Source organism: Sesamum indicum, linkage group LG4, assembly GCF_026168435.1.
Source record: "Sesamum indicum cultivar Baizhima isolate 11 linkage group LG4, ASM2616843v1, whole genome shotgun sequence".
In the NCBI taxonomy this organism is placed as follows: Eukaryota; Viridiplantae; Streptophyta; class Magnoliopsida; order Lamiales; family Pedaliaceae; genus Sesamum; species Sesamum indicum.
Genome location: NC_142660.1, coordinates 394,124 through 529,231, shown reverse-complemented (window position 1 = coordinate 529,231; position 135,108 = coordinate 394,124). Strand labels below are relative to the sequence as shown.

General features: G+C 35.3%; 27 protein-coding genes, 1 non-coding gene and 1 pseudogene across 48 annotated transcripts in view; 16 read left to right on the top strand and 13 right to left on the bottom strand.

Moving 5' to 3' along the window:
• PIE1 (SNF2 domain-containing protein / helicase domain-containing protein) overlaps window positions 1–3,927 on the top strand; it is a 15,806-nt gene extending 11,879 nt beyond the window's left edge. For 2 of the 3 annotated variants that reach the window (XM_088879522.1, XM_088879523.1), the window contains 3 exons: window positions 36–828; window positions 2,090–2,592; window positions 2,977–3,927. In XM_088879522.1, the coding sequence (XP_088735648.1) occupies window positions 36–828; window positions 2,090–2,592; window positions 2,977–3,418 (1,738 nt within the window). In that variant the 3' untranslated portion in view covers window positions 3,419–3,927. The remainder of the gene's footprint in view (window positions 1–35; window positions 829–2,089; window positions 2,593–2,976) is intronic. The other variant, XM_011076855.3, reaches the window with a different exon arrangement.
• An 851-nt stretch (window positions 3,928–4,778) lies between these two features.
• Window positions 4,779–8,782, top strand: LOC105159691 (non-structural maintenance of chromosomes element 4 homolog A). Its single transcript, XM_088879796.1, has 7 exons — window positions 4,779–5,240; window positions 5,982–6,062; window positions 6,424–6,676; window positions 6,776–6,866; window positions 7,278–7,494; window positions 7,602–7,693; window positions 8,103–8,782. Exons 1-7 carry the CDS (start codon window positions 5,066–5,068, stop codon window positions 8,355–8,357), a joined length of 1,164 nt encoding a protein of 387 aa, XP_088735922.1. The 5' UTR covers window positions 4,779–5,065; the 3' UTR covers window positions 8,358–8,782.
• A 218-nt stretch (window positions 8,783–9,000) lies between these two features.
• LOC105159689 (enoyl-[acyl-carrier-protein] reductase [NADH] 1, chloroplastic) lies at window positions 9,001–13,205 on the bottom strand. Of its 3 annotated transcripts, XM_011076848.3 has the most exons (14): window positions 12,977–13,205; window positions 12,672–12,746; window positions 11,777–12,078; window positions 11,369–11,478; window positions 11,222–11,277; window positions 11,048–11,132; window positions 10,928–10,975; window positions 10,631–10,705; window positions 10,428–10,539; window positions 10,267–10,318; window positions 10,141–10,192; window positions 10,002–10,059; window positions 9,647–9,745; window positions 9,001–9,439 (listed from the first exon to the last, which is right to left on the bottom strand). In XM_011076848.3, the coding sequence occupies exons 3-14, from the start codon at window positions 12,051–12,053 to the stop codon at window positions 9,282–9,284; spliced, it is 1,182 nt and encodes a 393-aa protein (XP_011075150.1). In that variant the 5' UTR covers window positions 12,054–12,078; window positions 12,672–12,746; window positions 12,977–13,205; the 3' UTR covers window positions 9,001–9,281. The 3 variants fall into 3 exon arrangements, with proteins under 3 accessions (XP_011075150.1, XP_011075151.1, XP_011075148.1); XM_011076849.3 differs by lacking the exon at window positions 12,672–12,746 and having other exon boundaries at window positions 11,777–12,105; window positions 12,977–13,204; XM_011076846.3 differs by lacking the exon at window positions 12,672–12,746 and having other exon boundaries at window positions 12,977–13,204.
• Window positions 13,206–13,503: 298 nt separating this feature from the next.
• LOC105159688 (zinc finger CCCH domain-containing protein 14) lies at window positions 13,504–16,593 on the top strand. 2 transcript variants are annotated; one of them, XM_088879298.1, is made up of 3 exons: window positions 13,504–13,827; window positions 14,470–14,530; window positions 15,568–16,593. In XM_088879298.1, exons 1-3 carry the CDS (start codon window positions 13,755–13,757, stop codon window positions 16,349–16,351), a joined length of 918 nt encoding a protein of 305 aa, XP_088735424.1. In that variant the 5' UTR covers window positions 13,504–13,754; the 3' UTR covers window positions 16,352–16,593. The 2 variants fall into 2 exon arrangements, with proteins under 2 accessions (XP_088735424.1, XP_088735425.1); XM_088879299.1 differs by lacking the exon at window positions 14,470–14,530 and having other exon boundaries at window positions 13,506–13,827.
• A 565-nt stretch (window positions 16,594–17,158) lies between these two features.
• Window positions 17,159–19,074, bottom strand: LOC105159687 (18 kDa seed maturation protein). Its single transcript, XM_011076844.3, has 3 exons — window positions 18,934–19,074; window positions 17,833–17,976; window positions 17,159–17,726 (listed from the first exon to the last, which is right to left on the bottom strand). Exons 2-3 carry the CDS (start codon window positions 17,917–17,919, stop codon window positions 17,529–17,531), a joined length of 285 nt encoding a protein of 94 aa, XP_011075146.1. The 5' UTR covers window positions 17,920–17,976; window positions 18,934–19,074; the 3' UTR covers window positions 17,159–17,528.
• Window positions 19,075–26,439: 7,365 nt separating this feature from the next.
• Window positions 26,440–31,483, top strand: FAD2 (fatty acid desaturase 2). Its single transcript, XM_011076843.3, has 2 exons — window positions 26,440–26,598; window positions 30,041–31,483. The coding sequence occupies exon 2, from the start codon at window positions 30,052–30,054 to the stop codon at window positions 31,201–31,203; it is 1,152 nt and encodes a 383-aa protein (XP_011075145.1). The 5' UTR covers window positions 26,440–26,598; window positions 30,041–30,051; the 3' UTR covers window positions 31,204–31,483.
• A 4,280-nt stretch (window positions 31,484–35,763) lies between these two features.
• On the top strand, window positions 35,764–36,201 carry LOC105159777 (VQ motif-containing protein 25-like). The gene has a single exon (XM_011076962.1). The coding sequence runs from the start codon at window positions 35,764–35,766 to the stop codon at window positions 36,199–36,201; it is 438 nt and encodes a 145-aa protein (XP_011075264.1).
• A 1,900-nt stretch (window positions 36,202–38,101) lies between these two features.
• Window positions 38,102–41,965, bottom strand: LOC105159685 (putative plastid-lipid-associated protein 13, chloroplastic). Its single transcript, XR_016065173.1, has 6 exons — window positions 40,732–41,965; window positions 40,235–40,345; window positions 40,021–40,154; window positions 39,496–39,548; window positions 38,889–39,006; window positions 38,102–38,465 (listed from the first exon to the last, which is right to left on the bottom strand). It is a non-coding gene; the product is annotated as a putative plastid-lipid-associated protein 13, chloroplastic (transcript).
• A 1,260-nt stretch (window positions 41,966–43,225) lies between these two features.
• Window positions 43,226–46,801, bottom strand: LOC105159683 (Chaperone DnaJ-domain superfamily protein). The gene is made up of 7 exons (XM_011076840.3): window positions 46,543–46,801; window positions 45,869–45,895; window positions 45,190–45,270; window positions 44,398–44,527; window positions 43,845–44,142; window positions 43,664–43,718; window positions 43,226–43,583 (listed from the first exon to the last, which is right to left on the bottom strand). Exons 1-7 carry the CDS (start codon window positions 46,663–46,665, stop codon window positions 43,509–43,511), a joined length of 789 nt encoding a protein of 262 aa, XP_011075142.1. The 5' UTR covers window positions 46,666–46,801; the 3' UTR covers window positions 43,226–43,508.
• A 7,644-nt stretch (window positions 46,802–54,445) lies between these two features.
• On the top strand, window positions 54,446–57,722 carry LOC105159682 (actin-97). Its single transcript, XM_011076839.3, has 5 exons — window positions 54,446–54,598; window positions 55,545–55,617; window positions 55,752–56,145; window positions 56,481–57,094; window positions 57,443–57,722. The coding sequence occupies exons 2-5, from the start codon at window positions 55,558–55,560 to the stop codon at window positions 57,506–57,508; spliced, it is 1,134 nt and encodes a 377-aa protein (XP_011075141.2). The 5' UTR covers window positions 54,446–54,598; window positions 55,545–55,557; the 3' UTR covers window positions 57,509–57,722.
• A 1,579-nt stretch (window positions 57,723–59,301) lies between these two features.
• Window positions 59,302–62,796, top strand: LOC105159681 (actin-97). Its single transcript, XM_011076838.3, has 5 exons — window positions 59,302–59,457; window positions 60,354–60,426; window positions 60,561–60,954; window positions 61,534–62,147; window positions 62,389–62,796. Exons 2-5 carry the CDS (start codon window positions 60,367–60,369, stop codon window positions 62,452–62,454), a joined length of 1,134 nt encoding a protein of 377 aa, XP_011075140.1. The 5' UTR covers window positions 59,302–59,457; window positions 60,354–60,366; the 3' UTR covers window positions 62,455–62,796.
• Window positions 62,797–63,162: 366 nt separating this feature from the next.
• Window positions 63,163–67,724, bottom strand: LOC105159679 (putative protein phosphatase 2C 68). Of its 7 annotated transcripts, none has more exons than XM_020693405.2 (6): window positions 67,519–67,724; window positions 67,328–67,363; window positions 66,104–66,647; window positions 64,988–65,352; window positions 63,675–63,911; window positions 63,163–63,590 (listed from the first exon to the last, which is right to left on the bottom strand). In XM_020693405.2, the coding sequence occupies exons 3-6, from the start codon at window positions 66,405–66,407 to the stop codon at window positions 63,354–63,356; spliced, it is 1,143 nt and encodes a 380-aa protein (XP_020549064.1). In that variant the 5' UTR covers window positions 66,408–66,647; window positions 67,328–67,363; window positions 67,519–67,724; the 3' UTR covers window positions 63,163–63,353. The 7 variants fall into 7 exon arrangements, with proteins under 7 accessions (XP_020549064.1, XP_011075138.1, XP_020549065.1 ...); XM_011076836.3 differs by having other exon boundaries at window positions 66,104–66,459; XM_020693406.2 differs by having other exon boundaries at window positions 66,104–66,443.
• Window positions 67,725–72,315: 4,591 nt separating this feature from the next.
• Window positions 72,316–73,963, bottom strand: LOC105159678 (uncharacterized). 2 transcript variants are annotated; one of them, XM_011076832.3, is made up of 3 exons: window positions 73,198–73,963; window positions 73,008–73,099; window positions 72,316–72,820 (listed from the first exon to the last, which is right to left on the bottom strand). In XM_011076832.3, exons 1-2 carry the CDS (start codon window positions 73,519–73,521, stop codon window positions 73,010–73,012), a joined length of 414 nt encoding a protein of 137 aa, XP_011075134.1. In that variant the 5' UTR covers window positions 73,522–73,963; the 3' UTR covers window positions 72,316–72,820; window positions 73,008–73,009. The 2 variants fall into 2 exon arrangements, with proteins under 2 accessions (XP_011075134.1, XP_011075133.1); XM_011076831.3 differs by having other exon boundaries at window positions 72,316–72,855; window positions 73,198–73,962.
• Window positions 73,964–75,050: 1,087 nt separating this feature from the next.
• On the bottom strand, window positions 75,051–76,035 carry LOC105159677 (putative germin-like protein 2-1). The gene is made up of 2 exons (XM_011076830.3): window positions 75,789–76,035; window positions 75,051–75,695 (listed from the first exon to the last, which is right to left on the bottom strand). The coding sequence occupies exons 1-2, from the start codon at window positions 75,898–75,900 to the stop codon at window positions 75,160–75,162; spliced, it is 648 nt and encodes a 215-aa protein (XP_011075132.1). The 5' UTR covers window positions 75,901–76,035; the 3' UTR covers window positions 75,051–75,159.
• Window positions 76,036–79,098: 3,063 nt separating this feature from the next.
• On the bottom strand, window positions 79,099–80,018 carry LOC105159776 (putative germin-like protein 2-1). Its single transcript, XM_011076961.2, has 2 exons — window positions 79,761–80,018; window positions 79,099–79,671 (listed from the first exon to the last, which is right to left on the bottom strand). The coding sequence occupies exons 1-2, from the start codon at window positions 79,870–79,872 to the stop codon at window positions 79,136–79,138; spliced, it is 648 nt and encodes a 215-aa protein (XP_011075263.1). The 5' UTR covers window positions 79,873–80,018; the 3' UTR covers window positions 79,099–79,135.
• A 127-nt stretch (window positions 80,019–80,145) lies between these two features.
• Window positions 80,146–80,858, bottom strand: LOC105159775 (putative germin-like protein 2-3). Its single transcript, XM_011076960.1, has 2 exons — window positions 80,752–80,858; window positions 80,146–80,590 (listed from the first exon to the last, which is right to left on the bottom strand). Exons 1-2 carry the CDS (start codon window positions 80,856–80,858, stop codon window positions 80,146–80,148), a joined length of 552 nt encoding a protein of 183 aa, XP_011075262.1.
• Window positions 80,859–81,036: 178 nt separating this feature from the next.
• On the top strand, window positions 81,037–82,101 carry LOC105159676 (putative germin-like protein 2-1). The gene is made up of 2 exons (XM_011076827.3): window positions 81,037–81,255; window positions 81,385–82,101. The coding sequence occupies exons 1-2, from the start codon at window positions 81,141–81,143 to the stop codon at window positions 81,918–81,920; spliced, it is 651 nt and encodes a 216-aa protein (XP_011075129.1). The 5' UTR covers window positions 81,037–81,140; the 3' UTR covers window positions 81,921–82,101.
• Window positions 82,102–83,419: 1,318 nt separating this feature from the next.
• Window positions 83,420–84,379, top strand: LOC105159675 (putative germin-like protein 2-1). The gene is made up of 2 exons (XM_011076826.3): window positions 83,420–83,600; window positions 83,717–84,379. Exons 1-2 carry the CDS (start codon window positions 83,483–83,485, stop codon window positions 84,250–84,252), a joined length of 654 nt encoding a protein of 217 aa, XP_011075128.1. The 5' UTR covers window positions 83,420–83,482; the 3' UTR covers window positions 84,253–84,379.
• A 1,403-nt stretch (window positions 84,380–85,782) lies between these two features.
• LOC105159774 (putative germin-like protein 2-1) lies at window positions 85,783–86,617 on the top strand (annotated as a pseudogene).
• A 1,429-nt stretch (window positions 86,618–88,046) lies between these two features.
• On the top strand, window positions 88,047–88,844 carry LOC105159674 (putative germin-like protein 2-1). Its single transcript, XM_011076824.3, has 2 exons — window positions 88,047–88,161; window positions 88,296–88,844. The coding sequence occupies exons 1-2, from the start codon at window positions 88,047–88,049 to the stop codon at window positions 88,829–88,831; spliced, it is 651 nt and encodes a 216-aa protein (XP_011075126.1). The 3' UTR covers window positions 88,832–88,844.
• A 1,150-nt stretch (window positions 88,845–89,994) lies between these two features.
• LOC105159672 (putative germin-like protein 2-1) lies at window positions 89,995–91,981 on the top strand. The gene is made up of 2 exons (XM_011076817.3): window positions 89,995–91,122; window positions 91,259–91,981. The coding sequence occupies exons 1-2, from the start codon at window positions 91,008–91,010 to the stop codon at window positions 91,792–91,794; spliced, it is 651 nt and encodes a 216-aa protein (XP_011075119.1). The 5' UTR covers window positions 89,995–91,007; the 3' UTR covers window positions 91,795–91,981.
• A 58-nt stretch (window positions 91,982–92,039) lies between these two features.
• Window positions 92,040–98,241, bottom strand: POLD2 (DNA polymerase delta small subunit). The gene is made up of 15 exons (XM_011076823.3): window positions 98,084–98,241; window positions 97,820–97,949; window positions 96,769–96,875; window positions 96,535–96,661; window positions 96,092–96,199; window positions 95,174–95,289; window positions 94,989–95,072; window positions 94,299–94,367; window positions 94,153–94,224; window positions 93,963–94,054; window positions 93,766–93,893; window positions 93,361–93,462; window positions 93,205–93,272; window positions 92,666–92,732; window positions 92,040–92,340 (listed from the first exon to the last, which is right to left on the bottom strand). Exons 1-14 carry the CDS (start codon window positions 98,162–98,164, stop codon window positions 92,673–92,675), a joined length of 1,344 nt encoding a protein of 447 aa, XP_011075125.1. The 5' UTR covers window positions 98,165–98,241; the 3' UTR covers window positions 92,040–92,340; window positions 92,666–92,672.
• A 5,269-nt stretch (window positions 98,242–103,510) lies between these two features.
• On the top strand, window positions 103,511–108,335 carry LOC105159773 (Cation efflux family protein). Its single transcript, XM_088879628.1, has 10 exons — window positions 103,511–104,179; window positions 104,836–104,944; window positions 105,187–105,226; window positions 105,476–105,552; window positions 106,223–106,311; window positions 107,156–107,225; window positions 107,329–107,367; window positions 107,470–107,620; window positions 107,761–107,850; window positions 107,954–108,335. The coding sequence occupies exons 1-10, from the start codon at window positions 103,771–103,773 to the stop codon at window positions 108,053–108,055; spliced, it is 1,176 nt and encodes a 391-aa protein (XP_088735754.1). The 5' UTR covers window positions 103,511–103,770; the 3' UTR covers window positions 108,056–108,335.
• Window positions 108,336–108,538: 203 nt separating this feature from the next.
• On the bottom strand, window positions 108,539–112,968 carry LOC105159671 (zinc ion binding protein). 5 transcript variants are annotated; one of them, XM_011076813.3, is made up of 8 exons: window positions 112,767–112,965; window positions 111,476–111,755; window positions 111,101–111,332; window positions 110,779–110,924; window positions 110,566–110,653; window positions 110,333–110,479; window positions 108,969–109,118; window positions 108,539–108,883 (listed from the first exon to the last, which is right to left on the bottom strand). In XM_011076813.3, exons 2-8 carry the CDS (start codon window positions 111,724–111,726, stop codon window positions 108,836–108,838), a joined length of 1,062 nt encoding a protein of 353 aa, XP_011075115.1. In that variant the 5' UTR covers window positions 111,727–111,755; window positions 112,767–112,965; the 3' UTR covers window positions 108,539–108,835. The 5 variants fall into 5 exon arrangements, with proteins under 5 accessions (XP_011075115.1, XP_011075114.1, XP_011075117.1 ...); XM_011076812.3 differs by having other exon boundaries at window positions 111,476–111,739; XM_011076815.3 differs by having other exon boundaries at window positions 112,801–112,965.
• A 672-nt stretch (window positions 112,969–113,640) lies between these two features.
• On the bottom strand, window positions 113,641–117,042 carry BSM (Mitochondrial transcription termination factor family protein). Of its 3 annotated transcripts, none has more exons than XM_011076808.2 (2): window positions 116,839–117,042; window positions 113,641–115,947 (listed from the first exon to the last, which is right to left on the bottom strand). In XM_011076808.2, exon 2 carries the CDS (start codon window positions 115,918–115,920, stop codon window positions 114,346–114,348), a length of 1,575 nt encoding a protein of 524 aa, XP_011075110.1. In that variant the 5' UTR covers window positions 115,921–115,947; window positions 116,839–117,042; the 3' UTR covers window positions 113,641–114,345. The 3 variants fall into 3 exon arrangements, with proteins under 3 accessions (XP_011075110.1, XP_011075111.1, XP_011075113.1); XM_011076809.2 differs by having other exon boundaries at window positions 116,889–117,042; XM_011076811.2 differs by having other exon boundaries at window positions 116,894–117,042.
• Window positions 117,043–118,047: 1,005 nt separating this feature from the next.
• LOC105159772 (Cysteine/Histidine-rich C1 domain family protein) lies at window positions 118,048–118,767 on the bottom strand. The gene has a single exon (XM_011076957.3). It carries the CDS (start codon window positions 118,765–118,767, stop codon window positions 118,048–118,050), a length of 720 nt encoding a protein of 239 aa, XP_011075259.1.
• A 726-nt stretch (window positions 118,768–119,493) lies between these two features.
• LOC110011917 (uncharacterized) lies at window positions 119,494–120,321 on the top strand. The gene is made up of 2 exons (XM_020693564.2): window positions 119,494–119,960; window positions 120,110–120,321. The coding sequence occupies exons 1-2, from the start codon at window positions 119,571–119,573 to the stop codon at window positions 120,155–120,157; spliced, it is 438 nt and encodes a 145-aa protein (XP_020549223.1). The 5' UTR covers window positions 119,494–119,570; the 3' UTR covers window positions 120,158–120,321.
• Window positions 120,322–122,131: 1,810 nt separating this feature from the next.
• Window positions 122,132–124,347, top strand: LOC105159669 (WRC protein). Of its 2 annotated transcripts, none has more exons than XM_020693182.2 (4): window positions 122,132–122,569; window positions 122,793–122,863; window positions 123,389–123,471; window positions 123,585–124,347. In XM_020693182.2, the coding sequence occupies exons 1-4, from the start codon at window positions 122,396–122,398 to the stop codon at window positions 124,109–124,111; spliced, it is 855 nt and encodes a 284-aa protein (XP_020548841.1). In that variant the 5' UTR covers window positions 122,132–122,395; the 3' UTR covers window positions 124,112–124,347. The 2 variants fall into 2 exon arrangements, with proteins under 2 accessions (XP_020548841.1, XP_011075109.1); XM_011076807.3 differs by having other exon boundaries at window positions 122,133–122,569; window positions 122,787–122,863.
• Window positions 124,348–125,536: 1,189 nt separating this feature from the next.
• Window positions 125,537–127,838, top strand: LOC105159667 (uncharacterized). Of its 2 annotated transcripts, none has more exons than XM_011076804.3 (2): window positions 125,537–125,829; window positions 126,070–127,838. In XM_011076804.3, the coding sequence occupies exon 2, from the start codon at window positions 126,424–126,426 to the stop codon at window positions 127,624–127,626; it is 1,203 nt and encodes a 400-aa protein (XP_011075106.1). In that variant the 5' UTR covers window positions 125,537–125,829; window positions 126,070–126,423; the 3' UTR covers window positions 127,627–127,838. The 2 variants fall into 2 exon arrangements, with proteins under 2 accessions (XP_011075106.1, XP_088735554.1); XM_088879428.1 differs by having other exon boundaries at window positions 125,537–126,315; window positions 126,431–127,838.
• Window positions 127,839–135,108: the final 7,270 nt, after the last annotated feature.

Here is a 135,108-nt window from a genome sequence, read left to right as displayed (position 1 = left end):
TAGTCATCTCATGCTGCATTTTCATTTGAGCGCAGTTTGTTTTCTCTAAGCAGGAACAATATTTCTGTGGCTGCCAAACCCAAGTCGAAGAAGAAAACCAAAAAGGCCAAGTTCAAATCTTTGAAGAAAGGAGCTTTGGTTTCTAAATCCATCTCTGTGAAAGAAGAGTCATCAATAGAACCAATGTCCATAGATGATGACTTAATCGATGATGAAATGATCACATCCCCAGAACCTTTATCCCCTTGCTCAACTCAGGAAAAGAAACGTAAACCTGCTTCAGATGATGAAGAGCAGAAGAGCAGAAAGAAGTCCAGGAAGTTGAAGGCTTCTGAACTAGGAGACATGCTTCTGTATCCCAAATATTCCAGCAAGCACCAAAATGAACTTAAGGACTTGAAAATATGTGATAATGGAGTTCTTGATCTTGAATGTAAGCAAACAAACAGGAGCAGGGCACGAGGAAAACTTTCTATTCCCATCATGCCTCTGAAACGAGTTTTCACAATAAAACCAGAAAAGCTAAAAAAGAAAGCAAATGTTTGGTCCAAGGACTTTTTCCCATCTCCTGATCTTTGGTCACCAAAAGAAGATGCAGTATTATGTTCTGTTGTTCATGAGTATGGCCCAAATTGGAACTTGGCAAGTGAAATCTTGTATGGAATGACTGCTGGTGGATCTTACCGGGGCAGATTTCGTCACCCTATTCATTGCTCTGAGAGATTTCGGGAACTCATCCAAAGATATGTTTTCTCTGCCAGTGATGCTACAAATAATGATAAGGCTGTTGGTATTGGTTTTGGGAAGTCTCTGCTTAGAGTAACTGAGGTATTTTTTTGCTTGGAATGATTATTTTTTCTTTGTAGTTGCTGAGTCCAAAAAAAAAAAAAAATAAAAAAAGAAAAGAATTACAGTGTGGTGCCCTTCTGGGTTAGGCTGAACTGATTTGGATTACTGAACCTCTTGAATCAAATCTGATTGAGGCACTTAGCATGGTGGGCTTGTTTCAAGCTTTTGTTTAAGCAAACACTAGTTAACACTCTGGTAGTATTAGATCACAAAGTGGCTGATTCTTTGGAGTTCTTTGTGCCTCATATTTATTTATTTTGCTTTTCCATTAGAAGAACAAACTTCACGAGTTGCTTTTTCTTTCAAGGTACATTCCTTTATTTAAAATTATGCAGCCTGTCCTGTTTCAGAATTTGCCATGTGCTTGCAATTTCCTTTATTCATTTTGCAAAAGAGGATGGAGCTACTTTCCTGCAAGTTACGCAAAGTGTGGTGCTAAATTCACATTACTGGTCCAGGGGACTTTGTTTTTTGACCAAAGAGATTTAGTTTTGCGTTTTAAGCAAAAACAATTACAGCTCTCCAAACATGCAGAATGCCTTTATTTTACAGAGAGAGTATGGTGCTGACTTTTCCCCAAGGGTTTCTCTGTTGATTTTTGATTGCCTTAACTCAACTGCTGATATGTGTCTTTTAGACATAAGAGCTGGAGTTTAAGTGGACTGAGATAAATGTAGGGAAATTGATTAGAAGACGAAATTAAGAGGAAGGGGCGAAGAACTGGAATGCAAAACCTTATTTTTCTCATGGGAAAACGCCAATGAGATTTGGATCTTGTTTATCAGCAAATTGGGATTCCTCTGATCTAATCAATAGAGAAATTTGATATTCTTTGATCTGGTATATTGTCTGAAAATAATTTCCTTCGAGGATGATTTTTGTGTTATATGCACATGGTTTTTATGTCGGTGTTTGTATTTTTGCAAATAATTTCAAAAGACTATTATTTCAGGTGCTCTGTGAAGCGGACTGTGTATAAATTGTTGCATATTTGGATTTCATTCTGTGGGAACATACTCTAGATTACATAGCCTTGTCATACTGATGTGCCATTATAAGTGTCAGACTTAACCTGTCTTGAGCAGTTCTCAGAATCCCCAGACATTATTCTTGATCCTTCTGCTTCGACTTCCCTGTTCCTTAATATTCATCTTGGTTATGTGTGTCATTGTTGTGGATTGATTGATAGGCTCCAATTCTCGCATCTTTCAATTTACTTATTTTGTGTTTCATGGATTAGGATAACATCCGGGTGTTGCTTGGCATTGCTTCTGAACTACCAGATCATGAACTGCTTCTTCAAAAGCATTTCTTTGCGGTGCTTTCTGCGGCCTGGAGGGATCAATCCCGTTCCACCCATAGGAACAAAGCTCTATTTTCTCAAAAAGGATTTTATCCTTCTCAGAAGTTATCTGGCTCTACAATCAACCATCAGACTCCGATGGGGAAATTATCGGGAAAGATGGAATTTACTAATTTGCTTCAGTGTGGGAAGTTAATAGCTGCGGCATTGAGTGGTGACAGCAGTTGTCAAAGTGGTGAGACGTTGCCCGTCTTCAACCAGGACGAACTTTTGGTGGCGAGAGAGCGGTTAGATTTAACACTTGAACTTCAGGAAGAATGCAATGAAGCTTCATCCCTTCCCTCAGTGATCAATGTTTCAATTCTTGGCCCCGACCCTCCATCTTTGAAGATGAATGCGGGAGACGACCGCCATTTCAAATCTGCCCAGAGGCAGTTCAGGTATGATCTCTTATATATCCAGATTTTCAAAATTGTGCAGTCTTCTATGGACGGAGGGCATAGGTGTATTCTATACATCAACCTCTCTCTTTCTCTACCATCAACCTCTCTCTTTCTCTACCCTCCTCTGCACTACAAATCATTGTCTTGCTTACACTTGGTTTGCGTTTTCTTTTGTAAGTCTTGTCATTTGGTTCCTCCCGCTCTCCGTTCCCAGTCTCTAAAACCTTTATACTTGATTAATGGTGCAAAACTTTTTTGAACTCAAAGGAGCAGGGGATCATTATGCTTTAAGAAAAGTGACTGCAGTTAGTGTTATATCAAGTTGGGTGTCACCCTGCTTCCAAGTACCTTTTTAATATTATTTTTTCTTCTCATTTGCAGAACCGCATCAGGGACGCACATCGACAGCTATAATCGTGGGGAATCACAAGGTTTTGCCATGGGAGATTCTAGGTCTTGGACACCACAATTGCCGTATTTGGGGAAACACAAGCTCCCTGTTCCCGACTCGGTAAAGCCTTCAAAGTCGAAATTGAGAAAAACAAGTAAAGATCATACTGATTTGCATTGTCTAACTACTAGTGAAGTCTTCCAACCTATGCCACTTATTCCGGCTGACCCTCCCAGTATGAGGTTTGATGAGTTCTCCGCCTGCTTACCAGAAGCTGGAATTCTTGAATTTGACAGTAATTGCTTCCTTGACATGGGTAGTGAAGTTACTTTCCTGGACACTCCCAGAGTCGTCCCGTTCCATTTCGGACCAGATTTAACGTCTGGACTAGATGATTTTTCAATATTGCCTGAATTTACGGATATTGGGTAAAGCAAGATAATGCAAAACCAAAAGTCACCTCACAGTTTTCGGGTCAGAGAGTGGCCATGTTTTTTGGAATGGCTTAATCTCAGGAAGGAGGTGCTCCCAGTCAATGAAGGTATTCATTACTCAAGGCTGAGGAGTCATTGCTGTACTCTCGGGGAATAATCAAACAGAAAGAATGGCTTCTTTGGATGTGCTTGGTTGAACCGCGATTCAAATTTCCCCGATGGTCTACAAATGCTGAAAGGTGAATGCCGAAATTTGATGCATATAGTGGCAGCAGATATAGGAAGTAGATATCCTAGAGGCGAGATATGTGATGTCAGTAAGTAGGGTGTAGCATAGTATTCTTGCAAGTGGTCTTTGTGCTGCTTAATTTTTGTTGGTGGAAGGAACAATGTGCTTGCAATTTTGGGGGTATATTTCTCAAAGTTTTTATTTATTAATCCATGTGATGCAGGCACATTCCTGAAACAATCAGCACTATTCAACAAAAAGAAAAGTCTATTCACAAAGTCTCTCTCTCTCTCTCTCTCTCTCTCTCTCTCTCTCTCTCTCTCTCTCCCCTCCCTCGCTCCCTCCCTCTCTCTCATTGTTTACTTGACTGCTTCAAGGTTCTTTCCATGCGTTCATGTGCTGTGGTGTTCTGGGGCCTTATCTCCAGTTTATGATTTTTCCACTTTTATTGCATTGGTAAACTTTATGATGATATGCCTGAAAAGGGAGTGTTACTAAACGGTCCAGGACTTGAAAAGAAGAAAAGCCTATTCCAATGTAAAATTACAGGGATAAATACACCGTATTTTTTTTTAGGTTTCATATAATTATACATAAATTATAAATAATTTAGAAATTGTATTGGGTACTTCTAATATTTATTTTTGTGTACAAATTAATTCTTTTGTTAATTAAAATTCACCTCATCTATGATATTAGTAAAAAATTGAATGAAAATTAAATTTATTCTCCATTAATTATTAATGATTTATTGCGAGTTAAATACATTTTTTTTATTGAAATATTTTTATACATCTTTAAATGCTAATCCATGCGATGAAGTATACCTTCGCCCTTATAGTAGTTGTTCGTCAGAAAATTTTGTTTGACCTGCAATAAGTTAATTAAAGTTAATATTAGTTTTTTTCAAATTTTTTAATAATATTAATAAATTTGATGAATTTTAACTAACGGGGAGATCTATTTATTTGAAAGAGAATGTATTGGTCACTTTGGGCCACTAAATTGGACCAGCAGACATAGAGATGTATCTCATGAAAAAGTGGGCTTGGGCCCATTAAATAGTAACAAAACTTCTCACTCCGCCCATTTCTAATTATACAAAGTAGATTTACTTCTCATTGTTTATTATTATTCAAATAAAGGTTCAAAATAGTTTGGGAGAGAGGAAAGTAAGAGCTGAAGAGAGCGCGTTCGAAACTTTCAAACACTGAAGAAAGAAAGAAACCCTCCTCGTTCTAAACTCCCTCCCACACTTCAATTTTCTGTTTTGCACTGTCGCTCTACTCCTGCTTTGTAGAAAAACTTTTAGCATCAACTTAGGGTTTTGATTCTGTTTCTACGATTCCTTTTTACCCATTTCAAAAAATTTCTGAATTTTTAGCCCTAATTGTATGAGTAATTGGAGGATAAGCGATGGTTCGAACGGTAAAAAAGGAGATAATTAACGCTAGCAGTCGGGTTTCTCGAAGCCGTGCGCAGAACATCAATGAAGCTCAAGGTACAACAGATGGCAGCAGAGTTGAGGACAGTGCTGTCGAGCGCAGGGTTCTTCGGTCGAAATACCTCAGATTTAAGAATCGGATTACCGGTAATTGAGTTAGTTTTAGTTCTTAAGTTTTGGTACAGTTCGATTTTCTTGAATTTGTAGTTCTGCGGTTTTTGGTCAAGATAACGATGTCATGGTTGTTCGGATTTTGGTTGTGTAATAGCTGTTACCTTAGCAGTAAATCTTTAGCTTTGAACTTCTCTCTTCTTATTTTGTTTTTCTATTTCGCAGCCCGTGGTGTAGTGTTAGTGAATTGGGTTGTGATGCATTAACGCAATTTTCCACTTCCGTTTGATTCTTATGTTGAGCTTCGTTTTTAATTATTTTAATTTTTTGCATTATTCCCTAATGAATGTAGTTGAGTGAAGCTAGTGTTCATTGGTACTTCTCTATGTGTTTTATTGTTTTCTATTATGTGGAGGTGGGCTTGTGGGAAGTTCCTGAAATCAACAACTGAGAAATTTATTCAAGTTTGTTTGATTAGATAACAAATGAATACTGAACAAGCTTTTAGCAGTATGTCTTGAGTTGCACACTGCTGGTAGGCTGGTTCATAATTCATCCTGCAACTGATTCGATGATGACCTATATTGTTATTTGTAAGCGTGGCATGCTGCTTTTACTGTTTTTAGAATGTATTATGAGATTTTGGAAGGAATTTCTCTTGTGAAGTTTGCATTTTTGCATCAATGAGTAAATGATAAATGGATATGTCATGTCAATAAATTTTGTTTCTAGAGATAAATGATATATTCTTATGATGTATTTATTTCCTTGGTGCAGATGAGAGAGATGATATATCACAGGTTGATTCAGATAAGTTCAAATCAATGATTGAAGAAGTGGATAGCTTGCATCAGCTAGGTAGAGTTGGCAGTTCTCTTTTTTTTTTCAATAATGTGGTCTTATTGTGAAGAATGTGATGTATGTGAAGGTGTTCTGGTGTTCCCACATAGAGATGGTTTGTCATACTTGTGCTATGAATGCCATCAACAACAAAAAAAAATCATGAAACTGGATTTGAATTTGATTGCTCATTAGTTATCTATCCTTATAACATTTATGCAAAGGAAAATATACTTATCTCAGTGTACTGAAATGGTTGGTGGTTGGTTTACTGGACATACATTGTTCTGTCTTCATTCTTCCTATTAAGTGATTGAACAACAATTTTCTCCTCTATTTCCAGTGCATGTCTTGACTTAGATTTTGCTTTATTATTCAGTGCAAAAGCCTCGGGAACAGGTAGCAGATGCTGAAGCCCTGTTTGACATTACAAACACATTGGTGACCTCTGTCAAAGCATATAACAATGAAGGTGTGACCCCATCAGATTTTGTGAGTTGTCTTCTTAGGGATTTTGGGCAACTAGGTGGACCAAGCAGTAGCCAAGATGAGGCTCGGAGTTTGATACGCTGGAAAGACATTGGACAAGTGGTCTCTCATGTTTTCAGGAGTTCTCCTGGTTGTTGTACGATGTAATCATCAATTGTACCCTTCCTCATTTTTCTTCTTCTTCTCTCTCTCTTGAAATTTGACAGGATATCAGACTTATTTATCGTCATTGTGCCCGTCAGGGTTGGGCCTATGAACACTGAACTCAAGCAGCGTAAGAATGTAGTTCATAAAAAGCGTGTGAAGCCAACAGAAAATGCCCGCCCAGAAGAGGTAAAATAATTCTGTCTATGTTTGGAAAATTGGTAGTGATTCATGTTTGATCCTTAGGCGAATGAAAGTGGAGCTAAATTTTGGTTCTTGAGTCATTCAACAGAAATAACTGATGCACTGTCCTTGTAATTCAGACTAGGGCCTTATATTCATAATGACAGCATGTGTTTGAGATAAAGTATGCATACAGTTTTACAATAAAACATGCTTGCCGATAGTTCTCTAATTGCTTACGTACTCTTCATAGGAGGGAAAGTAATAGAAAATGTGATATTGAACCATCGGATCACATGAGAGTTTTTCCGTTCTGCTTCAGAAATCTATGTTGTTGCTATGTGTGGAATTTTTTCCCCAAATGTGATGTGTTGATCTTTGAAACTGACCGTTCTTCCTTTTGTTTTCATGTTGCAGCTTGATGAAACTGCTAATCAGGAAAAGACAGACACTGATAAGAATATGGCCACTATGTTTGATATTCTGAGGAGGAACCGCAAGGTCAAGCTTGAAAATCTAATATTAAATCGGAAATCATTTGCACAGACAGTGGAAAATTTATTTGCTCTATCTTTTCTAATAAAAGATGGTCGTGCTGAGATATCCATAGACGAATCTGGATGTCATTTAGTTTGTAAGTATCTCTTTGCAAGTGAAGTAGTTGATCCATCTTATTTCCTAATCTTTTTCCCTTATCTACGGTCCTTTCAACTTCTAAACTTAAATCACTACCTCTCTCAGCCCCAAGGAATGCTCCTAGTGCCAATGCAATTCTATCTGGGGAGGCCACTTACACCCATTTCATATTCCGATTCGACTTTAGTGACTGGAAGGTACTTGAGTTATACAGAAAGTTTTCCTTTAGCCACTTGAAGTGTCTCTCATTATTATCACTGTTGGAAGTTTTTGGAACGTTACATGTCTCTTGACCTATATATTCAATCTTCTCGAGCCATCAATTATGTTGTTTGTGGTATTTTATTTTAACTTGGAAGTTCTATTTATAGGTCTTCCTTTCACACATTCATGATGGTTAGATGCATCTGTCCTATGTTTATTTCCCTAGATGTGGTCATTCACTGGGCACCAGAGTTACAAATAAAAAGATCTTTCCTTTATTTGGTTGTGGATGATGATATTGTGGGTTTATGCGCATCAAAATTATATACACCTTCATTGAGAAATTTGTACCATTGTAACTGTAATTCATCTTATGAATTCCTGGATAATGTTAACTTGCAGTTAATGTTGACTTCTGTTGTGGTTGGAGAGGAACTAATGCCGCATAGAATTGAGGTGAATGAAGCACATAATGCTCAACCAGATTCAGAGCCCGAAGATCAAGCAGTAGTACCTACAACACCTATAAGGAAATTGTGCAGGAACCGAGGTTTGGTTATGCAGGAACAGGCCGTAGTTGAGGATTCTCCTGAAAGTGGTGATGCAGCTGCCGCTAGGACTGCTGCGATACGGAAGGGGAAAAGAAAACTAAGGTGAAACAGTGATGTGGCTTGGATCCTGATGTAGATGAACTCATTGCTGCCCATTCTGTTGGATGACATGGCTAATGTGGTTCCTACATGGAAATCTAAAATTTCCGCATGACCCGTCAGCTCTCTAACTCTTTCCCTGTCAACTAAAGAGCATGCTATCGACCTTTAGTTTAAAAGGCTTTCTGCTTGTTCAGGCTGTTGCCAGCTTAAGATGAGAGGATAAAACCGCCATTTGTACTTTGTGAAATTCTAGGTTTAGTGTATTTGTAAGCCAATCCTTCCTTTGTTGAAGAATTAACTTGAGAGGTTAACATCACTTAGTCTGATTTATTAGAGCCGATGTATATAATTTGGCATTTATGTTCTGTATCTCCTGAACTTTGTCTGTACTTCAGAATTTTGTGCAGTTGTAGTTAGCTTGTAGCTTAAGTTGGCACTGATCTGGTCAGGACCAAAAGAAAATGCAGTAGCAGTTCCCAATACTTGTCATGCTGCAAAGTAGAGGGAAAATTCATGATAAAACCAAGTAGCTGTTTTTGTGATTCTCAACTTCTGACTTCTCTTTTGCAGTGTGGGTATGTTTGTGCACATAAAATCAAATCCACGTCTTGGGCCTAAAACAAAGAAGCAAGCAAGAAGACTAGAAATCTTCCTTACAGCCTTACAAATGTAAGCCAAGTAGTAAATGCAAACAGCTTACAACAGTCAATTAGGTGGACAGGGTTTATAATAAAGTTGCAGTACAACATTTGCTGCAACCATCGAAATGTTCCTAGAAAAGAAGCAAGTTTTCCGGTCAAAATGACTATTCTTAATTGACCTTTTCTCTAAGAATACTGCAGACCATGAGAAATTACAAGCCCAACCTTATTCCTATACCAAAATTTCCCAATGACTTCAGTGAATGTGAAACTACTGACTAGTAGCACTAGCTTTTGTTGGCTTTTGGAATATCAAGATCCCGGAATACTGGGCTATCAACCCCAACTCCCATTGCATTAAGACCATTGTCCACATAAACGACAGCACCAGTGATGGCTGAAGCCAATGGGGATGCCAGAAAAGCAGCAGCATTGCCAACCTCATCTGTTTCATTTATTTTTCAGGGTTAGTATTAAGACAAATTGTCTGCAAGGATAAACACACTCACAAACCATGCACTGGAAGCCAGGAGTTATTCAAATTATAGCAACTTGTGCAGCCATGTTTACTGGTACCAATGATAAGACCTTGAAGTTTCTAAAAAGTTCAATTATAGAACAAATAAGGGAACAGAGCATCAAGGTGACTCACCAGCTGTTAGTTCCTTCTGCAAGGGTGCATTCTCCAGTGAATAATCGATCATCATATCTATAAAACCAATAGCTTTTGCAGCACGACTCCTCAATGGGCCTGGAGTAAGACAATTCATAATTACAAAAGGAATAGATATTAGCTTCACTAAGGTAAATCATTCGACATTATTTGCAAAAGAGAATTATCCATCCAATCACTAGACATGAAGGCCTTCAGTAGGGTGGACATATGGGATACAGTCTAGTATGTATCATATAGTTTGCATGTGCATTAACTGATAAATATTTTCCACTTTGTTTTTGCAAATCATTTTTACATCTTAAAAGTTAGCAAACAGTATGGTGTGAAGTACCTGCAGATATGGTGTTAACTCTAATGTTGTGTCTTCTTCCAGCTTCAAAAGCTAGCACCTTAAACAAGAGGATATATTACATAAGACATCACAGTAATACAAGAACATGAACATAAGATGCATCGTAAATTCGACTCACCCTTGTATCACTCTCCAGAGCAGACTTTGCGGAACTCATGCCACCACCATATCTGCAACAAAAAGACAAGGTAATTCCAAAAGGGCAGGTGAGATCAGATTTTGTTTGATATTAAAGAGAAAGTACCCTGGTATGATTTTCTCTGATGCAATGTATGTCAGAGAAATTGTAGCACCGCCTGAGTAACAGAGACAAAGAACCAATAAACAAAGCTTTACGGTGGAATATTAAGTCAAGTTTTTTTATCGTGAAAAACTCCAAGCAAGATGGTAAAAGATGCAAGATACCTGGATTCATGATGGGAAGGAAATGCCTGAGAAGAGAAACAAAAGAATAACTTGATGCAGAGACAGCTGCTAGATAACCATTTCTGGATGTCTCCAGAAGAGGCTTACTAACCTACAGATAGTATCAAACAATTAAAGGAAATGGTGATTTCTCAAAAAAAAACCACAATGACAGAAGAAGAGAGAAAAGCCCAAGCAAATACCTCTGGACCATTGGCAAGTGAGTGCACAAGAATATCGATACTGCCAAAATCCTGTTTCACTGATTCAGCAACTTCCTGCAAGAATAAAGCGTCTTTCAGTATCATTAGAATCATTTTATAGAGATTAATTGGATAATAATTGATGTCAGTCAAACTCATTGCCGCTTTCTTTGGCTGTTCAGGCGAAAAATTTACAAGGTAAATGCAATAATAGGCCATACCCTGCTCAAACTCTGATGAAAGAATTATGGAAAATAAGACAAAGAAAGAAAGATGGAGAAGATTAGAACGTAAGACCTTCACAGTCCAATTTGAAGACCCGGAATAACGTTTATTTGTTTTGACCTGCATCATAGAACAAATTAATTATCAGAAAGAAGAAAAGTAGCTTCAGAAGTACCAGTAAAGTTTTCTTACATCTTCAGGAACATCCCCAAGAGAGTCATAGACGGCATCCAATGGGTAGACTCTGGTAATTTCCATCAAAGAACCATCTGGCAACCTACAATTTAAAAGTTCCAAACTAGTGATCCACAGAAAAAGCAAAGTAATAAAACTACAGTTGGCTCATATAAATCACCGACTACTTACACTCGTGATTCATCAAACTTTCCACGACGTAGGCTTGTCTCAAAAATATTTAGTGCCTGGAAGATACCATTGTCATTAGGAAAAGAATATAACTGCCGATGGTTAAATTGATTCTCATACAGAGAGACATAAAGATTGTGTACATACAGGCACCCATGTACCAACGAGAATTTCAGCACCAGCAGCTGCAAGAGACTTTGCTATTGCCCATCCATAACCATTATCATCAGCTATACCAGCAATAAATGCCCTCTTGCCTGTATATAGAAAAACATATATTTGTAAAGTCCATAATCATGATCTGGAAACCTTCCCATTTTTATTTGAATAGGTGCAGAATTGCAATCAGCTGTGAGCAATAAATCCATCTATATGGTTAATGGGTACAAATGAAGACTGGCATGTGACTAATGGGAACAAAACTTTTGAATAATGTTTGTGCATAGATTTAAGAAAAAGAAGATTGCAAGTTACATCGAAGAAGTCCACAATAACTACATCAATGGGCATTAGAAAAAAAGGAGAACAGTGAATGCAGAAAACAGGAGGCTCAACCTCTCAAATCAATGGGTAATCCTGGCAAAGGCTGCTTATCACCTTCTCCTGCCACTGCTTTTATTACATGCCTTTGAGATTTTAACAACTTGGAGCCATAGGTTTTGGAAAATGACTGTGTAGCTGACATGAAAGACAAGCTCCTGAGCTTTGTCCAAGACGAGCCTTTCTTTTTGTTGCCAAAGTATGTGATTCTTGATCTGGAAAATCCATGAGATGCAGGAATACAAGACTTTGGTGCTACAATTTGTGTGCCAGGACTTGTTATTGCAGCCATATCCTATTTGAGTTTGAGGAAGCAGCTGACATTTCAAGAGGCAACACCAGATCTTTGAGCATGACAAGAAAATATCGGATAAGATATCCAAGTATAAGCAAACAACAATTGAAACTGGCAGAAACAATGGTTCACATCCTGCTGATAATTAATGTTTTGATCACTAAGAAACCAAGTGTTAACATTCTACCCAATGATGTTCGAACTAACATTACAAATTCCAACCGAACGTAGGTGTTTTGACAAAAATGTTATGCACACAATTTAACAGCAAGATACCTACAGCTTATTTAAGATAGATACGACATGAAACTTCATGTCAAAAACAAAAGTATAGTTGTAGTTCAGTATTCTTCTCTATATAACAAAACAAGGACAAGCTGTATATAACTGTTTTTACCTGCAACAACTCCAAAAAGTTACAAATAGTTCTCACCAATGCCAAGATGACAATTTTCTCATAAATCATATGGATGAACACTCCAATTTAGTGGACCATAATTAGCATGTTAAGGCATGCAACTACCCGCACAAAGAAAAGACAAATACATTCATGCACTGCAATTGACACAGAGCAAACTCGACTGCCCACAAACACATTCATAAACAAACTATCACCTTTGCTCCAAGAAAAGCCACACAACCTCACACCCACAACAACAAAAATCTTCCCCTCCACATGAACTTGCAAGCCTAAATACAAAAGTTAGCAAAAACCAAAGAATTAAATCATTTCAACCCAAGACACAAAGCAAACTCGACAGCCCACAAAAGATCTTGCTCATAAAACTACTCAAAAGAAAAGATCCAAGAAAGCAGAGGTGCTCCGCCAACAAAGGATCAACCCATTCATCTGAATCGACATTTTACAAGCCCATTAAATGCAAAAACAAGTTCATCTTCAAATGTGATTGAAAACTCACCTTTCTTGAATCGCTTTGTGAGAGAAAGAACAAATTTTTCTATGAACAGTGACACTTTCTTCTCTTTTAGTGGGGTTTAAGTCCGTGTACTATGAATAGGTGTGCAGTAAATGTGTGTGTGAAATGTGGGCTTCGATGAAAACAATGTTGTTCTTTGTTTGTACGCTGGTTTTGCACTGTTGGAAGCTTTGGAAGTACCGTTCAGACTTCAGAGAGTGAAAACTGGGAGTTCAGTTCTGGCAGACGTACACTCGTTAAATGACAGTTTTACCCCTTTCTTGGGTCTTGTAGAGCAGGGCCTTTGAGTTGGGCTAAGTGGGCCTCATTAAATACTCCTTTAGCTGAAAATTTATTTTACCCAAATCAAAGCCAGGGGAGGCCCATTAGAAGCCCATTTACACGTGCACGTGGCGTAGCAGATCTGATCATCAAGAGCACGTGAGATCGCAACCGCTTATTCATCGGAAAAATCGCGCGCGGAATCCAACTCAACTTCTTAACTATATTTAATGCGAAAGAGATATCCAGTAAAAGAAATATCATATTCTCCAAATTGTATGCTAATATTCGCAGTTCCTCTGTCATTTTACTCTCTCTCGCTCCGAGAAAAACCCTAGCTAGATTTTGGAATTTGGGTTTCCCTTTAGATTGTTTGTCGATTTTCCTATTTTTGATAAGACTCTAAGCCTTTACTTCTTTTTTGCCTGTGTTAAATTTGGTTTTTTGGTTGGATTTTGTGTTGTCCGATTTGAAATTTCGATCTGTAAGCTTCAGAGCTATGGACACTCGCAAGAGAGGCAGAGCTGAATTCGGTGTCAATGCTCATGGCGGTTTTAAGAAATCTAAGCCAGGTTCTTTTTCGATTGTTGTATCAGTATTTTTGTATGTGACTTCGTTTCTGTAGTCTATTGTCTGCGGTGAGTGTTGATTTGCTTCCCTGGACTTTACATTTGCGATTGGGTCGGCTATTTTTTGTTTTTATTCTTTTTATTGATTTTTCCAGTTATGCTTATACCAGCTAGAAATGCATTCGAGGTGGATTTAATTTTGTGCTAAGTCGGGATCTTGTATAGATTACAATAGGAAAAAGATTGTACACAAACATTTGTGGATTTTATTGAGCTTTTTCCTCAGTATTTGAAAATGTTAAAGTTTTAGTCGACAAAAAATGAGGATCTTTTTCCTTGGGTTTGCTAACATAGGGTGTTATGTTATATGTTTAGTCCTATGATTACAGTTAAGAGGAAATTGTAATTGTCTGTTATTTTTTAAAGGGACAGTTTTATTGAACAATATAAGAATGGTGGTATGGTTTATATTGTGGACATGTTCTTTCTAGCTTGTAGCTATTAAACTTTTATAATGGCTAATGTTTGATTTACGCTAAAATTTTATGCTGTCCGTATGATATACTTAAGATTCTAAGTATATTAATAATGGTAAGAATCAAAGAAAAGTTTAACTGAAGAAAAGTAATTAATGTTTTGCAACAGAAATCGACTCCTTATCAAGTGGTATAGGCAGCAAATCGAAGCCATGCACGAAGTTTTTCAGGTTCAAGTCTCAACTTACCCAAGTAATAAAATTTGAAATTTAAATATATATCCACATGCACTTCTGCTAGTGGTACTAAGATTTCTAACTATATCATGTCTATAGTGTTTAATAGAGAACATGGGGGTCTCTCACAGATGTGACACCTGCCATCGACACTGGCAGCTCTTTGTTGACAGTTAACAGTAAATTGACATTTTGTGTTCCTGGAGTAGGAACATTAGGTCTCAATAAGCATTGTTCTTTTTACCATTTCAGTGTCAATATTGGCAGGAATCAATCTTTTCCATAGGCCTTCTGGAGTCTGTATTTTTGTGATATCATCTCATCAGTCATCTTAGCTATAAGCCACATGCACATGTAAGTGATTAAGGCATCATTCATTGCCTATAAAGTAAACATATACCTCTTGTAAGCATATGCTATCGGCCTTTCAAGATTTACATTGTATCCTCACAGAAAATCTTTTAGCCAATGTGAGACTGCTCTTACACCAACTACTGGGACTCTGCTCTTGCAACAAGTAGCAAAAGTATCGGCATCTTCTTGTAACACTTTGATAATCCTCCTTGTTATGTTGTATTACCCAAAAAAAAAATTGTTCTAATTTTCTTTTTCATTTTGGGAGGGACGAAGAGTTCTTCTTTGTAGAAATCATTTGCTTATCCAAAATCAATGAAACTTATTCAAATATGACAACCGTGGAGTAGCGATTACAGTATTCCAAAATACGGTATAAAATCTACCAGTTAAATTAGTCTTAAAGAAAACTTGCTGAAGAGCTGGTGGTAGCTTCTGCTTTCACTAGTTTTTATTAAATCTGTATACAGCTCCTCTCTTTTGAATGCTGGGAGGTTTTTCCTTGATATATTGGTAAGAATTACAGTACCGAGCCAATCAAGTCTGATTGCTAGAATTTCCTTATTCTCGATTATATGCACCATGGTTTTCTGCCATATGAAATTTGACTTCTGACCATATGCTGCACTATGGTTTGTCCAGCAGATTTATGATATAATTTTCCCATTTTTCTGCAGCATGGCTGGTTGTCCATTTGGTGAGAATTGCCACTTTCTTCACTATTTTCCTGGTGGCTATAATGCTGTGGCCCAGATGATGAATCTGACACCTGGTCCTGCCACCAGAATGGCAGTAGTGCCGCCGATCCAGAATGGTTCAGCTCCAGCTACTGTTAAAACCAAACTATGCAACAAATACAGCAGCGCAGAAGGTTGCAAATACCATGACAAATGCCACTTTGCTCATGGAGAGTGGGAGCTTGGCAAACCTATCATACAAGCTCAGGAGGATCCTCGTGCCATTGGAGCTATTCCTGGCTGCTTTGCTGCTCGAGCAGAGCCACCTGTACCAGGACCTGCAGGCAGTTTTGGTGCCTCAGCTACTGCCAAGATCAGTGTGGATGCTTCCCTAGCTGGTGCCATCATTGGGAAAGGCGGAGTGAATTCCAAGCAGATAAGCCGGCAAACGGGAGCCAAGCTAGCCATCCGAGAGCACGAGACAGATCCAAACCTTAGAAACATTGAGCTCGAGGGTACATTTGAACAAATTAAGCAAGCAAGTACAATGGTGAGAGAACTGATTGTTAGTATTGGCTCAGTTGGTGGCCCAGGGAAGGCCATTGGACGCCCTGGAGGTCATGCTGCCCCAGGGAAGGCCATTGGAGGCCATGGAGGTCATGCTGCCCCAGGGAGCAACTTCAAGACCAAGCTTTGTGAGAACTTCTCCAAAGGGTCCTGCACATTCGGAGATAGGTGCCATTTTGCCCACGGGGCAGCTGAGCTACGCAAAACAGGGATTTAAGTGTCCACTTCTCGTAACAATGTTGTGCCATTTCATGTGGTTTCTTTCCAGAGTTTTGGCTATGCGATTTATGATGTTTTGACATTAAAACACTGATGTAGCAGATAATGTCCACCTATTGAAGAGCTATTTAGACTAACTAGTTCATTATCGATTGCAATTATGGTCTTTTGTATGCAAGGATGGGATATATGGCTTGTATTTCAATTCAGGGGCCTTGGGTATGTTGATTGTTTTCTTTCCTCTCTTCTCGGTAGGCAATAGGATTGGTGTTGGTTGTGTCTTGTTTATGGCTGGAAAATGTACTTGGGTTTTCTTATAGTTCCATTCCCGCATAATGTTTTGATGGTGTCAGCACCAGAAAGGTGGCTGTCAAAAATGACTGCACCAGCCAAAAGGAAGTGAAATTGTAGTTCTATTCCTTCATCTCTGCGTAGTCTTGTATTCCAGGTGAACTTGTGAAGAAATACCAATCTTTTTCTGCTTTGTTTTTTAAATCTTATCCGTTGGAATCCTTTTATCCCCAAATCTTCAAATAATTTAATAAAAAAAAACCAGATTTTCGAGCCGTTAAAAATATATGTGAAGATCAAAGAGAGAGAGAGAGAACACTTGTGCCTGGTTTTTTATTTGAATACACCAACGAATTTCAAGAATGGATTAATTGATTTTACTCTTTTTAACAATTAAGCACAACGTTTTTAATGGAATCTTATCTTTGCTTTCAAAAAGAATAATTTCAATGAAATCTTACCTTTGTTGCCAAAAAAAAAAAAAAATTAAGCACAACGATTTCCTAAATCAACAAAGGAAAAAAAAGAGCACATCGATTTAAAAGTAGACTCAGAAGGATCAAAATAAAAATTAAAACAGAAGCTATATAGTTGCTGACGTTAATCTTGTTCTTGGCCATAGCCTCACCCTTCCATACAAATTATATTTCCCTAACCACCGTAACCATCACTACTGCATACCCCCATACTATCACCACCAGCCCCCACATGCGTGGCGGGTCGGCCGCCCAGGGGAGGCGGCTGTCCACCGGGTGAGGCATCATCATCCCTACAGCCACTGTACCTGTGGGCTGCCCGGTTCCATATCCTAGCAGCCCAGACATCTAGTGCCGACCGGCAGGATATCCGGTCGCCCCAGTGGGCTGCCCGGGCAGCGTAAACATCTAGCGGGAGGTGGCAGGATGATCGGTCCCGCCAGTGGCAGGGTGAGAGTGGTCGTCGGCCGCGGTGGCGGCATGGGTGGCGGTTGCGTTCTCCTCGACGGCCTCCACCTTGTTGAGGTCTGCTTGGAAAATCCTCTGCTCCTTCCTCTCAGTTGCCATAGCCTTTTCTGTGGGACTGTGTGCACCCATTTTGTCCACCTGCACAGAGAAAAAATAAAACCAGTTGAAGAACATTAAGATGAATGAATGTTTAAATATTATATGAAGAAAGAGAAAGTAAAAAATACAAGAAATTAAAATGCACCTTTTCTTGAATGGTGGCTTTGGTTTTGGCCACGCCTGATTTGGCGGAGGCGGTCACATTTGAGACAGTTTCCTTCATCGACTGCATTTTTCAGGTGGTTGTTACTAATAATGTAGGGTGAGTTTAAATACACTCCTCAAGGGCCTGAAATAATGACACGTGGAACATCAGCTACTCATGTGGGTTGGTGACACGTGGCCAAGTTTGTGTTGGCTTAGGTCTTGAAATCTCAAGATAAAAAACAGGTATGTCCATTACACAAATCAAATACATCTCTAACATTATAAAAGATGCAGGAATGGATCATGCAAAAGCAACAGCCACACCATTACCTTGTGGAATCAAACTCAGCCAATATGAGCAAGAACAACTTGAAAATCCAGAAAAGTACAGAAGATTACTGGGGAGGTTACTATATTTGGGTTTTAGCAGACCTGATATATGTTTTGCTACCCAACAATTAAATCAATTCATGCAACATCCAAGCAAACAACATTGGGAATGTTGCAGTTCATCTTGTCAAATATCTAAAGGGACAATGCACAGAGGATTATATTTCCCAGCAAATGAGAACATTGAGCTAATATCCTATTGTGATGCAGATTGGGTTGGATGTAAAGATACAAGAAGATCATTGACTGGTTTCTATATATATTTGGGAGGATGATTGATTTCTTGAAAAATCAAGAAACAAACAAGAGTGTCGAGATCAACTGCAGAGGTTGAATACAGAAGTATGGCCTCTGCAACTTGTGAATTAATTTGGATACACAACATCCTTAGTGAATTTCAAGTCAAGGTTCCAACCCCCATTCCCTTCCTATGTGACAATCAATCTGCACTACATATTACAGCAAATTCGATTATTCATGAAAGAACAAAACATTTGGAGATAGATTGTCGTATAGTTCGAGACAAATACAAGGAGGGATTTCTAGCACCTACACACATAGCATCAAAGAGTCAAATTGTAAATATCTTCACCAAATCACATCCAAGATCAAGCTTCACTACACTCGTTTCCAAGTTAGGACTTATCAATGTATTGACAAGTCCAACTTGAGGAGGAAATGTAAAATTTAAGGGAAAGCTTGGACTTACCTTACCCAGAAGAACTGCTGCCTCGTACAGAAGATGATGAGAATGGAGTTTCAGTGAAGAAGAAGAAGAAAGCTTGCGACAGAGTTACTATCGGGTTTTGATTTACGTTTTATAAGAATGAATAAATATGCGCTTTATAATAACCGTTAGCCTTTGTATCTTCACTTATAAAAGCGTCTTCACGTTTTTAAGTCAATTAGCACTTTATTAGTTGATTGGTTACATAATTGGTTAGCATTATTAACTGACGTACTCTGCTGTATAAAAGGGAAGACTCTGTCTTCCACTGAGACATCTTCTTCCAAAACTGAATGATAACAATCTGAATTCCTCTTCCTTAAATCCATGGCTTCCGTGCACTTTCATACTCAAACTTTTTTACATAGTTATTGTTTACTTATACATTTCTATCTATTTTGTATTCCAATTTTTTGTTTAATTTATTTTTTTAATTATTATATTTTTCTTTTCGATGCTAATCTTTTTTTTTTTTTTTAATGTATTTAGACTTCTAAAAAATGCATGATAAATATTTGTTATTACAATTGTTGATTTATTTGTTCAATTCATTCTTTTGTTTACATATTAATATTTCATCTTTATTTTAAAATTTATTTGCACAGATGAAAGTGGTCTATTCTTTCATGACCGATGATAATATTATTATATTTTCTATTTAATTGAACTTAATTATTTTGATTTATTTTGTAATTATTTTATTTTATCATTCATGATAATTAATTTACTCTTTATTTTTTTGTTCAAATTGATGAAATAATATTGAGAATTTTAAAACTATTTCAAGTTAATTTTTCTTTTATCATCCTTATTTCATTATTTTTTGTTTTTTACCATTTCAGTTGTCTTTCTTATATCTAATTAAAAATAAGTTTCTATTTTGCTTTATATTTTATTTTTTTAATAATGAAGATCATTTTTATATTTATATATTTTAATACAAACAATACATTTGACTTATTGTTTATTTTTTATATTTATATACAGTATTGAATATATATATAAAAAGTGATTTATATTTAATAAAATGTCATAATTGTGTGAAACTAATCCCCATACAATACAAATTTTGGTAAATCAAGTATGTTGCATATTAGAAAATTTTCTTTGTCAATAATAATTAAATTAAAAATTCAAACTACTATATCTTATCTATTAAAAATAAAAAAAAATAATTTACGTAAAGAGATCCCTTTATAGCACAATGTATTATAAAAAAAAATTATTTAAATTAAAAAATAAAAAATATATAATCGTGCATAGCTCGAGGTAGTATTCATATATATATTTAAATTAAAATGTGATGATTCGTAATAAAAAAGATAAAAAAAAAATAAGACAGGACGTGGAAATGGCAATCAAAGAGGAGTACTTGTTGTGGGCTTTCGACACGTGTCAGGCAAGTGTCATTTCTGTGGTTCATGCAGATAATATGAGTGGATACCCAATGCTTCCGTTTCATTGGACCATTCTAAATCTAAAATTTGGGTCGTCCAATGGTTTCACATTCTAAGATTCACGGGCTTGGATGGATCATGGATGCGAATCCGACGGCCCAAATACAACCACACAACACACAAATATATATCTTGCTTTATACTCTACAGTATATATATATATATACATATACATACATACATATATGGTTGTTGATGATCCTTGGAAAATGTCACCGACTTTGATGTGGTCTTCAGTTGTCCTCACATTTTTTGTTTATTTTTTTAATAGAAAATACGTCAACATTAATTACTCAAATCACTCATATTTATTAAAAAGTTATATATACCAAAATGTTAATTTTACTACACAAATTGCTCTTATTTTATAGTTGTCATAAATGGTTCAGATAATTACACAGAAAATAAAGATTGCTTGATAAATAATCATACAATTAGAAAATCTAAATATAATTATTCCTTTTCATCATTATTATAATATATATATTAAAAATCATGAATCCATATTCATAAATAATATATTACTTACTAGTGGACTTCAATATATATACATAGATAGGGTAATATTGTATTTTGATGATTAAATGATGTTAGGTGCAGCAAATACTATAGTGGGCATTTGTATTTGGTGAGATGATAATCAAGAAACATAGGCATATTTAATATTTCAAACAAGTGGTAATGGGGTGTTTCACCAAAGTCATAACTAGTATTATTAGCTACCATTAATTGGTTTTAATAACTCTACTACACCTTTCTCAAGAGCTAATTCAATTAATTATAATTTTTTATTTTGAATTTAAAAAGGATAGTACCTTCACTACAAAAAAAAAAATTAATATTAGGTGATAATTTTAATATTATCATTAATTATATATATTTAGTGAAAAAAATATTTAATTAATCAAAATAATGAATTTCATGATTTTATAAGTTCAAGCTGGATGTTTTTTTTTTAAAAAGAAAAGAATCAATAATTTTAAAGCAATCAATATATTATTATTACAGCTTTCACTGTCCAATATATATCAGTATTTCTAAATTGATGAATAAATTCAAATTAAATAAAAAATAACATAATACTATTAAAAATAGAATAAATGCGTAAAACTCGAACTCACAGTTTCTGATTAATTGTAGACCAAATTGGACGGCTTAAAAGAGTGTTTGGATGAGTTTGTAATTTCTTATACACCCTTGTAAAATGATTTAAGATTGTTTATGAAATAATTAAAGAATTTCTTCTTAAAAATAAATTGGGAGCTTTCAATATTATGTTTAATTATTATTTTAGCCTCACGAAAAGCATTAAATTTTAGTTGCAAGTAGACATCCATTCACCAATTCAAGAACTTTTATAAAAAACATTACAAAGTTATATTTTATGTTGCCATATATTTTTTTTTTATAAATATATAACTATTTTACAAAATGTATAATATTTTAATTTACATCGGATTTGATTTTAAAAATTAAATTCAAAAATAGTTGTGAAACTCATTTATACTTTTAAAAGACAAATCATATTAACATTTTTTGAGATCATGTCTCATGCATGTCGCAAAATTCGGGTTGGATTGCTAAACTTGGTACCCTGAGATTAGGTCGCTGAATCCCTTTTTGAGCTTCCTAAAAGTGGATTTTGAGAACAGAACACACGTTAGGCTTGTTGGATAGCCCCCAGCTAAGGTCTTTCGATACCTAAGTTAGCAAAGTGGGGTCGAAAGCGATCAATGGAGAGTTAGTGAGATCAGAAAACGTAATAAATGCACTTGTGATTAATGTTCATAAATGCTGGTATTATAGTGTATGATACCGCCTGAGAACTTGCCATGTGGCCTCATCTAGGTGATTGGGTGTCAGATGATCCGACGGCCACAAGAGTGAGCGGGTTGGATGAACCGGGTCAAGCGGGTCAGGCCGGGCGACCCAACCCGTGTCTTTATTCGCGAATCCTGTCCCTTATGGTAGATTTCTTCAAAAAGGAATGACAATTTGATCATTTAGTAATTATCCTCAATGTCTAATTACACAATAATATTTTATTTTTTAAAAATTACAAGTGCAAATGTTGTATTATAATTTAGATGGATACATTCTTAAATAAAAAACTTATACCAACACTCTTGGAAAAGTTTGCATTGGCAGCCAATTAAGAATAATTACAGGATTCGTGTAATTGGATTTGACTTTGATGTGATTTTCTATTAATATAATAAAATTAAGATAAATCAAAATTTAATCTGAATCCAGTATCATTCATACCTACGTTCCATAAGAGTTATGGCGTCAGGCTTCAGAAAAGCAGCAGCCCCAAACAAAGCCTAATTAAAGCGAAAGCCGCCAACTTAGATCGGACGTAATTAGGTTAGGAGTTGGCTCCGCCGTGAATGTTTGATTTTTCTCGAATGCAACTTGATTATCATCATTTTTTATACTGCTTCTGAGTCGCGTTTGGTTGTAAATTTCTCTCACTATTTGACTTCATTTCTGCGATATATTGCTTTTTCTTTTTTCTTTTTTTGGTCGTAGTTAACTTGAGATAATTTAATAGCATATAATTGTATTGTGTATTTTCGATATGTACGTCAAAAAATATATAAATAATTAAATACTCATAAAAAAATTAAAATATAAATTTATAAGTATTTTAGAAATAAAATTTCTTATGTTATGAGATATTGCTTAGGCTTTTTCTTTAATTTTAATTTTTGAGTTTCGTTTTACCAAACAGATCAATGAATAATTAATTTGAAAAAGTCTTTATTCAATTTAATTTTTAAAATTATTTTATTTTTATGATTATTATATTCGCTAAATTCATTTCTGCGTTACAAATAATTTGATTTACGTATACGCTTCTTCCTCTATTTGTAGGGATTGGTTTGAAGAAGTAAAAATCATTGGATTACACCGAAAAGGAAGTCCTCATCATTTTAATGTATTGTATTTTAATTTCAAATGGTGTTAAAAGCATGTTTGAAACCGCAAGAAACATATGTGGTCTCTTACGTCCAATGTAGGAAAAGTGTCAAATCTCGTCAATTGATGAAAAACTTGTCGGATTTGGGCTTTTTTTAATTTGATACAATTTTGATGTCTCATATATTAATTTAGTAGTTAAGGTTAAGTCTCGTGAATTATTCCAATGTTATGGGGTTTGAGTTCCACCAAATATGTGGATATTTATTTCACTTTATGTGGATCTAAAGTAATTTATTATTCTATATATAATTAATCGTAATTATACTAACGTACTAATCGAACAATTGTTTGTCGTTTATTGAAATATTTATATAATCATATAAGTGTCATTTATATCTCCAAAAGTTGGATTGATTTGTACCATGACTAAAATTTATCTATCATAAGTTGTTTAACTGTTAGATTAAAACACTCAAACTTGAGCTTGATCTCGAAAAATTCAATACACATTATATATTTTCTATTTATAAAATCGATAAATTCTCGATTTTTGTATTTCGGCCTTGTTTAAAACAATCATGAGTTTCCTTAATATATATTTTTCTTGAATTTTTTGTATTTAAACATACTGAATAAGTTTTAGGTTTAAATTTCATGAAATTAAAAAATATGATTATCTTTTATTTTTAAAAATCTTGTTTATGAATAAATTTAATAAATATTTTAATTGATAATTAATAATTGTTGGCATTGTGATGAAATGGTTTTAATGTTTCACGTAAGCAGTTAATGCGCATGGAAAATTTGAGGACGGTTGAAAAATTAGGCATGGGTCATAAATGTGCTTCAGGTCCAGCCAATTCATTTGTGCCCAAAATACTATCAATCAATCCCACGTTTGATAAGTCATAGATCAAACGAATAATTACACCGTCCTATCTTGAGATTTTATATAATTATACATTGAATTTATGTAGTTTGAAAAATTACGTTGAAATTTTTTTGGCATTTATTCACATAAATAAAATCTATCGAATTTGACGATATTAATAACAAAATTGAATGAAAATTTATATTTATCCTTGATTAATTTATTACTAACTTATTGTAGGCCAAATAAATTGTTTCTGATTAAATTATTATTATGCATCTTCTTACGCTAATGTATATGATGAGATATATCTTTACTTTTATAATGGTAGTTTTGTTAGAAAAATATTTATTTCGCCGATAGTAAATTTGTAATAAGTTAATTGAGGGTAAGTATGATTTTTCATTAAATATTTGTTGAATATCAGCAAATACGGTGGATTTGAACTGATAAATGGATGTATTTGTTAGACATAAACAAGCATCAATGGTATTGAATGCAATTTTTCAAACACACAAGGGGTTTACGTGCAATTAGATGAAATTCTAGGGAAGGACCGTGTAATTGTCCCTAAATCAAATCCTTCTTTAATTTCATTTTGAATCAATTTTATTTATCATATTAAAAGAATAAAAAGTTCGATTAAATAATTTTATATCACAATATATATCTAAATAATAATATATATAAGACAATTTAAATTATTTATATATCGAAAATGATTTGTATAGGCAAATTCATAGATTAAAAAGTACTGATATCATATTAATTCATTATCAATCATATTGTACAGGAACATTTCCACGTACATTATTGAATTTTTTTGAAAGGTTTAATGCAATTTTTGTGATATTGTAAATGAGTATATTATGTTTGTATATAAAAAAATAAAAAAATATCAATTTAACTCTCTGTATAAGAAAGTAAATTGGTTCATTTACAAAATATAAGAAAATATTATGTTATTTTTTTCTTCTTCCTAAAGTATATTTGCTCATTTACAATATCACAGAGAGTTGTTTGCATTTTTTTCAATTTGGTAGTCACACACTCTAATTGAGTGTATTTACAAATTACAATCAACTACTTATAATAACAATTTGCAATTATTTTTTTTCTTCATAAAATCAAGAGGTTATGAGCTCGAACCTTACGAATATAGATATCTAACTTACCAATGATTCCTTCCTCATGAGGTTGAGGTTCTCACAACTAAGAGGACGTGAGTACCAATCGTACGCATGTAGTTAGTCTACTTTTATAGTAGTATGTGTATGTTGCTTTTTTGTTCCATCTGAAGTCGTTGACTGATTTAAAAATATTGTTGTATTGCATATTGAATATTGTAATAGTTTATTGTTTGCTTAAAAAATATCTCTATATTTGAAAAAAAAAAAAGTGACTGATTTATGAAAAAGAAAAATGAATTATACGTATAATATGATTAAAAATTGAATAATCAAAATGGAAATTTATTTACAAGGAAGATATTTGTTGTGGTGAAGCATCAACAACATACAATCAAATGAAAATGTGGCGTAAAGGAGATACGGACACAACACTCAAATCCAATCGTGTAGCTGTAAAATCTTGAATATCAAATTCAGATTTTAATAATTAATTCCTATCTGACTTGGAAATTATTACAAAATCATGATTAACTTAAATTCAAAAAATACAGATTATAATTATTCAACTAGTCATATTAATTCTTAATATTTCAGAATTAAATAAGAATTATATATTTTTTTCTTGAAGTAAGAACGATGATGAATATTAATATTTATTTAATAATATCAAGTAAACTAAACCCAATCAATATTTATTATTATAATAAACAATACTTACTATGCAATAGAAGCAACATCTCACGTATAAGATTATATTTATGCTAATATAATAAAAATACCTTCTACATTCATAAATAATAATTAGTGACACTGTTAATTTTTAAGTACAACAGTCATATGCTTAATTAGATATTTTTTACATATTTGTATTAACACCACTATATAATTTTTTTTATTGGACTGAAAATACTGTAAATTAGTTTTACTTATATTATATTTTAAAATATACAAAATTATTTATTATATGACGAGTTATTACAACAAGTATATAAAAATAGTAAGTTGGATCCGAAGAAATATCAGGCGCGTGGATCCGAACAAAGGCTGCAAGAATTGCATTGAATGAGGTGGGTCCCGCCCTTGTGGGTGGGAGGGAAGGAGGGAGGGAAAACGAAAAAGCTTAAATAGCTCCCACTGCCCATTGCTTTAGCACCCCGTGAACAGAGGCCGCCTACTGCTCTGCTGCTGCCGGCCGCTCAACTCCTCACCTGGGAAAGGAAAGAAGAAAACCGCAGCCAGATTTCTTCTTCCTTTTTCTTCTCAGGTACTCTTTTTTCAAGTTCCTTTCTCCTTTTGTTCTTGTTTTGTTGGAAATGAGATTGGGAATATGGTTTTCGGTGAAATGCGAGTGGATCTTGTTGTGGGCTGGGTTATTAGTGGCGCAGTTTTCTGAGATTTTTGTTGTTTTTTCAATGAATGTGAGCTGGAATGAGTTCTGGGGATTCGGTTTACGGTTTTCGTTGATCCGCAGAAAAACGTGTGTAGATCTTGATGTGTCTGTTTCTTAATGGGTGAGATTGTTTGAAATTTGTGCATTGAGTTTGTATGATAATGCTTGAGGAAGAGTTGATCTGATGCTCTTACATGCAAAAGCAGAGACGACGAAACTGTACGTTTTTATTTGGTGTTGTCTTTATAAATTTTGGAATTCCGACATTTTAGGGATCTGAACCTTGTGTTTTGGATGAATTAACGCTCATTTCTGTAGTTTCTTTCAAACCGTTCTTTTTCATAGCAATGGAGAAGGGGAGAAAGATGAAGAAGACAGGTCCGGTTGAGGGGGGGTGGGGGTGGTGGTGGGAATAGAAGGAGAGGGGGTTGGTGGGTATATTAGTTTATATTTTTATTTATTAATAGTCTTTTTCTAAAATGTGAAGATTTTAATTTATTCTTTTTTATAAATTATAGAAAATTAATTACGTTTTATATCTTATTATTATAAATTGTATTTATTTTATATATTTTTGAATCTATTTTTGTGTGTTTTTGATTAAATTATCTGTGGAATTATTATTAGTGTTAATTAAAAGGAATTTACTCCACCAATTGGATTAGTGTACCTTAATTTATTTATATACCACATAAATTTTATCTTCTGCTATTCAAAAATTTGAAAAATTCAAGGTTTTAATTATAAATAATTAGTTATTTATGAAATACATTATTAGTTTTTTGAATAAATTATTATTACAAAAATTTAGTAAATTAATGATTTACACACAAATATTATTCTAATGATATATACAATTCAACCCACTTACAAATAAAATTATATACAAATATAAATACATATAAAAAGACATGAACAATAAATTTTGTTTCAAAAAATAAAACCAAACATACAACACCTATTTTACATTATTTTTAATCATCTCTAAAAATAAATCCAAATATATACACTATGTTCAAAACATACTTACTTATCTTTGTTTTTTTTTATCTATCTCTACAAAACACAATAAAACACTTCAAAATTTTATCCAAACATTATGGAGAGTTTTTTTCTCTTTTTCTTCTTCTTCTTTTTTTTTTTTTTATAGAAGTTTCTTTTATTGTTGGAGTAGATTAAACGTCATCTGGGTTCCAGAAATATCTGAGATATTTTCCACTTTCTGTTGCTACTTAACCCAAAAAAAAATGGCATCCCTGTCTGCGGCTGCTCTGACGCCCCATGCAAGAATCTATATTTTATTCTTTTTTGGTCCATTTAAATCATATTTTTTATAAATATATTTCCTCCAGATTCAGATTTTCAGGATTCTCTTCAGGTTTTCATATTTTAATATTAGTTATATATAATTTTAAAATGTGGATAAATGTAAAGGCAGACACAAATAGGTAATGTCCTGAAAAAGATTTTCTTGTATATTTGGTTTTTGTGGATCCATGGTTTCTGGCCTTTGCCAATTTAAGTTACAGGAACATTAATGCTTCTCCGTATCTTTTGGCTCCCATGTGCTTTAGGGTCGGCTTTTGCTAAGCTCCAAAGGTTTTTTTTTTTTTTTTTATAGTAAGTTTGAGATTATCGAAGTAGTTTTTTAAATTTATGAGGCAGTGCAAGGTTCTGCAAATATAGCAAGTGGGCTGATCACTTGAGTTTGAGTATTGTATGATCAATGTCTGGCAACTTGCATTGAAAAGTTTGTCCATATGCTACTGTCTCTATTGATATTCATAAGAGGCCAGCATTGAACACCGCGATGTAAGTTAGATGGAATTTTAGTTTGAGCCTCAAATTGCTCACATGGTTAGCATCAGATCCAACTACTTTTTGTGCCTTTCTTTGTCCTTTTCTGGAGGTTATGGGTCACGCTGCTTGACGGTTAGCCTTTGATGATGTTGATTTGAGGTCATGTGGTCCACTCCAATATAATACTTCTCTTTCTGCATTGAATTATAGTTGCAGTATTGGTTGCCGGTTGGCCGGATCTGTATGTATGAATCCAGTCATATACTCTTTAACAGACTGTAATTTATATATGTATCTAATTATAGTTTTATCTTTAAGATAGGTGGCTGATCAAGGTTCTATGTCTAATTATGGTGAAATCTGAAAGACAGCTGGTTCTGTTAGTAGGTCCATTAATTGACTCCAGAATTCTAAGTATAACAGCTCTGCTTAACTAGCCGGATATTGAGATAACGTCCTTGGATGGCCCATATGTTGGCTTTATTTGTCGACCATAATTTTGTCTAAATTGGGATAGTTACCTTCCTCTGCAGTTTCAAGTGTCACATCCCAAAAACTATTAGTTAAGCATAGTCAAAGAAATCATTTATTTGGACAAAACTCTCTTGCATGAGCAAGAACTTTTAATGTCTGATGTGTCACTTGACTTGGTTCCTATTGTGTCTTTCTTTATTGGGTCTCCTCAAGTGGTTGGGGGCATCTCGTATTAAGAGAATAAAACTGCACTATGGTTGGCCTGTCTGATTCTCATTCTGGGAATCTCCTTTAGTTTATGCTTTATTCTTCTCTGAAGCCCTCTAAGATGCAGGCATGCGTACGTCAGGCATTTTTCTTAAATTGTTTAATATATTTCAATAAGTACTGTACTGTCTATTAGGATATCATCTACATATTGAGCTTTAGTTTTCCTTGCTAGTTATGTGTTGGATAAGGAGACTTTGCTAGCCTTGAAGTCCAGTCAGCAGATAGAATTCCTTGCATTCTGATGTTCAATTTCGATGCTTTATGTCATTAAATTAAAACTCAAGAAAGGAGTAAAATAAATTGTGTTTCTCTGCAGTGTACTATTGTTTCTTCAGTTTGTTGTGTGCGGCACCTGCCATTTTGTCTTGCATTCCTGCTATACATCTCACCAAGACTTTTATATTGATTAAGTTATTTTAATAGTCACATCAAAGGCTTACATGAATGTCTTTCAGTAAAATTTAAAATGTGAGAGTCCGTTTGAAAAGTATGGGCCTTTTTTTCCCCCTCCTGCCCTTAGAACAGTGTATATCCGCATTGGTACACAAGTTGGCCTCTTCCCCCCAAAAAAAAAAAAAATTACTGTTCATGTCAATTTACATGTTAAGGTAGTTACTTGTTTCTTGATTTGGTATTTGTTTGAGTGCTATTTGTTCCTATATAGGATGCTAACTCATTGTTGACCACTTTTTCCTGTATCTTAACAACTTATCCGTTTTTTCTTCTGACAAGCTACAATAGCATTCAGCTCACCTTCATCCACCCTGTGCAGGTTGCTGAACAATGGGTGCTGGAGGCAGAATGTCAGTCCCTCCTGAGGGTAAGAAGTCAAAATCTGATGCCTTCCAACGAGTTCCACACTCAAAGCCTCCATTTACGCTTGGTGAACTAAAGAAAGCCATCCCGCCTCATTGTTTCCAGCGATCAATTCCCCGTTCCTTTTCATATGTGATATATGATCTCGCCATTGCCTCTCTTTTTTACTATGTGGCCACCAATTATTTCCACCTCCTTCCACCCTCACTCTCCTGCCTAGCCTGGCCACTTTACTGGATATGCCAAGGCTGTGTGCTAACTGGTGTTTGGGTTATTGCCCATGAATGTGGCCACCATGCCTTCAGTGACTATCAATGGCTTGATGATACTGTTGGCCTAATCCTCCACTCGGCTCTCCTAGTCCCATACTTCTCCTGGAAGTATAGTCACCGTCGCCACCACTCAAATACTGGTTCACTTGAGCGTGACGAAGTGTTTGTGCCCAAAGTCAAATCTGGAATTCGTTGGTTTGCCAAGTACATGAACAACCCACCTGGCAGAGTCCTCATGCTCATTGTCCAGTTCACTCTTGGCTGGCCTTTGTATCTGCTGTTCAACGTCTCTGGAAGACATTATGACCGGTTTGCATGCCACTATGACCCTAAAAGCCCTATTTATTCTGATCGTGAGCGCCTCCAAATCCTCATCTCTGATGCAGGCGTTCTTGCTGTCACCTATGGGCTTTACCGTCTTGCAATAGCTAAAGGACTTGCTTGGTTAGTCTGTGTATATGGTGGCCCTTTGCTCGTGGTTAACGCATTCCTAGTTTTGATCACATATCTGCAGCACACTCACCCAGCGCTGCCTCACTATGATTCATCTGAGTGGGACTGGCTGCGGGGAGCTTTGGCTACAGTTGACAGAGATTACGGTATTCTGAACACTGTGTTCCATAACATAACTGATACTCATGTAGCACACCACCTGTTCTCGACCATGCCTCATTACCATGCGATGGAGGCAACAAAGGCTATCAAACCAATTCTAGGTAACTACTATCAGTTCGACGGGACGCCAATTTTTAAGGCGGTGTGGAGAGAGGCAAAGGAATGTATATACGTGGAGCCAGACGAAGGTGACAAGAATAAAGGCGTCTTCTGGTACAATAACAAGCTTTAGATTTGGGTGAGGAAGGAATGCCCAGATGCAAGAAGGTGAACATCCGGGGCTGTTGTTGTAGGAGATTCTTGGGTTTCATTTCCAGCTAATTAAGGTTGCTTTTTTTTGTGGAAACTCTCAATTTCGTGTAAGTTGAACAAGAGTCCTTTAGGGGTTGCACTATTAGGGAGTTAAAAGCCCATCTGTATGTGTGGGCTCACGAAATGTTCGGCATTCAACATCTAGAAATAGCATCTTGTTGTACTTGTTCTTGCAAGTTTCATAGCCCATGTCTTTCTTATGTTGTCCTTATTCACATATTGCATCAAATTCCGTTCAAATTCTCCAAATTGAGCAACAATACAGAGTTTTAACAAAGACTGATCAATACAACATTGTGATGAAGATGCTTTCTATATTGGGAGCCTAGTTAAAAATTGATTCTTTACAGCATTAGTGAAAGTGTCCATATTAGTTGCAAATGAGAAGTTGGAGTGGTTTATAAGCTTTAAGTTTTCATTTTTCTAATTAGATGTTTTTTCAGGACAAAAAACTAGAGCGAATAATATTTTTGGTCCCACAAACTATGCCAAATGACATGATTTGCGACTCAATTGGTTTTCTGTTGAGTTTTATGATTTTGTAGTTTGTAATCAATATGGCATGTTTGCTTACATCATTATCGACCGTCACTCCAATATATAGGTAATGTTTTGTTTCATTTTACAGTTACATATTAATATTATGTTGTTTTACAATTATAGTTTCTAATTTTTAAATGGGACGTTGATGTAACAAAAAATATTACCAAAAAATTCCAACCTTTACCGGACTCCATAACCATTTATGTGCTAAATAAGGATTGAGTTGGTACCAAAGTCATTAAATGAGGCCGATGCTCTAATTTGACATGTTTGGGCCCAAACTTGATACGTCCAAACAACAACGTTTTAGTCCTAAGCAAAAGGGAGGAGGAAGTGGCTTGCGACGGGGAGGCGGAAGGGGGAGGCCGCGGTAGCGCCAGGGTAGGGAGATGGTGGCGGCGGCGGTCGACGATTTGAAGCGAAAAAGAAAGAAAATATTTATATATATGTATATAATTATTATATACTAATACATAATATAACTAAATATTATTTATATAAATATATATGTATTAATAAATTAAATTAAATATATATAAATAAAATAATATTTTATTAATAAAAAAATATCTAAATGCACGAGGGACGCGTGTAATACATCATTGGGTTGAGGGATATTTTGCTATAATTTTGTATAACACAAGAAAACAAATTATTATTTTATTTTTCACGTAAAGATAAATTACTTATTTTCAATAAAACAAGGGGTGAATTGCATTTTTTTTCCATATAAGATATGCACTATCAAAAATGTCTTGCCCAAACTGTTCCATAAAAAAAAAAAGATCTTTACTGGGAGTCCTTAAAAAAATTATTAATTTTAAATAAGAAAGGTAAAAAAATTGAGATTGAAATAAATCCAAATAATAATTAAAATAAGGGTAAATTACAACGATCTTTTATGAGGTTTAGCATAATTACAAATATTCTATCGTTGTTTCAAAAATTATCATATTCCCCTGATTTTAACGGTTGTCTAACAATTAGTTTAATCTGTTAGATTTTTATCCATTTTTATAGTGAACTGACCAAAATGTCCTTATGAATAAAAAATTATAATTTTATTTATTTTTTTAAAAAATTATTTTTTATGAACTAATTGGATAAATTTTTTATAATTTTTAAGATTTTTTCATCTATTTTTTTATAAATTTTTAATTTTTAAGAAAAGAAAAAAATACAGTAAAAGTAAAGTTGACAATTTCATACCTCCATCCAAGGATCATATAATTTCATCAAATATCATGAGAATATTTATAATTTTTTAAACAATAAGTAAATATTATTAATTATACTAAATTTTAAGGAAAGTAATTGTAATTTATGGATAAAACAAATATTGGGGAGGGTGTAGGTTGAATGAACTGGACCGCGCACGTTAGCAAAGAGGAGAAGGATCCAGGTAGATTTACACCCGAGATGATAGGTTATGGGAGGCACGTTGAAAGGGTCCATGCGAGACCCCTGCTCCACGTGGCGCCATCACAGCTAGAGGAAGCAGGAAATTTTAGGGGGGAAAAGAAATCGAATAAATGATTCGTGGGGGCCGGGCCGGCACACGAGGCTCGTGTCTGAGCTTACGTCACAGGAGATCCGGTTGATATCCGGCCACTCATCTCCTGACATCCACTCGCACATCCAACGGTTATCACACGGCTATAATGTACGTGCATGTATGATTTGGATCTCAAGTAGCTCAACAAACAAGATTACATGGCCGCCGGCTATCTCATATCATATCATGCTCTCCACCCTTTTTATTCTTAATATTTAATTATTTCAATTTTAATTTTCTGCCTCAATTTTTTCTTTATTTAATTTCCTGTCTACTAATTCTTGTTTACCCACTATCTACGAGAAATATGCTTTTTTTTTTTCTATTAATTACCATAATTAAAAATAAAAAATATAATAAATACTGATTAATTATAATTAGACAACAGTAATTAGTCGTTGTTTTCCGCAAATGAGGCGAAACATTAGCTACAACTGAATAATTACGACGAATATTCTAATTATAGGTAAAATCATGACGAAAGTTGGTTGATTAAAATTTAAATTTCTGTATTGATTTTGAAATTTGGGGTTTATATATGTAAAAAAGAAAAATAAAAAAAATGACAATGTTGATAGTAGTGGAGTAGAATTGATTGTTGGGGGTAGTGATGATAGATTCATGACTATATAATTAATCAGCAAAGCGGCATTAATGGAATTTAATTATTTCACATATGGGATATATTCACATAAATGCAAACACACAAACAACAAACTTGTAATTTTTAATTTTTAATTTCAAGTGAAAGCCATCAGTTATTATTTTTTAAATAAATTAAAATATTTATATTGAACGACTACCCAAAACTATAACAATCATATATTAATTATCAACATCTATTATTAAAATAGAATAACATTTCAGATATTGGTACGTAGGTCCAAATCCATGACCTTAGAGTCATAGGACCTTATCTTTGTCGATTCAGCAAAACCTCATTATCAACAAAAATTCTAATTATTAATTGCATACCTAAATTCAACAACATATAGATGTGCAAAGTTTAATTAATTATTAATATTGGGCATCTGTATATATAACTATGCAATTAATAGAAAATGGTAGGCATGACACATTTGGTTTGTGATTAATCCAACTCCGCAGATTCTCTTCTTATAAGTGATCATGAAATCACGTATACCTATCAAATTATTTTTTATTTATATATATATATAAATAAATAACTTATAAAATATTTGTAATTTTTATTTATATATATATATATATATATAGAGAGAGAGAGAGAGAGAGAGAGAGAGAGAGAGAGAGTGCAGTTGTTTTGTCCTGGAACATGCGGACATATCTAAAACTTGAAAGTAAGGGTCTGTGTGTGTGGGTGGGTAAGAAAATAATAATGTATTTAGGAAATTAAACTGATATTATTGTTTTGCCAAACACACACACACACACACACATATATATATATATATGTATGTATGGAATCCATGCACATTAATTATACTGATATGATTAATTTGTTTAATTTCTCATGATTTGATATTTTCATGTTCAGTAATAATTCAGAATTAAATATATACAGTAACTAAATTTGATTTTTAGTTTAACTAATTAATCAAGAAAAGCAAAATTACTAAAGAAGACAATAATTATTAATGAATGACAGCACATAGAACAATACTAATTAATTAAGATAATAGTATTATCACACCAATAGACAAGTTGGCAAGTATGCTCTACATTAATAAAATGGGTTTAACCAAATTAATAATACTATATAAATTAAAAAAAAATAGCCCTAGCTAGCTACTGTCATTTCAAGTACAAAAATGAAAATTTCTAGCTCAAATTTGAACTAATTATACGATAATTAGTATAATATACTTGTCACAAAATTAATGTATAATTCAAAAATAGTGAACAATCATACTACAAGTATATTATAGTTGATGTGTGATTTATAACTGGGCGGGATCGACCAAACATGATTTTGGTAAGAAGTTTTGGTACAAAAACCCCTTGATATGCATGGTTACATAGAATATATGATTATGATATCAAGAATTGGGGGACCATTCAATTTGTTTCAGTTGTATACTTTATTGACTCTCTCTCCAACCCAATATGTCATACTAGGGTTCATCCAATTCTTGCCTCAACAGACTGACAACTTCATTCTTTTTTCCCTTAATCATTAAAATTATTTCCTATGTTGTCCGATTTCCTTCCCCACCTATATATACAAACACCCCACCTTCTTCTCTTTTTCGGACAATAATAATATTCACACCAACTCCCTCTCAAATTCCCCTCTATCTTCAATCTTTCTGATACCAGTTCTTGATCATGTACATGAAAACGGAACGATTCATGGAAAAACAAAGCTGCACCCCAAACACAACCTTATCACATGCACTACCCATGCACAAGAATTCGCACACTATATCCAAATCGAAGCCCAAGATCCGGATCATCCACATATTTGCACCGGAGATCATCAAAACGGACGCCGCCAACTTTAGGGAGCTGGTGCAAAGGCTCACTGGGAAGCCCACAGCAGACGATCATCATCGGAACATTAACTGCTGCACGAAGACGAGGATTTTAAGGAAGAAAGAGCAGAGGGTTTTGTCGTCATCAAACAAGAAAATGGAGGTGTCTTGGAGGGGTGAGGCAGTGATGGGTGAGAGGATAAAGGGAGAAGAAGAGATTTGGAGGGCTGCAAATTCAGGAGGTGGATTCTTGGCTGGTTTTGCTGAGTTCGATGGATTCCTGCAGGAGCTTAATCAGTTTCCGTTTTTGGAAGGTACAACTCAGATGAATGATGCTTATGGAGGAGACCAGTCACAACTTGCTTGATGTTTGGTTGATCAAGAGCTTATCCACTTTCCGTTTTTGGAAGGTACAACTCGGATATGCTTGTGGAGAGTTACAACTCAGGATGAATTAATGGTGGTTTAGTGTCATGATTGTTTGATTAATTATTCTTTTGGGGTTTAATTAGGGATTGATTGATTAGCTTAATTATATATGATCTTCATCAGCCATCTTCTTGGTGATATTTATTAGTGGTCCGTTTGGCATCAGATATTCTGAGTTTAATTCTAATTTTTGTGATGTAAATAACTACTAATTAATTTCATGGTGTGTATCTCTAATTTTATTGCAACATTTTGATTACTTAGTTAAGTGGTTGCTTACAGAAGACCCGAGTTGAGTTTTGATTGAATTTGAATTAATTATATGGTAACTGTAATGACTTGTCATGTAATTAATATACAATTCAAACAAATATACTTATTCTGCTATTGATATAATTGAAGGGAGCTGATTTTTGAATAAAAATTTGCATACATTGTGCAGGCTCCATTTGGATGTTTTTCAGGCAACTGATTACTTGTGTTGTTTTATCTTAACCGTCTTGTTTGGATTCTTGCACAGACTTCCACTTCCATCTTTTCTTCTTGGATGTCTTTTCCCTTTTCTTTGTCTTTGTTTTCTTGTATATGTGGGCCAAATTCAATACTTGAAATTTCTTTATTCAAATCACATTTTTTTCGTATTAAATACATCATATAAAAAATATAATATTATATAATTGATTAGTTTTAATTAATTGTATATCATACATTACATAACAAATATATTATATTTTTCATATAATTAATTTAAGTCTGACATTTCTTCAATACGAATATCCCACCTTGCTCTAACCAGAGCTCAAAAAAGTGTATTAAAGCTCAACTTCGACTTAAGAGGTGTCTGGGTAAAATTATAAACTTTTTAAAATAAAATTTTAACAATCTCTTTCAAATCGATTACAAATATAAATTTAATAATAATATATTATAAGTTCCATCATTTTATTTTATTTAAACACTTGTTTTTAAAATAAAATCTGACGACTTATAAATTTTTTTAAAAAAAAAAACATTTCATAAAATAAATTTAATCAAATACCTTGAGGGCAAAAAAAAGTAGAAGTTGAAGTTTGCAAACCAAAGAGAGGAATCTGCACATCGTACATGTATAATAAAATTCCTTATTCGAGAATTTAAATGTGTTGATGATCGAAAATGTATATTCATTGGAGCAAGTAGTCCAAACCCCATTTTTTATTTCATGGTCATAGACTCATATGATCCATAATTGCTCACTCTAACACGTTCTGTCCATAATTATCCAACAAAACAGTAACATATAATGTTTGCTTAAAATCTTTGATCATGGGATATATATACTAAATCCAAAAAATTCGAATTCTTTTATTTTCAATATTTTCTGCGTTCTTTTATTCATTTTAATTTATTAAAGTTGATAAATATTGATCGGGGGAATCGCCATCGTATGAAGACTAATATCCCACTAATGCGAATTATTATCAATTTAAATAATAATTTCTTGTATTAGGTATCTTGATATTTAATAATATAATTATTTTTATTTTATAAATTTGAATTATATTTATATAATGATTGATCGGGAAAAAAAAGAAAAAAAAGGGTGGTCGAGCACTGGGATGGATGGAAGATGCATTCACCCACAGAACCAATAACGAAACTCCAAGTCTTAGGATAAAAGTATAATTGCAATTAATATTGACTTAGAACATCAAAGTCTACGCTAATTTTATTCAAAATTTAGCAATTAAAGATTCTTGGCAGCTAATTATTATTCTTAAAGTCCAAATTAATGAAGTAATGATGCCGACGACGACGACTATGACGATGACATTCATAATATCACAAAAACACAGATCTTAATTAAAGATCAAAACTATAATATATACCAACAGCTCTCAAGTCAAAACAAGTAAAGCACGTTTCCTTCAAGTGGCAGATTCATACTTCACATTTTACTACAAGAAAAAGAAATGGCTGCCCGGAAACGATAATGTCTGATTTTTTTTGTACTTAATTGCAAGAAAGAAATGTGAACTAGATGTGAAAAGAGAAGATTTCAATACCAACTCTGATGACAACCCTTACTAGTTGTCATCTGCATCAACAACTTCTCCTTTGCTGCTCTCAACATGTATCCACCAAACAAGAAAGTTATATTTACCCACTCTTTGGATGACCGAACGACCATTGTTTGTCGGTCTATTTGCAATGTTGCGGCAGCTGATCCAATAAAGAAAAATGAATGGTAAGACGAAAATTAAGAGGGTCGTTGGCTAAGTTTATTTAAAACATCTTATAAATTTATACATTTATAAGATATTTTTGGAGCTTACCAAATGGTTGTGTCGCTTATTTTAAAGATAAGCTTTTGAAATGTTTGGATAAAATACGATAATGGAGCTTATAAAAAGATGTTAGTAATGAAAATCTTATAACTAAAATGATAAATATAAAAGAGTTTGTTATAATTTTATAAGTTAACAACTTCGAATATCTTATGATTGGATCTTATAAGCTCTTTAATAAACACTTTTCAACATCTTATAAGTTCTCATGTTATGAAAAAGCTTATAATCTGAACCAAAGACCTCTAAGAGAGAACATGGACGGCTTTTGTTGTGATCTCACTCTAGAAGAGCTTACTTGCATTTCTTCAAAGAGGCCTTCAACTTTCTTACTTGGTTCATGGTTACACCGTCTGCGATGGTCCTGGATCTAGTCTTCTAAGAACTTCAGGTACTCCAGCAGTATCTCTTATTATCTGCATGCAGATCGTCCAATTTATAGTATTGAAAGTAATGGGATTATAAGATGAAATGCATCTGCCATGCTCCGACAAACATGTGAATCTAAATCAAGACTTCAGATATTCAACAATCACGTGTTTTCATATAATGTGCGGAAAAATTGGATGTCAGGCTCCAGGGGCTTCTAGTGAAGTTAAAGTGAATGAATATGTTATTGTTGTGTTCTATGGAAATCAATATCCCAATTCTTTTCCAAAGTTATATTACGGTATCAAAGTTTCATATAAATTTTGCAGTGCTTTTGTTTCTTTTTGGCATATATTGGTAATGTGCCCCATTGTAACAATGTAAGCCATAGCAGCAAAGCCCGATATATAAGTATAAAACTTTGTTCGCACCCCCCTGCCCCCAAACTTCCACTTTTAGATCCTTCCCTAATCAAGTGGCATAAAAGACGAGATTTTAGACTCCTTATATCAGAAAGAGCAACAACAAGAACATACCAGGATCTCTTCATCAAGATAAGAAATCATAAACAGCCTCTCGAATGTTCCACCTGCAGTCATAAAAAATTGATTGAACTAAATATTTTGAAATTCCAAATTGCGCGTGTCATATTCTAAGAATTCATTTGAAAAGAATAGAATGTAGGAAGCATTAAAATAAAAAGATTGGATGGAATTTACTATTTTCTTTGATAACAACTTAGTGCTGGATAAGTTTAAGGAAAGGGAGTGAAATAGTTCGCATGGAGATCTCGAAGAAAATCTCAAACACAAGAGGTAGCAGGTCATTTGAAACTGAAGTGTGTATATGTTACTGTCAACTAAAAGGGCATGATTTGGCTTTACAGGCACAAAGACATTTGCAAAGTGATCTCAGCCTCAGCAGTCAACTTTTGATGGTATATCTGAAGAAGGATGTGTCACCCTTCCCTACCATGCCGCTTTCACTTCTTCTCAAGTAAGGTCATAAAAGGACAGTCGTTTCTTGGATGTATGAGGAGGCGTAGCCAATTAGTCTTTAATAAAAATACTTGTCACAGCAAGCAGACAATAAGCATGCAATAGAATGCAACTTAAACAAAAATTTAGGAGCAAAGAGCCCAGGGCTTCCTAATCCAAACCACTCGAAATTCCATCGACCTTCCAAGTAAGGGGACCTGAATAGCCCAAAACACTAAAGTAAAACCTTAGCGAGAAGCTATTCCACATTAATGCTTTAAGAAAATAAACATCTAACGTTGTTGGTCGTGGAGTCGGATTCAGCCTCTCGAGGCTGACTATTCTCTCATTGACATCAATCCGTTGTTTTTCCTGTGACCAATGCCTCAAAACCCCCAGCATCTTTGAACTGAAAATATACAGCAATCATTGATGTTGCAAGTAACTTGATTCAGTAGTTTGTTCCTATTTCTGACCCCTTCCCTACCACATTAAGACATCCCTTAAATACAGAAACTAGACATTTTTAAGCAGAGAGCAAGTCCCACATTCACATCAAGCAACAATCTTTTAATAAGCCTAAGTTTCAATGGAACATTGGCCAGAAAGTTAGTCCAAACTCAGACCTTTGAAGCAAATTACAAACCAAACCTGTTTCCTTAAACCAAATTACTGCGAAGATTGAGCACCCCAAATCATACCCATTACTCATTTTCCTTCAGAAACAATAGAAATGGGAAAAATGAGAAAGTAGTTTTTTTTTTTAAAAAGTAATAATAACCGAAAGAAACTCGCCGCTAGAAGCAGAGATTCCTTGGCAGAGAGTCTTTCCATTTGTTTGGCATAAGCAGCAGAAGGCCCTTGTACTGTTTGCTGCACCATCGCTGCATTCTCTGCCTATTTTCTTTCCCCCACTTGAAAATTTTCCATAATTACCTCTTCTGTCAGGATTTCCAACAAGTAGAATGCAGGTAGCGAAGGTGGAGACGATGACCTACGAGGTTGGCGCACTGCTAATAGGGGGTCTGAGTTGAGATTGAGCAGGCCATTGAAAATTCTTTCTAAAGCTAGCTACTGAAAATGATCTGATAAAAGAAAAAGACTTTTAAGTTACAGGATCGTTTCCTGTGCACAAGAATGTGTACACTGTGTGTGTTAGTGTGGTGAATGAACAGTGGTTGGTTTGCTGGTCACATGCTGGTTGATTGATGAGTTCTTGGACCTGTTTTTTGATGCAGCTTTTCTAATGGGTCTTCTTGTCTGCTCTTGTCAATTAGTTTCATTCAATCAAGAGTAAAAAGCGACGTGGCAGTTTAGGATTTGTAGTTAGCAACGGTTGTCTTGAAGTTGGCCGGGTTAGGATCATCGACATCATGTACGATGTTTGATTTGAAAAAATCTCATAAAGAAAATTTAGTTCTCAACTGCTATGCTAACCAGCTTTGAGTAAAGGTATCAAAAGACTTTCTTTTTGTTAATAAAATGTACAAGAAAGTTATGATCTTGTTTCCAAGAAGCAACCAGAGACGTACAGAGCACAAACCATTACTATCAAAAGAGTACAGGATTACTGATGCACATTAACAAGAACACCACTTCTCTATTAGCCATTTCCTAGAAGGGTAAAATTCCCATATGTCATTGTAAACAAAGAATCAAATTACAGAACTGTAATGAGAAATGAAAAAGAAGAGAAAAGAAATGCAGACTTTTAACTATCATGTGACAACATCAGGTTCAGCAGACGAACCAGCACAGCACGTATAGGATCAAAGAAGTATTTACGTTGTGGACTTATGGTGATGTAATGACATTAACATCAGGTTAGATCAGACAAGAGGAACCAATATGTGTACAGCTTGAAGAAGTATATTTCAATTTCAGACCTTTGGTTAACTGGCTCTGCAGCCAAATAGTGCTCTTGCCACAAGAGATGGTGGCAGAATCAGTCTCAAGCTTTCTGGGGACAATCGAGAATGTGGACATGGAGATCAGAACCCGACCCAGGCCTGTCAAGTTGTCAACGACCAAGGGGATACAAAGAGGAAAATCTGTTAAGCGAATCCATTTCTTGTAGTAAAGTTGACTGAAATGCAGTGGAGTTGTTGATAAAGAAGAAGAATTTTCTGCTGGGGCTAAAGCAGAATCAGAATGAGCGTTGCGCCATTTGAGAAGCGCAAAAGCCGCAGCAAACTCGAGAAGAAAAACCATGTACTTCTGAAGATTCTGACGGTCCTCTTGAAATTAAAGAAAACTTTGCATGGCGATCATCCACTCTGCGTCTACGGTAAAGGTAAACAGTGCGGAAAGAAGAAGATGAAGCAAGAATCCGTGCAGCTCTCAGCATTGTAGTTAACTAAATGGTTATGGGACCGCCACTCTTCTCAGCTAGTAGTAGATGGAGGGCAACACTTTCACAGGATTTGAATGTAAAAACAATGGGTTTAATGCAATTTACCCTTATAATATTACAAACTAGCAAATTACTCCTTACGGGAACAAGAAAAAAAAACAATAATTTATCCTACTGTATATTTTAAAATAAAGCAATTTACTCCCTGTTTAAGGAGGTAAAATGCTTAATTTAAGAGGATAAATTACTAATTTTTTTTATAAAAAGATAATTTGCACATTTACCACATCACATGAGGCCAAATTGCATTTTTCGAAAAACAATTGTGAGTATTATGTAAAGGCAGTTTCAAATGGTGGTTAGGCACGGTTAGTGGAAGTTTTCAAGGTTTAAAACAAAAGAGTTAAAAAACAAAAAAACGTAATATGACCCCTCAAAGAAAAAGAAAAGATACTTGCAAATTAATATGCACTGTTCATCAGCGAAGGAAGTAAATGCTTTACTTTTCAAAATTTAAAGTGGTAAATTTGCTAATATTCTTTCTGCAAGAGTCTTTTTTGCTATTTCTGGTTTTCAAATGGTGAAGTTGCAATTTGTAACCTTCGAGTTTGAGAAGTAATAAGCACTATCGCTTATCTTCAGAATTTACAGCCAATGGTATAATTAGCTATTGATAATTTCTTTTACTTACATAGGGCGCTGCTGTGCTGATGTTCGACATGCAAACCCGCTGCTGAGTATTAATAATCTAGAAACACGCGTAGTACAAACACAAGACAACAATTTTCATCAGAGATGCAACTGAACAATTTTCATCAAAGATGCAACTGAACAATTTTCATCAAAGATGCAACTGGTCTTTACCATCCTATTCCTAGTACGCACAGACACCAAAAAAGGCCGTTTTGCTATAAATAAACTCATGAAACTTGATACTTACACTACCAAAGGAAAGAGGGCGGAATATTTTATATATATATCTATATATGTGCTACAAGTCTAATTCTTGAACTATTACTGTAAAGACGACAAAAAAAATGCACCGTACGCATGCACTATGATCCTCAGAAACATAATATGTTTCAATAGTCGAAGCCTGCAATACTATAATCCCGACAAAACTTATTTCCAGGAACAAATTCCTGAATTTGTAAGTTAATAAATCTAATCACGTTACCTCCTACTTGACCGTTGAAGGTCAGTATGGTACACTCAATTCTTATTGCAGAGCTAGTTTATTGCATAGAGATTGATATGCTGCACTGCATGCTTTGAACTTCTCTTCCGCAACAACCTGCATGGGTAATCAACCACTTATTCTAATCTTCGGTGCAGCATACAGGGGAGTTTACTCAAACAGAAACAATAGTATACCTTGGAAGAACCCTGGTGACGATCTGGATGCCATTTTAATGCACACGCTCGATACCTGAGAGAGAAATGTCTTTTAGGATCGTAGAATCAGAATAAAACGGCTATTGCTTTTCCGTCCCAGCAATGACTCTTTGGTCAAGGACTGGAAATTTAAGATAAGCAAAGTTTGAGGAGATCTTACGCGTTTTTTACATCTTCTAGGTTTATAGGACCTGATGCACTCAGTCCCAAAGCAAGCCTATCGGAAGTCAGGTCCGCCATTGGTTTCTCGTACTCTGATGATGAATCATATTCATCCTCATAATGATATTTCCAACCAGTAGAAGTCCTATAGTTGCTAGAGTAACTTGATGAGTTCCTATATCGAGGTTCGTCATCTGTTGTGAAGGACCAGTAGAAGTATCGGTTTCCACCAAATGCGGAACGGAAAATGGTCTCAAATTCTACATCATCATCATCATTGCAAAACTCGAAATCTCCTGGAAAAAGTCAATATTACACATATTTCAAATTCAGAAGACAGCTAACAAGGCCTCAAGAGATTGTAAATCAGCTCATCATGTGTTGTAGAAAAAGAATATAAACAATATGAAATTAGCAATTTCGACTAAATGTGCTAGCTTTGCCTGTTTTGATGGGCTCCTCCAGAAACCAGAAGAAGAATGATGGAGCAGAGCTCATTTAGATTATTAAAACTGAACTGGTACTTCATTGGGATAAAGAAATAAACGTACTTCTACTTGCTTGTGATGCCCTATATCTTGACTTCCCTTTTTTATATCCATCGTCCCTGAAACTTGGTCTGAACCACGAACTCCCTCGACCTGAAGGTTGGTCACAGTCATCCCTATCTGACTGCCAGCTCTGCTCACATAAAATGAAGAAAGTGTAGAGAAATAGCAATTATCAGAGGCAGCTCTATGGCAATACCCATGAACAATTAAGAAAGAGCTAAAAGCACAGCCTTGAAATATTTTTCAGGGCACTGTTCTACCATAATTGCAACCAAGTATGGACAACAAAACTCCAAGAAAACAAATTTAATGCTGAATAGGGATGACATACAGAAGTTCATAATAAACCAGTGGGTGATGCATGGACTGACAGAAAGGTTCTAGTTAGCCAAAAAAGTATACCCATTAATTATTCATCTTCCCTTCAATTTATAGATTCTCATGGAGAATATTGCAACAATACTTGAAACCATCTGCTTTTCCTCTAATCAACAGCCATCAGCACTCTAGCACATACATCGTCCAAATGGATGAAAAACTGAAAAACCAATGGATGACAGGTTTTTTTAACAAAGTAAACACTCTACTATCCCAAACGATGTTTCACTTTTCATGACCTTTTCTTCTTGAATCCCAGACAAATGTGTAAAAACATATAGAATTGTGTGAAGACAGAGGAAGCAATGGGAGGGGAGGAAAGGAATTGCTTCAACAAGAAATGGCATCAAGCAACACATGGAGAAAGAATTCCAAATAACAGAAAAATGAGAAAACTCATCTGTTATATACAACCTGAAACAGGTGGTCTGCAAATTCACTGACATTGCGCAACAAATTCTGTTTCCTGAGCCTATTGGTGTACTGGTTAAATTTCTGCATATGAAAGTCAAGGAAACACAATATTTGGGCCATCAAGCATACATGAAATAATTACAACGCAAGAATACTTGATATATACAAATCATCATAATCATTTCAAAGGTAATAGTGTCAGCCTTCTGACAATACATATTGAAACAAGTCACAAAAAAGCAGGTGCAGCATGACATAATTATGCTTCAACTCTAGAAATCTTTTCTTAGAGGCATTCTGGGACAATGGATTACCAATTACCTGGAACATCTGCGAGCAGTTCAGTACCATATCTTGTGACCGGGAAGTTGATTAGCATTCTCTCAGTTACTACACTTATTGATATATCAAAAACACTTTTTAAGTGAAGATAATTTTGAATATAGTAGTTATATCTCAAGATCTAGAGAATTGGTCATTTTTCATCCATGAAGTAATTGTATTTGTCAATCAAGGTCATTCCCTTAGATTCACAAGTTAGCTCAATCATATGAGTCAATTGCCAACAAGGCCAAAAACTTAAAGACTCAAGCACCACGTCAAACTAGTCTATAACATTAAAAAACTAAACTTTCATGGGATAAAGAACAACTGAAAAACAGAAACAGAGACGACTCACCCTTGGGGAACTCCTAAAAGAACTTGCCTGCACAACAAAGACAAATAATGTGAATACAATTATGCAGCAAACACAAGTACAATTCAATCGCATAACTTCAACATTATTTCTGTTTGTTGACCACCCTCCCTTAAAGCTTCATCATCCAAAATATAGACAGTTCCCACTGCTTTCCACAGAGCTCAATCCTCGACATTATTATCTCGACAAACATCTCCAACCATGATACAGTCTCATGTTATATATATATATATATATATATATATATGACTCAAAAAAGATGACAGTAAAACCAATTTGTTTCCCCAAGCAAATCCCACACAAAGAATCAGAGTATAACATCAAATCCTAATATCACTTAATGCATTTCCTTTTCTCGCTCGGACTATCAATAATTCAAAATTAAAATAAGAAAAACATATCAAAATTAGCTGAATTTACGAATAGCAGAAACAGATTTTTTCTCAGTAAGTTTCTTCCTTTAACAAAACGCTCAAATCTTGACTGATTTATTCTACAAAATGAAACATCTGCAGCGCAGTTACATATTCCCAGGGGAAAAAAAAACATTTAATACACACGCGAACACAAACTAACATACATCCATATCATGAACCGAAACTTACAAAAACTAAAAAATATAAATAAAATAAAATAAAACTCAGGAGGCTTACAGAATCCCAATGGGTGCGTCTTCTGCGCTCAAAAACAGGTGTGGAATGAAACAGAGAAGCTCTGAGCGGAAAAGGGTTGGATTGAGAATTGATCGTTGCCGCTATTCTGCTTGTTTTATTCATTCTTGCAAATCATTCTAATCAAACAAATAGATAAAGAGAAAGCAAGTGAATTTCCTTCGCTTTTCTTTTGCTTCCTTTCCTGTTATTGGGGAGCCTGAAGAGAAGCGACGGTTGATTGGGAACTGAATGTCTCAACTCGGACGACTCCATCAATGAGACAATTGGACCTTTAAATCTTGTGTAGGCCGAAGCCCATTTACATATATGGGCTTCCTTGTTGGTGGTTCCCTGCCAACATCCTAATGGGCCTTTTCTTCTTGAAATTTTAGGCCCAATATATTTTTTCATTTCTTTATTTTGAAGGATTAATTGCACTTAGACCCCCCTTTAAAAATACAAATTTATACTTTCACCAAAAAAGATTTTAAATTATATTTATACCCTCTTTAAAAGTTCACCATTTACATTTAACCCCCTTTCGTTATAATTTGGATGAAAAATATTGATGTTTATAAAAATTTATATAAAATTTTAATTTTATCCCTAATTTAACATTCCCATAAAATAATTTTGAACTCATAAAAAAATATATAATAATATTAATCTCACTCCATATATATATGGAGTAAATTACAACAACTTCCTCTGAAATTTGATATAATACGAATACCTCCTTGTTATTTGAAAAATTATATCCCCTAATGTTTGATGAAATTATGTATCTTTGGATGGAGATTTGAAATTATCAACTTTATCTTACTATATATATATTTTTTAGAAAAATTAAAAATTTGGATGAGGTGGATAGAAAATTTTAAAAATTATAAAAAAAAATATCCACTTAGTCCATAAAAAATCATAAAATTTTTAATTTAACGAATTGGGCTAATTGTTAGGCGGCTGTTAAAATCAGGGGGATATAGGTATTTTTTCAAACAACACGGGGTATTTGTAATTATGTCAAACCTCGTGGGAAGTTGTTGTAATTTACCCTATATATATTTTGTATATTTTTTTCCTTAAATATGTGCAAAAATATACATAAAAATATTAAACGAGTGGTAAAATTTATGTATTCTTTTCTTGTTGACATCAATATTTTGTGATCAAATCATAAGAAAATAAGATCAGGTTTAAATGAAGATTTTAATTATAAAGGAGGTATAAATATATATATTAATTTTATATTTTTAGAACAACCTGATTATGATTAAAATAGAATTTTCAAAAACAAGTTAGAAAGGTGTGTGATATTCTTGTTCGACTCTTCCATAGGTAATATTTTAGTGGTGCCAATTTTTCAAAGATAATTTATCTTTACATGAATTTGATTTATTATTCGTTTTTTTCCCTTTTTCATTGTTGAGGGCCACATAAATGTGATAAGGGGGTTGGCTTTATGCATAAAAACATCACCAACCTATTAATTGCGACAACATTTTTAGCCACATAAATAATTACAACATTGTTGTAATTATTACCAACCTTAAAAATAAAATCCATTCATCTGTGATTCTTATGACTTGTTCTGCAATACCCAATACCCAATATTTAAACTATTCCTATCTTTTATAATACTATATATATATTCATAAAGATTGACAATGTTTTTGTACAAACTGTTCCGTTTATATGATTGAAAATTATGCTGTACATATTCTTTTCTTACGTAAGAAATTCTCAATCACTATAAAATTCTAGCATAAGTTGCTCCAAATGTAAAAGCCCACGTCCACAATTTTTTTTATTCTTTATTTTAATTTCATCTTTTTTTTTTATGGACATAATATATTGGGATAATTATATCGCTCTCTCTGATATTTGGTGTAATTATATATAAATCTCTTGATGTTTGAAGAATTACATATAATATTCCTAATGTTTGTATTTACTTAACTAATAGATCAATTCAATTAGTCAAAGTTTATTGAATGTATTCAGTAGTAATAAAAATAAAATTTATCATTAATTTTATTACAGGTCAAGTAAATATTTTCTAATTATACTATTATTTTATTTGAATTTAAATAAGTTAATTAAAAATAAATATTAAATTTTATTTATTTATTTGAATAAATTAGATTAGACCAAACATCTTGAATTTTTTAAATTATAAAAAAATTATACGTAATTATACTAAATTTTAAGCGAGAACGGTGTAATTATCGTAGCAATAGTGTTGTGAATTTGGTGAATGAATACATCGTCCTCCAAGCCTCTCATTCGATGATGTGCATCGGACGACTGACTGAACCCGCCCGCGAACCGAAAAATTCGGGTTCGGACAGGGGTGGGAGGGAGGACAGACAGGGTCTCCAGACTATTGGAAACGGAATGCTGAGGTGGAAGTGGTGGCAGACTTTTTTGCATACCCCAAGGTAAGGCAGGTAGGGCAAATTTATTTAATAAATGCAAAAAAAAAAAATATTAGTAAAAGCATGCCATTTTAAAAAGATTAGGAAAGTAAGTGGCACCGCGGTCTGACACCGCGGTGCCAGAGAGTTTTTTTTTAAAAAAAAATTATTTTATTTTATGATGACTTGTTGTCAACTTCTCGTTAAAATTTTGGCATTATTATGGCGAATTGTCAGCCATCAAATATACTGTTCGACTCCCCTTGATGAGACGAACATTTCCCCACAAACAATTTCAAGTTTTATCAATCGTAAATAATGAATTTTTAGCACGAACACCGCACTTTTCGGCCGTCGATTCGCCGCCACCGGAGCGACCCACAATCACGAACCACCGCCACTGGACTCGCCTCGACCTAACGGTTCTAACGAGACCAACCTAGTTCAATTTTATTAAATATTTGTTAAGATATGAAATTTGAAGTTTTTCCGCCGAAAATTTGCGATAAAGCTGTTTGCTGTCATTTCTCTACCGTCAGGACGAATCATAGATTAAGACCATAGTCGTTCGAATCCTGTCGTCCAGACGATTCCAACAAGACCAATCTTGCTCAATTTCATCAAGTATTTGTTTGTTCAATTTTTAAAATAGTTATAATTTTATTAAATTCTATTTAATTAATTAATAATACTATTATAATTAATTAAATAATTAATAATACTATTTATAATTAATTAATAATACTATTTATAATTAATTAAATAGAATTTAATAAAATTATAAATATTTTAAAATATATGTATTTTAATTGAACAAACAAAAAAAAAGAAAATGAATTTGACAAACAGTTTCAGCGAATTTTTGGTGGAAAAATCTTCAAATTTTCAAATCTCAACAAATACTTGATGAAATTGAGCAAAACTCGTCTAAATAGTATTATTAATTATTAATTAATTATTTTTATAAATAGTATTATTAATTAATTATAAATAGTATTATTAATTAATAAATAGAATTTAATAAAATTATAACTATTTTAAAACAAATGTATTTTAATTGAACAAACAAATACTTGATGAAATTGAGCAAGATTAGTCTTATTGGAATCGTCTAGACGACAGGATTCGAACGGCTACGGTCTTAATCTGTGATTTGTCCTGACGGTGGAGAAATGGCAGCAAACAGTTTCAATGCGAATTTTCGACGAAAAAACTTCAAATTTTCATATCTTAACAAATATTTAATAAAATTGAAGTAGGTTGGTCTCGTTAGAACCGTTAGGTCGAGGCGAGTCCAGTGGCGGTGGTTCGTGATCGTGGGTCGCTCCGGTGGCGGCGAATCGACGGCCGAAAAGTGCGATGTTCGTGCTAAAAATTCATTATTTACGATTGATAAAACTTGAAATTGTTTGTGGGGAAATGTTCGTCTTATCAAGGAGAATCGAACGGTATATTTGATGGCTGACAACTCGCCATAATAGTATCGAAATTTTAATGAGAAGTTAACAACAATTCGTCATAAAATAAAATAATTTTTTAAAAAAAAAAAAAAATTTGTCACCGCGGTGACACATTAAATTTTTTTTTTTTTTTAAAAAGGAATGTCACCGCGGTGACACAAAGAAGCTTTTTTTTTTAAATAAAAAATTGTGGCACCGCGGTCAGTAACCGCGGTGCCACTCACTTTTCTAATAATTTTAATTTTACCTTATTTTACTAACTTTTTATTTTTTTGACATTTTTTTAATAAATTCCCCAGGTAGGTGCCTATCATTGCTTGCTTCACCCCACACCCCACCCATTTGATTTCTTTTTCTGGTCAGACGAATATGCCCCTTAAGTGTTTAAAAAGGCTCTGCCTCGGGGCATTTTGGGAATTTCACATATTTCCTCCAGTAGTATGTTGCATATGTACCTAAATAATTAACCATCGTCTTCATTATACTTTTTTAACAAATATTCAGATGTATAATATGTAGTATACAAATAAATACACACTAGTTCTTGTTCACCAACATAATCATACCCATGTTATATGTAGTTTTAAATTGCAGCTGTTTTGAATCTTCTTAGCTTAGTTTTGAACAAAGAATTGTGGCTAATCAACTTCTTCATTTAGGGAATAGATATGAATGTGTTTTGATTAACCAGCTTAAGTTGGAGTGTGTTTGCTTGGTGCGAAAAGTGAAAGTAAAATAAATGTATAAGTTTCAGATAATTTGTTGGTTGGTTAGTGGGAAGAGGTGGAATTAAAGTAAAACTTGATGTATATGAAACCCCTACGAAGTCTAATTTTATTTCCGTCCAAAATTGGATGGAAAGGTGAAAATGTAAGGCCAAAAAGACCAAATATATATATATATATATATATATAATATTTTTATTTGTATATGCTCTATTGCGCATATATAATTTATCTCCAAATCTTTTTCTTCTTTTCCCTGATAATACCGTACATAATTGTCATATAAAAGATAACAAAATTGTTGAAAAATTATTGCATCGAAGTCAATAATCAGGTAAACAATCTTGTTAGTAATTTATATTTATTTAAACTAAACAGTTTAGAATAAATAATAATACTGATCTTAATGAATATTTTTATTAACAAAAAATATCCTTATTCATATTTGATAAATATTTTTTATTAATAAGATTTTTAAATTTTTTATACACTAAAATTATATTAGTATAATATTAGTTTTATTTATAATCTATTACAAAATGAAGAGAATGGTTATTTTAGTAAGATTATAAAAATTAATTTTTGCTTCTTAATATGTTATTCTCGTACCAATTAAGAAAAAGTATTTGAGATTTACCCCATTTCAATTATAACAAACAATTTGAAAAAAAAACTATTATTCATTCCCTCGTCCTTCCATCTCTATTTTCCTCTCACTTGAACCAAACGAATCATTAGGATAGTGCTATGGCTGAAATATGAATTAGCAGTTGGGTGGGTTTCCGGGTTTCCATAAATTACCGTAAACAGTATATAGGCAAGTATTAATTACCTTGAACTATGTAGTAGAATAGTATATGGCTGACTGAATCCACCCGCCAACTAGGAAAATTCGGGTTCGGACAAGGGTGGGAGGATTTCCTTACCTCAACTCCAAGGTAAACTGCCTATCATTGCTCGCTTCAGTCTTCACCCACCCACTCATCGCCCACACCCTCACCCTCAGCTAGAGGAAAAAGGTGCACCAAAAAGTCTTTTTCTGGTCAGACGAATCTGCCCCTTTACTGTTTAAAAGGACTGCCCCGGGACATTTTCGTAAATATTACACGTTTCTCAGTAGTGTGTTGCATATGTTCGGAATTTTTTTTCCTCTTTTCTTGGACAAAATGTATAAAACCCTTTATATTTTAAAAAGTCTGTAAAAAAAAAAACCCTCTTGTTATGAAAATAGGCTAAAAATCACCATGTGTTTTGTAAAAGTCTGCTCAATCGCCCCCTCTCCGTTAAATCCAACTAACGGTGTTAATTTTTTAAAAAATAACTGTTATATCCTTACTTATTATATATTATTTCTAATCTTAATGACCGTTGGATTTTTTTTTATCAAATACTGATCGTTAGATCTAATCGATTAATCTCAGTCCTTAGATTTTAAAAAAATAAAAGGTTTAGATTCAACAAATTATTTAACTTATATTATACATAAATAATTATTTAAATATATTATTATTATTATATATTAAAAAAAATACTAATTGTCCCACCTTACCTCCTTAGGCCCCACCCCATTCTCATCACCGACGGTATTATATGTTAAAATTCTCATATCTTCATAATTTTTTTACCAAATTGAGTGAGGCATGTCTTGTTAAAATCGTCTTGAAGAAATGAGTCTGATGGTGGTGGTCTGAGATCGAGATTCGATCGGACAGAGACGAATCGACGGCAAACATATTCGACGATAGTGGTTTGAACCCACTCTCTAAAATTGACGAAAACTCAAATTGAAGGTATGGAAATGTTCGTTTTGAAGAGAGTATACGAATGGTACCATTGGCCATCGAAAATTCGTTCGGACGGCGCCAGAAACTTGTTAACTTAGAAACAAGTTTCCGGTGAAAAAAGGAGCAAAATTGCAGTTGTTTTTAAAAATTTTAATTAATTTTAATTATACTAATTAAAATATATTTTAGTTAATTAAGAATATTTTAAACAATTATAATAATTAAATATTTTGGCTAATTAATAATAAATATTGTAATTAAATATATATTTTAATTAATTAAAAATAATTTTAGATTTAATAATTAACAATTATAAAATTATTTGATTTAAATATAATTTAATTTAATAGTTAATATTAAAATAAATTAAATATAATGTAATATGACAAAATTTAATACTTACTTTTTAGGGTGAGAAATGGCAAAAGGAAGACACAAAACAAGCCAAAAGCCCTTTGTATGTTATATAGACCCATAGAGGGGTATTTTAGTCCAAAGCGTCATTAAATATGAACCGCAGAAAATGACTACCAAAGGCAGCAGACGCGTGTCTCCTCCACTTCCCGTTAGTTGCTAACAGATTGGAGGTTTTTTGCTGACTAAAACAAAATAGGAAGGGGTTTTTAGCCTGTTCTAAAAATAGGAGGGTATTTTTTGCATGCTTTCTAAAACACAGGAAGATTTTATACATTTTATTCTTTTTTCTTTTCCCAGTCCAAGCAGCGCAAATTTGGTATTACACTACTAACAATTAATAATTATTTGTTGGAGATATCACATTATCTATAAATAGTTGTGTCACAATATCAAAATTATTTATACGAAAAAACAAACTAACAAACAAAAATTCCAATAAAATTGAAACTTGATGCAGTATTAGTATAGCGATGAATAACAAATTCAATTAGTAATTGTATATTATTTATTAAATTATATTTCTTAATTGTGTTTCTAATAAATTTACAAAGATTTAGATTTTGTGATAGTGTTGTATGAATATGGAGTATAGTTATAGGCAGAACAATTATTCTTTTACTGCTTGTCATAAAATCTTGATATTTAAAAATCTAAGTTTGAAATATTTCAGTTGACGATTAATTATTATTAATCAAAATAAATTGATTACTATCATTTATGTTGAATATCAAGTATTATAACAATCGTACATGATCAATAATATTAAATAAATTAAATCTAATCAATAAAAACAATGTATTATAAAGTAGAAATGAATCTTATCCTTGTATCCAAATGCAATAAGAGGGAAAGTTATTTAAATTTTAAAATGTAAATGTTGAGAGAATATATTGAAGTTTCCGAAATTGTCCTCCGAGGTTGAAAAGGTAGAGATGGGGAAAAGCGAGGGGCATATCTGTCCCGGCAAGCAAAAGCCAGCCAGCTATATCCACCACCAATGTGATGCTGTCGTGGGTGCCACAACCCATAGATTCAAATCATAACAATCCAACGGCTCTGATCTTCACAGGCATGAATTTAAGGTTCATTTCAGCTGAATTTCATTCGAGGCTGAGTTTCATTTCTCGTTTTTAAAACAAGAGGGCGGGCACCTCACACACACGATAAACAGAGGCCACATTATCATTGTGAGGGATAAAGAGAGTGAGAAAGAGATACAGAGACAAAGACCAATTCCCAACAAGGCCTCAAAGGTACTTACTATTTTTGCTTTGAATTTTGCTTTCTCGTTACTGAGATTCGATTTTCATCTCAATTTTGAACTTCTCCTTTCTGCCAAAAAATGTTTCTGATCCTGTTGATATGTGCACTTTCTTTCTGTGTTTTGTTTTTGTGTGGATTTTTAGCTGTTTATTGTTCTTATGAGTCTTGATTCGTCGATCTGCAAATGTGTGTTTTCAATTCTGCTCGAGTGTAAGAATTTAAGTAAGAAATGTGTGGTTTGTTCAGTATTGATTAGTGAAGGTTATAACATGTTTCCTAGTTCATGCTTATTGGTGGAAGATTTATATTGTATGCTTGCATTTATGTGAGATTTTAATCGAGCCAATATAATTCGGAATTTTTGCAGAAATCATTAGAGATTAGAGGTGAAATATGCTTTTACCTTATATTTTGGGTTAATTACAGCAATGATAATGTTAGTTACATTTAGAAGTCAAACATTTGCCTTTTGAAGGGTGTGCTGTTGAGTTAACTTCCGGATGTTATTAGAAATGAATGGTCTTCAGAATCTCTATGTATACTTTGAATGATGAAACTTTCTACCAATTTCTATCGTTAATGCTTTTGTTTGATTTGTGCTATGTGATTTTGCAAAAGGATTGGTAAAAATCTATCTTCTTTTGCATGTGCAAGTCAATAGATTTTTTATCGAGAGACATACTTCTTTACATAAGAAACATATCACATCAACTGGTTCCAATCCACAATCTGGATGGATCTTGCATCTCTAAGCTGAATTGATTTCTCATCCTTTTGTTGTAAGAATAGTTCTGAAAGATTTTCTGACAATGGTATTACATGCCACTGCTGTTGGACTTGAAACAACAATCTTGATCAAACTTCAGCATGAACTTTGATGTTGTTGTATGATATTGCCTCTCCCTAAAAAGTTCAAGATGATTACTTTTCCTCCAGAGAACATTAAGAGATGGCAGAAGGCGAGGATATTCAGCCTCTTGTTTGCGACAATGGAACTGGAATGGTTAAGGTAAGCTTTGGATTCAGTACCCAGGAACTATACTCCTTAATTTGCATTCAGACTTTTGCTTTGATAGCTTATTTGGTGATGAATGAGAATAAGAGAGCTTAGCGTATTTGTTTTGTTGATCTCAAAATGGTCAGGCTGGATTTGCTGGAGATGATGCTCCAAGGGCTGTCTTCCCCAGCATAGTGGGACGCCCTCGCCATACTGGAGTGATGGTTGGCATGGGCCAAAAGGATGCTTATGTTGGTGATGAGGCTCAATCCAAGAGAGGTATTTTGACATTGAAGTATCCAATTGAGCACGGAATTGTCAGCAATTGGGATGATATGGAGAAGATTTGGCATCACACTTTCTACAATGAACTTCGTGTGGCCCCAGAAGAGCATCCAATCCTGTTGACTGAAGCTCCTCTCAACCCTAAGGCCAATCGTGAAAAAATGACGCAGATTATGTTTGAGACCTTTAACACCCCTGCCATGTATGTTGCTATTCAGGCAGTTCTCTCCCTTTATGCCAGTGGTCGTACAACTGGTAAGGAAAAAACTAATTCGATTTACTTTTTTCATTTACTGATGCATGATACCTGTGGCCCATCCCTTCTTTTTTCGGTTAAGAATTATAATTCGTCATTTGCTCAGTATAGGTAAAGAAATATCAGGAGGGTTATTGATCAAATGGAGTATTGCATTTAGTATCCTAGAATCTGCAATTAGCTAAAACCAATCAGTGGCAAAAGAATCACATATTGTCGATACAGCAAAATTCTTCTAGCCATTGGACTAATGCCTAGAGGACAAATCACATTCTCTATTAAAGCTAAAATTCTGTTGCTATACACATTTGTGACCAGATCATTTCTTCGGCAGGTATTGTTCTTGACTCAGGGGATGGTGTCAGCCATACAGTCCCCATCTATGAAGGTTACGCTCTTCCCCACGCGATCCTCCGTCTTGATCTGGCTGGCCGTGATCTCACTGACAACTTCATGAAGATACTCACAGAGAGAGGCTACTCTTTCACTACAACAGCTGAGCGGGAAATTGTGAGGGATATAAAAGAGAAGCTAGCTTACATTGCTCTTGACTATGAACAAGAGCTAGAAACAGCAAAGACGAGCTCTTCCGTGGAGAAGAACTACGAACTGCCTGATGGACAAGTGATCACTATAGGTGCTGAACGATTCCGATGCCCTGAGGTCCTCTTCCAGCCATCGATGATCGGGATGGAAGCTGCGGGAATCCATGAAACCACCTATAATTCTATCATGAAGTGCGATGTAGATATCAGGAAGGATCTGTACGGCAACATTGTTCTCAGTGGTGGCTCGACCATGTTCCCAGGTATTGCTGACAGGATGAGTAAGGAGATTACAGCTCTGGCTCCAAGCAGCATGAAGATTAAGGTGGTGGCTCCACCTGAGAGAAAGTACAGTGTATGGATTGGAGGCTCCATTTTGGCCTCTCTCAGCACATTCCAGCAGGTATGCCTAACTTTTTAACAGAAAGTCTTTTCTTTAAAGGGATGACTTAGGCAACCCCTCCACAGATTTAGGCATTTTTCTAGGAAAAGACCTAAAAGACATAATTGTAGTTCTGCTATGTTGAGGGATTTTCCCGTAAAATTCCCAAACCTTGTGGGGCCCATATAATTATCTCTTGTTTAATATCTAGCACTAGTGCATTTCTTAAGGGCAGAGCTTTACTCAATTAGCTGGTTGAGGTGAAGCATGATGCTCTTACTTACTGGTCGATTAAGGCTAACGTCTCAGACTGATTGACTGCATTTAAGAATTTCTGCTGACTGATGTTTCTAATTCTTCTGCTTGTAGATGTGGATAGCCAAAGCAGAATACGACGAATCTGGCCCTTCAATCGTCCACAGAAAGTGCTTCTAAAATAAGAGTTGCTGGAAAGAGACCATCGCTGGAGAGATTTATATGATTCTTGATGCTGCTCCCGATTTGCTTTTCCTTATTTATTTTTTGTTCTTTTCATCCAAGTCTTTACTTCTATTAAGATTTGAACATCAGACATGGAAACAATATGATAAAATTGAAATATTCACATATTTTTTCTCCAATTTATATTAATTCATAGAAGAGTTGTGTATTTCCGGTGGTATTATGATTTGAGTTTTGGATGGACGGCAAATGCTTCACTGTATTTATCTGCTTATCTGACCATGTCACGGATTGTAATTCAAATATGAGTTTGTAATGCCAGATTGAATCTTGGGATTCTTTTGCTTCTTAGTCATTTATGAAATTCAGAAACAGACAACATAGTTTTACTGCACAAACGGAAGCCATCGATGAAGGTCGAAAAACAAACACGAGCGAGTATGATATTCTATAACACAAACTTTAGAGTTACATTTGGAAATCATATGGCTGTAATGATGTAGATCCATCACACTTTTGAAACCATGTCCCTGGGAAAAGAGATTCCCAGCAGCATGAGGATGAGCCCCAACCAAGAAAGATTTTGCTTGCCTTTACAGTCTGGACATCAGCCACTTTTAAGCTTTCTATCTCTCAAAGTCTCGTTTATTGTACTGTGGGGTATATGTCCATGTTCGTTACACATGTCAAGATCCATTACATTCTTTATTACATAGATTTCACCTTCCTTGTCGGCCAACTGCAATAACATATCCATCACCCAAACTTACAACCCATAACCAAATCAGGAGGGTGTTCTCAGATTGTCTGTGAGAAGACAAAGAGTGGTCTCTTCTGTTGTATGTTTCTCATGTTTCAAGCTTAATGACCATTCTTTCTCATATGTTCTTAGTCAAGAGTTGTAAGAGAAGGGACCATATATTGATTAGAACATGCTCACATGAATGAAACCTTGACTTTTTTCCTTTTCCTCTTCCCCCTTCAATGATCACCAAAAGATACCATCACCACCAATTATTTGGGGGTTAATAATAGGAAAAACAAGGACAATGTAGCTTGTAAGAATATCAATGTTGTCGAGGGTTATACACTGTATTCAATGTTGTAAAGATTTTTATTGTGATTTCGACACTCCAAAGAACAATAAATATCATTAAATATTATGTCCTACTCATAAGATGGATGTCATTGTGAGCATGGCTCATTTCTGCTGCTATGTGAAGAACCCTTCAGAAAATACAAGTATCAAGAAAACTTGGTATGAAGTGCGAAAAATTCTTCAAATTCAGCTAAATCAAATCACTCTCAAAAATAAATATACACTTGTATTGTGATTGGTTATTTTTTCTAATTATTCATTAATTACATAAAAAGTATATTGCACATGTCATATAATTAATTTAATTTCGATCCAACTGAGTTTGAATTAGAATTTTGAATGAGGTGCTTTAAAATAAAAGGATGAATAAGTTTATGTATAATTTCTTATGATGGGAAACAGAAGACTTTTTCTTTGCCAAACTTAATAGGAGTGGGACATATATGAAGTCTCAAAATTGACCCTCCAGATTAAAGGAGGACAGATGGGAATGACATTAAAGGTGAAGGGCTCATCTGTCCTCACAGCACAACTGAGTTCAAAAGCTAGCCAGCTATATTCACCATCAGTCTGATGCTGTCGTGGGTGCCACAAACCACAGATACAGATCGTACCAATCCAACGGCTGTGATCTAATAAGTTTGAATTTGAGGTTCATTTGAGCTGAATTTCATTTGAGGCTGAGCTGCATTTCTCGGTTTTTAAACAAGAGGGCCGGCATCTCAGACAAAGGGGAAAACACATTCCAAATTCTCGCATATAGAGAGAGAGCGAGAGAGACTGAGGGAGAATTTCATTAGAAGAGCAAAAAGGAGTGAGACCCGTTCTCAGTAAGGCCTCAAAGGTATAGTCTTTGCCTTGATATCATGCTTTCTCATTACAAAGATTCGATTTTATCTTCATTTTTGGAGAAAAGATTCAGTTTCGATCTTCAGTTTGAAGATTAGTTGAATCTTGTTATGTATTTATTGTCTACGATTTCCGATTTCTTGATCTGTGCAAAGATTTCACTCTTGTTTGAACTCTGTTGTGGGATCTGACTGTTTATGCTTTTTGTAATTTTTAGTCATGGATCTGCTGATGGGTTTTTCGAATTATGACCGAGTTGATAAAGTTTGTATCTTTTTCAGTTTATGCTTGTTGGTGGAAGGTTTTAGTTTGTACGCTTGCATATGTTTGGGATCTCGTTTGAAGTCTGGACATCACAATAAATTTATGGTGATACATGCATAGACTGATTCAGTTTTTGGGTGATAACATCTATGATTGTGTTGTTCAGTTCAGTGTCTACTATTCAATCAACACCTGCGAAATGAAATGATCTCCTTCAATCTAATTGTATATATTGAATGGAAGATGATTTTAAGTTTAGTGCCCATGTTAAAATTTCTTTGTATGGAGTATATATTGCATTGTAGAGATTGCTCTTAGTGGAAAACATTTCACATCAATCCGTGTGTCTGGATGGATCTTTCATTTTCAAGGCTCAGTCTTCTTGATACCAATCTGATTGATGTGACATTTCACCCTTTTACTTAGAAATAAATTATTTGCAAATGATTTTCTGACAGTGGCACATCATTTGCCATTGCCATCAACCATGAAGTGAAGTTCTCTTGATCAAAGGCGATTTCAACTTTTGATCTTCATTGGCATGATTTAAGATGCATGATTTATGTTTATGTAGTGTAATATTGCCTTCTCCTCATTAAAGTAGAAGATTGTTGAACTCTTCTCCAGATAATATTAAGAGATGGCCGACGGTGAGGATATTCAGCCCCTTGTTTGTGACAATGGAACTGGAATGGTCAAGGTAACCTCTGAATTCGAATACCACCTGTTTAGATTTACTTCAATTGCTAGTCCTGTCATGAGAGAAATAATAGAATTTTAATGTATTATTATGTTCTCTGAAGCTTATTGTTTCTGTGATCTCAAAATTGTCAGGCTGGATTTGCTGGAGATGATGCTCCAAGGGCTGTGTTTCCCAGCATTGTTGGACGGCCTCGTCACACTGGAGTGATGGTTGGCATGGGCCAAAAAGATGCTTATGTCGGCGATGAGGCCCAATCCAAGAGAGGTATTTTGACATTGAAGTACCCAATTGAGCATGGAATTGTCAGCAACTGGGATGATATGGAGAAGATTTGGCATCATACCTTCTACAATGAACTTCGTGTGGCCCCAGAGGAGCACCCAATTCTGTTGACAGAAGCCCCTCTCAACCCCAAGGCTAATCGTGAAAAAATGACTCAAATCATGTTTGAGACCTTTAACACCCCTGCCATGTATGTCGCTATTCAGGCTGTCCTCTCCCTTTATGCCAGTGGTCGTACAACTGGTAAGGAAAACACTAGGTCAATTTAATCTATTCACTAATGCATTAAAACCCTTCCCCTTAAATGTCATCCTCATTTTAGATCAATATAGGTAAAGAGATACCACACACTTATTGCAGTCTTCTGAATAATCAAACATTATGTCCCAGCCCTGCAAAGAACATCCACCTGCTAACAAATCTGGAAATGTTTTTGAAAATATTTGCAGAAATTAATATGCCTTCTAATGCGTACTGCATGACTGATTTTCTTTAGGCACTTTCAAATCACTGATCAAGTCTTCCATCCATGCATCTCTTAGTGAGAGAACAAGAGCATTTGGCGGAAGGCATTGATAATTCATATACTAATGCATTGAGTATTGATTCATCCTATGTTGTGGAAGTTTATGACTTAAGTATCTCGACTGTCGATGTATAAATAGAAACTGCCATTAGCTTAGAGCCTCAATGGCCAAAGGATCAACATTCATTGTTACAGGGCAAAACATTTAATTATCTGCATAATGCCTAGAGGACAAAGGATCTTCTTTATTAAGCTAAATTATTCTTCCACTTACATGTTGACCCGTTTTTTGACAGGTATTGTTCTCGACTCTGGGGATGGTGTCAGCCATACCGTCCCCATCTATGAGGGTTATGCTCTTCCCCATGCAATTTTGCGTCTTGATCTTGCTGGCCGTGATCTCACAGACAACCTAATGAAGATACTGACCGAGAGAGGCTACTCCTTCACTACAACAGCTGAGCGGGAAATTGTGAGGGACATAAAAGAGAAGCTAGCTTACATTGCTCTTGACTATGAACAGGAGCTAGAAACAGCAAAGACGAGCTCTGCTGTAGAGAAGAACTATGAGCTGCCTGATGGACAGGTGATCACGATTGGTGCTGAACGATTCCGATGCCCTGAGGTCCTCTTCCAGCCATCAATGATCGGGATGGAAGCTGCTGGAATCCATGAAACCACCTATAACTCAATCATGAAGTGTGATGTCGATATCAGGAAGGATCTGTACGGCAACATTGTCCTCAGTGGTGGTTCCACCATGTTCCCAGGTATTGCTGACAGGATGAGCAAGGAAATCACTGCCCTGGCTCCAAGCAGCATGAAGATTAAGGTGGTGGCTCCACCAGAGAGAAAGTACAGTGTCTGGATTGGAGGTTCCATTTTGGCTTCACTCAGCACATTCCAGCAGGTATGCTTAATTTTTCTAAAATCAGCATTACTGCATTTCCAAGAACAAAGAGCTCATTGATAAATCCATTTGGCTGCTGATCAGCATATTACACTCATCGACAATGTTAGAGTTAGATTACTTGAATTTAGGATCTGACCAACAAATGAATATTAAATCATCTAAGCATAATTTAGATGTAAAAATCTTTTAGGAGCTTCAAGACTTTCAGCTGAGTGATTTTCTTGTTTCCTTATTGCAGATGTGGATAGCCAAAGCAGAGTATGATGAGGCTGGGCCTTCAATTGTCCACAGAAAATGCTTCTAAGAGATTTTATACAGTTCACATGGTTGCTTATGCTGCTTCATTTGCTTCTCCATTTCATTTTTCATCTTGTTCTTTTCTTCTGGGTCTTTACTTTTCAAAATTCGAGCAATGAACATGGAGACATTTTTTTTTTCCTCAATATTAATTTGTAGAAGACTTGTGTATTTCCAGTGGTATTATGATTTGAGTTTTGGCATGAAAGGGAACTCGTGATTCCTTGGCAGTATTTATATGCTTGTTGGTTTTAGCGGTCACATATTGTAATATAATATGAATTTGTAATGTCAGATTGAATCTTGAGACATCTTTTTATATATATTGTTAGCGAAAAGTTTTTATGAAGTGATTTCAGATTTCTTGTTTTATACAATTTGTAGGTATGCGCCTCTCCACTTCCTTCATCCCTATTATTCATACTCGATGATACTCAGAAATTAAAGTTCATGTTTTCTTTTGTTTTATAATTTGTTGGGATTGGTTTTGCAATTATTGTTTAACTGGAGTTGCAGAATGTGAAAAACTTATTATATAAATCTTGTTCATTATCAGCGCAAAAGAAGCAGTAAATTGGGTTTGTCAGGACAAATGCTACAACCTTTAACCATTCTTCTCAAAGACAAAGATTCATGCTACAACCATGAAAACAATATCTGAAAGGAAGAAACAATAATGATAAGGATGTAAACCTAAGCACAAGTGCACCAGAAGAGCAACAATCAATCTTCGGAGCTTAATAAGCTGGAAATGATCTCTTCAAGAAATCAAAATCAGAAACTAAACACACCAAGAAGCAACTACAAGCAGTCTGTCTTATTAGGAGATTTATACAAAGTGATCATCTTGCTAATATGCTTGGATTCAACTAGCAAAACCTTTTAGTTCAGACTTGGTATTCCCCCTTATGGAAAGTTAAAATTTGATGGTCCGACGGTATCTACAAATCCTCGTACCGAGAGTTCAGGTATGGAGGTCTTACTATCCAACATTTCATGGTCTATGAAGATGATGACAATGGTAATATCATCATGAACGTGTCTCCTCACCCCCTGATCAAGTTTCTTTATTTCGCTATACGGCATCTGCCTTGTCTTGGCTGCCTTTTCCATAGCCCATATGAGAAGTCTTCTAGCTATACCCTGATATGCAAGTTTTTTTTTTACAAATAAGTGTATATATGGAAAGAAATGGTTAAGCTATATGGATAAGGAAATAGAACACACCACTCTTGGGCTATTGTAGACAAGCTCAACGGCCTCCTGATTAGTCAAGTATTCCCATAGACCATCCGATGCAAAAATGAGAAATTTGTAATTTGGTTGTAAATCTCTAGTCACTATCGTCGGATCAGCTCTTAAAACCGGTCGATGAAGGGGTTCAGGGAGGTGAAATCTCGGAAAAGATGGGTCAAGAGAGAATTCTGGCCTCTTCAGATAAGCATCACCAATAGATCTGGATACCTGGAACAAATATGGACACAATACCAGCACAATATCACAAGCAAGAATAAAGCAGGGCATAACATTCATAAGAGGATCAAATCCAGACTGAAGAGTAGCGCAAACAGTTAAGTTTTATCAGAAAAACCGAAGGGCAGAACTGCTCAAGTTTAAGGTTAGTTTTAATATCAAAGAAAAAAGCAAGAGAACAGACATAAAAACCAATCACAGAACTGATCAAAGATAAATCAAAGAAGGAGGTTTCCAGTAACAACGCATCATTAAACAAGTCGGTGAATGAGCCTGCTCCATCTTCCTCAACCATTACTGACTTTTCTGTCAGAATAAACTAAAACAGTTCACGAAAGCACTAGAGAAAAGCTTCGACGTTTAGAGGATCCCTGCTGAAGCAGTACGAAATAAAAGCGACTAGAATTAGCTGAGACCAGTGTAAAGATTTAATCATGCTTGATCTTCTATTACTCACTGAAAGGGTCTCCAAATATGTTGAGTTTCACTCTGCACGAATGGACCCAAAAGTTGACAGTAGAATATCAGTTTAAGTCCACTTTGAAAAAGAATTACTCATTATTAGGCAAAAGACTCCTAGGGAACAGCAACCATGAGGCTTTTGTTGGATGTCATTTGTCTTATTCACACCGTTAGACACGGGACCTGGTCAAACTTCCTTATGTGAAACAATGAAATTACCATGACATGTCTACCGAAATACTTATAGCAAAAGGAGTGATTGAACTGATATTGATACAAAAATACCGCCTTTATACGAAACTTGACATTGTTATCATGTATAACTTCAGTTTGATAACTAAACAAGTTTGCAGATCAAAATACAAGCATAGGATTACGCTATCTTTTTACATAACAACACCGGCACATCAGGTCTACCGAACATTTGGCTGTTTCAACTTGTTGTAATTAGAGAAATATGCATGCATTTAGGAATTTGTTGCAAGTTAAAAGTAAAAGATTGAATCTTGGAACTGCTGAAAAAAAATGAGAACCTAATACCCATTAAAGAGAAGTTAAATGCCATTTGGACTCATAAAACTAGTCATGGTTAACTGGTGGCATACCTGTATGATGCCCTTGATGCGCCAAACCCCTTGCTTCATTACAACGATTTCTGAATCTTCAGGATGTAAGTTCCTTAGTTCTTTTCTAACCTCCTCCATACTGACATTGTGATCTCTGGTAAGCTGCTCCGCAACAATTTGATTTGACCTGTCTAAATAACCCATTACTGCTCTAGAATCGCCCACGTTGGCAACATATAATGTTTTTTTCCAGATAACTCCAACTAGACAACAAGATCCAGTTGCTGCAATTACTGGTCTAATTGCATAGGCTCTTCTAACAAGAGTAAGAAAACCATTTTCTGTCTCAGAAAATGCAGTCCTGAGTACATCTTCAGACATTGCTCCTTTTTCTCGAGCAAGTCCTGTAAAAAGAAAAAATTCATGTTATATGCATATACACATGGAATATGTATAAACTGGTTGCTAATCTAAATTTGGCATGGGAAATTTTTTTGAAAGAGAAACCGACTATTTTTGACAGGTGGTAATGTTGGCAGTAAAGTAAACTTGCTCTGGCACCTTCCTTCAGCGTTAAAGTTATTTTCTCCTGACCTCTCTCAACACCTGAAAGCTTATGCAATCTCACAACATTTTTCTGTAGTAAAAAGCTCTTAGTTGCAACATTAACGTCCAACCATGTCTTGAAGTAAAAAAAGTAGCCTAGACATTTAATAATATGTTTTTCATGAAATGAATAGCAAAAAGATGGTGAAAACAGATTAGGAGAACTGAACCTCACCATCCTCTGGAGGCCACCAGTTATATCCAACAAAGAAAGCGGACAACAAATGTAAAGAAGTTATATTAAACATGCTAATAACAAAAAAAAAGAAAAATATAGCAAAGATTCTCCAATTACCACATATTTCTTATGTAGAGTTTTGGCTCAATGCTACCCAAATTCCATAAATCTCTAAACAGCAAATGCCAGCGTACATATCATACTTTAGATGAATGATGGTGTATAATTTTGTATTCAATTAAAGTTAATTGGAAAATCATTACAGTTAAAGCTCATCCTCTGACAAACATGCATAAGAAATTCAATAAGTTCACATGACAAGTTGACAACTACAATTAAATGATAGAGAAGGGCAATGGAAAAAGTCTTACTGAGTAAATGACCAAAGAGGTGATCGGAGATGTATCTTGAAGCATCTGGGCCACCGTGGCCATCATACACCCCAACAAAGGTGGCATGTCTACCAGTCTCAACCTGGCTCTGATCCTCAAGGACAGCATTTGCCTGTACCACTGCAAATGAGAATTCACCATGGGAATGCTTTTCAAGGTCTTTGGACCAGAGAAGTGCATCGTTCTCTCCTCCCAAATCCTCTTCATCATCCTTGTTCATACGGGCATATTGACTCAAGGGGCTCAAACATGAAGACGCTGTTCTTCCCAACCAAGAGAACATCCCTCATTTCCTTCTAAAGCAGTGCAATTAAAGGTTCTGAGGTTGATGAAGTCTTCCAGAGAATTAATCCACAACGAACCAAGCATTTATTACAATAAATTCAACGAAACAAATAAGATGGTCAGGACTTCTACATACAGCGGCAAAATATTTCTGCTAAATCATCAATTAAGAGAAAACTGCATAGAACTCTAAAATTTCGAGACAATTTAGATGCACGGACTCCAAGAAAAGATTTACCTGAAGCAAACAGGAATAATATTTCAAATACAGTGATCAAACAGTAGAAAGTCAATAAGAAATACACAAAGAGATTGCATGTCCTACAGATTAAGTCAAACACCAAGAAACTGCACTACAATTTGTCCAACTTGAAAGAAAGATGAAAATAGATAGCCAACCCTCCAAATACAAAAAAGATACAAAGAGGAACAGACCAACTGATTCAGACAGAAAGCAAAACATGTGATCACATAAAAAAAACAGCTAAAATAGATACTACAACGCATGATTTCGGAGGAGAGGAAAAAGACAAGAATTCGACTTGAGAAAATAGAAGAAAGAAAAAGAAGTGCAAGAAACAATTTTCTATTAAAAGCTGAGAAAATAACTGATCAGTGAAATTTGGTCAATGCAGAAAGAAACAGAGTTGACAATTGACTGCTGAGAGATAAACCCTAGAACATCAAATTTCAAGGTGCAAGAAAGTCCCACTAAAATCCAGAAGAACAAGAAACAACAAATTCTATGATCATTCAGCAGAAGCAATGATCGAATAAAACGCAAGAAAATATCCAAAGAAACCATATTTCATCAAAATAGTTGCTACGGAGAAATCAAACAAAATCTTCCGTTGGAAATTACAGATAAATTTCAAGCACTTAAGGAAAACGAAGAAGAGTTTCATTACAAGAAGTTACCAGATTCTTTCCCAATAACTATAACCAGCAAATATCCTGAGACAGAGTCAGAGACACATCAAGACCCCAAGAAAGAACTGATGAATGCAGGCTGATAGTACCACACAAAGACCAAATTTCTTTCAAAATGATTCGAGAAGCATGTAATGCGGAAAAGAAGGGAAAAAAGAAAAAAACAGCAGAAACCTGACCAAATTGTACGTGGGCTATCAAGTTCTAAACCAAAAACACAACAACTTTTTCTATACGGCAAAGAAGGAGAATATATGCCAAGAAAGAAATAAAACCCCAAGTTCTTGAACCAGAAGGGGGAGAGAGAGAAAGTGTGAAGTTGCAGAGAGAGAGAGAGAGAGAGTCGTTGAAGAGAGAAAGGGAAAAGTTGACGATGAGTACGATCAAAGTTAAAATATATACACCTGTTCTTTAATAAGCGTCACCCTTTTTTAATAAAATTAAAATAAATAAACTTGCGAATAATATATATATATATATTATATGTGGAGATTATAATAATAATTAATTAGATAATGGTTGATAAGTGGAGTAGCTGATACAATGGGAATCTTCAAGCCCAAACTCTATGCCAGACTATAACAACTGCTCTCATACTCATTCCCATAATATAAAGCCCAAATAGGATAAAACTCCGTTACAGTGTCTGTATTTGTGTTTTGAGTGATTTGTTTTCTATTTAGGAGATAGAGAGAGAAAATTAAAAATAAGTAAGTATGTGTTGAAAATAAATATATGTTTGAATTTGTGTTATGAGGTAATTCGAAATATTTTATAAAAAAGTGGTGTAGGTTTGTGTTGAGATTTGTGAGACAAAATCACTGTTCATTGTCAAATTATATCTCTTTTATATATATTTTTATATTAAATATGTACATATATAATATTTTTATATGCTTAATGTTGTATTTTTTAGACAAAAATCACTATTTATTGTCAAATCTTACTTTATATTATATATATAAGTGTGTATATATATATATTATATATATAAAGTTGAAAAATAAAAAACCACACAGATTAGGTGTAAAAATACAAAAATAAACATTGAGTGTATTTTATCTTATCTTGGAAAATGCAAAAACATGAATCCAAACATAGTACATATTTTTTCAAAACTCAATTAAAAATTCTCTGTATTTTAAAAATAAGCTAAAACACCTTCTGTATTTTTAAAGGGAGCTCAATCTCCTATCTCCGTTAAATGTAATTAACGGTGTTAATTTTTTTTAAATAATCGTTATGTCCTTATTTATTATATGCTATTTATTATTTATTAACCGTTGAATCTTTTTTAAATTTGTAAAAATCAAACTGTTGAATCTTAAAAAATTAAAGGTCAACAACATATATAAAGTTTATAAATTATATTTTATACAAATTATTATTATAAAAATTAAATTATTATTTTATTAAAAAATAAAATAAATAATCCCTAACACCCCTGCCCCCTGCCCCCTGCCCCCACCACCCGCCACTTGCCGGTGCCTACCCAGTCCAACCCGCCACCAGGAGATGGAGGCGATGTTGCCTCCCCAACCTGGGCAACATCATTGTCGCCCAAAATATATTTGGGCAATGACGGTGTCTTCCAGATCAGAAATTTGGGTGTCGGCGAGACCGATGTCACACTCGCCCTTCTCAATAAGGGCAGTGGTGACCATGAATTTTTTAAATTTTTTAATTAATTTAATTAAATATAATTAAAAGTAAATTAAGAAAAACAAGTTGTAAAAAGTTTTAATAAAAAGTAAAATTTTTAAAATGATAAGAAAAATTGATTTAAGTTTTTAAATTTTAAAAATAATTGTAAATACATATATTAGTAATTTAAATTTAGTATATTATTTATAGTAAATAATATAATTTATTAAAATATATTTAAATTAGTTAAAAAAAGTATTATTGTTATGTTCATTAATATTTACATTGATAAATATTTAAAATTTTAAAATAAACTTAGTATATTAATTTTTTAATTTAAATTATATAAATTTAGAAAAAAATATTTTTTTGTACTTTATCTTTAATAAATATCTTTAAGAATAAAATTATTCATTATTTAAGAGGGATAAAAAATATAAAAAAATTATTCAAAATAATGTTAAAGCAATTACATTTGATCATAGTAATTTTAAACATAATGTATGGGCATTTTTGTTAATTTACAACAAGAAAGGTTCGAAGTCCATAAAAAAAATCATGTCCACTTTCACCACCCGCAAGTACATTCCACCTTTCATTAGTTTCTGAAAGAATGGAGGTTTTATGCTGGATTTTCTTTTTTTTTTTTTTTACTTATTTTTAAAATATATGGGAGTTTTTAGTAATTTTTAAGAAAATACAGGGAATAAAATGCAATTTAGCCTAATATAAAATATTAATGCTCATAATCACAATCCAATCAGAGTTTTATCAATACTTACATTATGATTAAATCTCTATTTATTTTTCCAATTTAATATTTACAATAAAATTGATGAAATATTCATCAAAATTTATATACCGATGTGAAGTTCTTGGTGATTTTATATTATTTTTCAGTTGTGGATCATGTTCTAATATGTTACATTTATAATTATGTAATAATATGTGTAGCATTGACAATATATTGTGTTGAGTGCATAAAAAAAAATGTATAATTATATACCCATCTTCTTATATTTGATGTAATTATATATATATATATATATATATTTTGTGGTTTAGAAAATTACATCTAACATTCTGATGTTTATTTCTGTCTAATAAATAAGTTTATTAATTAATAAAAATTAATTAAATTTACTTATATTAACAAAAAAAATTGAATAAAAATTGATGTTTATTCTCGATCGACTGATTAATAACTTATTGCATGTCAAATAGTTTTTTTCGGGCTAAACGACCCCTATAACTATGGAGATATACATCTTCATATGAATTAACTTGGAAAGACCTATGAGGATAATTTGGTCATAAAAATGTATATTTGACCTACAATAAGTCAATCCGGAATTAATATAGATAATTTTTTTGATTTTTTTTGTCAATACCTGCAAATTTGGTGAATTTTAACAACGGAGGGACTTATATGTTAGATGGGAGCAAATATCCAGAGTGCTGTATATAATTTTTCAAACATAAGAGATTTACGTGTAATTACACCAAATCTTAGGAGAAGGGGGTGTAATTATTCTTAAAAAAATATTGTTCAATACTTGTTCCTATACTTTTTAAAATAGGGATAATTAGACTATTCTTTCCTGAAATTTGTTGTAATTACACAAGAAATCTATATGTAATTATATTAAATTTTACGAAATAAGAATGTAATTATTCCTTTAAAATAATAATTGTATTAAATTGTAAATTTGTTCCGGACTTTGTCAACCTCTTTCTTGATTTTGTCATTTTGTGTGTCTCGTACTAATCAAAACACACCAATACAAGGTAGGTGATCCTCCCATGTCTGTCTCTTTGAGCTGCCGATGATAAAAGTCAATGCTGATAAAGATCCACGCTAGCCCCATCTACCATCAAAATTAGGATTTTGGGATAATTATGTTGGTTTTTTTTAAAGTTGGATATAATTATAAGTAAAAATTTTGTAATTTGGGAAGTTATATTCAATTGCTTTGACTATTTAATAATTAGGTCTATTCATTAATCAAAATTCAATGAATTTGATGATATAAACAAAAATAAATTGACTAAAAATTCATATTTGACTCTAATGAACTTATTATGATTTATTACAAATCAAACAAAAATTTGATTTTCTTTCTTTCTTGTTCTTTTTTTTTTCCCCTGCAGAAGCAATCGTTGTTATAAACTAAAGGGATAATTAAACTCTCATTTCTCGAGATTAGATGTAATTACATCTAAACCTCCTATGATTTGAAAAATTACATCTACCACATGAGGTTTGCTTGCGCCTAACAAATAAGTTCTCTCGTTAGTCAAAATTAACTGAATTTGCTGATATAACAAAAAAACTAAATAAAAATCATTATTGACTATCGATTGGCTTATTGCAGGTCAAATAATTTTTTTCGAACTAAAATGCCCTTATAACAGTGAAGATATGCCTGCTTATATGCATTAACGCGTGAAGACGTATGAGGATAATTTGACTATAAAAGATTTATTTGACCTGCAATAAGTTAGTAGTAAGTCAATCGAGGTTAAATATAGATCTTATTCTATTTTCTTTTTGTTAATTTCAGGAAAATCTGTGAAACTTAACTAACAAAAGGATTTATTTTTGTTAGATAGAAACAAATTTCAGGGGTATTGGATGTAATTTCTCAAACCACAAAGAGTTTACACAAAAAAAATTACACCGAATTTTAAAAGAGGGACGTGTAATTATTCCTAAACCAAAACATATTTGAAGAACTATAGATTATTTTAAAAACAACTTACATATTATCTATCAATGAAAACCTTTTATATTTATCAAAGAGTAAAATACATAATTTTTTCAGAGAAAGTGCGTGTCATTATGAATTGAATTAATGTGTTGAATTATGTGGAGATTGTTAATGATAAGACGAGTTATCATTAATTAAATATATATATAGAATAATATGGGATGTACGATTGATAAAGTATAGTGAATATCAAAGAAAAAGAAATTAATATGGTTGAATTTAATATTTTATAATTGCAGGGACATGTTTGGTTGGGTTGCGTGCAGAGGAATCTAACAAAAGATGATGGACGAGACAAAGTCAAAGGTGGTGGTGGTGGTGTATTTTGGACTCTTTTTGTAATTTTGATGGAACATGAGGTTAATTTTAAAATTTCATAAAGTGTGAAGTAAAATATGAAATAGTCATAGACTGTGGGTCTAATTTTTGTAAATTTACCTACTTATGACATCCATCAAACCACACAAACTGCAGTTTCATCATATACATACATACATGTAGTAATTTTTATGAAATCTAATAAGAAAATGCAAATTAAAACTTTGACTAGTAATCGCAATGTTGATCCGTTGACAACACGCTTTTGCGCTTTTTTGAAGCAAAATCCAATACAACTGCTTTTGCACTTTTATAAAGAGTGCGAAAATGATGATGAGGCAATGTTGTTTTCAACATCACATACACAACTCGTGACCCAAATTTCACTTTATTTATCCAAACTTAAACTAAAAAAAGTGCAAAAAGCAACTCTCATTCAACGTGAAATATACTTTTTTTTTTTTAATTTTTTTCCCGGGTCAATGAAATGTATACGATAATACGGACGTTAGTATATGATACGGTTAGTAGAAATACACCAATAAATTAAACAAGATTATACGTTGTAATACTTACTAATTTAATTTCCACATTAGCTGAAACAAATAAATTTGTTGGAGCTGCGAAAGCGATGTATGCAGCCCAGTTGGGCCGTTGGATCGGGAATGGACCACAAGACTAGGAATAGTGGGCAAGAATCCATATAATGGGCCGATTGATTCATGGGCTTTGCCGACTTCTTCCGGTCCTTTTGGCAACAATCGGCAACGTTATTTCCAAGAACTGGGGATTAGTGGAAGCATAAAGGGTGGAAGAATTCTTACAATCATTTTTTTTTTGGACCGACATCAATCGTACACTTAATCGTGTAATCGATTAAATTTGATGTGAATAAGAATTTTGCAACGGACAGTGGTGTTAACGTTATTACGTACCCTTAATAGGAGTCGTTGATTAGGCGTTTATGACGGTTGTAATGCTTCTCCATCAACACCCTCGATGCTCCTTCCACTGTTCTTCGCCATGTCTGCATGCGAATATTAGCATTTCTTAGAATGTTAGAACAAAATCCAATTACATTACAGAAAGATTTGACTTTGTTTACGTAAGATCAGATGGACTTACCTTCTGAATGGCAGTGATGAGAGATTTGTTCCGGAGCTCTCTGGCACGGATCCTGGCCCGACCCATCCCCAGCCTGGGGACCAACGCCATGGGTTTATGGGCAGCTGGGGAAGGAAGAAGTGAGTTCCTCTCAGCCAAACCAATGCTGCTGCCGGAGCTCTTACTCGCTTGGTTCCTTTTCACCCGTTTCGCCAATCTCAGCTCCTTAGCTGAAGTTTTGTCTTTCGGGTCGGATTCCACTTCTGCGAACTTCCTCAGAAGCTGATCCGAGGATGATTTAGCTACGTGCTGAACTCTAGCAATGTTAGGATTCCTATTTTCCATGTCTAAAAATATCTCAACTGTTTAAATTTAGAGGTTCGAGAAGGTTGTGAACAAGTGTATATATGTAATGAGGAGAGGAAAACAGAGTTAAGGAGGTAGAGTGGGGGGTATTATGGGAGGAAAATGGACCGTTAAATGGGCGGTGATTTGATTATGGGAAAGCAGTGGAATATAGCCGTTAGTGATGAATTTGTGTGCATAGAGTATTATAGTAAATGTGTTTGATAGAGAGACAGAGAATGGTGGGTTTATGGTCCCATGTTGTTTGCTGACAACACTCAGTCTGAATCAATGTTAGGATCAATTACAATACACCCTCTTTGGGCTGTCCATTAATTAGCAATACACCCTCTATTCATCCTCTTAATTATTATATTTTATCTAAAGATCCACATATATTTTTTTTAAACTAAATTAGTTAATAATCTAATTATAATATTTTTGTATATTTATAAGATTAGTTTACTTTGATTTTAAATTTTGAATTATTTATTTATTATTATATTAAAAAATTAATTCATAACTTATTTGCATTTTTAAAAATATATTATTTTCGTGCCTTAACACGGGTACTAACTAGTACTAACTATAATTCTAACAAGCATATTTTTAAAAATTCTGAAGAAATCTAGTGAACTATACTAGTTTGATCGATCCCCATCAAAATCAATATTCTTTTTTCTTGAACATAACCAACGATTTTATTATCTTAACTTAAACGTTTTGTATGTCATTGAAAGTTATACATCTTTGGTAAGAGCAAAATATGTCAAAAAGCAAAATATCATATAAAAAACACGGGTAGAAATTGTAAAAAGGTTGGCTTGCGGCGTGTTTCGCTAGTAAATCGACTGCCCTATTAACTTTTCGATAGCCGAAGACCAGACGGAAATTATGAAAACTATCTCATAGAACCTGGCCTTCTAGCAGTAGAGGAAGAAGATGCTCGTGTGTTTCCCTACTCCTGCAAAACAAATCCCATCAGGATTAATATTATTTTCCATTATAACACCTTCTATAATCGAAAAGAAAAAAGAAATACAACATAGGAAGTATTTGCAAGTATTTCATAGAAGCACTTTTTAGCTTTTGGCTTCCTAAAAGCACTTTTGAAGTATTTGGGATGCCAGCTTCTGCTCTGAAATAACTAAGAAAAGCGCTTTTAAACCAAATGCTAGAAGCAGTTTGGAAAGGGTGTTTTTAGCTGCTTTGACTTTTTTGTAAATAATTTCAACTTTATTTTTTACTACTTTACTTTTATTATAATAATCTTAATTCAACTTTACCATTTTTAATTAATTTTTAAAATTATATATTTAAAATTGATATCATAGTTTTCAAATAATTTAAATTTGAACAATAATTAAATTTACACTTTCATAATATTCTTGTGAGTAGTACTTTTATAATTCTAACAAGCATATTCTTAAATTTTGATGATATCAGGTGAACTATACTAGTTTCATCCATTCTCATCAAAATTAATATTATTTTTTTTTATTAAAATACGTTCTATAATTGAAAAAAAATAAGAAGAAGAAATAGAACATATTGCATTTATAGTTACTCAATGTAATTAAATTAACAATTGAAATTATATCAATTCATTGAATAATCCGTCGCTCTTCTCCGCGGCATTTAGAACTTAGCCTGGAGCTCTTCTACTGTTTTCTTGTCCAACAGAAAAGCCTTGGCAAGATAATCGCTGTTGATAGCTGGATCCGCCCCAAAAACAGCACTTGGAACAGCGATAATCCCTGGATTCTGGCCGTTCAGGGCGGCTATGGCGACAGTATTTCCGCTGCCCACATTGCGCTGATAATGAACAAGACCCAATGGAACTACGAAAACATCGCCCTTCTCAAGAACCTTACTCAAGTGTCTGTAACCAGGATTCGTGGTAACAAATCCAACTTCCAGGGAACCTTCCAGGACGGCCACGATTTCAGTCGCCCTGGGGTGGGTGTGAGGTGGGAGAAATCCACTCGGGGCGAAATCCAGGCGGGCAATTGACAGGCCGAGAGTGTTGAGCCCTGGAACTTGGGTCACCGTCACTGGGGTGAGGGCGGTGCCGAAAGGGTTCGTTGTGTTTCCAGGTACATGTAGCCCGCTGAAGAAGAAATCGTTGGCTTGGACTGTTGCAGGGTCCTTACATGGCAGCCCATTCACTCTTGCTGGAAGCAGACAAGTAGAAGATCAATCATAAAACTAAACGAGAAAAAAGACAAATGCAACTCCTACTTATATATACTCTAAAACGAACTTACTGGAGCTTGTGAGATCCGCAACACAGAAATCTTGCAATGGAATAGGGCCAAAGGCAAAGGCAGTGCAGAAGACATTGAGGGCTATGAAGCCTAGAACAACAGTTTTAGCCATTTGATGAAAAGAAGTTGAATTGAAAAAGAATAGTTGTTTAATTCTAACTGTGGAATGTAGAAGAAAGAAGCTGAATTGGTATGGGTATAGAGAAAATAATGATACAAGAGCAACTTATTTGTATATAGGGCCTCATTGATCAAGCAATATATATCTCCATCTAATTCAAGTACCTTAAGAAATGAGCTGTATTATTGCCTTAATCAAGCACTTTTTCCAGTTCAGACACAAGTTTCCAGTCGTGTTATTATGAATTAATGCAAGATTTGGCGGAAAAACTGCAACGGATTGTTGTGGCTTAATTACATCCATCAATTCAGCTAGTCAAGTCAAATTTACAGGATGAATGTATCTAGTATGAATTACGTGCTTCTTGTAATAACGTAGCAGTGTAATGTTGGGATGGGATGCATGATTGCGTGCCCCTTAATTAATGATAAGGAGTTAGGTGTATATTCATTTGTATTGTTGGGCAGCAATTGTTCAAAATCAATATGGAAGTGCCTACTATTATTACTTTGATCCACAAAATTCGTCTATTAATGGGAAATAATAATTTGAATACTTTTTACAAGAACTTTTTTATACTTTTCTAATAACACAAGGTATTGTATTTATTTCTTATACGCATAGTGTGAAAAGCGCGAGAGAAGAAAGGTACTGGAGGTTTGTTTTGAGAAAGGGATAATTTACTAGGATTTGGTATTTATATTTTCTCTCTCTTGAAGATCTGTCAATAAATATGTAAAATAAGGTTTTTAGTACTTTTTAGCTCGTATAAAATAAAAAATTAATAATTATTATTACGAGCTGAACAAGGGACAACACATGTAAATGGTGCTCAGACCGTAGTGAATCCTCAATTGCCCGGCATGTCGTGTCCATTGGATCCTCAATTTGCATTCCAAAAGTTTTTACAAGCTTTTACCATTTATAAATGCATTATATTATTGTTGGAAATTTACCCTTAAGCGGGCGCATAAAAAAATATAATTATTATAGTGGAAGATAAATCAATATAACAATAATTACAAATTAATAGGAACAGTGAGAAAAAACAATAATGATAAATAATTTTGGCTCATGGAGTCAGATTCGATGGGGAAGCCCACAGCCATAAAGGCCGGCAATCCAACCACCGGTTGCTTAACCCATCAAGGGACAATAGCCGCCAAGACTAACCCACCCACCAAGGCACACGTGCGGCCATCAAGGCACTATCAAACCACTCAAGTTTATCTATCTCTTTTATTTTTTTTCCCTTGTTTCTCTCCTTTTCTTCTTGAAGGTAGTGAATAATTAGAGAGAAGCCATTGAACTTAAATTGAAACTTCAAAATTGTTTAACTTAATTCTATGCCTATGAGACCAATTGACACCTCAAATTATTCACTTAGCTGTAGGTGTTGGTTTGAATTGCATGTATGTAGATAACTGCCTTTTATTATACAGTATTTTGTAATTTATTGTCTTATTTGTTTTGGTACGATGTATTTGATACAGACTTGAACATTTTGATGATGTATTATACGATATAGATAGAAATATAAATTATTATTAATTACCATCAATCGTTTTGCACTAGTGAGTAAAGTTGAACAGTGTCACACCCACAATACTGTCTCAAAGGTACTATGTTTGTGAAGTTGGCGTAAAGCCCTTTAATTAGGCAGAGAGACTGTTGAAGAGTTTTATTGTATGTGATAGCATTCAATTATTGCGTCCGACTCAACATAATAATCTCGCCCGCCCTCACTCCTCTGCTTCAACTCTCGCCCCCACCCCCCCCAATTCAAAGATATTTCATAATTATTCATGTAGGATAAATGTTATAAAATTAGTATTCGTATATGATAAATTTTATAATAAATTATATTAATATCTCATCAAATTAGGTTAAAATACACAAATATCCTTTATTTTTTTGTAAAATTATATATAAATTTAAGGGATAATTACATTCTCCTCCCATGAGATTTGGTATAATTACACGTAGAGCTCTGTAGTTTGAAAAATTACATTTAACATCACTGAAGTTCTTTCTTTCTAACAAATAAGTCTTTCTATTAGTTAAAATTTACCAAATTTGCTACTATTAACAAAAGAATTAGAAAAAAATCTTTTTTCTTATAACCAAATCACCGTCTTCACTCGTTAATGTACGTGAAGAGGTATATCTTCATCGTTATAAGGGTAGTTTAATATGAAAAAAAATGTCTGACCTACAGCAAGTCAGTAGTAGGTCAATCGAGAAAAAATATCATTTCTCATTCAATTTTCTTAATTAATATTAACAAATTCAATGAATTTTGACTAACGATGGGACTCATTTATTAGATGAAAGTAAATATCAGAAATATTAAATGTAATTTTCAAATCATAAAAAATTTATATATAATTATACCAAATTTAAAAAAAAAAACTTATAATAATTATCCGTGAATTGAATTCGGAAATGTTAATATAATGTACCTTGGGATGGCCTGTTCTTCTAATAGCTATAGTCGCTGGAGTAGTGGGAAGCCAAGCCATCATTACTGAAACATTTTCCATAATTAAGCAATGTTGGGCGTCGGGTTGATTTCCAAAAGTCAAAATAATACACACATCATCCAGAATGTGTGGACAAATTTACCTTCTAGAAATCAACTGGACTTTACTGCGGCTCTATTTTTTTGTTAAATATGTGACTAATTTAATTTTAATTTGTTAACAATGTAAGTGAATAAAATTTGAAGTTAAATTGATTGATATATTTTACTATAAAGGGTATTAAAGTGAATATATCATATTATTAATAGTTAAGGATATTTTTGTTTATTTTTATTTAATTTAAAGGATTATAACAAAAATAGGGATATGTGCCGGGCTGGAGTTTGTTTGGCTTATTCCGAAGCAGGTTTCATTAATGTAGGGAGATAATTGATGAGGATGACATACTTTAGGAACCCTTCTTTTTTACTTTGTCTAACAAGTTTATACTAAAATTATTTTAATTTCTTAAAAAACTTTTGAACTAAATTACAAAAATTAATTCTTTCGAAACCAAAAATACTTCCCATGTAATTGAATTACAGAAGTAAGAATGCAAATTTTCCAATTAGAAAATTAAGCCAATTGATAACATATTGCACCTTATAATTGGTAAATGCTCATAAAAACTTTTGGACTGCAATAAAGGATTAAATAATATTTAATTAATAAGAATAAAATCATACCAATCCACTTAATCATCTCTAGAACTTAGCCTGGAGCTGTTCTACGATATTTTTGTCGAGCAGGAACGCCCTGGCAAGGTAATCGCTGTTGATAGCAGGTTTAGCCCCGAAGATGCCCTTTGGAACAACGTTAATCCCTGCGTTCTGGTTGTTCACGGCTGCTAAGACGACAGTATTTCCCTTCCCCACGTTGCGCTGGTAATGAAGAAGTCCGACAGGGACAACGTAAGCATCGCCCTGATTCAGAACCTTACTCAAGTGTTTGAAATCAGGATATGAGGTTATGAATCCAACTTCCAGGGAACCCTGGAGGACTGTCAGGATTTCAGTCGCCCTGGGGTGGGAGTGAGGTGGGACGAACCCATTCGGGGCCAAATCCAGGCGGGCTAGTGACAGGCCGAGAGTGTTGAGCCCTGGAACTTGGGCGACAGTCATTGAGGTTAAGGCTGCGCCGTAAGGGTTCTTGGTGTTTCCAGGTATATGTAGCCCGCTGAAGAAGAAATCGTCGGCTTTCACTGCTGCAGGGTCCTTGCATGGCAGTCCATTGAGTCTTGCTGAAAATGTACAAGTATAATAACAATGATCATTTAACTCATAGTAAATTCAAAGCATTAATGCAATTAATATTGTGTTGTATTCTTACTAGAGCTTGTGGGATCTGCAACACATAAATCCTGCAATGGAATAGGGCCAAAGGCAAAGGTAATGCAGAAGAAACTGAGGGCTGAGATGCTGAATAAAAGAATTTTAGCCATTTGAAATTGAATTTCAAGAAATTGTTTTCCCAGTTAACAGGATCCTTGGAGTATATATATGCAGCTGCAAAAATTTTCCATGTATTTTATTGTAATGAATGGTAGCAAGAAATGGTTGAAGAGTATCCAGAAAACCTAGTTATAGATTGTAGGCTTAATTACATCCTTAAATTCAGCTAGTCAATCAGGTTACAGGATATCATATAATTAGGAGAAATTATGTGCTTGAATTGTGTTGTAATCTTACAGCAGTAGTCTTGGGATTATTACCCCTTAATCAATGGGGATGTATATATCAGCACTGATATCAGGTTTCACCCCGAAAACTGCATTTGTTACAGTTACTACTCCAGGATTCTGGCTGCTCATTCCAGATATAGCTACTGCATATCCGTTTCCAACGTTACGCTGGAAATGAACGAGCCCAACTGGGAAGACAAACACATAACCCTTCTGGAGTGTTTTCGTGATCAGACGATTATCAGGATTTGATGTGACAAGCCCAACTTCAAGAGAACCTTCAATGACTGTCAAGATTTCGTTGGCTCTGGGGTGGAAGTGAGGAGGGATGACGCCCATAGGAGCAAAATCAAGACGGGCCATTGAGATGCCAAGAGTGTTGAGTCCCGGTACCTGTGCTACAGTTACTGGGGTGACGGTGGAGCCTGAAGGGCTTTTCTCTTCGGATCTGGCTTCCTGAGCCAATATTTCTGTTTCTCTATTTTTGTACTTTTACTGCATTCATAGATTATATTTTACATATACTCTGCTATTAGATTTGTATAGATTCATTAGTATATCTTTATTTTGGGTTGTAATATTAAGGGTTCTTATAACCCACTATTCTAACTAGGATTATTCCTGGCTCACTATTGAAACTTGAAAGGGTTGTCACCCAATGTAATCCTTAGCCATGAGGAAAACAAAAATGAAGAATTAGTTATATCTGCATGTTGATTAGATGTATAATGATCAGCTTTGACCATTTCTTAGCAAAATATTTAATTAGTCAAATCCTGCAATCTTTGAAAACCAAGACCTAATCTCTTTTTGTGTTGTTTGCTAGATTATTGTAGAAAAATACCCAAGTGCAGGGACGGCCTGCCGAGTACTGTTCGGTAGAAAAGACACCTACAAGATAGTATAATATTGTGAAGAGCTTCTATAAGTACTTACTTTGCTAAGTAGAAATGCACTTCAGCTCACTGTTTGAGAATACAATTTCTTGGTTTTCATAATTCCTCTGCTAAAACCACATTTAGTACATCATGGCAAAACAAATCATCTTATTCAGCCTGGTAGCCCTGTCTTTTGGCCTCGTTGCATTTGCCTTTGAGCCAAGTCCATTGCAGGATTTCTGTGTTGCAGATTTCACTACCTCAGGTAATTAAATCCATCAGCATTTTAACAATGCTTCTAACTTGTTAGGTTATGTGATCCTCATATACACTTGTTCTTGATTTCAGGATATCAATTTTATGCTTATTGATTTGTATATTTGTAAATTTTCAGCAAGAGTGAACGGTCATGTCTGCAAGAACCCTGCATCAGTTCAAGCCAGTGATTTCTCCTTCAGTGGGCTGCACCTACCTGGAAACACATCAAACCCGAATGGTTCCAAGGTCACCCCAGTGGCTGTAGCCCAGCTGCCAGGACTCAACACTCTTGGAATCTCCATGGTTCGTATAGATTATGCACCATGGGGAATCAACCCCCCCCACACTCACCCCAGAGCCACTGAAATCTTGACAGTGTTAGAGGGTTCGCTTCAAGTCGGGATCGTTACCTCAAATCCCGATAATAGCCTCATCACAAAGACCCTTCAGAAGGGAGATGTGTTTGTCTTCCCAGTGGGCCTTATTCATTTTCAGCGCAATGTGGGAACTGGAAATGCTGTTGCTATAGCTGCATTGAGCAGCCAGAATCCTGGAGTAATCACCATTGCAAATGCAGTTTTCGGGTCGAAACCTGGTATCAGCAGTGATATTCTTGCCAAGGCATTCCAGGTGGATAAGAGTGTTGTAGATCAACTCCAGGCCAAATTCTAGGAATGAAACAAAAGAAATCAGTGACCTATGATCCAGATTCCATATTTTGTTGCCTTTTTCCTTTTCTTGATTTGTTTTCTGTGTGACATGATTTGTGTGTTTCAAGTGTTTGGTTCTCAGATTGGCAAAGTTTCTTGAGTGATGTATTAAAATTCTTTCTAGTAGGTTGGTTTTAGTTTGTTCTTTGATTCAAATGCTAATCAAATTCTATTTCAATATCTTTGCTCGTAACTTAAAACTAAACGTTTTCTTTCTCCTGCAAATGAATGGCAAAAGGCAAATATGAATTCATCCGAACTCAGGATCCCAACCATGCAAAAGACCAGCAAAACAAGCGAAACACAATAGGTCTTCAATACTTAGATGTTTGAGATAATAGTAAAGTTATCAAACAACACCGCCGATGCTTAAAGAATTATAACCAGCTTGTCTTGAACAAGAATCATCAATGCTTGCTCATAATCTGATACCAGAATAGCAACTGCTGTAATTTAGAGGCATAAATCATATGGCATGTGAACTTTCTAGTTACGAACTGCATGTCATCAGTAAAGACTCATCAATTCCAACTCCATAAAGTAGGAAAACAACCTATGCATTGAAGAAGCATTATTAAAGAAAAAAAAAACAAAACTGGACTGAGGCATATATAATAAACATTTCTGGATGCAACAATTCCTAGTTCAGGAAGCGTATATACCAGGAACATTGGTATTAAAGAGAGAAAGAATCCAAAATGTAACATTTTTCTACTTAGCTAAGAACTTCACTAAAGTAACATTTTTACTATGTGTATCTGTGTTTCAGTTTTGCTACTTAGCTTATAGCCTTAGTGGTCCTCTACAAGGCTATTTTGCTGCAAGAGGAAGATGAAACGGCTAGTAGCAGCAACAGCTCAATCTTGCAAAAAAATCTTCTTGAAGTACAGTTGTTTATGAAGTACACATAATATTCCTCCTTGTAGAACTACTTTCTTTATTTATTATATTCTTTCTTTGCATTATGAGCTTGCTTTTGGCCTAACTAAGGTTATAAGTAGAAAGTTCAAAACAAGAATCATACGGTTTGTCTCTTCTTGAGACAGTGCATGGTAGAAAGATTCAACGTCAGTTCAACTATACGCATATATGCAAAAGAGCCCAAATGGCCTCTTAACCAGTATGGATATTTAACATAAGACTCTAATAAAAAATAGTGTTTGACATGTCGTAAGACTCGGTCTAAGTATAATCTGTGACCATTTCTGGGCAAATACTAGATAATATTAAATTGGTCTGTCCCAGCAATCACCCAAGAGTCCTCACAAGTATTTGCAGATTTCATACGTATACTGTTGGCAAGATTCTCATATGTATTTAAATTTCCTGGTTTAAGGACGGCTTTACAGAATACTGTTCAGCAGAAAAGACGTCAAAAGATAGTAGATTAATGTGTGAAGAACCTCTATAAATAATTTCTAAGTAGGAATTTACTTCATCTCTACTCATAGTTCAGAGAAAACACTTTCTCCCTTTCACAATAGTTCAAAGTTATTACTAGACTTCCAATTAAGTTCTAGCTAAATGGCTAAGCACATTATCTTGCTGATGAGCCTCGTGACCTTATCTTTCGGCTTACTTGCATTTGCCTTTGAGCCCAGTCCACTGCAAGACTTCTGTGTTGCAGATTCAACTAGCTCAGGTAATCATTTCATTCATGTTCATCAGCATTTTTTGTTTAATTTTGTCAGTTGTTAGTTGCATATTGCATTACCAATAAATGTTTTTACATATACTTACAAGTAATGCATCTTTCAGCAAGAGTGAATGGTCAACCATGCAAAAACCCTGCATTAGTTCAAGCTAGTGACTTCTCCTTCAGTGGTCTGCACCTGCCTGGAAACACATCAAACCCCAATGGCTCCAAGGTCACCCCAGTGTCTGTAGCCCAGCTGCCAGGGCTCAACACTCTTGGAATCTCCATGGTTCGTATCGACTATGCACCGTGGGGAATCAACCCTCCACACACTCACCCCAGAGCCACTGAAATCTTGACAGTCTTAGAGGGTTCACTTCAAGTCGGGTTCGTCACCTCAAATCCCGACAATAGCCTCATCACAAAGACCCTTCAGAAGGGAGATGTGTTCGTGTTCCCAGTGGGACTTGTTCATTTTCAGCGCAACGTGGGAACTGGAAATGCTGTTGCTATAGCTGCGTTGAGCAGCCAGAATCCTGGAGTGATCACCATTGCTAATGCAGTTTTCGGGTCTAAACCTGGTATCAGCAGTGATATTCTTGCCAAGGCATTCCAGGTGGATAAGAGTGTTGTGTATCAACTCCAGGCCAAATTCTAGGAATGCAGCAACAGGAATCCGTGACCTTAGATCCAGATTACATGCTTGTATTTCGTAACTTTTTCCTTGTCTTGATTTGTTTTTCTGTGTGACATGATTTGTGTGTTTCAATTGTTTGGTTCTGAGCTTGGCAAAGTTTCTTGACTGATGTATTAGCACTACTTCGTAGTTGGTTGGTTTTAGTTTGTTCTTTATTTCAACTGCTAATAAAATTCTTTTGCATGTCAGCATTCATGCTCGAGATTTAACAGAATGTTCTCTCTCTGGCACTGAAAGGCTAAAAACGAACTCAAGACCCAATCAAGCGAAAACCGAGCAAAACAAGTGAAACCAATAGGTAATTTGAACAGTTAGATTTGTGACAATACTCAAAGTTGTAGATTCTTAGGCCATCTCCTCGCTTTCTTTTCTAATCGTTAAAGCACCATCGTCAGTGGTTAAGGAATTAGGACTAGTGAACCAGGTTGTCTTGAACAAGAATCATTAACACTTGCTACAAATTTACAATCTGATACCAGAATCTTCACTGCTGTAATTTATTGGCATATATAAATCATAAGCCATATATACTAGCTATCAACTGCACTTTGTCCACAGAATGAAAAAGCACGAAAACAACATATGCATCCCGAAAACATCATCAAGCAAAAGCGGGACTGAGGCATACTGTTCAGCAGAAAGACGTCAAAAGATAGTAGATTAATGTGTGAAGAACCTCTATAAATAATGAACTTGCTAAGTAGGAATTTACTTCATCTCTACTCAATGAACATAGTTTCTATTTTCACAATACTTCAAAGTTATTACTAACCTCCCCCATTGAGTCCTAGCTATATGGCTAAGCACGTTATCATAGTTCGGGATGCCAATTGGCCCAGGAAAACCGGGGCCCTGACCCGGACCCACAATGGAATTTCCAGGGTTTGGGGTGGTTTGAACATGTCCCGCCCGGGTTCATGGCGGGATATATACCGATCTTGTCCCAAACCCACCTCGCCGGCCCCGACCCCCACAATTAATTTTTTAGGTATTTAAATCTAAATTGATATTATTTATTAAAAAGTAAAATATTAGTTGAATGTATTCTCTGTATAATATAATTTATTGTAAATTATAAAATGATATTATTTGATGAGAAAATTAATAATTTAGTTGTGCATATTTTTCGTTTTATAGGATTTGTTTTAGATTGAAAACTATATTGAGGTATTTAAATCTAAATTGATATTATTTTTTTAAAAAAATTAATTAAATCTATTCTTTGTATAATAAATTATTTTAATTCATAAAATGATATTATTTGATGAGAAAATTAATAATTTAGTTGAATCATGAAAAAAATTTAATTTCTTGTGTTTAAAAAATGGAAGAAGGAGTACAAAAAAATGTTGATAGTTTGAAATTATGTTTCTTTACTGGATAAATTACATCCACATCTTTCGTCTCACTTGCATTTGCCTTTGAGCCTAGTCAACCGCAAGATTTCTGCTTGCAGATTCAACTAGCTCAGGCAATCTATTATTCATATTCATCAGCAGTTTCAATACAAGGGAACATATTTTCTGTTAATTTCTGTTTACAAATAAATGATTCTATACATACATACTAGTAATGCATTTTTCAGCAAGAGTGAATGGTCAACCCTGTAAGAACTCTGCATTTGTTCAAGCTAGTGGCTTCTCCTTCAGTGGCTGCATCTACCTGGAAACACATCGAACCCAAACGGCTCAAGGGTCACTCCAGTGTATGTAGCCCAGCTGCCAGGGCTCAACACTCTTGGGAATCTCAATGGTTCTTATTTTGATTATGCACCATGGGGAATCAACCCCCGACACATTCATCCCAGAGCCACTGAAATCTTGACGGTCTTAGAGGGTTCTCTTCAAGTTGGGTTCGTTACCTCAAATCCTGACAATAGTCTCATCATAAAGACCCTTTAGAAGGGTGATGTGTTTGTATTCCCAGTGGGACTTATTCACTTCCAGCGCAACGTGGGAACTGGAAATGCTGTTGCTATAGCTGCGTTGAGCAGCCAGAATCCTGGAGTAATCACCATTGCAAGTGCAGTTTTCGGGTCAAAGCCTGATGTTAGTAGTGACATTCTTGCCAAGGCATTCCAGGTGGCACTCCAGGCCAAATTCTAGGAATGCAGCAACAGGAATCAGTGAACTTTTATCCAGATTTCATGCTATGTATTTGGTTTTGTAACTTATTCCTTGATTTGTTTTTCTGCGTGACATGATTTATGTGTTTCTATTGTTTGGTTCTCAGCTCGGCAAAGTCTCTTGAGTGATGTATTAGCACTACTTTGTAGTTGGTTGGTTTTAGTTTGTTCTTTGATTCAAGTGCTAATAAGATTCTTCTGCATGCCAACATTTACGCTCGAGAATTAACTGAACGTTCCCTTTCTCCGGCACTGAACAGCTAAAAATGAACTCAAGACCCAATCAAGCGAAAAAGTAGCAAAACAAGTGAAAACCAATAGGTAAATTGAACAGTTAGATTTGAGACAATACTCAAAGTTGTAGATTCTTCGGCCATCTCCTTTCACTTTCTTTTCTTATGGTTAAAGCACCATTGTCAGTGCTTAAGGAATTATGAGTGATGAACCAGGTTTCTTGAACAAGAATCAGCCCACTTGCTCGTATTACAAATTTAAATTTTGATGCCAGAATCTTCACTGCTGTAATATATTCGTGTATAAACGTCATACGCCATATATATCTTCTTCTTATGAACAGCACCGCGTCCACATATGAGTCCATGGAATTTCGATATTCTTCAATTTCAGGTCCAAAAAAGCAGGAAAACAACATATGCATCCACTAAAACATCATCAAGAAAAGCAGGACTGAGGCATGTATGGGTAGACATTTCCGGATGCAAGCATTCATGGTAGGTATTAAAATAGAAACAGAAATCCAAAATGAAAAACTATTAGTAATTTTTAAGATTCCAGCCTACAACCTCATCAAAGTAACATTTTTACTAAGCACATCAAAGTTTTCAATTTTCCTACTTTGCTTATCTAGCTTTAGTGGTCCTTAACAAGGCTATTTTGCGGCAACAGGAGGGTGAAAGGCCTGGTAGCAGCAACAGCTAAATCTAGCCAATAAAACCTTCTTGAAGTCCAGTTGTTCATGAAGTACATATATTATTTCTCTTTGTAAAACTACTTTCTACAATTTTTTCATTATTTTGCCTCCTCGCATGGATTTGTGGTGAATCTTGAATATCTATGAGATAGCTTTTGGCCTAGCTAAGGTTATAAATAGAAATTTCAAAAAACAAGAGTCATACGGCTTGTCTCTTCTTGAGAATAGTGTCGTAGAAAGATTCAACGTCAGTCCAACTATACGCATATACAAAAGAGCCCAAATGGCCTCTTACCAATATGGTTCTTTAACATAGGACTCTAATAAAAAATAGTGTTCGGCCTGTCATAAAACTTGGTTTAATCATAATTTCTGACCATTTCTTGGCAAAATACTAGAATTGAATTGGTCTCACCCCAGCAATCATCCAGAATCCTGCTGAGTTTTCGCAAATTATATATGAATACTGTTGGCAAGATCTCAAATGTATTTAATTTCCTAGTGCAAAGGCGGCCTTACAGAATACTGCTCAGCAGAAAAGATGTCGAAAGATAATAGATTAATGTGTGAAGAACCTCTATAAATAAGAAGCTGCTAAGTAGGAATTTTCTTCATCTCAACTAATAATTCAGAAAATACTCTTTCTGCTTTCACAATACTTTAAAGTTATTACTAACCTCCTTATTAAGTCCTAGCTAGATGGCTAAGCACATTATCTTACTGAGTCTGGTGGCCCTATCTTTCAGCTTACTTGCATGTGCCTTCGAGCCTAGTCCACTGCAAGATTTCTGTGTTGCAGATTCAACTAGCTCAGGTAATCTATTCATTCATATTCATTAGCAGTTTCAATACAAGAAAACATATTTTCTGTCAAATTCTAGAACTATTTTGCAAATTGCATTACCAATAAATTGTTCTATATATACTTACTAGTAATGCATTTTTCAGCAAGAGTGAATGGTCAACCATGCAAGAACCCTGCATTAGTTCAAGCTAGTGACTTCTCCTTCAGTGGTCTGCACCTGCCTGGAAACACATCGAACCCCAATGGCTCAAAGGTCACCCCAGTGTCTGTAGCCCAGCTGCCAGGGCTCAACACTCTTGGAATCTCCATGGTTCGTATCGACTATGCACCCTGGGGAATCAACCCTCCACACACTCACCCCAGAGCCACTGAAATCTTGACAGTCTTAGAGGGTTCGCTTCAAGTCGGGTTCGTCACCTCAAATCCCGACAATAGCCTCATCACAAAGACCCTACAGAAGGGAGATGTGTTCGTGTTCCCAGTGGGACTTATTCATTTTCAGCGCAACGTGGGAACTGGAAATGCTGTTGCTATAGCTGCATTGAGCAGCCAGAATCCTGGAGTGATCACCATTGCTAATGCAGTTTTCGGGTCTAAACCTGGTATCAGCAGTGATATTCTTGCCAAGGCATTCCAGGTGGATAAGAGTGTTGTGTATCAACTCCAGGCCAAATTCTAGGAATGCAGCAACAGGAATCCGTGACCTTTGATCCAGATTACATGCTTGTATTTCGTAACTTTTTCCTTGTCTTGATTTGTTTTTCTGTGTGACATTGATTTGTATGTTTCAATTGTTTGGTTCTCAGATTGGCAAAATTGCTTTAGTGACGTACTAGCAATCCTTTTCAGTAGGTTCGTCTTATTTTGTTCTTTGATTCAAATGCTAATAAAGTTCTTTGCATGTCCACATTTCTGCTCGAAATTTTAACCGAATGTTTTTTTTCTCCTGAACTGAACAATAAAAACAAATATGAATTATCTGAACTCAGGACCCAATCAAGCCAAAAACCAACAGAACAAGTGAAAACCAATAGGTCATTTGAACAGTTAGATTTGAGATAATACTTAAAGTCGTAGATTCTTCGGCCATCTCCTTTCACTTTCTTTCCTAATCGTTATCGAGCACCACTGTCAATGTTTAAAGATTAGGGGTGATGAACCCGCTTGTCTTGAACAAGAATCGCCGATACTTGCTCATATTACAATCTGATACCAGAATCTTCCATGTTGTAGTTTATACGCATAAATCAAAGCCATATATATACCTTCTAGTTACGAACTGAATCCCAAGAATGAAAGCATGGCATTCAAGATTCATCAATTTCAACTCAGCAGAAGCAGGAAAACAATCTACGTGTCCAAGAAAACATCATAAAGGAAAAGCTGGACTGAGGTATATATGGTTAGACATTTCTGTGGATGCAAGAATTCCTAGTTTAGGTAGCACATATACCAGGAGGTTCTGAATGTTGTAATTTTAATTGCATGAAAAACTTCATAGATTAGATTGAGAGAAGAAGAGCAAATGACTTGTTGGAGAATGATAAAAAAAGTAAATAAATTGATAAGTACATATAAGGTCTTGTGGGCTAAGTGTAATACACTAAAGTGAACATGGGAGCACCCCACACGCGCACCGTCCGTCTGGCCCGGCCCCAGCTTCGGGCGAATGTCTCAAGATATATCTTTTTGCAGTGCTGCTGCGGATTCAGGTTTCTTCCAGCCGTTTTTGGCTGTTTCATACGCAAATTTAATGCATTATTGGCTGATTTTATTGCTGCGATGAAGGTGGAAATGTCTAGAAAAAGGTTGTGCACTCCTCATTTCAAAGACACAGCAAGAAAAGCTCTCTCGTCTCTCTTTTCTCTCATCCTAGTCTCGATTTCCCTCTCTAAATTCTAAGCTTTTGCGTTTAAGTTTCAAAATAAGCTTTTAAGTGTTTGATCGAGAAATTCTTCGGTATGATGTTAAACCGAAGAATTGCAACCGTCTTATTATGGGAAAAATTGCTCCGTACTCGGTGCATTACTAATACGTTCGACGATACGATTATTTTATGATTTCCATTGGGTCGAGAATTGTTACAATGCAACTTCTTTTGTAAGTTATCTTTTTAATTTCCTTGCCATAAATAGCGTATCTATTTGTGTTACTATTTTATTCATATGTAGGTGTTACTAATTTTGATTTCTGAATCTGATTGGTAAATTCAAAATGTTATTTAAAAAAAAAGAAAAACTTCATGGACTCTAGTTGTTTATGGAGTTCAAATTATTTCTATTTGCAAAACTACTTTCTTTATGTTTTTATTTTTCTCTCCTTGGTGAATCTTGAAAATCTATGAGCTACTCTCTGGCCTAACAAAAGGCTATAAGATCATAAAGAATCATACGGCTTTGTCTCTTCCTGAGAAATAGTGTTTGGAATGGTAGAAAGATTCAATTCAGGCCAACTATACGCACATACAAAAGAGACCAAATGGTCTCTTAACCAGTATGGTTTTTTGTTTAACATAAAACTTCACTAAAATATGGCGTTCGGCCTGTCATAAAACTCAGTCTAATCATCATTTGGTCTGACTCAGCAATTGTCCAAGAATCCTCATAAGTATTTGCAAATTTCATACGTATACTGTTGGAAAGATTCTCGTACGTATTTAATTTCCTGGTGTAGGGACACCCTTTAAGAATACAATTGAGCAGAAAAGACATCAAAACATAGTAGATTAATTTGTGAAAAGCCTCTATAAATGATGAAGTTGCCAAGTAGGAATTCACTTCATATCTACCCATAATTCAGAAAATACACTTTCTGCTTTCACAGTTATTAATAGCCTCGCCTCAAGTCTTAGGTACATGGCTAAGCACATTATCTTACTGACCCTGGTGGCCCTATCGTTGGGCTTTCTTGCATTTGCCTTCGAGCCTAGCCCACTGCAGGATTTCTGTGTTGCAGATTCAACTAGCTCAGGTAATCTATCCATTCATATTCATTAGCAGTTTCAATACAAGAAAACATATTTTCTGTTAAATTCTAGAACTTGTAGCAAATAAATTGCTTTATAAATAAATGATCTATACATACTTAATAGTAATGCATTTTTCAGCAAGAGTGAATGGTCAACCATGCAAGAACCCTGCATTAGTTCAAGCCAGTGACTTCTCCTTCAGTGGGCTGCACCTACCTGGAAACACATCGAACCCAAACGGCTCCAGGGTCACCCCAGTTTCTGTAGCCCAGCTGCCAGGGCTCAACACTCTTGGAATCTCAATAGTTCGTATCGACTACGCACCATGGGGAATCAACCCTCCACACACTCACCCCAGAGCCACTGAAATTTTGACAGTCTTAGAGGGTTCTCTTCAAGTCGGATTCGTCACATCAAATCCTGACAATAGTCTCATCACAAAAACCCTTCAGAAGGGAGATGTGTTTGTATTCCCAGTAGGACTTATTCACTTCCAGCGCAACGTGGGAACTGGAAATGCTGTTGCCTTTGCTGCATTGAGCAGCCAGAATCCTGGAGTTATCACAATTGCAAATGCAGTTTTCGGGTCGAAGCCTGATGTTAGTAGTGATATTCTTGCCAAGGCATTCCAAGTGGATAAGCGTGTTGTGGATCAACTCCAGGCCAGATTCTAGGGATGCAGCATAAAAAATTTAGGAGATGAAAGCCAATTTGCAATTCGTCGTTCATGCGTTCTCTTTGTTGTTTTTTTCTCTGGGCGGGTTAATTTGTATGTTTCAGTTCTCCTCTTTTTTGTTCTTCTGGGTGAGTACATTTGTATGTTTCAATTCAAAAAGGGCTAATGAATTCTATTTACTTCAATGTTTCCTTTCCACTGAATTCAATATCCAAAACAAAAGAAAAAACGATATCCATCAGAGATCGAAAACAGCATAACTTTCAATTAGCACAAGTATAACAGATATGTTCATTTCTAGTGGTACAGAAGGAATTAGAGAACAAAACTAGTGAACATTTTGTGAATGTACAATAATTGGTACATTAAGAATCTCCGCAGTAGAAACTGCTGCAGACATGCCCTTAACTTGACCCCCTTACTGTTGTTCGCTCCAACTGTTACAAACAGTTGCTTCTTGGGAACAAGAGAGGAAAATGCCTGAATACGTCAAAACCTAGCTTCTTAATCCCAGCTCCAATTTTTGTTTGTACAGCTCCCAAACCTGTAAACATCAAAAAGGAGCTAGGAGAGGGAGTCAACTCAATTTGAAAAGAAAGGTCTAACCAAACTCAAGACAGCAGAAACAGAAAAACCAGCAAAACCGGAAAAATGGGAACAATAGGTAACTTTTTTAGGATATTCAATTCTATGCATCAGGTTCTTTGGCCATCTATTCGCTTTTACTTTGCTAATAGTCAGTTAGCATTACTGTTGGCTCTTAATCTATTAAGATCATCGCTGAACTTTCAAGAACAAGATTTCTTAGCAATTGCTCATATGAAGACCAGATTCCAGAACAATGCTGCAATCCGTATGGCGCATCATACCTTCTACTTATGAACTGAATTGAGTCCCAAAACTGAGAGCATGGCATTCAAGGTTCCTCAAGTTCAACTGCACAATGTCATCAAAACAACAGCCAGACAGAGGTTACAGACAGAATGCTGAATGCAAAAGTTCCTAGCACAAGTAGCTTCTAGTGTAGATTGCTTATCTAAAGTAGGTGGTCTTTCATTTAATTATTGCTGTATATTCTTTTAGGTACATTTTATCAATTGTGTGATTCTGCATGCTATAACAGGGTGATGGCAGGGCTGACAGCAGAGTAATGACAAATTTAGGCAACCCATTAGGGATGAGGGAGTTATCAAATAAGTAGGACCAAGTGGTTCATATTACTTTGTACATTTCATTTCAGTGCGTAAAGGCTGGGACTTAGGTAAATTGTCAGATATTTCAAGAAAAAAAGTTTCTTGCTATCCATCTCTCTTCCGTGCGGATTACTATTGGGAATTGGTTGAATAAAGCATCACTGATATATCAGATTTGTTGACATTTTTATATTCTAACATTTTTCATAACTTACCACAACAGCAGTTCCTGTTTCAGCAAATCTAGGAATGCAAATAAGTCTTACCACCTGCCCATCCGATCCTGCAGTTTAGTAAAACCAGTTATGTTATACATTCTATGGCAAGATATAGCAATAGTCTGAATGGCAAGTAATACTATAAAAACTTACCCTTAATCAAGCTAGACTCGTATTTCTCTTGATTACCAACAAAGTAGACATGAGGACACTTCTCAATGAAAAATGGATCTCTATCGGTAAAAGGATAACACCCTGTGGATTGAAGAGGAAATGACTCTGAATCAGAGAAAACATAGCACTTATGGAATACATATCAAACAGTCAATTCCCTTGGCATTCTTGGTGCTCAGAAAAGATGCTCCATTCCAAAAAATCAGGGTGCCTCAGTACCTCATAAATTTCTTGTTGGATTTTGGCACCAGAAACTAAAGTTCGTAAGCCATTCAATAATAAAGCTTCTTTGTTTAACAGGCCATTACTATTCTAAGAAATGGGAAAAGTATAGATTTCACGAAAAGCATTCACCAAACTTAGGCAATCCAGCAGGAAGCTAACCTAGAGTATTTGGAGCTGTTGGTGCTAGGTGCCTCCATCTCAATGTCCTTTCCATGAATTCAAGTTTGCTTTTTGCATCAGAATACTTTGCAAGATCGTCGATGTTCTGACCTGATGTTCCAAGAAACCTGAAGCAATAACAGAAGTATGAAGCTGTCCCAGTTCAACAGATACTTAGCCAAAATAATATATCTTACCTCACATTGTCTAGCTCGAATGAATGAGGATTAGTACAGGATCTGAAAGTGTTATAAGCTGCTGATCCAGGAAAAAGGCATTTGTGCAAAGGCTTACATAGAAATGGAGGACAAAAGGCTTGATGTCAACAAAAATATAGTACACATAAATGCAGCATATCAACCACAATGTGATCAGTGTAACAGAAACCTGTTGTGGCAAAGAGAAATTTGCAGGGTCACTGGTTCCTGGCATTATGTCTAAAGCTATTCCTGCAGCAATCTGCAGACCGTTTCAGATTCCACAAATCGTATTTTGCCATAGAATCTACATTTCAGCAAAAACATAGAAATTACCTGAGTCAGAAGGATATCAAGCTCTTTTATTGGCTCCGATAGTCTGGACTGATCCTTTGAACCCAAGTTCTGCGATAATCAATTGTAAGACAGATCATAGGAACATCAGGAACAGCAAAACATAACTGGGATACCCCCACAAACACAAGATTGGATTTCTTCGTTAAAATCAAATAGGCGTTATAATGTAAATAAGATTGCAGCCCATGGAATTATGAATTGCTATGCAGAAGGAGGTTTAACCGCCACTGGTTGTTCAACTATAAATAAAGATTAAGGTCCACAAATGAATTTCTTGTTCTGTTTCTATTACGGTTGGAGTTTAGCACGTTCTCATTAAAAATAGGAAAAAAATTTCGTTCCAGCTTATTCTTGTCCACCATCCTAAAGTAATTGTCCCGGACTACAACGGAAAGTCCAATTATTTCTGTTTTCCAACTATAAAGAGACCACCACAAGGTGAGAAACAGGACCCGATAAAAGTTCAAATTTTAAAAATTTACAGTAATGCATTGTGCTTGGAGAATGATCTGCATGCTCATACAAGAATTGTGTTGGTGAATCAGGTCCACCCACATTTTCAAGACAAATATGACAATTACAGTAAAGCATAAATGATAAAGCCATAATGAGTTCGCAGAAACAAAACCTTACAATAAAGTATAAACAACTGTGGATGAAAGATGTTACCTGACCATTAAGAAGCCCACGAGGAAATTCAACAGAATTCCCAGCGACGACAACTTGAACAATTTGAGCTGCAATGCCTTGTTCCTGATACAAAAGATAAATTATGGGATTATGTCAGACAAGTGATCATTCACTTAGGAATGTAAGATATAGTCAAAAGGAGCATATGAGAATTACACTTAGACCTTTTCATCTCCAAGATGTCCCGTTATATGGTCAACAAAGAGCTGAAAATGGAGAGGATTAGCGGAGCTGCTCCCAACACTCAATCCCGATATGAAAACGACATATTTATCCTCACCTGTTCCAGATGGTGGTCAAATAAGTAATGTGAATACATACATCCAGAAAACATCCAGCTAATAGTGTTTAAGAAGCTTCTATAAATCGTCTACTCTGTTAAAACCCGACAGAAAGCGTGCTAAAAAACTTGTTTGAAGAATAGGTATTAGGCTCGGGGAGTTATCTTGCCACTGCAAACTATTATAAAATGCCACTTACAAGACCATACATACACAATAGAGATGACAATCCAAGATCTCAGAGATACATCTCATTCTGATATTAGGATTATAGCTATTAAAACATGCTTCCAGGTCAACAAACAAAACTATAAGAATATTAACAATTATCTTTGTGACACCACGTATTACAAGACAAAATACAGCAAAATCTCAGACCCAAAGGACTATGCCAAATTAGAAAGAGCGAAAATGTACAGAAAATTTACTACTTTAATTAAAGAACATGATTTCAACTTCTAGTTGCAATAATTTAAGTTAATGCATTCTAATGCTCATTTTCTAGTTTCCCACACCCAGTTCCTAACAACATTGTTGCCTAGAGATGTTTAAGCCATTACTTCAACATATAAGTGATTTTCCATCCATCAAACAATAATTTGATCATAAGCATGACGTTAGCTTCGCCATCTCCTATAAGTTATCTGTCGCCATTTCATGCATTTGGTAATACCCTCATAAATAGAAATGATGCCTTTACCCAAGCTGCTCGTCCGTAGCCAAATTCAAAACAATTATGAGCATGAGTTAGACCAGTAAAAGCATTGTAATGAGGGTAAAATGAAAGTTGTGTGGCTTTACCAGAATTAAGTGGCAGCTCTATCTGGTGAGGAAGGCCAGCTTCCAAGATATCTTCGACCACAAAATCTCCTGCCCCAGTTTCTTTTCCATGCAATGCGACCACTATACCTGGAAAAAAAATTATAAGAACTACATACGATTAGCACATTTCGTCCAAAAACACGAAGTAGACAGGCCATACTTTTCGGGTATGCAACTTTGTAGAAGCTGTTTAAGGAAATTCTTCATGAGAGCTCTTTTACAGCTGGTACAAAGTATTGGTGCTAATTCAAGTTGGTAAAACTGAGATAATTGAGTTAAATCCCCTGGTGAAACAATTTCTAATAACCAATCTCGATAAGGTATAAACAGCCTCAAAAGTGAACAAAACAGAATGGAGACAATCACATGCCCGACATTCTTAGATAACCTACCCTGAAACTCATGAGAATCTGATCACGTACCTGTTACATATACAGATGGTAAAAGAAGAGATCCACGGAGTTTAACTCGGCCACTCTCATCCTCCAAAACTAGATAATCGTCTGAGTGCACAAAATTATGGGGTTTTACAAGCGGGCTTGCTGATCTCTGTGTGGCGTACATTCAAGGTAATGGACTCAAGATGAAGACTGCAATCTTAAAACTTGGAAAAAAAGGGGGAAATCATAAGCAGCAACCAATAACAACCTAAGTACCTCCTTTGAATACTCATCAAGTATGGAAGGTTTGAGCTTCATGTGCTTGTAAAGGGTTCCGACAATAATGCATTCCTTTCCTTCTTCCAGTCCTAGCACAGTACAAACTGCAACCAATAAAATGGTCGCATAAAGCCACATTAGTCCATGGAGCTCAAGAGTCAGCTAATCCAATGTAATATGAGGGCCAAAAGCATGCTAGTAGGTTCAAGTCCAGATGTTCATGAAGTTCTAAGATAAAATACCTGCACCAACAAATATGAAGACATACCTATAGAACCTAGCCCATGTTTCAAGTCTGTATTTGACTAAGAAAAATGAAGAACTACGAAAAGTTATTTCCCAAACCAATATCTACCAAGGCATAGGTCCCACTTTTCTGCTCTTCTCTTTCCGATTGTTCATGTATTAAGCCCTCAATGCTCAGTCTCAACTGAATTTTGAAAACACAGATAATAATATTATAATGCAAGTAATTCTCAGTTATCACAGTTCAACCCAAAGATTGGTTAAATATATTGAATATTTTTTCACTAGGATAGAATGGAAGGGGCAGAGATTGTTTATATCTTCCTTTATTTTCGTCTCTCTTTGCTTTCCTTCTTTCATGTTCATTTATGAAGGAGAGAGTAACACAAAAAGTAAATACTTAGTATTACTTCAGGTAAACCATATGACAACCAGAGTTTCATACAAATATAAACTGGGGGTCCTAAGACCCTACCAAAGACAATATGAACAAATCCAAATCGGAGTTCAACATCTATTCATTCCTTCAAAGCTCAATCAAAAACAAAAAACTCACAAGAAGACCATAATGTAGCGGATGCATAACCCAGCAACAAATTAGCTTCTATACACATTTACCTATCTCGGATGACTCTACTTGTACTTATTAAAAAGGAAAAGAAAAAGCGGGGATGCGAGAGAAGCCCAGGTCAACAAGATGCAAGCAAAATTGAACATATAGGACTGTAAAGCAACAAGCTCGGACTTTTACATAAAAATCAGCTAGAATCACGTGAAACTTAGAATATTAAAAGAAGGGTACTTGGCAAATGGGGTTTCCAGGTCGGGAGAAGAGAGTAAAGCAGAGTTCTCATAAGATGAAGTCTTGCAAAGTATATTTGACTGTACTGTTGACCTCTGTACATCTCCTTCTGTATCTCAAAGCTCTCATCCTGCAACAGATAACCCCACAAGAAAAGAAACACACATATGAACTAGTGCCAAAATCAGAGGAGCAAAGCACGATAATCTCATGGAACGGAAGCAAATTGCACAAGCAGAAATCATGATTTTCTCATGAGTTTACCATGGATTTATATATGGACTGTTTCCTCTGGAGTACACCATTTCCTGAGTCGACCTCCACGGGTGCTGCTGCTGCTGCCATGGCGGGAAAATAGTGACGAAAGAGGAGGCCCTAGCAACGAGGCAGAATAAAACAGTGGAACCAATGTAAAAAAACAAAAGATGAGGGACCATTTCTGTAAATAGTATATTTATTTTTTTAAATACAATGCGACCCCGCAGGTTTGCTTATTGTAAAATTTTCTATTTAGTAAAACTTCTAGTATAAAAAAATGAGCTACTATTTATGATTTATTTTTTTTTATTTTTCACAAAATCATGATCATTTTTGCTTTTGCATGAATCAAAAATTACATCCATTGTACAAATAGTGCATTGATTCAAAACAATGCATGCCTTACATGTAGTAAAATTTAGAATAAAAATCCAATTTACCATATAATTATATAGTTTAAATGTAATACCATGGACAATACAGAATACAATCTACTATACAAATCGTGTAATTATTAAAAACACTGCACATATTAAATGCAATAGGTATTTCATTAAAAATCCAATCTACTATATAACTAGTGTTATTGATTGAAAATAATATGTATAGACCACGTGTACAAAAATGCAGGATGGCTTCATATATACTTTGGTAAGTGAATGAATCTATATTCCATATACTGGTAGGGTGATATTTGCTCATAAAATAGGAGTTTACAATATTTCACTATAAAAACCAACATCTCTCTCAAAGATTTTCACCACCCCAAAATTTAACCAAACAATTCGAGTCATGTCAAGAGCATTTTTCTTAGTCCTTTTGCTTGGTGTGCTTTTTGCAATCCCAGCCATTGCCAATGATAAATTTGGTTATGGGCAAGAGCTACACAAACACAAGCCACATCATCCACCTAGACATGCACCAGCACCAACACCAAAGCCTAATTCACCACGTTCACAATTATTGGACGATGATGTTGAATTAGACAAGGAAATTAATGAGATCGAACTCAAACACAAACGACATCATCCACATAAATATGCACCAGCACCAGCACCAAAGGGCAAAGCACCTCATTCGAAAGTGTCGGACGATGTGAAGGAATTTTATCAAATCAAGCGCAAATACAAGCCATCTCACCCACCTTCAAGTGCATCAGCACCATCGCCAAAGCACAAGAAACAACCCCCTTCTAGATCTAACTCATTTGGGTTGTTTTAGATTAACTAAGAAAAAACATAAAGTTGTTGCTAAATGAAAATGTAACAAGAATTTAGCTAGTTATTTGTCATTCAGCTGTTACAGTCACAAAACTTTAATGTGTCAAAATTATTCAAATCATGAATTATCTTTGTGTTGAATAAAAATAATATGAATTTCTGAGTTTCTGTATTGCTCACATGAGAATTAATCCATAGATCCCATACAAATTGAAAAATTATACCATAGCTATTTTTTTTTCCTCCTAATTATTTCTTGAAAAAATCAAGTTATCCTTTTAATTAATTCATTTAAGATTTTTTATTAATTAAAATACTAATTTTTAAGTTTTTTAATTAATTAAAATTTGTGTATTCAAGATTATTACATTTTGTTATTATTTTGCATTATAAGCTCAAATCAAATTGTCGTTTCTTCTTTTTTTACATTACGAACTCATTAAACTCTTATCAAGTTGGTATATACATATTTCTCAATTTTACATAGATAATTATTTACACAACAAATTATTGGTAAGTTGTACCTACACGTGATATAGGAAATAAGCAAATAATATCTTTTGAAAAAAAAACCCCACCAAATTAGATATCTTCAATTTTAAAAATGCATGAAACGTCCCCTGCACGCGTATGGTGTAATGCATATGCAAATTTTTCTCTCTATTTTTAATTTAATATTTTTTTTATTGTACAACTTTTGGATGTTATTTAATATAAATAATGGTTCATATTCTTTTTTTAGTAATCTATGCTGAATATAAAGTTTTAGACGAATTCAATCAACATATACTAAATTAGGCTAGTTTTCCTACAATTTTTCAGATGAGATTTCCCATGTCACTTTCAAGTGTATTAAATTTCTTTTGGTATCCATCGAAGATACTGTAGGAAAATTTTAAATATTTTTGGAAATTCCACTAAAAAATCTGGATTTTTGACAGAATTTTTAAATTTCAACTCACACCATTTTTGTGTTTTTCTGCCTAATTCCTTTTCTCTGCCATGGATTTTTCTCCTTTTTTTTTTATCGAAAATTACTAAAAAATATTTTTTATATAATTTAAAATGTTTATGGATTATATCCTTTAGAGTATTCCGGTAAAAAAAATTACGATTTTGGTCTCTCTTATTTCATAAGTTACACTTTTGATTCTTAAAAGTAATCCATTTTGAATAGAGTTGATCCTAATTATTTGTCTCTAACAAAACCAAAGGAGATGTGCACATGAGGGCATGGTGACGTGAAAAACGAGAGGGGGGGGGGGGAGGTTGGATTTTGGCCCCAAATTTGCTACTAATAAGATATACTTAGTTTTTGTCCCGATTTTTGGCACTAAAATTCAGCTATTAATTTCCCTCCTTTCTCATATCCACGTGCTCATTTTCATTAGTTTTGATGGGAATAGAATGATTAGGACTAAATATGTTGAAAATTGATAGTTTAGTGAATAAACGTATAACTAGTAAAATGGAATATTTGGAGAGAATGTGATTCTCACTCATGAAGTTCTTTTTGAAGGGACTATAGTAGAACGGTCTTTTGATAAGGAAGAAATCAAATTAAATTGAACTTTATTTGATCAGTATTTCACTGAACCACTTTGGCCTGACTGTATGAAAAACGTTCGTCCTACAAAGTACTTGAGTTAATAGACTAATCCTACATATGTCAAGAAAATAGTGGGGGTTTGATTTTATACAACTTTTCAAAACATCATTGATAATCGCATATTTTTTCTAATTGACTGTCTTTCAGTCCTTGCTTGTCCAAACGATTGAATTATAATTCAATAAGACATAAGGAGGAGCAGTGTGGGAAATCCTTCAGAGTCAATTACTTGGAGCCTAATGATTCATTATGAAGTTCAAACTGGGTTTGAAATTTCCCATAACTGAAATATCCTATTTGTCAAAGATCATACCTGGGTATGATTTGATAAAACGAGCTCAAAGGTCAGTAGAAGTTGGTTGAGTTCCAAAGTGTTTAGCGTATAAATATTTACTCATTTAGAATGAGGTTAAAATATTTGGGAAATACTATACAGACATTATGGTTAACGAAATTCTCCATAAAAGGAATTAAATTCCTATATAGAAGGGGATAAGATGTTTAAGACTAGGTTACAGGTGATTGATGAGAAAGCTTAAGCTGTTCAAGACGCAGTTATGTCTAATTGATGGAAAGCTTAAGTTGTTCAAGACTTAATTGTCTCTCACTGATGAGAAAACTTAGATGTTTCTGATATTCCTTATGTCTTTGTCGTAGACAACATGAAGTGTTGCTTTGGTGTGTTGGATCCAATGTTGTGTATGCTTTGGACATAACACAACATATAACGAGAATACACCCATAAGGCAGTAGACAGTTGTCAAGAGCAGCCCTTAATACCTGAATAAAGATTAAAAAAGTGTTCCTGACACACGATTTGTGGAGAGTTGATTTTTGGAAGGCTAAGTGATACTAGCTTCCAGATTCATGTGAATAATGAATAAGCTCTCAAAGTATAGACAAGTTCGAACTTGATGTTGAGCGTGGTAGCTTGAAGGGGTTTCAAGTAGACGTTTTATCTTAAAAGTCGAATGTATGACGACTTTTGCATTGAAAAACTGCATACATCAACTGGATGTGGTGCCTTGCATGGTCGAGCCGATTGTAATCTTGGAGGCAAAGACAAGGCTATAGCAAAAGCTTTTGGGCTCGAGAGCTCATCACAAGATTCAGAGAAAGTTCTTAGATGAACCACCATCTATAGGTAGCAATGATGAGGAGGCATATGGTTGGACCATGCAGCTCCAACCGAAAATAAAGTAGACCTAAGAGACTGAGTCGGTATCGTAGATTGTTCATACTCAAAAGGTTTTGAGAGACATGGGTAATTGACTTAATGGTCAAGTAGGAGATTGTTGGAATATGTGATAAAAAAGCCAATTAGATTGGCCTTTTTCTACTCGTCAATCTTTATCAAAATAATATTAGAGTGATGAATATGGTAAGAATTTATCATACTGGCATTGTGTTGTTGTGCTTAAAACTCACATTGAATAGGGTTTCAATGTCACAACAAAATGACCGCAGATCAAAAGGTTAAATATGTGAAGTTGGGTTGCGCATAGGTTTGACAACTTGAAACCAATTTCTAAAGGTCAGTAAAATATTCCATGTCGAGGACCTCGAGAAGAGGCATTGAGAGTCCTATAGAGACTAGCACTAAGTATTGCAGCCGCGTTTCATCAGCAGGAGACGTAGGTCGTCTATGCAATTTTAGTAGGTTAGTTGGCAAGGTAGTCGACTGATTAAACTAACTCGCGAGAATCATCATATGAAAGTCTTGAAGGCTTGATCGGTATTACTGGAATTCCCGGTTCTGATAGTACGAGATTAGTCTTCAAACTTGAGAAATCATGACAATCACATGCTTATGAAGACTCTATCTTGGATATATCGAGAGGTGGATGTATCTTGAGGTATGTTCACCATAAACCTTATCTAGTGCAATCGGAGTATGTAACAAGGATGGTGGATTGAAAATAGAATCTGTCCCCTATCAATATTGTATCATAAGTGTCTCCTATACGCTCTGAGACCCGTTTATGCCTTCAAAATCTATGGCAACAATGATTGAATGAATGAGATAGATTTTTCGGTCCAATCAGTGTGGTAAATGAGGACTCGAGTTATAAGTATAGATGTCTCGTCAAGGATGAGAATCGATGCCCAATTTCATATCTTAGACTAAGACCGAGATGCGGTCGATGAAAGAACCTTACTCGTATGAGTTTGGAGTCTAAATGTTCACGCAGTTATTCACCTAATCTCTAGTGCTATAAACTTTTGCTAGACGGCCACCCACGATAGCTATTTTTTATTATGAAATAATAAAAATAATTCATTAAGTTGAATCTAATCCATTGTATTGATCACACATGCCCAAGTCTATATATAATATCTACAGAAGATTAGATATAAAATTTCTTAACACTAAAACAAATCAAGGAAGATCTTCCCAGATATATTAAACGAGTTAATATAAAATTTAATTGCTTTTTTTAATTTGGAATATAAAATCTGATTACATTTTAATTTAATATTTTGGATGATATTTTGATTTTATTTAAAAGTAAAATTGATAATTTCTATAAATAAAAAAGTATGGCCTAATTAATCATGCGATGCAATATAGGGCTGCAAAGTCGCATTAGCGTATCGGTCTCTCCACATCAAAGAAAAAAAGTATTGGTCTGTCCGTTTACTTTGACTGAGGAACTACAACTACTACTGCCTGCCCCTCCAAGATTACTACAATAACCACGAATCAGTCAGTGTTTCACCGCTTCACAAAATCGACGTTGGTTCGCCATTTTCTGGATTACGTGCATACAACAAATTCTTCATACTTGTATATGTGAAATTAACACGCTTGAATTGTACAAGACGCAGTACAGTTCGATTTTTTCTTGCATTTGCAATAAGAAATGGACAGTCATTCGCCTTTTCCACGCACGAGGAATCAGAACACTGCGTTTAGCTACCAGAAGGTAGCTGATTCTCCGAGATCGTATACCGGCGATTTCGATTTTGGAGAAAGCGCAGATCGCCGATTTGCGTTCTCTCGCCAAGTGTCGATGCGTCAGAACGAGGCTCACACTCCGCAACCTATGCTTTCGCGCAGCGTGTCGAGCATAGATATAGCGCCGGCCAGTTATTATCCAGATTACTCCAAGGGATTTGATGAGAAATTTTCTGGGTTTTCGTTTGTTCCGTTGATTTTGGGGGGATTAAGGTCTGGAAACAGGAATATGAGGCGTTTGTTCGTGTTGATTTCGCTTAATGTAGCGTATTCGACTGCTGAATTGGTTATTGGGCTTTTCTCTGGACGTGTTGGTATGTAAGTTTAACTTAGTTGATGTTTACGCTAGCGTATCAAATGTTAGTTAGCTGGGATTTTCTTTTGTTTTGTGAAAATTTAAACCTTGGATGTTGATTGACAGAGAACGTTCTAATTTTCATTAGCCACCGAATTGATTACATATTATTTCAACTACAGCTTCATCTTTTTGACAAAAAGGGAGCAGTGATGTTTCACGTTAGAAAGAATTGAATGTGTTGAAGACTGTTAATTTGGTTCGAAATAATTCCTTGCTTTCTTTTAGAAGGATATGTTCTTTCAGGTTTTAAGTTCTAGTGGTTGCAGTGTCATTGCATTTGATGTAAAGCTAGTAAAATTATGCTGACAGTGTTTATTGGTGGATGCATATCTGTTATGCTATTGCTTAATGTTGTCAAATCAACATTTGAAGAGTATATATTGACCACACAATCATGAAAATCGATATGCCCACAAATATTAACAGCTTATGACTCAGGTGTCCGACATTGAGCAAATGACAATAGCTAGACTTTTCTTTTGGCTTTACAGAAATCTGTATTAATATATTATATAAGATTAGGCTTTTTGGAGTTGAGTTTGGTTGGCTGCCTCTTTTTGTTGATTGCTTACTTTCTTTTGTTCATGATTTGCTTTCTCTATGTGGTTTTAGGCTTGGTGTCAGATGCATTTCATTTAACATTCGGCTGTGGCCTCCTATCGTTTTCATTGTTCGCAATTGCTGCTTCTCGTCAGAAGCCTGATCGTGCATACACATATGGGTATGATTTGCAATGTAATGTTTTATTCTTACTAACAGAAGGAATTAGCCTTTTCATGTGGAACTACCAAATACAGCGGATGAATGCATTACCTTTCCTTGTATACAAAATTTAGGTCAAGTTCAAGAACGCTATTTTTATGTTAACATATATCTTTAAGAACTAAGTTTTGAATTTTGCAAAGAAAAGAAAAGAATTCAACTATTATAAATTCACTTGTAGATTCCTGTCTTTGTCAATAGGTACGGAAGGCTAGAAGTTTTAGCTGCCTTTACCAATGCTGTAAGTACTTGCTACATTGGGCTGTCTATTAGTTGTTGGATTCTTAATGTTGTTTCTGGGATGAAGTAGTGAGAATCACTATTTTGAAGACCTTGGAATCTTCAGTGATTTTCACTATTCTCTGTCTCTGCATTTTTCTGTTGTTTTGGTTACTTGAAAAAGTAATGTAGTATATTTTGCATAATATAATCACTGCCTCTTTCTCATCTCTCCCCTCTCACTCACTCAGTTCTGTGCTTGTTTAGACAGCTATTTCTCTTATTCCTGTCTTTCTCCTTAGCTGTCGAAGCACTTCATGCCTTCATACAAGACGAATCTGAGCACAAGTAAGTTGGCATTTCATTGTATTGCTGGACTTTTAGGTTTCATTTTATTCTAGCATTCGTGCAACTCACTATGTGCTGAGGGGTGAAAAGAAAACTAATGCTTTAGTTCTTAGGGCATCAGGCCATAGGGTATTCTGTATTTCGGCAGTGGTCAAAATCAGCACTTCATGCAACTTCCCATTATTTCCCGGACTGCAAATGTTCTTAAATAAATGCGAGTTATAGAACTTCTCATCTCTTGCAAGATCAATGTAATGAATATGAGAGTTATCTCTGGTCTAAATTTTGTGTAAGCATGGACCACCACATTTAAGCATTCAGTTCATATCAGAACCTTTTTGGTGCTAATTCCTGTTTTGGTGTTTCTATGAAAAGTAACTATCATCATTAGGTTACAAGCATCACATTTAATAATGAACTTTATTAATTGCCATTTTGAACACTTTCTTTGAAGAAGCAAAGGAAAGAAACAAAGGAACATGGAAAACCAAGAATAAGAAGGGGCTAGAGGAGAACACTCCTTTTTCACTCTTATCTATGCTGGATTTGGTGCGAAAGTTTTGCTGCATTTAATTTTCATCATCTCCGTTGTCTTTTAGTTTCATCATTAGTTGATCTAAATGTTAAAATCTAAATGGTAATGGCTATCTCTGATCCCTACCTCTTTTAGGCATTACCTGATCGTCTCAGCTGTCACGAATTTGCTTGTAAATCTTATTGGTGTTTGGTTCTTCAGGAATTATGCCCGAATCAATCTTGGTGAGCTTCTTATACATGTTTGGGTTTTTTTATTTTTTGAATAATTCCTAAAAAACATTTGGCTTATTCTTTTACATATCGTATTCTAAATTTTGTTGTCTGTTCATGGTTCCCGTCCCTTGCATGTTGATAACATCATCAGCTAAATTGCTGAAAGCACATCTCTTATGTGATTGGATGAAAGCTGGAATAGAAAGTCCATGATTTTGAGTAAAAAGGCTACATAACTTCTAGTGAACTGAAATAATTGGTACTATCTCTTGATCAATTTGTAGAAAGATTAAGGCTTGGATGAACTCCGACTATTCTTGTTTTGATCTCTTAGTATAGTCTCATTTCTGCTGCCTGAACTATCAGGTATTGAATGATGCTGCATATTTAACTTTTACTGAACAACCCTCCACTTAAGAACTCCCTTTACATGATCTCCATATCATAGAAATCGTATGAGGATTCAATGTAAACATATTATACACACATAGATTTCCAAAGAAAGGAGAGGTAGCTGTATTGCTTGATTAGTGATTCTTTACAAATTGAGCCATATTATGCCACATATACAGTTACCTGGGAATTCTTGTCAAATTATCGAGCCAATGTTTCTAGTTATGGGTTCGAGAATTCCAGTGTCATGTAGGTAGTGGATGAGCATAAACAAGGACAATATCAACTTGAAAGTTCTGGCAGATATATTTAGTCATAATGAAAGACAGATCAAGCTTGTGATTTATGTGGCCTGTAGACCTGGAAATCTATAAATTGCTTCCATAATCCCTTCTCCAGTTTGTTCCCTCCAAGTTATTTTAGATCGGATTGTATTGTTACTGTTATTTTTTTGTTTCAGTTTACAGAAAAGCTGAAGATATGAACTACCACTCTGTTTGCTTACATGTCCTAGCAGATTCGATCCGGAGGTATGAGAAACAGCAAACCTGATTGCTTTTATCTTTTCTGGAAAATTCCCTCTGTTTGATATTGTTTTGTGTATATTAATCTGCAATATGTTGATTTTCTCAGTGCAGGGTTAATCCTAGCGTCCTGGTTGCTTAGCCTTGGGTAATTTGATGTGATCTAAGGAAGATAGGTTCAATTTAGTTTATTCCTTAAGCTCCCATCATTACTGCACTTATTACTAATTGTTTTCTCTTTCTGTCATAGGGTTAAAAATGCTGAAGTGTTGTGCTTGGGACTAGTTTCTGCTACAGTTTTTATGCTTGTCATGCCACTTTTTAAAGCCACAGGGGGTATTTTGCTGCAGATGGCACCACCTAGCATTCCTGCTTCAGCTTTAAGCAAATGCTGGAGACAGGTAAAATCTGGCTATCATCGAACAGCTTTTGAGTGAAGGGAGGAAAAATGGAATTTTTCAGTTTCAAATATCGAATATAAGTACTAAAGTCCTAATTGCATTGCATCTCAATGCAACGTTTTCATGTTACTTGTCATTAGATAAGTTCCCGCGAAGATATTGGAGAGGTTTCTCAGGCTCGTTTTTGGGAATTGGTGCCAGGTCATGTTGTTGGATCAATTTCACTACAGGTATGGACTATTGATCAGCTCGTATGTTATCTCTATCTGGATTATATGATTGATGTTTTGCTCATATCAATTACACATTCTCTTTACTGCTGGATGCATACAGGTGAAGCAGGGAATGGATGATTACCCGATACTCCAATATGTCCATGGCATGTACCATGACCTCGGGATACAAGATTTGACAGTACAAACGGATTACGCATGATCCACACTTCCTTATTTCGACAACTTTCGAAGCCTCATTAAATAACCAATACATATGCTAGTCTTCTATGTTGAATATGAGGATCTGAAGAGCAGTATACAACTGTGGAAAACTGAACTCGGTACACAACAGAAGTAGCAGGACTAGATTTCTTTATTGTTTTTAGTTTCTGCTTCTTGTAAGTATTGAAAATTTTTTACCTTTCAAAATATTGATTCTGGAGGCAGTGTCATCTGTGACTGACACGACACTAGAGTAGGATTATAGAACAAATTTTATATCTCTATGATTCTTCGCTTTTCTTTGGATGGTAAAATTTCCATGGCTGTTCACTACGAAAAATATCTGGCCCAGCAGACACTAAGAGAAAAATGGCCACCGACAGAATATTATGATAATTGACAATCATTCCCTGTATACTGGTGTAAGCACAAGTACTTCCCTTTCAAGAATAAGAAAGATGATGAAAAAAACAACTTGCCAGATCAGAATAAAACTCACTTTTCATCATCATCATTCTCTTCGAAACATAGCTACTAGCTTAAACTATCAACTCTCACAATTTTTCTATGGTAACCCAAACGCACAACTATGTTTATTACAGAAGATTTCCCGTGTTAGTAGTTTCTACAACTTATTTATAAGACATTTACAACAGCATCTAGTCCACATTCGCTAAATTTTATTACAGAACACCTGGATCAGGGGCAGAAACAAATAGCACATGCCCTCCTTGATTCATATGCTTCATGCATTGAAGAAACAGATAGTAGAATTGTTCTATTTCTTTCCGAGTTGACTGTTGACGAACTCCAGCACTGAAAGGCGCTGTAATCAAGAAGGATTTAATCAAATTAAAGGTGAAATCCACGCTACCTAAAGTATATTTAGGTAGAGAACAACTAAGTCATACCCGTTGTTCAAGGCCTGCGTCTTCAGCACTAACTGTTAACGATTCCAACAATTTAATGGCATCCTGGAAACCAGCAATTGCTGTATCCTCATTTCCAAGGTTTCTGTCTACATCAGCAACTTTGGCAAGGGATATAGCTACATCTATAACCTGGATTTATGAGAAGTGTCAAAAGAGAAATACACGGAACGAGTAGAAAACCATGAAACAGAGCTGCTAACTACCTTTTCACCATATTAATGTTTTTATATTTATGTTGAAACAGGTGATGCATTAGCAGATCAAACGTACTTTTGGCCAAAAAGGAACCATGATTAAATTGGTTGGATTATAGATACTCCTGTATTAATATCAAGTTCTTGAATCAAGAAGGTGAATGTAAACAATCAGCTGACCGGTGAAAAAAAAAGCTGTGTATGGACACAGGAGGTAGTTGTAGCCAAACAAGCACCAGTAGAAAGACTAAAACCAAAGCCACAACATACGGCAAAATTAAACTTTTATTAGAAGCTGTGTTCCTTTCCTTAGCGGCTTAGCCATGTAGTTCATTGTGGCTTCTAGGGCAATAAAGCCTGTTTCAGCTTCACAGGCAAGTTCATCTGTGTTCAGACTCAAGACAAATATAGTAATAAAGACGGTCAAATACAACAGAGCTAAAAAGAAGGAACTGAAATTCCATTAATGCTATTAGAATATAAGCACCTTATCCCTGGACAATAAACAAGAGCCACATATGTTCTAGATGATAGATATTCCATAGGCAATGACCTTGACTGCACACATACTGCAAGCCAATAAAAAACAAAGAAAAGAAAACCCTAGGTCATAACAAATTGAGAAAGTTCAGAGAAGTAAAGGTAGGACCGGGCAAACTGTTCTTCTGGACTGAGTAAAACAGGACATCCACTTCAAATTGTTTAATCCTAGATTTCTTTATCTAATCAGATTGTATAGAATCATATATGACCACTTTGACCTCAAGTTACCAAACAACTCTTAGGATCAATGTTTTATCACTGAGCTACCAAGTATACCTTCAATATTTGAATTGGGCAAACTGTTGTTCTGAAATGAGTAAAACAAGAGATCCACTTCAAATTGTTTAATCCTAGATCTCTTTTATGTAATCAGATTGTATAGAATCATATCAGATCCCATTTGACCATTTTTCTTCAAAGTTACCATACAACTCTTAGGATCAATGTCATCACTTAGTGACCATGTATACCTTCATTATCATATGAACTTATTAACAATCATAACTATTTTAAACTCTTCTTTTTGTAAGCTACATCCTTAAACCGATGGTTTATCAGGAGTACAACCACAAGAAAGAGCATTAGAAGTTTCTTAAGTTTGCTCACTTGAGAAGGAACACTTGAATGATTGTTCATTGCATTGCGGCGAACATCCAGAGCCTGAAAATAATAGGATCTTGTAGCCTGTAAATCCCCCTCATAGTATTTTAGATCTCCAATTTTATTTAGTGAGACGGAAAGCGTATGTGTTATCTGCACATGTTCAAAAAACAGACACTACAATGAGCAGCATTTTCTAGAAACTCAGGATAATAATTCTGAATTTTAGAAGTGCTTACCTCCAAATCATCCTTGGGCACTTTCATAAGGAAATTGACACTCTCCTCAAAATAGGAAATTGCGGAACTAGCATCACCAGTTGCCCGACTGACATGAAATAAGTAGAGTTTTATCATTTAATAATTTTACACAAACACTCGTGAAGCAAAATTTTTAAAAATCTTTCTGCCAAGGGCCCAAGACCAATAAAAAGATGAAGAGGGAGAACATACCAGCAATCACCAAGCATACCTAAAACAGCACCTAGCTGAGAGCATAACTCAGGAGTGTTTCCCATCTTCTCCAATTGTTCTCTGACATCTTCGGCGCATATACTAAACCTTGATTTTGCACTTTCTATGTTATTCGCACGAAGTGCCTATACATAAAAACAGAATAACAGATAGCATAAGAACAGGATTGATAGCAAGGGGAACTCGAGAAAATTCCTAATTGGGCAATCTTCTGTGGGAAGAAAGTGTGAGTGTAATGATCTGTTCCCGGTAAGTACAAGAATCATTCGTGGCATGACACAGAAAGGAACTTAAAACTCACTCTCATAGCCTGTTGCATCAAGAAAGCACCTCTTTCTAGAGACACGTCCTCATATATCACCGTTTTCTTATCATCTTCTCTTTCCTCATTGTCAGCATCTACTTGAGACCTCTTGATCCTTGCATGACCTTCAATAAAGCGATCAACAACACTCTGAAGATTCACATCATCTTCAATCTTCTCAATGTCAGCACCACATAAAGGACAATCCTTAAACCTTGATATGCACGCTCTGGTTTTCATTGACAGAAATAAAATAAAAATGGATTTAAAGAAAGCATTATTGGCATTTAGCAACATATGCCGAAAGAGGAAAGTCATTTACTTCAGATATAAGGTGTGAGATGAACAGTTGATCAAGAACATTTTGCTTACTTGCAATATACATGGGAACAAGGTACGCATTTGCTGCACTCAAAAAGAAGTGCTTGGCAAATCACACAACTGAGAGGACCCAACTTAAATGTCTGAGAATCATATCCAAAAGGGCACTTGGGTGAAATTGCTGAATCTTGTTGAGGCTTGTTATCATTGACTGCCTGCTGTTTATTTTGGTTTTCACTGGGTTTCTTGCCAGATGCATCATCAGGACGAGAAGCTTTGATAAAAGGGCAAACAGGTGTCATCTTGATTTATAACCTGCAACAGGAAAATGCTACACATTTTCTGAATTACACTTGGGATTTTCAAATGCTAAACTAGATATAGTAGTACAAGAAGAGCAACAGATAGTTCTCCATGGTTTGTCACCAGCACAATGTCTATGCATTTATATAGACATAAATGTGACCACAGCTATTACAGCAATAAATTTGTTCCTCAACCAACCTATTGCACAAGCCTAGACCAACTTTTTAAGCAGAGTAACCTGAAAGGGAGAAACATAGTGCACTAAGCAATGTTCAATCTGTGATTTCAGCAAAAAGAATCTCACTTCTGTTTACTCATTGATGTAAAAGCCTAGGAACAGCTACCACCAATCAGATATTACCAGAAGATGCAACTTTAAACTCTGTTTCAAAAGCTTACCACTCAGGAACAAGTGAAAGAGAAAACAGAATTTTATCATTGCATAGAACTTCTTCACCAAGCAATGCAAGGCCATATCAGGATCTACTACAGCCCACTGGCTAAACATTCCCTAAGTTTTGCCCTCTCTAATGAAAAGTTAAGTTGACTCAAAATATAAATGATCCTAACAACCAACTAAAAGCAAATCAAACCCAACATTAACTTTTTAATTGTGAGTAGTACGATGAGTATTGATTGTGCTAACTAGACCTATCACTTAAATTTAAGCAGTGTTCGAGTGAGAAAAATACAAATATTGCAACGTACACAGGGTCCACCCTGCACACAGATTTCACCAATATTATCCCATCACCATCTCAACTAAAGAAAGGACCCTCTTGCAATAAATCGGGGTAAAAAAATGTTATTAACTTCACAATTTTCAGCTCAGAAAAGGCATTCTTGATTACAAACAATTGAAAAGAACAAACCGCACACAAATGTGGAGGCATCACTAACAGACAAATCAACAAATTCCAAAATCGATATCTAATCCAAATTTAAGTGAAAATCCAATAAAAAGTAAGAAATTGTTTTCCGAAATTCAAAAAGTAAAACTATGACACAGGTATAAGAAAACCTGCACACAGCGCACCTGAGTTCTTCGCCGTATATCGGATTTTTCCTACCTTTGTTTTCGGATTCGTTCCGCTTCTAGAATTTCAGACTATAACTTCAGGCTAAAATGCAGGGATACTGTTGCGCATCAGAGTCTCAGAGACGACTGAAAAGGGATTTTTGGTGGAGGAGAAATCATGCAAGAGAGAGAAACTCTTTTTAGATATTTCCTTTTTTCTGATTTGAAGTTTTGCTCTTGGGATAAGATTGCAACTGGTCTTCTTGGGCTTGAAATAATTAGAGCCCAAACTTGTACACTAAACCTAATTTGGACCCAATCCATTCTGTAATGGATTTTTGTTGGCCCAAAAATCAATGACCACTTGAAAGTAGTCCAACCCACAACAATTTTTTGGCCCAACCCATTTCAAATTATGATATAGTATTGTGATATATTTAGATTTCGAAAAACAAAAAAAAAAAAAAACAATTTCAAATTACTTCCTATAAAAAAGAACTTGAAATTGTTAATGTTCAAATAACAAGCTTAATATACTCATCGTATAATTGATTATTTTCTCTAAAAATATATGTCAATAACAGAATAAATGTATTACACATGTCTTATAACTAGTTTATATTTAATCAAATTTTAATTTGAATGAACGAATATTGTTGTGGAGGCGTCTTCATTTCACTTGTATAAACTTTTGAACTTGGTCTTGTCAATATAAAAACTCTTGTTGGGAGGCTTTTCCTTAATTTGAAATGGAACGTGGGTCATATTTGGATCAACCGGGTCGAATTTAAACCAACCAAAAAAAAGGAAAAGGTCAAGAGATGGAAATTGGACTTTGGTTGTTCATCCAAACAAGTAATTTTATATGATGAAACTGACAGAAAAAATGTAATTAAAGAGAAAAATAATATGCATTGATTTGGAAGAAACTTCTCAAATTTCCATGACAGAACATATCAACCACTGATCAGTCTATGAGGTATTATTATTCATACATTAATCCACCAACCAAAACCAAACTTAAACAGGCGGTCTAAAATTTGGCTGAATTCGTAATCTAGTACAGTTGCTGAGCCATTTGCAACGGCATCTGGACCTGAAACATCTCAGCAAGAATCAGGACTAGCAGCTGTAACCTGTGTCTGATTCACGCACGTATTCTGATTATATGTTGAAGAAACCTGGATGGACCTGATCTTCTGGCTTGTCGTCCTGATACAGCCCTGGTTTCACCTCACTAGCTGCACAAAACATGTGACTCCGAAAATCACATTCTGGTTTATCACAAAAAGTAGGATCAGTGCCTGGGACTCAACTCTCTCATGCAACTATTGCAGTATTTAGGAGAGCCCTTCTTATCCATTGGCCTGAAAATGAGGTCATGTCAATGGCTTTTTAGGCTAACTTTCGGAGGGAAATACGTGCACTGCACATGGAGATCGATCTTGCACAACGCAGAGCATACAAATGCGTATATGATTGACTCTAGACCACACGAGGAAAGGGGTATATGCTAAGGGAACTTGGTCAAAATATAAAATCAGTATTGCCAAGGGAAAAAAAAATTGTCATTTTCTGTTACTCATTTTTGCTAATTCTACTCATATCCATCATCACTGTCATCCTCATATTCAGAATCAGAGTCTTCGGTGCTGGGTTTCATTAAGCTATTCAGGTCAAATGAAGAATCTTCCTCGATATCTTCCATGTCAATTGAGTCGTACTTCATTCGTTCTTCAAATTTCTCATCTGAACAATTGAGAAGCCAAGCAAGAGAACATTTAACTCCCATTCGTACAATAACCTTGTGTCTTGGCTTCACAGTAGACTCGAGTCCATAAGTGAAATAAGCTGGGAAAGTCACTAAATCATCCAATGGCCTATCCATTGTGGATTTGAAGTAATCAAAACTGAGTTTCATGATGTCAACATTCAGGGCCAACAACTGTGGGCACCCCACAACCATCTTTCTCATTTGTTCCATGGAGAATCCACATTCCTTTAGGAAATCCACATGCCTCACTATGGCTTTGTCACTGAGGCTGACAATTTGGGGCATTTTCTCTATGACTCTCCCAAAATCTTCAGGGGTCAATTGAATAATGGAGCTGAGGAAGCCCCGCTGGCTGAGAAGCTTTGATTCAAGGTCAATTCCTATGATTTCAGGATATTGAGCAATCACAGATGCAAGTGAAGTATGTCTAACATTATACTCTAGCAGTAATTTGACATTTGGCTTCACCTTACCATCAAGTTGAAAACCAAGAATGTGTGGCCGCTTCTCAATCAACCTAGCAACTGCCAGGGATGGTATTCCCAAGCTTCCTAGATATTCCACAAAAGGTTTGATCACCCGACCTACCCGCATGCCCAATATATCTGGGTATTTAGTTAGCACTCCTCCAATCTCCCGCCTGGCTACTCCAATTCCAACCAAATAAGCCACTGAAGTACTCATGGTGCCCTCAAGCTTAAATCCCAAAACTTCTGGGTACCTCTCAAGGACTCGAGGAATATCATTAGGCTTAATGTCCATCCCTTGAAGATATTTAACAACAGGTTGAAGGTCAACCACAACACTGGCATGGAGGACTTGTGGATACCGGCGCAAGAATTCCGTAAAAGTAGATTTTCTTACACCCAATTTGCCAAGGAAATCAAGCACTGGAACCATATTTTTCTTCACACTGCATCCAAGGACAAGCGGGTAATTATTAATATCTTCAATTGTAAGTCCTAACTTGTGAAGGAACTCCACACGTTCTCTCATGACGTCAACAGTGACAGGAAGCTCCAAACCATCAAGCTCATCAGGAACAATGCCAATACCCCTCAAGAATTCGTAAACTCGGGCACGGTTAGCAATCCTCTCGCTTTTCATCTGTAATAAACTAGGGTGAGTATAAAATGAAGCAGGATTAACTTCTTTCTGCTCCCTACTAAATCTGTCTTTCTTGGACAAAGATAAATGCGAAGCAGTGGATGAATGAGACTGCCCAGCAACATATGAATAAAGCTTCATCACCAATCCACATCTCTTCTTACAATTACTTGAAACACATAGAGACGAGATAGAAACCATCTGCGATCTGTGGAATGCAAAAGCGGGTAACTCATAGTGCACGAGCAAAAAACTGGGTTTAGCAAGGCCAGTGTAGCTTGTAACCTTCATGTCCTTTAACTAGTACAATCAAAATTTCTGCATTAAAGGAGCAGAATAAGAAACTTTCTTCCAAGAACTTCAGATGGTATCTTATAAACGACTTGAATTATACCGAACTCCCAATCAAATGCAAAGAAACATATGCATAAGCAATGCTCACTTTTGTGATTTCCGAAAAAAGAATTTCACTTCCATTCACTCATAGATGTAAAAAAGCCTAGTAAGAACTGCTACAAATCAGATATTACCAGAAGATGCTAACATAATATAAGGGATAATGCAAAATCCTGTTTCAAAAGCTTCCAACTCAGGAAGAAGCGAAAGAGAAAATAGAATTTTATCATTGCATAGAACTTCTTCACCAAGCAATGCAAGGCCATATCAGGATGTAGTACAGCCAACTGGCTAAATCATTCCCTAATTTATGCCTTTTCTATTGCAAAGTTAAGTTGACTCGATTATAAATTATCATAATAACAGACTAAAGTAGTACGATGAGTATCTATTTTGCTAACTAGACCTATCACTTAAATTAAGTAGTGCCGAGTGAGAAAAATTAAAATAGTGCAACATACACAGGGTCCACCCTGCACACAGATTTCACCAATTGGATCCCATCACCATCTCAGCTAAAGAAAGGACCCTTGCAATGTATTCAATAACAATGGCCTAACACAAACTTCCAAAAAATCTGTAAACTGGGGTAAAATATGTTATTAAATTCACAATTTTCAGCTCAGAAAAAGCATTCTTGATTACGAACAATTAAAAGAACAAACCGCGCACAAATGTGGAGGAATCACTAACGGACAAATCAACAAACTCCAAAATCTATATCTAAACTGAAATTAAAGTGAAAATCCAATAAAAATAAGAAACTGGTTTCGAAATTCAAGAAGTAAAACTAAGACACAGCTATAAGAAAACCTGCACACAGCGCAGCTAAGTTCTTCGCCGTATATCAGATATTTCCCCACCTTACTTTGGAATTCGTTCCGCTTCCTGAATTTCAGATTATATCTTTTCGCCGAAATGCAGGGACTGTTGCGCATCAGAGTCTCAGAGAGAACTGAAAAGGGATTTTCGGTGGAGGAGAAATCATGCAAGAGATAGAAAGAAACTCTTTTGATTTTTTTCACTGATTTGAAATTTTGTTCTTCGGATAAATGCGTTCGTCTTTTTGGGCTTGAAATAATGGGCCCCCGTTTGTCCTAAACGAAATTTCAGCCCAATATATTATGTAGTGTATTATGTTCTGCCCAAAAATTACAACCACTTGAGGGTGGTCCAAGTTAAGACTGGAGATAGCCACAACAATTTTTGGCCCAATTATAAAATTATCGAAAACAAATACAAAGCATATTTTACTATAGTTTCAAATCCATCAACTCAGATGTAACATTAATAAAAATGCAAAAATAAGCTTCTACACATAGAAGAGTCATGCAAATGAATTCTTATGATTTCTTTTCTGAAAAAAAATTTAAATTAAATTTGAAAATTGAATGATGCACATATATGTGTATGTGTGGATAAATCTAGACTTAATTTGCTACCATCACAATTCCTAACTTGATATTAGTTCAATTAATTTTGATAAATGAAGAATAATTTGTGACTTGGTTTGGTTAACATCTGTATGCTAGTTTGATTGACATTTTCGGGAGTTGGTGTATTCACTATTTTCTCAATTTTTTTTAAAAAATAAAGGTAAATTACAACGACCTCTCATAAAATTTGGTATAATTACTAATACCTCTTATTATTTGAAAAATTAAAAATATCTTCTTGTGAATTATGTTAAACCTGAGGGAAAATCGTTTTCTCACTTCATGAGTTAGAAGTTTTAACAAGTCAATCTCCCATTAGTTTGAACATGTTCAAAATTTCTCTAAGTGAAATTTAAACCAACCAAAAAAACAAAAGTCAAGAGATGGAAACTGGAGTTTGGTTGTTCATCCAAACAAGTAAATTTTTAATATGATGAAACTGATAACAAAATAATTAAAGAGAAACAATATGGGTTGAATTGGAAGAAACTTGTCAAAATTCCATGAAAGCACAACATATCAACCACTGATCAGTGGATGAGGTATTATTCTACGCTAGTCCACCAACAACAACCAAATTGAAGGTCTAAAATTTAGCTGAATTGATAATCTGGTTCAGTTGCTGAGCCATTTGCAACTGCATCTGAAGCTGAAACATCTCAGCAAGAACCTCCTCAGGGCTAGCAGTTGTCACCGGTGTCTGATACACGCACGTATTCTGATTACCTGTTGAAGCCGGAATCTGGACCTGATCGTCTGGCTCATCGTCCTGGTACAGTCCCGGTTTCACCTCACTAGTTGCACAAAACGTGTGTACCCGAAAATCACACTCTGGTTTATCACAAAAGTAGGACCAGTGCCTGAGACTCAACTCTTTCATGCAAATTTTGCAGTATTCAGGAGACCCCTTCTTATCCATTGGCCTGAAATTGAGACACACCTCATGTTGATGGCCTTTGTGGCTAACTTTAGGAGGCAAATACGCGCAGTGGACGTGGAGATCGACCTCACACAATGCGCAGCAATATGAAAACGTGCTTCCCGGCCCGCCACAGGCGTTGCACAAGAAAGAGCCGCTGCAGTAGGTAGGGCTGGGGACGAGCACAAGGGGGTGCAACGAGTGGGACGGATGCTTGACGTAACGGTTGGCGTTCCCGCAGTGGTCGTGGAGGAAGAAGTTGCATCTCCAGCAGGCGAAGACTGAGTCGTTGCACGGTAAATGGCAGCCGTGGCACTGGAATTGCTGCCCCGGCTGAACTTTGTAGAGGGTCAAGGTGTGCGGGTGGCTGAAATGCTTGTACTCCATTTTCTGCTCTTCTTTTCCTCCCTATTAATTGTCTGCTTCTATTCAGAAAGGTACTTATAAACAACTCAGAAGTTTAATGAGTCAAAATTTTGCAAATGAGTTTGGAATTTGGTGGAGATAAATATTACAGCTTGAGTAATCATGTAGACTTGTTTATTGGGGAATATTGGGCGTTGACTTCATATTACAACTTCAGGACACAAATATGGCTGCATGTATGTTGACTTTAAGCTACAACTGGTAACTAGGCATCCAAGTCAACCAATATCTCTAGTTGCTAATTGCTTTTTATTACATGTTGCAAAATTTCCACATCTAGGCCTGACAAAACTGCTGGTCTTCGTCAACTTTACATTCTTAATTGATTCTAGGCAAGAACATGTGCAAGAAAGAGTATATGGATACAAGTAAATAGTCAAGGAGGAATTGAAGTATATTTTAAAACTTATAAGCTCTTTCCCAATTGAAGAAAACATGATAGTGGCTTCGTATGAGAATCGATGGATGAACGTAAACGATAAGGCTGAAAATGGGGTATATAATTACCTTAATTGGACAGCTGATTACAAGATATGAAATCTCAACATATGTGTTTGGCCTGCTAGAAAGAATCGGTCATCATTCCTTGGTATATTTAATGTAGGCAGCTTATGTCTTGTTGGTTGTTTTAGGAATTTCTTGATTCCATCGGTAAATGCTTGACAAATGGATATCTTTGGACTTAAAAAAGACACAACGAAAACAACATATGGTTCTCCTAAAATTAGTCTTGTACATCTGAGTGGAACAAGTTGCTTACAACGATGGGCATCGAGGCAAACAATGAGAAAAATCTTGATCAGCCAAGTCTGATTTCTGAAGACTTCACTTTGCCTAGTTATAACTTCAGTGATGCATGCTTCTCAATCGATATTACAAAGTCTATACGGATAGACGACAACACAATCGAGGCTAGCAGAGAGGTTTTGAATCATCAGGTTCAGATCCCAGGGTCTAAGGAAACATCAACAGTTGCTAAAAGGGAGAGTTGTGATTTTGGTAAAAGGGAATTCAAGAGAGAGCTGAGCCTGGCGCCCTGGACCGGCATCCCTTCCCCTGTCTGGGAGGAATTAGGCCAAGGCAACAAGAATAGGAACTTGACTGCAACTAATGACGGGATGCCACTGAAAAATCGGACTACAAAAGCAGAAAATGTAAGAAATCTTCTTATAGTTTCTTTGTTGGTTTAGTACTGATTAACTGTACAATCAAAGATAAACTATTGATTCATGTAAGTTGTCTTAATGATTAACATGAAAAAGTTTGCAGATACACAGAGAATTGATGTTCTCTTATTTTCCAGGTGAATCTGAGACGTCCATTTTGGTCGAAAATTCTCGTGTGCTTCTGATGGGAAACCACCTGAATCTGGGAAGAGAAGAAGCTGAGATTGAATCAAGGGATTGAATCAAGGAGGGAATCCTTACTTTGTAATATACAGTCTATGTACTTTGTTCAATTTGATTACGTTAATATAAGTTATCAGTATACAAATTCATATCAGTTTGAGCTTCATCTGACCTTTGATTAATATAATCGCTGCCTAAACAAGTCGAGTTCAAAATGATAATTAAACCGATGTTTGAATTTTAAATTCATAGTTTATGTTCCATTCGAATACAAGGACTATGGAAAAAACTATGTTGTTCGAAAATTTTAACTTGAATTGAGCAATAGTAGTGATTAATTATGTAACACATATATTACTAGGGATAATTATATTTATATCCCAAATTTGTGGTTTGTTTATTCAAAATTATCCTTACCTTTTGTACAATCATAGAGAAAACCATTGCTGACACAAGAAAAAAGTTGTAGATTGTGTAATGGTGTAGATGATCATGGGATGTGTATGTATAATATAAATAGTGATAGTTTGTGTAAATAATAATGACGCCTGTGATGAGTGTATATATAATTACCCAAAATGTAAGGATAATTTAAGTAAACAGACTATAAATTAGAGGTGTAAATATTTTCATCCTGTAATACTAATATGTGGTTGATTGTTTATATGAGCTTAGCCTACTTTGACTATGATACGGTCTAAATGGACAGTTTAAGTCAAATTCAATTTTCAACTCAATAACAAATCGAAAAAGCATAAAGAAGAGAAAAAAGCGGAAGGGCCTCATAGGTTTTCCCTCCAATTGTGGCCTAAGAAAGTGAAGGCCTTCTCTTGTTTACTGAAGGCCCAAAAAGCTCAAGTCCACCTTGGCAGACCATTAGGTATTTTCTCTAGGTGTAAAAACGCCATTGGGAGAGGGATATGATGGCTCAAGAGGACAGACCTCTGGAAGAGTAGGACTTTCAATTCACTGAAGTCTCCTAACCTAATTAGACCCTTTTTTTACCTCTCCAAACAACAAGATTAAGATTTAAAGGAGGCTTATCCACTACCAACCACCTCCCCAACTCCCTTGGAGGCCAATCTTCTCACCACTTCGGCTATAAAACCTAGTTCATCCCCCTTAAGTAAGGAGGACGGTCTAAGCATTCATAAGCAATTTGTACCAGACACATTCATTCTTATTCGCAATTTTTCATCATAATGTGTTATTTCATCCTCATATTTTCTCTTTTCAGTATTGGATACTGACTTAAACGTCGGAATGCTAACATTGGTTTTGCAGGTCCCCATCTTTAAGCTTGCAGAAATGTTGGTCTATCAAGTAGCTCAAGTCTATAAAAGATCTGACATGTGTGTTTTTGTACAGATCGGACTAGATTATAGACCTACATTGTCATAGTACGGCCCAATATCTTATTATAATTTTTTTTTAATTTTTTCTTTTCTTTTTTTTTTTAAAAAAACTTTTTGGCGTCAAAGATCTTTGTAGGAGTTTTATTATTGAATTGGTGGAAAGAAAGTTGTTTGTGGTAAAGAAAAATCCATATGCAGGTATTAAAATGTGAATTATGAGAAAGATTGGGTGGCATAAAATAATTAAAAGCCACGAACAATGAGGAAAACATATTGATATGGGTTGTTGAGGAAGTGAAGCCATAATTAATATTGCCCCCAAAAGACCCTTAAAATCGCAAAACAACCCCAAATATCTCATCATTATGTACTCTTTGTCCCCCCCCCCCCCCCCCTCCCATCCCACGCACAAGAACACACCCTCCACGCTGTCACTGTCCGTACTTGTCTCTCCTTTCCACCTCAACCCGGTAGCCGGTGACCCACCACCCCACCCGGACCACCTCCCGTGCATGTGCCTCACCAGCCCCCACACGTGCCATCTCCAAGAAAATTCTACTTTCTATTTTCCTTTGTAGTCCCTTTTCCCCTTTCTCCCCACCTCATAGACTTATATCCTCATGTGTATGGTGCAGTGTGTGAGTGTGTGTGGTGCAACAAATTAAAGTTAGAGAGAGAAACACAAAGCAAACAATACAATTTCAGAGAGAGAAAGAGAGAGGTGAAGGCATATCATCAAAGCCAAAAAATATTTCTTGAGGGCATGTGTTTTATGTGACCCTCTCTTGGTCTTTGAACAGTCTTCTTTCTTCCATTATTTCCTTGCACACATACACAATCTCATATGTGTATGTGTATCTCTCTCTACATCTTTATCACCAGACCATGAGGATCAGAAAGCGTTTGGCACCATCTTCTATCCCTATATCACCTCTTTCAGATCTCCAGCTCCACCGATCAGAGGCGGCGCCACCCGATCAGCCCTTTGGTCAAAGCATGGCGACCGGCAGATGGGCTTCCCATAGAAACGATGAAACTCAAGAGAAGATGAAGCAAAAGGTAAAATCTTTAATGGGTTGCCAAAAATTAAAAAACACATCTTTAGTGTGTGTTGTGTGTGAAATAAACTTGTACTTGTTTTCTGGTGGGGGATAAAGTTTGCAACTTGCAGCAAGAAATGCTGCACCGAGGGCACATCATGAAGCACGACTTTAAATACAATTCTTGGTTTTAATTCTAAATTCTTGTTTATATATATTTGATTATATTCTGGCAGTGGCAGGAGGTGTTTGGAGATGATGAGAAATGGAGATTGGAATTGGAAGAGAAGAAGAGTTGTAATAATGATATCAGGTAAGAATGTAAAGAAAAAAGTAAGTAAATAATGTTGTTACTTCTCTTCTTTCATGGATCCTTGTACCTAGTAAAAAGGAAAAGAAGGATGAATTCTTATATATAGCCAGTAAAAGCTTGAAAAGGTGAAAGAAAGGGGAGAGAGAGAGAGAGAGAGAGACTGATCTTGAGTTTTTCTTGATCTAACCCTCATATAAAATGCATACTCTAAGTGGAAAAAACTATTTCTTTTGGTGTTTTTATATCAACTTTGGCTACCTTCCATACCCTCCCCACCCCACCCCACCCCATCCCCATCTAATCTGCTGCATAAACCTATATAATTTCTCCTCTCCCATATACATGTGTTTTTGACTAATTCCTTTTTGTGTTGGAGAATAAAACAATACCACATCCCCATGTGGTGCATGTTAGCATGGGGATATATGCTGGTCCCCAGCTCATATTCATATATATTCTTCTCCACACACATAATTTTCCATGATCATGTTCATTTCCACCTCATTCTCATCATAATTTCATCAGGAAAATAGTTAGCATCTGTGGTGGAGAAGAATTAGGTGCTAACAAAACTCACCCGCCCCCATCATCTTCTTCAGCTCATCAAGGTAATTAGCTATTAATTTCTTACTATAAATATATATTCACTTGTTGATTTCCATGGAATGTATATATTTTTGGGGTTAATTTGCACTGGAAAACGTGCATGTAAACTATCAAGAGAGTTGGTGTGAAGGAGACTGTAAGTTAGTTCCGTTGAAGAAGCGAAAAGGGAGCTTCGAGAGAAATCCAAAACAGGATACAGTGATCAGTGCAAAAATGAAGTCGAAAACTAACAAGAAATGTGGTGATCATAATCAAGAACCAGTGATGAAATTAGAGGAAAATGGGATTAGTAGTTCTGCAAGTGGCGGTGGTGGCCCAAAGAAGAACAAGAGGGGGAATGTGATCATGGAAGGGTCCCGGTGCAGCCGTGTAAATGGGCGGGGGTGGCGGTGCTGCCAGCCGACGCTTGTGGGCTACTCTCTCTGTGAGCATCACTTGGGAAAAGGGAGGCTGAGAAGCATGGCCCATGTGCGGCGGTGCGTGGATGCTGGTGGGAGTGCATTACCACCATCGCCAAGTACTACTGATGGAGACTGCTCTGACAAACAGATGACGCTTCCACCGCCGATGGTCACCAAGAAAAGGACAAAGGTTGGTGTGGTTAAAGCTAGATCGATGAGCAGCTTGCTAAGCCAAATTTGATGGTGATCATCAATATATATATATAGTAGTATTCATAGTTAGTTAATGGCAATCAAAATTTGAAGTGGCAAAAGAGTAGAAAACATGAGCCTTTTTGCATGTACTAAATTTAATCAATGAAAAACATGCATGCATGTCCGATTGTTAGATGAATTGCATGTCTTGTAATGAAGAAACTTCAGTTTGTATTGAGCTTGATTAAATTGAAATTAATTAATATATTGTCACATTAATTAGTCCTTGATATTTAAACATAATTACTAATATTAGGTATAATATATAATATTTGTGATGTGATTGATTAAATTATATTGTAGTGATATTTTTTGTGCCATTAAGTGAATAATCTGTATGCAGATCCCCTCAGAAACAAGAATTAAGTAATTGCAAATGTTAATTAGAGAAACAGCAAATGACTGTCATTTCATGTCACTGAAGAAGTTTAAAATCAACATGACTTAACCATGTATCATTATGTGCTCAAAATTTTCTTCTTTCTTGCACTACATCCTCAATGCTTTTACTTCGTTTCCCACATAAAATATGCATGTAATAATATATGTGTATAATTATACATTTCAATTTTCATCAGTCAATTATATATATATATATACTATCTATAAATTTTTTTTTCAAGAAATCACATTTATTACTAATTTTGTAAGGGTTATACATGAATATTATATTAACATCTAATTATACATCTATCTCACGTGCAAATCCAACCCGTGAAATATTTCTTTTCATAAATACGTAGTGTTAACAAGACTCTGATGTCATATTATATTATAAACAACTATCTCATCTAAAAGAAGTTTAAACTATCATAAAACAAAATTATTTAAGATTAGTTTCTTAACGTTATACAAGAATTAAAAAGAATTCTCCTAATGATGTTTATATTACTACCGCCTTAAGAAAACAAAGATTCGTTGAGACATAGGATCCCAAACATATATATATATATACGTAGGCAGTGTTGTGAAACTATAGAAGAACAAATGTGAATGAATTGTAATGTATTTAAAACCCCTTATTTTGTACCAGGTTGCATGCCCCACACCTTATGAAATTATGGCCCTTTAATTTACTTTTTCTTGTTCCTTATTGACTCCGAAAATTGCTTACCTAAAACGTTGAATTCACTATCCATTCAATGTCAAGAAAGAAAAGAGCATTAGGAAGTATTAGAAAAATCTTCTTTTGCCTAGCTAGAACCTTTTCTTTTAATAGGGCCTGGGCTCAACTATTAGGCAAAGCCCAATTTGAAGAATATGACCTTACTGATTTGGTTTGTTAAGCCCAATTCATGTGTCTCTGGAAAAGCTGGGCCCACTCCCTGGGGCAGCATTTCTGCTTTTATGCTGATATGGCACTGAGATGGGACCCACCCCACCCACCACACTGGTCTCCAGCTGCAAACGAAATCACTACTACTTGCGGTTGCGGAAGATGACTCTCTCTCTCTCTCTCTCTCTCTTTCCCCATTGCTTATTGCTTTCTGAGTTTGAACCCAATACAACTCTCTCTATCTCTCTCTCAACGCTCCAATTCCAAATCCCCGTAAAAGTGGAACAAGATCCCAATCTCTCTTAATCATCAACGGAAAAAGTAGGAAAAATAGTTCTTGGGAAATTCCATCTCAACGACTTCATAATACAATGAATCACCTATGTTCATAACCGCAAACCTCTATATTTCTTTTCTTTTTCTCTAAGGTCACTCTCTCTGCTTATTGTACTGTTTGATTGGCATGATGATGTCTTTGTAGTGTAAAGTTTGAATCTTTTGGCTCTTGTCTAAGTAAAGATGGAGGAGCCCTTTATATTATTTGGTGTGGTCTCTACGTAGGGGGGGGGGGGGGGGGTTGAATAGTACGTGTTGTGTGTGTAGATTAGAGAATATTGATTCTTTGGTTATAATCTCACTGACCCTTTTGTTTCTTTTGCTCTTTCCAGTGATAAAGTTGTGGGTTTTTATTTGGTTGGCTCGCCTAGCAAGGCTGGGCGTTTTTTTCCCCCTCTTTGGCTGGCCAGAGGCAGAAGCAATTCTGGGTCTTCAGTTCTTTTGAGGGTTGAAGTTGCGCATTGGATTCTTGTTAGCATTATTAAAAAGCCTTCTGATTCCAGTTTGGTTTTAACTTCAAATTACATATAGAGAAAATTTGGGCTTGGTTATCTAGGATCAGTACATAGATTTTCGAGGTAATATAACAGTAGGAATTGTTTTGGTGGGGTCATTTGTTTATAATTTAGTCAGAAAGTTAGGCAGAAGGTTGGAGTTTGGTTTAGGTTTGAATAGGTGAATTTTCAATGGCAGGGGAAAATCTTGATGTGGTGAACATTGATCTCAATGTGGGACCTCTTGATAATGCAAGTGATGGTGGTGAGCAAGGATCTGGAACTTATACTAATGTTTTGATGAACTTGGACAATTGGTTGCCTGTTCCGAGGGCCAGGGGAATTTTCAGGCATAGGAGCCGAAGACGGTCCTTGGGGAGGCAACTTCCCGTCCAGCCTGAAACAAGAAACCTGGGACGGGAATTAATTGGAGGAATGGAACAGCAGACGGGTGAGGGTAGTGTTACTACTGAGGAAAGGCCTATTGAATTGACAAAAGTGTTGGAGAATGGCAATGCTTATGTGGAAAATGACGGTATTGATAAGAAGGATGATGATGGGAAAAATAATGGTGAAGAAAGTAGCTTTTTTGATTGCAACATATGCTTGGATTTGGCCAGGGATCCTGTTGTTACTTGTTGTGGTCATTTATTCTGCTGGTCCTGTCTTTATCGGTGGTTGCATCATCACTCAGATGCCAAGGAATGTCCTGTTTGCAAGGGGGAGGTCACGGTAAAGAATGTGACCCCGATTTACGGGCGGGGTAATGATATGCAGGAGCCAAATGTGGATTGCAATCTGATGAAGATTCCTGTCAGGCCCCAGGCCCAGCGTGTTGAGATCTGGAGCCGAACTCTTGGGATTTCTACTGGAGTCGAGCAGGCTGAGAGCAGGGTTCGAACTCATGAGGTGGATGATGTACTGGAGCTCATGGGTGCATTTGTTTCAAGATGGAACAGAGAACACACTCCTCAAGTGCCGTCTGATGGTGCAGTCGGCTTAACTGAAAGCAGCCCGCCTAATGACGAGGCCACGGATAATGGCCAGCTTTCATCAATGTCACGTATTAGCAGAAGGAATTCTCTTGTAGCAGCTACATTTTCTGACCTTACATCTGGCGTAAACTCTGCTGGGAGCCCAGCTGCTGAAAGATTTGTCGAATCCCATTTTGTCAGCAATCCATTACGAAGAGGTCGGCCTCGTTCTGATGATCAGGATTCTATATCCAGTATTGCTGGTATTATACACTCTGACAGCCAAACCGTGGACAATACAGCTGAAATCGACTCCATACTAGCCCGTTTTGATTATTATTCAAGAAGAGACGATGCAGCAAGAATTTCAGATGTTGATAGTGGCGATTCCGGTGCATCTAGGAGGCGGAGATTGAACTGAATCAAGACACTCATAGGTTTAGGGAAAACCACAAGAACCTAGACATCTTAGGCACGTTTAAAGTACCTTTTATCTAGTCGCTTCGTATCGGATCTTGCAAGGCATTACATCCTTGCTACATTCTGTAAACTCTAAAAACCTTTCAAATTTTCATCACTAGATTAATAGTTGAATCTATAAATAAACCTTGTCCTGTGAATCTGCTTAGATGATCTCTTGAGTTTTGATCATTTCAGACACATGGTTTCATCCGAAAATTGCAAATACTACATGCTGTTACTGCTACTTTTATCTTGATATGTGGAGCTAATAGAGAGGTCCGAATTCTTATAAGAGGGTTGGACTCCGGGGCCTTGGATACATGTCTCGTGTTGACATTCGGCCTGGTTACTGTAGGAAATGTTCCAAGCCCAAGTGGTGAAGAAAACAAGGTTAACATACATGAACAACAGGCTGGCCTAGACACAAGTAGAAACTGGATCAGCTTCTTGATCTGGGCTTTTGAACTTCTATTTAACCCATAAATCAAAGTTGTAATAAATCGTTTCTTAAGTTCGATCCACTCCTTGTCTTGTCAAACAAAATTACAAACAGATTCTAGATTATTTTGTGTTTCAAATTATTTAACTAGTGATACTTGAAACTTTCCCTATCACAGTATCTAACTATATATATATATATATATATAGTTATTTTTTTTTTATCTTAACAGTTTATCAATTCAATCAATATTTTAAGAATAGTAAATAATTAATTACAATAATTCAATCAATACATAAATATTACTGTATTTCAATAACCCATATAAAATGAAAAAAACACTCATACGTCCGGTAGACTTGAACTAAAATTTTCAAATTTATTTATGAGACCTCCATTTTAACCTCAACCACTAATCTAATACATCATTGAAAAATTATATTCCTTCAGTGATGCAAATCCATTGAAGTTTACTAAGAAAAATTAAACAGGTAAAATGAGATAAACTGTTTCAAATTAGAGAGGGTAAATATATAGAATTCAGTTCTTCATTTGAAAAAGAAAAATCTTAGATGGGGATCTTCTCATTAAACCCTCTTAATAATCAGCACACAAAAGTAGTGGGTGAGGCAGCGAAGGTGGGGGTGGGGGTGGGGAGTCGGCCGCCGGTAGTGCCAATAACACTACCTTAAATTAATTAGAGCAAACGTAACATTAATTATTGCAAATGCCCTCTAATAATCCATTTTCCAGTTTTTGAGGAAAAAAGTGTATTTTACATATATATATATATATATATATACATATAGGTCATTAAATGCTACACCAAAGTTAATAATTTTTTGTTGGTTTAATTAATTTTGTCGTCATAGGTACTCTTCACTTTCATTTCTAGGGTTAACTATATAATGTCATGATTAGTCAAAATTTAATGCCATAATGCATCCATAATTCACTAATTTTACTTGAGTGGCTGCCTAATAATGTGTGGGCTCTTAATTATTAGGCATGTAATTAGCAATTAGTGTTGTTGGTTTGATCTTCACTAATTAATTAACTAGATTAATAGTAGTAATTCTTGGTTTTTATGCTTTACACATCTGGTTTTATTCATTTAAGCAATGATCATATCACAATTAATTGTCTCCCACCAATACTTATAAATCATTTCAAGATTAATCGACATCCCAAATTATTGATTATGATCTGTTTGATTAAGTTTAATTGTATATCGATTGATTAAATTAAAATTTATATTAAATAGTAATGATCGTTGATGGGCACGACACAAACATAAATTAATATATTTAATTTAAATAATTTGGTTAAAGTTGAAAAAAATAATAATTATGATGGAGATTTTAGGTTTACATATAATTACCTTGGATTTTTGGAATTGGTTGTCCTTATCTTAAAGTCACACATGATTATGATGACATTGGAGATTACAACAATGATGGAAATTAACAAAGTGGTTAAGATGATGATGATGATGATGATGGAGTTAAAATGCTTTGCCTTAAAAGTGTGAAGAGTAGAAGAAAAGGGTTGAAATGGCTGGCCATAAATTAGGAATTTTTATTTTATTTTTTAAAAAAGAAAAAAGAATTATCATGATTGACTATAGACCACACGAGGAAAGGCGTATGTGCTAAGGGAACTTGGTCAAAAAATAAACTCATCATTGCCAAGAAAAAAATAAAATTGTCATTTTCTATTATTTATTTTTGCTAAATTGCCTTTTAATAAAGCAAGAAAAGTCAGGGAAAGATTTTCAATCTTTGCCCTTTACCTCATCATCATCAATCTTTTCCTTTTACCCACCTATTTTTGGTGGGGAATCATTCTTATCATTTACATGCTGAAAATTAATATTAATTGATTAATTAATTAATAGTATTAATTCTTTTCCTATTTGATAATTAATTAATATTTGTGTATTTAAAAGAGTCAAACATTAATTTGTGTCAATCATGAATTTATTATCTTAATTAATTAGTTCATAAGTGACGCACCTCCTGACTCTCGGTTCAAACTACTCTCCGTTGCTCCTTCATACAGACCATCAAACACACAATATGATTGTGCCAAGGATGTTTCGGATGCTTGGAGTAGCTTTGTTTCTGATAATACAGAGAGGACTCTTTAGAAATTTGGGAGCTATCGGCTTGGCTTTGTCCAGTGGATAAAAAGTCCTTTGGTAATTTTCATAAGAAGATTAAATACATTGAGGAACGTATAGTGAGAAGCTCCAGAAAATTACACCTACTACTGATATTCTCATAGAAATTCGAGACTGCAAAAATGAGATTGAGCGGTGCTTGGCTCAGGAAAAGATTATGTGGAAACAGATGGGAAAGGCCGAATGGCTCGGAGAAGGGGATCGAAATACCAAGTTTTTTTACATAATTTTGCATCTTACAAATTTAAGAGGACTTCTATCGATAAACTTTGGAATGAACAAGGGGATTGGAGTTATGAGAAGTTGGATATCTAGGACATCATCTCATAATATTTTAATACCCTAAGGTCATTGAGGACGTGGTTAGAACTGTTTAATCTAAGATTACCTCTTATATGAACCAGACGCTCAAAGAGCCCTTTACAGAATCTGAAGTTGTGGCATCCATCTCGTAGATGTTCCCTTTCAAATCACCCAGACCTGATGTCCAAGAAAGGGGATAAGACAGGGTATGCAGAGATCAAACTCGATACGAGCAAAGCTTATGACAAGGTAGAATGGAGGTTCTTGGAAAGCATGATGATCAGGTTAGGATTTCTTGATCGCTCTGTTCGTTTTGTCATGTTACTAGTGTCTTCTGTTTCTTATTCACTTGTTTTAAATGGTGAGGAGTTTGGTCATGTGTGTCCACAAAGGGGACTCCGCAAAGGGGACCCCTTGTCCCTTTACCTGTTCCTATTTTGTATTGAGGCGTTGAATTGTCTTTTTTGTGATGCTCAGAATATTAAGGTCATTAAGGGGATTCGAATATCTAGATCTACTCCATGTATCTCTCACTTAATATTCATTGATGATACTCTAGTTTTTTGTGAGGCTACTGTTGGAGCTATGCAGGCGATATCCCACATTTATGCAGGTACGAAGCTGCTTCAGTTCAAAAGGTGAATCTCGCTAAATCTTGCATAGTCTTGAGTAGCAACGTTCCTGCCACAGCTTGCTGGCTACTTGGTGCTGAACTTGATGATGATGCAGTCCCAAAATACGACAAGTATGTTGGATTGCCTACAGTATGGGGACGATCCAAAAAGGAGATGTTTGATGGTATCCGGATTAAAATTTGGAATCTCATCCAGGGCTAGAACTCCAAGTTTTTATCTCAGGCAGGCAAGGAATCCTAATTAAAACGGTGATTCAATCTATTCCCTCCTACGCCATGTCGTGCTTCAAATTGCCTCTCACCTTTGTGTGTGAATCAGAAAGCATGATAGCTAATTTTTAGTGGAATAATAAAGGCAATAGTAGGGCACACTGGGTTGCTTGGAGAAAGTTGTACATGAGTAAGGGGTCTGCAGGGTTGGGATTTCGGCAACTTGTGGTATTTAATAATGCCCTACTTGCCAAACAAGCATGGAGAAGCATCTAGAACACGAAATCACTGGTTGGCTGCTTGCATAGTGCGAAATATTTCTTCAATGCAAGACTCGGCTCTAGACCATCTCTCACATGGCGGAACACCCTCAGTACTAGAGGGTTGGCTATAGTAGGAGCATGGTGTGAGGTTGGTAATGGAGCACGGATCAGAATTCAGGAGCATTCGTACAAAGAAATGTTAGTAGTATAAGCATGCTTAAAAAAAAAGAAGAGTTTACTCTATGCCTGTATGGAGCTGGGGTTTTCTAAAGGTGTCTGTTTGAAACAAATCTTATGAGTCTTCATGAGAAAAGCTTGATGGCAGCCTTTTGTGCATACTCGGGTGTGGTTTTATTCTTTTGCAAGAAAATGTTAATAATAGAGACGTGTCTATCACGAATAGGACTTTTATGCTTACACGGATCAAGAATTGTGTGTCTCCTCAAAAGAGTGCTTATTCAAAGCAAGACTTGGGGCCTCGCCAAAGGAGCGATAAGGTATCTGCTTAAAGTAGGGTTTTTTGTGCCTGTATGAAAGACATGGCTTTCTGTGCCTGAACAAGATAGAGTTTGTGCGCCTCCTCGGAGAAAGACCTAGGTACAAGCTCGAAGAAGGGCTTGGATGCCTACTCAAGGATGTCTAGAGTGCCCCCCACAAAGGAGCGCTTCAAGGGGTCCATGGATGAGGGTTTTTTACTACAGGAATAGAGAAGTTCTCATCCTAAAATCCTTACAAGAAAGCACATGTTATCACATTGGGGGTAGGAAAAAAGACCTCTAGGACCACTAAGTTAAAATGATGTAAATACACTTTGAGGGAAGCTCGGATGTCAATATTTTTCTAGCTAAAGGGAGTACCCTATTTCTCGCCTAAGGGGACCCCTAAGACACATCTCTACAAGCCTAGGAGTTCTTGCTGAGGCTTATCAATGTGGGCCCTCCAGTAGCCGGAGGTACCCTCTTACGAGAGTAGATGCTCCTACCTTCTCCCAGAGGGGAGGTCCTGTCCGAAAGTTTCTTGCACATTAAAAAATTAGGTTAATAGGGACAGTATATTATGTGATGATAATGGTGGAACTGCTGAAGTTAAGACCTGAACAGAGGTAGTAATCATCTAGTGGGAGTCCTCCAATAGGAGAGGGATCATCTTCAAGAAGCGGTGTCTAAGCAGGTGTTAGCTTCGATATTAGTAGCTTCTATTCTTATCACATCTTGGTCGGTGTTCCCGAAAACGGCGCCAAGATGTGAGCAAAAAAGAGTGCTTGAGTTAACTAGGAGTAAATATAGTGAAATAAACTGCTAGGAGAGAAAAGAGTGTAAATGAGTGAATTAGGAGTGTTATATTCTTGTTTTTGTATACAAAGAAGAGATTGATGTTAAAGTAAAGCTCTAAGTACGAAATTACAATATTTCTTTTAGCTAAAGTAGTAATTTGAAGATAAAAGTTGTAGTATGTAGGCTCAAGTTGTAGTCTAAAGGTAGAAGTTGTTTTCTCTAGTTGGGGGAGCTCTCTATTTATAGGCAACCATAAATTGATTAGAAAATATCACGGATTTGATGGAGTATGATCTCAAAGTGATTTGAAAGGCTTGAATCCCCAATGAATTCAGTGAAAGTCCCGAAAAGATCTCCCCGATTTCTATAGAGGGTTATCTCTTGGAGGTTGGAGGCCTGCGATTCTTTGGGGCGGTTGGAGCCTGCTACGGATGAGGATATCTTCCTGAATTTCAGAAAGGTGATTGAGGATACACCTTCTGATCCCAACCGGAGTCCAAGCTTTTAGGGTTTATAATTTACTTTTAACTGTAGGCGCCACGTCTCTCGAGGGACTTGTTGATCCTTACCTGATTCTGTGAGGTGTGCCTTTAGAGTAACTATGCGGATGCCACCTAGGCTACCTGTGAGCACCATGTGATATGGACTTTGACTTTTGGCAGGGACTTGCATATTGGCATGCGAGACTTTTATAGGCATCAATAATATTCAGTCAAACCTAATAAATGAAAATACTGTAATTTGAATTTGTAAGTTATTTTTAATAAATGATAAGATTGACAGCCTTGAGACTTCAAAATTAAAACGGTAGCATATTCGAGTCTTACTTATAGCAATACGAATATTATAAGTTTGAATTAATAGTTTTTTTAACCATTTTAAATATTTATTTTAATTGAAAAAATAATGATGTAATTCGACAAAATATTTTTTTTTAAAAGGAAATTAACTCTCCCTCTCTCTCTCTAGCCTTACAATTATTGGGACAAATGCGTAGAAGTAGTATGATTATGTGAGACATGCATTTATATATACTACATCATTATTAAAAAAAATTATACATATAATAGCAGATTATAGAGCAACATGAAAACAGGAGGCGATATTTGTAGGGTTCTTGTCCCTTGCTTTGGGAGCAGCAAAGAGCATCCCAGGTTGATTAAAAGGTGGAAAGGCATGCATGTGAATATGTGATGATGCTAATCATTATTCTCATCATAATTATTACTACATCTACATTACATATACCTCTCTCTATATGTAGTTGTAATTAAATAGTTATAATTCAATAAAAGCATGACAAATACCTAATCATGTTGTCTCTCTCTCTCTCTCTCTCTTAAGGGGATAAAAATAAAAAATAAAAATAAAAGAGATGCTTCTATTGCATGAGAAGCTGTCTTTTCTATATATAGCTTTCATACTTAGCCAACATATCATTAATTATAATTACTTTTATCATGTGCTTTTGGGGTCTAGCTTTATCAATTACTGAATCATCATCATTATAGCTTATGTATATATATGTCCTTCATAATTTCCAATATTCTCTTTAAATTTAATTCCCAACTACTATAGTTTCTCTTTTTATGCGTTGAAAAATCATGCAATAGTAAAAATTGAAAAGAGTTATCCAGAAAAACGACTTCATATTTATAATGCTATCAATAAACTGTAGAAGTTGATAAAGCAAAACTTTTAAATTTTGACTTAAATAATTTAAAATAAAAAAATATAAATTAAAATATTTTATTCAATTTATTTTCAACAATAAATTGATGAACATTTATTTCAAACGATCTCAACACCCTCCCAAGGAACTATAGGGCATAATATTTGTCCAAATGGGCGTAATATTTTTGTTGAAATAGTTAATTTCTTGCAAATGAATGATTGAAAGTTTTTTAATTAGAAAAAGCACGCACCGAAAAATAATTAAAGAGTGAATTTTCAGTTGGATAAAAAATAAAATCAATCAAAATTTTAATAATTTATGCGGATACTACAAAAATATGTTATCACATATATCAATTATTTCACACAATTAATAAATAAAATTTTATTTCTAAATTCATTATGTGTTTTGGTGATTTAGCAGCAATATACATGCAGTTAAGAAACCTTGAAAATTGATCA

Bases quoted from the DNA above. Each gene is read 5' to 3' on its own strand.
- LOC105159691 (XM_088879796.1), top strand. From the start codon at position 5,066: ATGGTTCGAACGGTAAAAAAGGAGATAATTAACGCTAGCAGTCGGGTT. The intron at 5,241-5,981 runs GTAATTGAGTTA...TCCTTGGTGCAG, and splicing joins ATTTAAGAATCGGATTACCG to ATGAGAGAGATGATATATCA. The intron at 7,495-7,601 runs GTAAGTATCTCT...TACCTCTCTCAG, and splicing joins ATCTGGATGTCATTTAGTTT to CCCCAAGGAATGCTCCTAGT.
- LOC105159678 (XM_011076832.3), bottom strand. From the start codon at position 73,521: ATGGAAAATAGGAATCCTAACATTGCTAGAGTTCAGCACGTAGCTAAA. The intron at 73,100-73,197 runs GTAAGTCCATCT...ATTCGCATGCAG, and splicing joins TCATCACTGCCATTCAGAAG to ACATGGCGAAGAACAGTGGA.
- LOC105159677 (XM_011076830.3), bottom strand. From the start codon at position 75,900: ATGGCTAAAACTGTTGTTCTAGGCTTCATAGCCCTCAATGTCTTCTGC. The intron at 75,696-75,788 runs GTAAGTTCGTTT...GTCTGCTTCCAG, and splicing joins TGCGGATCTCACAAGCTCCA to CAAGAGTGAATGGGCTGCCA.
- LOC105159682 (XM_011076839.3), top strand. From the start codon at position 55,558: ATGGCAGAAGGCGAGGATATTCAGCCTCTTGTTTGCGACAATGGAACT. The intron at 55,618-55,751 runs GTAAGCTTTGGA...CAAAATGGTCAG, and splicing joins ATGGAACTGGAATGGTTAAG to GCTGGATTTGCTGGAGATGA. The intron at 56,146-56,480 runs GTAAGGAAAAAA...TTTCTTCGGCAG, and splicing joins TGCCAGTGGTCGTACAACTG to GTATTGTTCTTGACTCAGGG.
- FAD2 (XM_011076843.3), top strand. From the start codon at position 30,052: ATGGGTGCTGGAGGCAGAATGTCAGTCCCTCCTGAGGGTAAGAAGTCA.
- LOC105159672 (XM_011076817.3), top strand. From the start codon at position 91,008: ATGGCTAAGCACATTATCTTACTGACCCTGGTGGCCCTATCGTTGGGC. The intron at 91,123-91,258 runs GTAATCTATCCA...TGCATTTTTCAG, and splicing joins TGCAGATTCAACTAGCTCAG to CAAGAGTGAATGGTCAACCA.
- LOC105159667 (XM_011076804.3), top strand. From the start codon at position 126,424: ATGGCAGGGGAAAATCTTGATGTGGTGAACATTGATCTCAATGTGGGA.
- LOC105159669 (XM_011076807.3), top strand. From the start codon at position 122,396: ATGAGGATCAGAAAGCGTTTGGCACCATCTTCTATCCCTATATCACCT. The intron at 122,570-122,786 runs GTAAAATCTTTA...ATATTCTGGCAG, and splicing joins AAGAGAAGATGAAGCAAAAG to TGGCAGGAGGTGTTTGGAGA. The intron at 123,472-123,584 runs GTAATTAGCTAT...TAAACTATCAAG, and splicing joins ATCTTCTTCAGCTCATCAAG to AGAGTTGGTGTGAAGGAGAC.
- LOC105159687 (XM_011076844.3), bottom strand. From the start codon at position 17,919: ATGCAGTCGATGAAGGAAACTGTCTCAAATGTGACCGCCTCCGCCAAA. The intron at 17,727-17,832 runs GTGCATTTTAAT...TTCTCTGTGCAG, and splicing joins AAGCCACCATTCAAGAAAAG to GTGGACAAAATGGGTGCACA.
- LOC105159688 (XM_088879298.1), top strand. From the start codon at position 13,755: ATGGACACTCGCAAGAGAGGCAGAGCTGAATTCGGTGTCAATGCTCAT. The intron at 13,828-14,469 runs GTTCTTTTTCGA...GTTTTGCAACAG, and splicing joins TTTTAAGAAATCTAAGCCAG to AAATCGACTCCTTATCAAGT. The intron at 14,531-15,567 runs GTTCAAGTCTCA...ATTTTTCTGCAG, and splicing joins CCATGCACGAAGTTTTTCAG to CATGGCTGGTTGTCCATTTG.
- LOC105159681 (XM_011076838.3), top strand. From the start codon at position 60,367: ATGGCCGACGGTGAGGATATTCAGCCCCTTGTTTGTGACAATGGAACT. The intron at 60,427-60,560 runs GTAACCTCTGAA...CAAAATTGTCAG, and splicing joins ATGGAACTGGAATGGTCAAG to GCTGGATTTGCTGGAGATGA. The intron at 62,148-62,388 runs GTATGCTTAATT...TCCTTATTGCAG, and splicing joins CACTCAGCACATTCCAGCAG to ATGTGGATAGCCAAAGCAGA.
- BSM (XM_011076808.2), bottom strand. From the start codon at position 115,920: ATGAAGGTTACAAGCTACACTGGCCTTGCTAAACCCAGTTTTTTGCTC.
- LOC105159674 (XM_011076824.3), top strand. From the start codon at position 88,047: ATGGCTAAGCACATTATCTTACTGAGTCTGGTGGCCCTATCTTTCAGC. The intron at 88,162-88,295 runs GTAATCTATTCA...TGCATTTTTCAG, and splicing joins TGCAGATTCAACTAGCTCAG to CAAGAGTGAATGGTCAACCA.
- LOC105159772 (XM_011076957.3), bottom strand. From the start codon at position 118,767: ATGGAGTACAAGCATTTCAGCCACCCGCACACCTTGACCCTCTACAAA.
- LOC105159671 (XM_011076813.3), bottom strand. From the start codon at position 111,726: ATGACACCTGTTTGCCCTTTTATCAAAGCTTCTCGTCCTGATGATGCA. The intron at 111,333-111,475 runs GTAAGCAAAATG...AATGAAAACCAG, and splicing joins TGTTCCCATGTATATTGCAA to AGCGTGCATATCAAGGTTTA. The intron at 110,925-111,100 runs GTGAGTTTTAAG...TTTTATGTATAG, and splicing joins TGATGCAACAGGCTATGAGA to GCACTTCGTGCGAATAACAT.
- LOC105159775 (XM_011076960.1), bottom strand. From the start codon at position 80,858: ATGGTCAAAGCTGATCATTATACATCTAATCAACATGCAGATATAACT. The intron at 80,591-80,751 runs GTTTCAATAGTG...GTACAAAAATAG, and splicing joins TTGGGTGACAACCCTTTCAA to AGAAACAGAAATATTGGCTC.
- LOC105159773 (XM_088879628.1), top strand. From the start codon at position 103,771: ATGGACAGTCATTCGCCTTTTCCACGCACGAGGAATCAGAACACTGCG. The intron at 105,227-105,475 runs GTAAGTACTTGC...TTGTTTAGACAG, and splicing joins TAGCTGCCTTTACCAATGCT to CTATTTCTCTTATTCCTGTC. The intron at 107,851-107,953 runs GTATGGACTATT...GGATGCATACAG, and splicing joins TTGGATCAATTTCACTACAG to GTGAAGCAGGGAATGGATGA.
- LOC105159776 (XM_011076961.2), bottom strand. From the start codon at position 79,872: ATGGCTAAAATTCTTTTATTCAGCATCTCAGCCCTCAGTTTCTTCTGC. The intron at 79,672-79,760 runs GTAAGAATACAA...GTACATTTTCAG, and splicing joins TGCAGATCCCACAAGCTCTA to CAAGACTCAATGGACTGCCA.
- LOC105159679 (XM_011076834.3), bottom strand. From the start codon at position 66,407: ATGTTCTCTTGGTTGGGAAGAACAGCGTCTTCATGTTTGAGCCCCTTG. The intron at 63,912-64,987 runs GTATGCCACCAG...TATTTGTTCCAG, and splicing joins GCATCAAGGGCATCATACAG to GTATCCAGATCTATTGGTGA. The intron at 63,591-63,674 runs GTGTGTTCTATT...CTTGCATATCAG, and splicing joins TCTACAATAGCCCAAGAGTG to GGTATAGCTAGAAGACTTCT.
- LOC105159777 (XM_011076962.1), top strand. From the start codon at position 35,764: ATGCACAAGAATTCGCACACTATATCCAAATCGAAGCCCAAGATCCGG.
- LOC105159683 (XM_011076840.3), bottom strand. From the start codon at position 46,665: ATGAATAAAACAAGCAGAATAGCGGCAACGATCAATTCTCAATCCAAC. The intron at 45,896-46,542 runs GTAAGCCTCCTG...TTTGTTGTGCAG, and splicing joins GACGCACCCATTGGGATTCT to GCAAGTTCTTTTAGGAGTTC. The intron at 45,271-45,868 runs GTGAGTCGTCTC...TTTCATATGCAG, and splicing joins CTTTTAGGAGTTCCCCAAGG to AAATTTAACCAGTACACCAA.
- LOC110011917 (XM_020693564.2), top strand. From the start codon at position 119,571: ATGGGCATCGAGGCAAACAATGAGAAAAATCTTGATCAGCCAAGTCTG. The intron at 119,961-120,109 runs GTAAGAAATCTT...CTTATTTTCCAG, and splicing joins GGACTACAAAAGCAGAAAAT to GTGAATCTGAGACGTCCATT.
- POLD2 (XM_011076823.3), bottom strand. From the start codon at position 98,164: ATGGCAGCAGCAGCAGCACCCGTGGAGGTCGACTCAGGAAATGGTGTA. The intron at 95,290-96,091 runs GTAAAGCCACAC...CATCTGGAACAG, and splicing joins AGAGCTGCCACTTAATTCTG to GTGAGGATAAATATGTCGTT. The intron at 94,368-94,988 runs GTAACATCTTTC...TGATTATCGCAG, and splicing joins GTGGGCTTCTTAATGGTCAG to AACTTGGGTTCAAAGGATCA.
- LOC105159675 (XM_011076826.3), top strand. From the start codon at position 83,483: ATGGCTAAGCACATTATCTTGCTGATGAGCCTCGTGACCTTATCTTTC. The intron at 83,601-83,716 runs GTAATCATTTCA...TGCATCTTTCAG, and splicing joins TGCAGATTCAACTAGCTCAG to CAAGAGTGAATGGTCAACCA.
- LOC105159689 (XM_011076848.3), bottom strand. From the start codon at position 12,053: ATGGCTGCAATAACAAGTCCTGGCACACAAATTGTAGCACCAAAGTCT. The intron at 10,319-10,427 runs GTATCTTGCATC...TCTGTTACTCAG, and splicing joins CCTTCCCATCATGAATCCAG to GCGGTGCTACAATTTCTCTG. The intron at 10,193-10,266 runs GTACTTTCTCTT...TTTTTGTTGCAG, and splicing joins TCAGAGAAAATCATACCAGG to ATATGGTGGTGGCATGAGTT.
- LOC105159676 (XM_011076827.3), top strand. From the start codon at position 81,141: ATGGCAAAACAAATCATCTTATTCAGCCTGGTAGCCCTGTCTTTTGGC. The intron at 81,256-81,384 runs GTAATTAAATCC...GTAAATTTTCAG, and splicing joins TGCAGATTTCACTACCTCAG to CAAGAGTGAACGGTCATGTC.